Raw genomic sequence first — 144,179 nt, forward strand, 5'->3', positions numbered from 1 at the left:
ATGTGTATAAACCATTAGAATAGATAAAACCTTAAAAAACAACATTATTATTAAAAACGAAAGAAAAAATCTTGATATTGTATTGGTTTCACCGCAAAATTTTTAGTGACTACTTAACTTGCTTGAAAGTGAAGAAATACTCTCAAAATCCATTAATTTGCAACTCGCACTCGCACATACAATAATCGAGAGCCTCACTTCGGTAAAGCTATTCGATACATGAGACAGCAACATAAACAAACCTTCTCTCTCCCACAAAATGAGATTCATAAGCTTACCACTAGGTGGCACTGATACAACCTCACACAAATTAAACATAACATTAACATCGATGGAGTAATTAAAAAAAACTCGCACTAAGCACAGGTACATTACCCATTACCCGACTAATTATAAATATCGTTAGAAAGCTTGGCATTTCAATTAAACGCCTTAAAAAAAACCTTGCGTGCTACCAATATAAAAGAAAAAATTATTGCTTCTCAAGATGAATAAACGTCCTGCAAATCGAGTAACTCGCACTCAGAGCTCCGCACGTTTCACCGTGAAGAGCGTACACTCGATGCGAGTCATTCGATTCGATTTTTGAAACTCGCACTAAGCCTACAGAAGGATCGTGAGTTCATTTAGCCATTGCATTAAAATGTTTTTTCCCGCAATATATGGAAACTTAACACATGTGGCATAACAAGCTAAGAACAATTAAGTAGTGTAATATTAGACGTTCTATAGATATACTGCTCAATACTAAGGCAGGCCCTGAAGTAGGTGTGGATCTTCGTGCGCTACCGTGCGTAACTGCGTAAGGTATCTATCTCTAAAAATTGGTCACGATTTGTTAAGCAATGAATTATATCGAGAGGTGAAAGGCTACTTGGTTTAAGCGACATTTATCTTTGTAATTAAAGCTGCTTTTTGTTTGGTATTGGGATCAACAGTTCTATGTTATTTATTGAACTTCAATCAAAAAAGTTTACCCCATTGAAATAGTTAAAGACGTTTTTTTTGTTACGACTTTTTTCCAAATTTTAAACTTTAAATAGCTCACCTCTAAAATTGCAAAAATTTCGCATAAACCAAATAGATCCTCCTAAAGACGTTTTTTTGTTACGATTTTTTCCAAATTTTTAACTTTAAATAGCTCACCTCTAAAATTGGAAAAATTTTGCTTAAACCAAATAGATCCTCCCCTTTCACCCCGCGATATAAATAGAATCCTATATCTTTTTTCATTAATATTTTTGATCATCTTTTTTCCTTGTAAAAAAAATTGCACCGCCGTAAACAAAAATAAATAGCGTACTAGTGAAATTAATTTATTTTCAAAAATATTTCCGTAAAATAAATAAGTTTAATAAAATAGAAACTCTGAGAATAATTACTATTACAACTTAAAGCATGCACATTTTCTTTAAATACTAATAAAATTCACTAATTAGATATATAATAATTTACAATAATTTATTTGTAGACTAATACTGGCGTTTGCAAATAATTATATATTCCTATAGCAGGTAAGTACTAGCATTTTTATTTATTTTGAAATACGTAACCGAAAAACATTGCTAATAATATTGAAGTAAATTTTGATTAGTTTATATGTGTTCCCCATTTCTCCCAATATTCGTCAGTTTGCATTTCCATTATACGTGATAGACATCGATCACATGCAAACATTTCTTCTTCACCCGTAAATATAGTAGCTTTGGCATCTTCCTGGAATGTGAAGAAACAATCATTTGTCAGAGTACAAGATATTCAACTTTCCATTTGGTTCTTTAAAAAGTAAGCCAGGTACTACAAAATACCTTTAGGTATCATTATCGTAAATTATATGTAAAACTTAGAAATAGTACAATACAATACAAATACAATAATATATTTGAAAAATCTAAACTTTGAATATGAATTTATACTAACAGATTCTTTAGTAATTTTCAAGTCATCCATAAGTGCTCTGTCTGCATCACCAAATTCAGTTTCATCTAATTTCATGAGATTTTTTGGTTCGCTATCAGCAGCAATTACAACCTTAAAATAAAAAAATAAAAAATAGAATATTATGTTAAAAATATGATGTGCAGTCATGAAAACAATAAAAATATTTACATACCCTCACTCTGTTATCATACAAAGTATCAATTAGTGTAATGAATCTTCTCAATTGCGATCTATGCTTCGAAATAGATAATTGAGGTAGATTCCTAATGAACACAGTATGAAAGGTTTTTGATATCACTAAATAATCGCTAGCACCGAGTGGCTGAAACAAGTCATACATTAATTTTCACAATAAAAAAAAAATTCAATTTCCAAAACTACCTAGTCAGGTCATAAATTCTGTCACATGTTTAATGTCAAATAATTGAAACAAGTTTATTCATTATGTAACCATTCATATACCAAAATGAACTTAACAAAACATAGATTCTTATGACACTAAAGTTTATTTAAAATGACCTCCGTGATTTGAATACAGGCCTTCAATCTGCGCGGCCAGTCGTCTATCGCAGCACGAACGAGGTCCATGTCAATATCGGCGGCTGCCTTAATCAAGGATGTCTTGAGTGACTCCAAATTGGGATGAGGCTTTGAGCACGCCTTTCCCTCCAAGTGTTGCCATATCTTGTAATCTAACGGATTCAAATCTGGACTGGAGGAGGGCCAGTCTTCGTGCCGGATGAAGTCGATTTCACGCGCCGCCAGCCAGTCTTGTGTGCTCTTCGCTCTATGAGCTGGCACCGAATCTTGTTGGAATACCCAGTACCTCTTATTGAACATGGTATGAGAAACAGGTTCCACAAGGTTCGTCAGGACTGTATTTTGATACACAACTGCATTCGTTTTTACACCTTTCTCACAAAAATGTACCTCTGTTAAGCCCCAATAAGAAACTCCCAACCATACCATGAGCGAGGATGGAAAATGACCTCGTTTCACACGCGGAATACGGTTGCTGGCTTCTTCACTACTGTGTGCGTACACCTTATCATTTTGTTTGTTGTAGCTCTCTTCTACGGTAAAAAAATTTTCATCCGAAAAAAGAATTTCCCGATATTTTTTTCCCGCGTACCGCTTCAACAAAGCGCGGCATCTCTTCAGTCTCAGGTCCATTAGACGAGCATTCAAACGATGTCCTGTTTTTCTTCGATATGCCCGAAGCCCTAAGTCTTCATTTAACACCCTTTTCACCGTGGTTCTGCTTAACCCCATCTGAAGGGCCAACAGTTTCTGCTTACGTTTGGGATTTCTTTGAATTCGCGCCTTCACAGCTTTTATCACTGCTGGAGTCCTAACAGACCGAGGGCGACCACTTCTTGACCTGTCATCTACACTAGAGTCTTTATTGTATCATTTGATGGTACGATAAACGAATCTTTTGGCTATATTCAAATTTTTCAGTATGTTAAAAATTTGAATTGGCGCGTAACCGCAACGATGCAACGCAATAACTGCAACACGGTCTTCTTTAAGCGTCCACTCCATATTTAAACATGAGTAAAATTCTAAAAGTTATAAATTTTTATTTTCATCAACAATTCGAAATTCGAATTCAATAAACTTTTTTGTGGCCAGCATTCTAAAAGAAAAGTTTTTACTGTGTGACAATACTTATGACCTGACTAGGTATAATACTTAACTTACTCTATCACACAACTCTTCAAAAGTAGAATCAAGAACCCCTCCACAGGATTTAGCAAACTTAACATTTCTACCAAAGATATTAATAATTCTAGGCCGCACAGTGTCAGTCTCCTTTGATACTAGAAACTTAAATAAATTATTGACTGGATCATTTTGAGGTGATATTTGACTATTCCTGCAATTTATTTAAAAAAAATAGAGTACATTCAGACACATACAAATACATCAAGGAAAGTTGTTTAAGTATCTTGTAGAATTTCTGGAATAATAAACAAATAGATACTTACAAAAAATATTTACTGTACTTGGTACCACTTCCACGTAGTCTATAATCAATACCAGAATCCAACTGTAGAACATCACAATGTGTTTTTAAAACTGGTATGAATGGCAAGAAATTTGATCTTTGTAGACCATTTTTATACAAATCATCTGGCTTTCTATTGCTTGTAGCTACTACAACACACCCATTGTCAAAGAGCTGAGTAAACAAACGTTTTAGAATCATTGCATCTCCGATATCAGTCACCTAGAAACAAAGTTCAAAAAAATATCATTTTTTAAAACAGTATTTAAATGTTGATAAGGTTAGACAAACTCATATTTTTCTCTGATAAGAAGCTGATACAACATATTAATACAGAAATTGTGATTGACAATTGTAACTTTTACTTAAAATATAATAAATATTCTTATATTGTATATAATATATGAGTCGTCTATTATCAAAGGCGGCAATCTGTACATTTGGACAAAAAATTTTTATTGATATGTCAATACAGATTTATTTGAATATAATCGTCTCCTTCAAAGAATACGGTTCAAAACCTGCATTAAATAAAGGTTAATAGTTAACCTGTTATTTATCTAAGATGTCGTTCCGAAGAGTTTTGTGACTGCCAATGGAATACAAAGTCAATAATTCGTTTTTTTGATTTACCAATCATTGTCCAAAAGTCAGATTGCCGCCTTTGATAATAGACGACTCATATATACGTTATAGTTTTTAATAACTTTTTATAATTAATATTTGAATAACTTAGGAATTTCATAAATATATTTTCTCAGTGTAACAAATACTAGGGTTAGAATGAATATTAGGTATTGAACAATGAAATAACCAAACCTGACAAAATTTGAACACTAGTTTCCTTATTAATACACATGTTGGTAGCACAGCCTACCAACCTTGCATTACTAATTCTGCATATTTTATACATAATTTACTTCTTTACTCTATATTTGTAATAACATGTAATTTCAATATTGTTTATGTTGACATATTGTATGGGTATGACGATATTGTATGGGTTGACATAATGTCATGTTACATGACCATTTAATTTATTCGTTGAGGGAATTGCCTGATTTTCTACACTTTCTTTTTTAAAGGCAGACAAGCTTACAGGTTTTAAACAGAAAACTTATTAAATCTTCTTGACAAATATAATTTGAAGATTATTTCTATATACTCACTTGGAATTCATCAAAGCAAATGAGCCAAGATTCCTGTGTTATATCAGCAGCAACAGGAGGTATAGGATCAAATGGTTTAGAACCTTCATCACGGAACGAACTGGCCCCCTTTCCAGATTTAATTTTTAACTCATGAATTCTTGCATGGATGTTTAACATAAATGAATTAAAATGAACTCTGAGCTTTTCTTTAATCTGAAAAAATTAAATTTTATGAAACTTCTATTTCCCAATTAAAGTTCAAACAACATATCTATATTTTACATTATGTAACTTTTTTTATTGTTATTGGTTTATACACCACTTGGTGCTTTGATTACTACCTGCCTATTTACATAATGGTAATCGCACCAATCACCTCCAGACATCAGGAAGACTCATAAACCTAGACAGTAATAAATGACATTCAAAAATATATTATTATAATACTTAACATTTCAATTTAAATATTAAAATAATTTTTTTTAAGCTACTTACTGGCACAGTATCATAAAACAAATCCATTAACATTGTTTTACCACCCCCAACACTACCCCAGATGTAAACACCTTTGGGAGCATCAATCTTTATTGGGTCTGGCTTCTTGAAGAAATTAAAAAACGATCCTATGTTTTGTTCTTGTATTATGGGCCTCTCATAATTACTAATCTCTTGATATACTTTTTGCAGATGTTGCACTACACGTTCTTGATGAGGATCTTTGCTTAATGCCTTGCTGCTCACTTTCTGTGTGTATGCTTGCCAAGGTCCATCGTTTACGAAGTGCTGTGCTTGAGTCCGAGATGATAATAATCTCATACACTTATTGCAGAGCTTCGTCTGATGCATCAAAAACATGGAAGCATGATAAATTGAATTTCGTTTGAACATTTTGTTTATTGTCATCTATTTTTTTTCTTTTTGAGACACAACGATGTTTTCATTATATAATCTATTGTTTTTTCATAACCTTGGTAAGCATTCAACATTGAACATTAAATCGTTGGTCAAATCACAACATTGAAATCGACATTTTAAGCCGTATTTACCGTTTTGTATGACATTCCACCTAGGCTTTTAATTGGTTATTTTTACGTGATGATTTCAAGTATACATGTTTAAATCTGCAATTTTCGAAAATCTTTATTATTTTTCTAAAATCGTTTTATATTTTTAGTATTTTTTACTTCAATGTACGGTAGCTGTTCTTTCAGAATGACACTGACAACGACAGAATTGACAACATTATGCCTAGTATTCTGTGATGACAACGACAGAATTGACAACATTGCCCATAATGATTCTAGTGTTCTGTAATGACAACTTTTATGGAGCAAATTGTAGGTATGTTATCAGGAACACGACGACCGGTCACCGTCCTCGCTGAACCCGTCGCTTGCGACGAAGGGCTCGATGTGTAAATTAACCCATAAATACAGCCCACTGAGGTTCTCACCGGATCTTCTCAGTGGGTCGCGTTTCCGATTCGGTAGTAGATTCTGCGAAGTACCGCTTCCAGTTTGGGCCCCGTGAGCTCACCTACACGTTAACGCGAAACTGAAATAGCCTCTCAAGGCTATTAGCATAGGTAGGAAAAAAACGAACACGACGAAAAAAGTTGTGTGACATGTTTCATTATTCATTTCACATGATTTCTTTTCATTCTGCGAAGCACGGCTCTTGCTAGGGTTCGTGTTAGCAACGTCGTCAGGTTTGAGCCCCGCGAGTTCACCTACTAGTTAAGGTTACGCTGAAATAGCCCCTCAAGGCTATCAGCTTAGGTAGGAAAAAAAGGCTCCGGTAATCCCTTTAAACGGAGTCCACCATATAATTGTAAAAATATACATTTACAAAGCTGGAAAAAACCCCTTTCTAAGAGATGGAAATAATAGGTAAACCACGCAACTCGTCGAACTCTGCAAAGAGTTCGACGTGAAACCTAACTTAAACATCAGCCCGCTGAGTTTCTCGTCGGATCTTCTCAGTGCGTCGCAATTACGATCCGGTAGTAGTTTTACTCGCGAAGCAGCTGCTCTTGAGTTGTTCTTGTCTTCTTCGGAGGCACTCGGGCAGCTGTTTTGCAAAACCCACCGCTCCTGACTAAGCCATTGCTCGCCCACCTGTCCTGGTGAAACTGGAAAGGCCTTGGGGTCACCAGTAATCCCTCAATCATAAAACAGTCCAGTAACCAGTAACCACTTAAACCAGGTGGGCTGTGAGCTCGTCCACACATCTAAGCAATAAAAAATAAAAAAAAACCTCCTGCGAGGTTCCCGCGCCTGAGGAGTGCCCGGTATATGTGGAACTCCGTTACCGAAAGCGGTAGTTGGTGCTTGAAAGGTAGAAAATTTTTATTTCTTAGTCGTATTCGCATAGAACTACATAATGCAAAAAAACTTACATGATCTTCTGACAGATTGATATGAAAATCTATAATATAAATATTTAATAATATAACTTAACAGATTAAGATTTTAGAAAATTCCAAATATAATTTAATGATGTGGAGCGGCGTTCTGGTTTCGTGGATCAGGTAGTTTGTAATTTCTATTCCATGACGATATTAATTTTATGGAATATATATAAGTATATCAAGTGCAGCCATTGACAACAGTTAGTTAAAATTGCACTAAGTTTTTCTTTTCCTAAATCCAATTTCAATTATTATTGTTATGAAGAAATAGACAAAACCCAACAGAATTTTCATTTATGTTCGCCCGTTCCTCTAATGTGTACCTGACATGAGAAATTTAGGATGCTATAAATTAAAATTCCCTCAGATCGTTATCATTTGTGGTCAACGACCAACAAAATTTATCACCCCTCTTCTTGGAACAAGTGCATACAAAAAATCTTATGAAAGCAGGATGCAGTCAAATTGAAATCGACGTACTGAATAAATTGATGCAAAGTAACTACTTATTGCAATCAGCATTCACGCATTATCCTGACATCCTCCATTTCTTAAACAATTTATGATAGGGGTGGCAGCCGGTACGAAAATAATGAAATAATGGTTCTGTTATTAAATGAAGACAGATGTAGTTATTGAAAATTTTAAAAAGCAATACACTTAGCTTTACTAAATCAATCTGTTCTATTCAAAAGCATTGAATAGTGAATATAATAGAGAAATAAAAGTATTCAAAATGTTTTAATTCGGTATTCAATTAAGTAAGCCCGTACAAATAGGTAATAGGTCCACCAACCTGCTGTCCAGCCGTCCAACTATATATACATATATGATTATATGTCTAAAAGCCAATGTGTTATACATGTATGTATCCCCATAGGCGCCGATACGTCTGGACCAGTTTCGATCTGATGAGATTTTAGGGGAGACTTCAGATTGGGCTACCGGGTGATCCTGAGTTTGGTAGCGACGTATCGAAGTTAAACCAAAGATTAGCCCAAACTGGGCCGTGCTCAACTAGTTATGCAATAAAATGTGCATCAAATGGTCAGCATGGTTTTCACGAGACATTCTATCACATAAAGATGAGGGTGTATCTCATCGATTAGTAGTGGTATCTCGCCATTTAATTCAATAGACAATGGAGCAAAGTGAAGTTAATGCCGTTTTTTTTAAATATTACATTCACCGATAAAGCAGATTTCCGTTTGAATGGAAAATAAACAATAATAAGTAAACAAATTTCTCAAATTTATAGCCCATAAAATCATCACGGGATTCTTGAGAAACAAATGCATCAATAAAGTACAACTGTCATTTATTTATTTATTTCAGTCTTCTTACAAACTAACAGTTGAACCAAAACATTTATAAGGTATTATTGGTAGCTTAAGTAGCTTTTTGCAACTGCTCCAAATCCCTGCATTCCATCATGTAAATTATACGTTTGCGTAAAATATAAGTGCATTAAGTCTTGTCCCTTTATGTGCGGATTTTGGTTATCGCTCGCTTCATGTATCCGACTGAAATGAACCTTAGTATAATTGTTATTTTCACTTTCAGCTCCTGGTATAAGACTACAAAAGTATGACCAATAAAAAAATCGCAATGAACAACCCTAAAATTAAAGAGTGCACTAACGCCCAGAACACAACTCATCACGATCGTGCAATTTATGAACGTATTTATTCTTTTTATGTATGCTCGCTCTTCTGTGTCCTGGAAATCCGTCGAGACGCAGTTCTCAGATGTGCTATTTTTGATCGCAGTGCCGTTAACTTGCTTGCACATGCGAAGGGTTAATCACCACTACCTTATAATGTAACAGTATTTAAATATATTTGTTATTATGTTTCACTATTACGGAATGCCTATAAATTTCAAATAGTGGCTCTGTATTGTAAGTTATCACTTATATTGAAGAATAATCCATGCAACACATATCTATCTGTCCATTTATATATAAACATATATATTAATATACACACACAACATAAATAGCGTGAGACTTAAGATTGAAAGATTAACTATATTATCTAACGACATTTAAACGGCAAACATGACTGTTTCGCGTCAAATGAACAGGATGTTTGCAACTACCCACTCAGGCACAAAATAATACATAACCTCACTAATTGTGTTACACGATGTTATTCAACTTATTCCTTTATCGCAGTACTTGTTCACGAACACGTTTTAGGTACGTATTTAGAAAAATGGACGAAACAAGGTGGCGTCACAATTATTTCAATTATTACGTATTCTGTGATACACTTGAGTAGTCCGTCCGTCCGTAGCCGTATTCGACGGTAATTAGAGTATACGGGTATTGATCCCAATCTTCTCTTGACGTTGCTAGTGTTGCTACTACATTGCGCGTTGCAGCGTTACGACCTGAAGGATAATGGATGGCCGTTTTATAGTAGGTATTGTTGAAACTTTGAAGCTCAAGGTGGGTGAATGGTCTTACTCACTTTTGAATTGTATAAATTTCAGTCAACCATGTAACAAAACATGACGTAATCTGCCTATCTAATACTAATAATAATAAAAAAACAATGAAAAAAATTTAAAAACTCACATGATGTGTAAAAATTCACTTTATTCAAAATATCTAAAGCGGTTTAGTTCGATGACCTTTTTACCAATTTATTTGATTTAAAAACATACAATTAAACACTTACACACTTACCTACTAAGTTGAAAACTTACAAAAAAAATACAATTGGACCCAATAGAAAATATATCCTTTCAACTAAAAATAATTTTGCAAACCAATTATAAAGAAAGAGTTTTGAGGTAAGGAGGTAACAAACAAAAAAAAAATACTCATGCCTTTTGAAAACCTCGTGGTTTTCAGAAATTCGCGAAAATATTTTGAAACTATTTTATTTGAGTTTCAATACGGCATTCATTAATATTTACATTTATTTATTATCAATATTTTTGATTAAAATAACACAAAATTTGGCTAAATTCAGTTATTATAATGATATAGGCAATTGAACACAAGAATATTTAAACTATATTTCTAAAGTTGTTGGTTCTTTATTACAGTTACAGTTGAAAATTATGAAAGATGAACACTTTTTAAATAATTTAACAGAGGCCAAGCTTCGCATATGGAATTACAACACATACAAAAATGTTTCGATATTAAAACTCGATGTACTGTTAAGAATATATCATAAAATTTACAACCCATTATAAAACATCTGACCTGAGAAAAAATATACTAAATGCTTCTATTGTAGTCAATGTCAAGGTTACCTTCGGCGTACTGACCTACGGAACCTAAATTGCTCTTGAACTCGCTCGCACACTGGCCTCAATTGCGCCCCATCTAATGCACCGGTTAACAACCTCTAGTGTCAAGGTGCCTGGGTACTGTTTGCATAGTGAAAGGAAATCCCACAACCATTCAATGAGATCACAATAACTCAGCTGCAAACTCTTCGATTTCGTAGTTCCGCTCTGGGAACAAAGTTAAGATTGAAGTTGTATCTTAACGAATTTCGAAGGCGAACTATTTTTTGTTTATTCTGCTTCGTTGCATAACTAATAGTTTATTAACTGATTTAATTTGTAATTCACTGTTCTAATTTAATTTTTTCATTTTGTATTTTAATGTCATGCTTTTTTTGGTCAGATTTTGGTCAAAAAAAAATTATGTCTTTGACTGAAAATAAAACAAGGTGATCGATACGGAAAAATAATAAGAGAATATATATTTCGTTGGTTTTTTCAATCAAAAAGACCGAATAAAATATTTATTAAATATTATGATATTAAAAATGATAGTCAATATTTCTTATAATTCATTATACTGTAAGGTTGCCCTAAACAAAAACGAACACTACTATGCTTGATAATACTATGATAACATAAAATCGTAAATTCAATATTCTCCTTCCACAGCATTTGATGGTTAGAACGGTTGCTATACAAAACAATTAAGACTCCCGTCTGCGAGAGACCGGAATAGCCCCTTAGGCTACCAGCGAATAGATATGGAAGAAAAATCAAGGCTATGACCTCATTTCTCAAAATGGGTATCGCTACTCAAGTTCTTTAAGCTCCGGTAACTACTCAACAGCAGGTAAGATATCCGGCTATCCGGCTAGATATTTGGCTATTCGAATAAAATATAATAACAGTTACATCTATATAAGAATAGCTTAGCCAGTAATGTATTTTCTATATATATTTTACTATATACTTTCCGTTTATTCTGAGGAAATAAAATTACGAGTCTTAAAATTACGATTAGTCTTTGGGATCGATTCTTAAACAACTTTTACATAGGTACATACAGAGATAGATCCACGATACAAAAAATATATATTATTCCTTAATCACATTCTTAATTTCAATTACAAATCATTTTACTGTTTTTAATCGTTTCTAAAACTTACACGACTTACTATAAATGCTTTAGTACCTAGTTAATTAAACTTTTATAATTTTTAAGTAATTATCTTAACTGTTATAAAGTAATCAAGCTGTTTTTGCTTGATTACGGAAGTCATAAAATATATGAGACGAGTATGTTCAATAGAATGTAATATTGTACGGAAATGTTATGGGGATGTTTTGTGTGAAAGCTCGAGGGTGGTCAAATCATGCGGGCTCAGCTGCGCAAAGATATTCGCACGTACAATAAACGTTAACTAACTGGATTTTGCGTATCATGTATATTCATACTACTACCTAACATTAAAGTTTTACTGACTATACTACTAGTTTGGCCGATTTTTAAGTGTAAATTTATAATTAGGTAAATTGATAGTTATAAACCAATGTAATAATAATAGTATGGCTTTTCGGAGTAGGCATTTCATAGTTTCAAGCGAAATTAAAAACAAAGGTGAAATTGAAGTTGTCGTGGCCTAAAGAATAAGATGTCCGGTGCATTCGTGTTGAGCGATACCCGGTGCATGTTCGAATCTCAGGTACCAATTTTTCTAATGAAATACGTACTGGACAAATTTTCACGGTTGACTTCCACGGTAAAGGAATAGCATCGTGTAATAAAAATCAAACCCGCAAAATTATAATTTGCGTAATTACTGGTGGTAGGACCTCTTGTGAGTCCGCGCGGGTAGGTACCACCACCCCGTCTGTTTCTGCCGTGAAGCAGTAATGCGTTTCGGTTTGAGAGGTGGGGAAGCCGTTGTAACTATACTTGAGACCTTAAAACTTATATCTCAAGATGGGTGACGCATTTACGTTGTAGATGTCTATGGGCTCCAGTAACCACTTAACACCAGGTGGGCTGTGAGCTCGTCCACGCATCTAAGCAATAAAAAAATAAAAAAAAGATTTCGTGGTTCGTCACGACGAAAACAGTAAGAAAGTGTTCGGGCTGTAATTAAGTATTCGGACGTAAATTATAATATTTAAAACCGCGAAAGCAAATATTTAGGTTTTTTGTTTTTTTTTTTTAGGTTTTTTAGGTGAATTCGGTACTTTTCTTGTGTTCTCTTTCTCAGCCTTTGTTTATTAATTCAGAGAATATTCATCGTCCAGTTTCGTCTTTTGTAACGTCGACAAAAAGATTAGAAAAGTGTCGCAAAAGCATGAGTTGTCTGCAATACATCGTCTATAATATTTAAGTTAAGGTAAAATTTGCTATAAACTTGAACTTAGTGAAGTTATGGGTTAAACTTGAACATTATTTGATTGATTCAATTTTGCATTGGATCGCTACCTCCATTTTATATTCTTTTTCAACTGACACTATAGATACTCTTCACGATCGTCTTAACTTAGAACTCTTCCGACAAATTTCAATTCATTTGTGTCACGAAGCATTCTTACCATACAATTGGATAGAGGACAGCTATTGCGCAACATAATGTGATTTCGACCACCAGAAGAGTTATCTTGATCATGCAAGAGCCAGTCACCGTCGACGCCCTAGACACGTCCTTACGGATCCATCAGATCCAATAGCCTTTGCTCTAACACTAGGAGCAGGCTTAGGGACCACGATAACCGCACTCGTCGAACTCGACAAAGAGCTCAAAGTGCAACCTGACACGTGCATCAGCTCGCTGAGTTTCTCGCCGGATCTTCTCAGCGGGTCGCGATTCCGATCCGTTAGTAGATTTATTCGCGAAGTACGTGCTCTTGAGTTATTAGGTCTTCTTCGGAGGCGCTCGGGCAGCTGTTAGCAAATCCCACGCCTCTTGGCTGAGCCTTTGCCCACCTGTCCTGCTGAAACTGGAAAGGCCTCCGGACCAACAGTAATCCTTCAATCCTAAAAAAAAAACCAGAAGCGCGGGAGAACCACAATTTAATTGTCTAGTAATAAAATCTGAGTTTACTTTTTGGTCGTCTACATAGATCATCAAGTGCAACTGATGTAGCAGTGAATAATTTTTGAAAGTTTATAAACGGGTCATTTATATTTTCTGTCTGAATGAATCCTGAGGTTTTCGTGGGAGAAATTACTCGTAGGTCCCGTAAATGCCTAAAAATGGCACCATTTCAATATCCGTCAGTCTGCGTGACGCGGAGGTTTCACTCTGAAATTAGACCATACGATTGTTTGAAGACTATTTTCTTGCCATTTTTTTATTTTTAATAATGTTAATAATTTGAAGTGTTTAATTGCCTATATCGTATTTAAAAAATAAGTTTGATAAAATATTCTTTAAATCAAACAAAATTTCGAGCTCGTCGCTTATAGTTTCATCATTTAGTTTTGCTAAAAATAAAGAAACAACATCCTTAATGTATGTGCCAACTTTTATTTCGGGATTACGATACTTTATAAATAGGTATATGTTAAATAAATCGAAAGATGTATTTAATGAAACGATCTACAGTAGTGTGTTGATATTACGAAATTTAAAACAGAAAAAATCGAGTGACGCTTCCTTTCTAGAACATATCCAGGCTTTCCAATCCTATTCCCAATATTGACTAGTATTAAATTAAAAAAAAAAAAAAAAAATATTCTCTTTAATAAAACTATTATACTTTTATGGTTTCATTTCCTCTTTTTTTGTTATTTTGATTATATTATTTCCGACATTTTCGATATTTTACGGTTTTCGTGTTCGACGGAAGAAACATTATTCGTCGGCATTTTAGTATTGTACTAATAACTAACACTATCTAAAACTCCGGCAGGCACATGGGTTCTCTTTGAAAAGTCAGAGTATTTAATGTATTTACTGTTTTCTTCACCAGCCATCTAAATCGTCAAATCTTATATATTTGTTGACAAACTCCGGACTCGGGTTACGAATTATCTTTCAGATCTGCAATGCGCTATTAACTGTAACCGAAACGTATCCTAGTTAACAAAGCACATAGTGACAGCGTAGCTTATAGGTACCGGGACCTTCGGAGTTACGTTACACTGAAAAGGTAATAGCTCAGTTTCTAATGTGATCTATAAAACAATTTTACAGACGCCTATATCGATTTACATAAATCAACTCATAACCAAATGTAACGTCCTCTCTATGCTATCTAATCTGTCTAGAGTTCGTGATCGTAGTCTATAATAGCCTAGATTGACAGTCGAGCAGCATGCTACTGGAGTTCAGTAGTTGCCCATTCTCAGACACAAGGTCCAAGTTTCAGGGCATTAGAATAACGACATCACAAAACAGACACCACACTCAAGTCACCTCTTTATTTAGGTATATTAGTTTAAGGCATACTTTACCAATTAGCCAACAAAGACAGGATTTTAGCCGAACTGCTTATAATATTACTGTTTTAAAGAAACCACGTTTGGTAGGCAGCGGCTTGGCTCTGCCCCTGGCATTCCTGACGTCCATGAGCGACGGTAACCACTTACCATAAGGTGGGCGGTATGCTCGTGTGCCTGCTCGGGCAATAAAATAAAATAAAACGTAGACGGTAGAACACAGAATTAGATTTTTTATTTAAATCAGATATTGATAATTATTTATCGTATTTTAAAAGTAAAAGTAATTTATCGGTTTTGTTAAGATTATACATATTACCATTACGGATAAAGAGTTATCGTTGTAAGTTGTCAAACACCATGTTTAACAAATAAATCATAATTAAGGTAAACTATAATAAGTTCTGTCTGAAATCTATTGAATTACGCAAACTTTCTGGTCTCCATAAATCATCTGCTTTCATTAGCTTTGCTTTAAGATATTCTGCTCAAAATGTTTCCGTTCAAATGCTGTCATATTTTCTAACTTATGGGGTGTAAGTCTGGGCTGGAAGAGAACCGTTCGTCATGCCTAATGGAGTCTACCTGAGACCAAGAGCCAGTAAGTTTTGGAAATTTGCTGTCGGGTAATCTAGCTCTGAATTTCGCTGGTAGGGTCGGTTTTCGAACAGCGTTACAAAAGTCGTTCCGCAATATTGTCTAGGACGATATTTTGATACAAAACTGTATTAGTTTTCATACATTTTCAGGGAAAAACTCACCTGGTCATACCGTAGGGGAAATCTACGGTGTTACCGAAGCGCTACGACATGTCTTCCTCTAAACGAGGTAAGGAAAGTATTTAAAGAAACAAATAGAATAATTATAAAATATTCACTTTATACATGGGACTATGAATTTAAATACGAAGCCAATCCGCGAATCATGAAGCATAATGCCCAGTTTGGATTCTCAGAGCACGTCTGTTTGCTTCACTTTATTATTACGACCAAAGGTAGATTTTGTAATATTTTTTTCGCCATCAACTTCAATAAATTCGGATGATCGTTAAACATAATTTTTTAGAACCTCATTAAGAAAACGTCCTGTTTGTCATCCAAGGTTTTAAAACGAATTTAATCGTAGTTCTGTTTAACTCCAAAAAACGGCTAACATAGCGAATTAACTATATAATATTTGTTGTAAAAGATAAATTACATTGGATGTACCAGTCGCATTAAAATTTGGATTTATAAGAACGTAATCGCTTCACTATAAAATCGGTTCTTTATTTAATTGGTGTTGATAAGTTACGTTTCGACAAGGGGCCTCTGTAATCCTCAGCTTTTGTATAGATGAAACATAGCCATAAAATAATTTCCACAAAAAAAAAGAATAGGCAACAGAAAGGATAAAATTTCTACAAGGCTAAAACTCGTTTCATGCAAAAGAGCCGGTGACATGTGATCTGATTCACAAGCAATTAAGGTGACTACCAGCAGCCAAAACAATCGATCGTTACAAATGGCCGTCTCGTTGTCGCGCGCTCGCCAGACGAGCGCCCCTTTACTCTGTCTGTGCTTATCTGATAATAATTGCATATTTCTGACCTTCGAACTTAACTCAGAAGAATCGTTTTATTTTTTTTCAGAAATTAAAATTTATTTAAAACTTATTTGTCATGAATGATGAACATTGATTTAGGAGTTACTTAATGTTTATAAAGGATTTTATTGTGATTGTTATGTCTTGTTAGTTGATTATTATGAAATTGTTAAAATTCTTTGTGCATGAACAAATATGTAGTAGGTACAGATGCAGAGGTAAAAAGAATAATTGATTGTTATATTAACTACTTATTTGAAGTCGTCGTGGCCTAAAGGATAAGACGTCCGGTGCATTCGTGTTGAAGCGATGCACCGGTGTTCGAATCCCGGTATTCGAAGTTTTGAACATTTTACAATTATATTGTGGGCACAGCCGATGGACTAAAATTGAATGGAACAGTAATCATTTAATTTCAAATTTGAAACTGAATCTATATATTCTAATCTTTAATACCAAATAATAGGACTCAATTATGAATGTTACATGGTATCATCATTCATGGGACATAATACGATAACTAAGCAAATATTTGTTACAATAAAGTGTCAGTTATCAAATTCTGGCGACTTTACTGTGAGTTTTTCAAATAAGACTTGTTAACAGCTACAAATATTAATTGAGAACATTCGTGGTCCCTCTTCGTTTACGGCCGATGCAATTTTGTCGAAACGTCGAGAATTTGTTATTACAATTTGTTATAAAAACTCATTATTAAAGTGGACTAGAAGTTGACTGTATTACAAGCCGAATATTATACATATCTTAATATAATACGTACATAATGAAAAAATGTTATACGGCCTCACTAAAAACCCGAAAAAATTATGGAATTGGTTTAAATGTAACTTAAATTTGTAAAATTAAAACAGTACAATAAGCTTTTACACGAAGTAATCATTAATTTCGGTTTGAAAGGTTGATTAATCGTGGTTCTAAGGCTATTGAGAATCCGGCCTTAACACACACGTGTGTGAGTTGTCCCGTTTAAAAGTTAACGGGCTCCTACAATACTCAACTAAAATACTTATGTCCTGGTGAAACTGGAAAGGCCTTTGGGCCAGCAGTAACCGTAGCATCCTTGAAAAACTACAAATACAAAAATGCAGCTATATGTATTTGAAAACTGAAATTTAATTCTTGGGAAATCAATGGAAATTCTCTATTCAACGAAAAATTAATAGTACTAAATTAACACAATGGTATGATTACTCCGAGCATCAAATTAGTGTGCAAAATGATATCGCGTCCTTGCTTCTTGTGATAAGAGATGATTATTTTTTAAAACGTCAAGAATACACAGTTCACACGAAATTAATATTTCGACAGATACATAATTCTTGTAACAATGAAAAGGTATTAAAGCTGTGCCCAAACCGGAATGTTTTGCTATTAAAATCTCAATACGTTCATTAGATAGCTGTCAATTTATTTATTGATCTTGAAGTATTGTCTCGGTAATTTAATAATTATATCAATATTATATCAACACCACCGTCGAACAAATATCATGTATAATGCAAAATTAGCTTTACACATTAATAAATATTTAATTTAATATGTAATGAAACTTAATGGACGTAAATTTTTAAAGTAATTGACGGTTCTATTTCCACACCACCAAAGAGGTAAGAACCGTGGTGCGCTTTTTTTATAGAGGTGTCCCCTGTAGGCCTATTCCTCTTTAATTTATTTTAAATCTTATATATCAAACATGTAACTGAACACGGAAACTAGACAATGGACAAAATTCGTTGTAGCGTACGTAGAGATTAGGTAATTTGTCAGGAATTGTGTCATTCAGTTACACGGGGGCGGTGAGCCGAGGGCAGTGAGCCTCGCCGGCGCGAATGGCAGACAGAGAGTCGACGAACGCCTACTCAACAACTCAATCTTACAATATCGCTCAGCAACACTAGGGACAACCAAAAATTATTATTAATTACGACACTAAACTCTAATTACTCGCTAGGTGGCTCATCTGTTTGACATCTGTTGCTGATTGTTGAGACTGGTCGTATCGCAAATTTCAAACAAATTCGTGTTGAGACTTTTAAAATAATGGAACGATTAGAAAACTGCGCATACACAACCATTCAAAAATGTACACTGACAATTTTATAAATAAAGCAAGATGCCTTATGGTGGCGGCCACGCAACACTTAGCTCGATTAATAAAATTGCAGTGTAAACCACAGTGTAATACAAAACAGGCAGCTCAACTTGTTGCACTCCGATCATTTAAAACCAACAAAAAAGTAAATCCAAAAGTTGAGTAACTAGGAAGGAAAATATATAAGAAATCTCGTATTAAAACAAGACGGTACGATTTAAATGCATTCACTGTTAGTTTTACAATGCATAGGTACTTACTTCCATAGTGCACTGTTATGAGGAACAGAGGAGACTTTATCAACTTCGATATGCTAAAAATAGCTAATTGACGTAGCAGTACCGTGACATATTCGTGGGAATTTTGGTATCATTAACAAATCAAAAATAATTACAATTTCTACATTGTGATAGTGCGTAAAATATTTTTCTTGTGATCTAATTATCCCTGTTTGGATTTTGATATTTAAATAACAATGAAAACATGACATATATATGTAATTGTAAAAATTACTTATGTGTTATAAATATTTCATGTTATGGAGTCGGTCAGTCATCCAAGCTGGTATTGATTTTTACTCATTTGCTTACGAATTGTGCATAAGTTATACGAGTAATAGTAAAAAAAAATAACGGCTAACATGTACAGAATTTGATTAGCAGAAATGTCACGATGCTATGTATGTAGACTTACATTATCATTAGCGGTCGAAGCCCCTAGTTCACGTTGCCAGATTACATACATATTTGCCTGAACTTTGATAGCCTCGTTTTCGCATCACAATAATTATATTTCACCCTTGCATCTAGAGTACTGTGCCCTATCAATTATTGGTGATTATCTCCTAAACGTAAATTTATATTTTGTTTCAATTTAGTTTATACAACTTCGAAAGATATGAAGTCAAATCCTAGCATGCGCGCAAATAATATAATTTACATTTAAAGGATTACTGGCATTCAAAAAACCGTTGTGTAAATTATTATTCAAACGAGCAGGGTCGTTCGCGATAGCATCTTGACTTGTAGCAGTCTTATAGACAATATGTGAAGTTGAAGCAATCATTGGCTAATTAAAATTTGCTATGCATGACGCGACCACGAAGTGCCTTACCCACTTATAGGCTGCACACGTGCCTGTCAATGAACTTCACAGACTATATGAATACTTGTGGGGCAGACCAAAATTGACTCTAGGTGCCATAACTAAGTAACTGTTACCATTCCTTTAATGATATTAAATTAAAAGCTATTGTTTCATAAGCTTTACGACTTTGATATGTACCATATGTAACATGGACACATTACATTTACATAATATAGGGAACTTAACGTAAAGTAGGCATTCTTGCGAACGAACTGTTTTACCAATAAATACTTTAGGTGTTGTTAGTGATCATACTGCCAAATTTAATAATTTCTTGGAATGACAAAATTAAGATACTAACGGGCAAAAATGAGGACATTGTCGGTGCGAGCAAGGAAATCGTCTTGTTCGGTGTGGGTGACAAAGGTGCGAGAGGGCACCAGTGCATCAGACTGCACCCCCGGCCGTGGTTTCCGTTGCTCGAAACGTTTCATGAGGTACGCTGGCACGTGAGGTAGTTGTCGACCAGTAGTGTTTGGGGCTTGCGTGAAGCCGAGCTTGGCCAGCAAATTTTCACGTATCACTCGCAGGCTGTTCTCACGAGCTTTTTCGTTTGACCGGCAGGAAGCGCACGCGATCTGAGTCGTCGTAGGCTCTTGAACACAGGAGAGGTCGGCAGCGACAGCCGCTAGCCACGCGGCCAGCAGCAGCAGGCTCGCGGGCCTGGCCCGCGGCCCGCTCGTCGCGCCCAGCGGACGCGTGGTGCGGCAGAGCGGGGAGGCTGCGGCGTAGCGCGATAAGCGATGTGAGGCCGCGGGCGGCGCGTGCTACACTGCACACGATTCGGATTCACGCTCAGCGCTCGCAAATCGCACGCCACGCGGCACTCCCCGAGCCATTGCATCCGCCCCGCACCGCAACCGAGCGCGCTTCTCTCGCATGCTAAAATCCTGATTCATCCTAGGCATCTTTCTACAGCTGCTATCTCTAAATCTGGTGCCCAATTCTACACCGCCACCGCCATTGAAGCAATGTCAAAAATTGTATGGGCTTGTTGTGAGTTGATTGGTATCAAGAGAATTTTATTTAACCAGAATTTTATTGGAATCGGTAGATTCATGGTAGTGTAGCGGTCATATGTTCTCGTTTAAAATATAATATTATGTATTCTAATGTAATTTTCTTCTGTAAGCTACATAACAAAGCAGTTGCATTTTTATTCGTTACATTTCAAGACAAATGTAACAAGTACTTGCTGGATATCAAAGAGAAAGTAACGCGAAAGCTAATAATCAATCAATATAAAGCCAAAAATATGATAAAAATGTTAAAAATAAAATATAAAAATGATAATTAAAAATAAAAGTGGATTCTACAAATCACGAAACCGCCTTTTTAGGAACCTGATTTGGGTTACTCAAAGTTAGAATTATAAGATCCTCAATTTCATTTAAAAAATGGTGTAAGACAAGGTTAATCTAAATGTACAGAGAACAATCAAGACATAAAAGAAGGTTGGCAGGGTCGAACTTACTTTAAGTGTCATCGTCGGGGTAATAAAAATAACTCTAAGTTAAAATATATATTAAAAATGTAAACATTTAGTGAAAAATCTTAATATTTTTACATAAACTGTTTGTCGAAATTGTCAGTTACCAACGGGCAATGTGGCATATTTCGTAGCGTGCAACCTCTTTGACAGGACATTCGACATGCATGCGACGTACAACGACTAGACAGAGACTTGACAGATAATTTGAAAAGAAACAAAAGAAAAGAAATTGAACGAGGGCGAACGTGACTGGTATCAGTCAATCTTTTCAATGCCTTCCTAAAAGACATACCTACACGAACCAGACGATATAGAACAAACCGACCGTTCACATATTTACATAAAATAGACGACAAACGAACGAACCGACCGTTCAGCAACCTTTAGTAGCATATTGTCATAACTGCGTCTTAATTCTCTTATCGGTCCAGGATATATGGAGCATGCTTCTCGAGACGTTTCAAAGGAATCTATCTATTTCTGTTCCATTGCTCGAATATTCTGATCCATAGAGAAACATCAAGTAGCCGAGTGTCTTTCTTAGTCTCACCTTGTAAATATCGGATACCTAACCTACCGGCTAACAAAATGCACGTAAACTTGCTCATAGCAACTTTGGCAATTTGAATGATTCTCTATATTTTTCCTTCTCATGCCCCCTGGTCAGCCAATAAGTTATACAAACTCACCTATTTTGACATTACTTTTACTTTTGACATGTTGACGAGTCGAATTAGTTCATTTTCAAGTTCGATTGTACGTAGCAGCTCAGCAACATCATTTTCCTATAATGCAAAAAGGCCTGCACTATCCGTGCATCTTAGTTTATTGATCTTGATACCTCCATACGAAACACTTCCTTCCGATCCGCCCAAGATCCTTCTCACGCGCCATTTTACGATAATCTCCACAAGTTTTTATAGATCTCTTTTTGTGTAAAGGAATTAAAAGGGTATCCCTTCATTAGCTAACCCGTCCACCTGTTTTCAAAACTTCATAGTACAGGTCTAAAATTATTTCAATACCCTGATATCGTAGAACTCCCAGCTCTATATAGATATTTAGTTATCAAAGTTTTTTTAGTGACGTTAGTCTTTTTAAAGCCTCGTTCATTTAAAAAATGTATAGCTTTGTTAAAAAGAGAAAAGCGCATTTCTATGCCCCATTGCCGAGGCAGGCGCTACAAAATATCTGTATGAGATTATTGTTTATTATAATAATATGTATTTTGCAATCTGCAAAAATTTGTAATCGAAAAGAATGAAGAAAGGAAACTAAAGAAACGTAGCACCGATGGTGTGACCAATGTCTAAGCATCTATGCAGATGAACACAGACATGTTACTAAAAAGACATGTTGTAGCCCGCAGAAATAGGTGTTACCGTCCTGCCTATTTTCGTTCCAGCGCAGTCAACGCAGTTTCGGTTTGAAATGTAGATTAGCCGATATTACAATACAATTGAGAATTCGACTTCATGTCTCAAGGAGACAACACAATAATAGGTATCAGAGGAATTTTATAGTATAAATATATTTAAATTTTATAGTATAAGCTTACTGTAAAAGCTATGACATACAAACAGTCTTATATGAAAGACTTTTTGGCGGGAACGCGAGGAGTGAAGTTGTGTGATTTGTTTTATTTTGTCTATTTAGTGTTTCTTCAGGTTTAAATGTGTAATAATGGTGGTTTATTAACTGTTTAATATCTGTGAAAGTGCACAAATGTGGGAAAATGAAACAAAGCTGCTGGACGTAACTTCTCGGGTTCCTCCAAAAAGTCCACTGAAAAAATCTCAGTAAATGACCACCATTTTACTGCGATTATATTTCATCCCATATCATCTCATTTCATTAAATTTCATCCCAGTTGATTAATGTCTCAAATTAATCATCTTCATTTCATTTCACTCCGTATTATCATTTTTCATAAAATTAAGAAAATAAAGTAAAATAAGACATGACTTAAAGGTCTTAGATACCAGGTCATAAAATCTCTTAAAAAAAAATCTTATATGAAATTATGAAAATAACCTGCTTTATCTATTCGTCTACGGAATCCTAAAAAGCAATTGAATCTTTAATTTTTGCAATATATTGTTATATTGTTGTATGTTATATGAATCCGCTGACGCGGTATTCAGGGCTTCGTTTGACGCAGCGACAAGTGCGTTAACTGCTGGAAATGTATTTATACAGTTCAAAATTCTCTCTTTATTTTCTTCCATACATATTGACTAAAAAGGGGCTATTCCAGCTACGCACTAGCCAGTACTTGCTCTCAAAGTGTTCAAACTGATTGATTGCTTGTTTGTTGTTAGTTTGTTCACACTGGTCCTGGCAAGAGCAGTTCTGCGCAAAATCTACCATTGGAATAGACCCACTGAGAAGATCCGGCGAGAAACTCAGCGGGTTGTGTGTATGAGCTAGTTCGCACGTCGAACTCTTCGCCATAATCGACGAGTTCGACGAGAACGGTGGCCTCTGTTTTTTTTTTTCTACCCAAGCTGATAGCCTTGAGGGGCTATTTCAGCGTAACCTTAACTCATAGGTGAGCTCACGGGGCTCAAACCTTCGTCGTAAGCGACGGGTTCGACGAGGACGATGATCGGTGCTTGAGGTACCTAAAAGAACCGTTAGTGGATCGGGAGGATCCGAAATGACGTGTTTTGGGCGACGTCGACCTCTTTCCATTCTGTATGCAGCAACGGCTACGATGAGAGGGTTCTCGTGTCGTGCCGCTTTGTCGAAGTGGTGCGTCGATGCCGACTGTAGATTCTTACTGATGGAGACCGGTGCTTGAGGATTCTTCATTAAGTTAGATATGCGATTAACATATTACAAACGTGATGTTAAACGAGTTTTAAAGCTCATATCGAACACAACCTTATAAGCTCAACCATTTTAGCTGTACAATTACCAATACCAATAAAAAGTACCAATGATGTTAATTAGGTATCCTACTGCAATAGTTCACAAAGGTAAATATGAGTTGAGTTTTACATTCCTTTTATAGATACAAGATAAACTAAATTGATCTTAATGCTTAGTAACTTTTTGTAAGGAGGCATGCAGTAACTAATATATTTAGGTATAATCAATAAATATAATAAACGGTAGGATAACGTTAGCCAACATAGAATTAAAGATTTGACTTAAAGTTGGATCGACCTAACAACATTTTCTACGTACCTACGTTACAATTATTATACAAGTAGGGGAGACCGGGGCAAGATGAAGTTCGGGGCAGGACGGGAAATAAGCTTTTGTCCATGAATGGTAATCGTGCTCGGACCGGTAACGGCGCCATTTGCACGAAATTCAGACTGCGCAAGTGCGTCCGAGCAAAGCGAACGTATTGGATCTCGTTTTTGCGTTGTATAGGAAAAAAACTGATTTTGCAAGTGTATTTATCCGGTTTTTGGTTAAGAAACTGATGTGCAGACATGTAAGTACTTGAATTAATATAATGTTTTAATCCTCAGCGTGTTGTAGTACTATAACACTTTAAATTCAGATTAGATTTTTGCGCCGGTAAGATTTAAGATTAGAATTGCTTCAACTTATTTGAACACATGTGGGTCGGGGCACAATGATCGGGGCATAACGGAATACTATCCCGTTTTGCCCCTTCCTTGTGGTTTAAATAATTTCTTCTGTGTACCCACTTACCTATCCATAGTATTGCAACCTGGTTAAGCAAGCGTCCATAGGCTACGGTAACCGCTTTCCATCAGGCGAACTGTATGCTTCTTTGCTGACTTAGTGGTATAAAATAAAGTATAAGTACATATTGTTGTAACTTCTACATAAGCAAGATATATCGTTGCTTTTCTCACAAAGTTTTTTTCTCAGATACAATGGTTCGGAACTATAAATGAAAAACAGATCGTGGCAAATGGGACCCTGAAGTTCTGGGTCTTATGGGTTCTTAATAACAGGATGGGGCTTCCTCGAGCCTCTGCTACATATGATGTTCCGCCGCCGTGTAAGAAAAGCTCGTGATACTGTGGATGACGACACTGATTCCGGTAACTACTAAGTATGCAGGAAGCACGGTTAACCGGAAAATAACTTCGTGTAATAGCTTATCAGTTAGCTAGCGAAATCATATAGATAGCCCACTTAATGAAGAAACCGACATGGCAGGAGAAGATTGGCGTAAAAAATGAATACACAAAGTTGGAAATAAGAAGATAAAAAGAACTGAAAACAAGCATCAAACTAAAAGACTCGCCAAAGAAATCGAATCGGAATATAGTTCATCTTATGAGGAGGACGGTGACTGGGCCTGTGTCTATTGTGGTTACTTATACTAAGAGTCAACCGAGGGTTGGGCTATCTGCAGTATTTGCCATGGTTGGGCACACGATTCCTGTGCCGAAGTAGATGAAGAAGACGACGAGGCACACATTTGTGAACGCTGTCTGCCCGATTAAAATACGTACTCCTTTTGCCCCGTAGCATTTCCCATCTTACCCCGTCCATGGGGCAAGACGGTAAATTCGCCACATTATCGTTAATCATTATTTGTCAAAAAACTTCTGTGATTTTGCTTGATAAAATTATTAATTTTAAGAAACAAATGTATAAGTGTTACTTATTTTCTTAAAGAATTTAATTAAAGAGTATAATTGTCTTTGTACAGCGAGTTTTGTCTTAGCTATCTCATCTTGCCCCGGTCTCCCCTACATATCTATACATATAAATAAAATTGGTGTGTCTATTTGTAATATTGAAATAGCGGCTTTTTACTACATGCATAGGAATATAATGTATACGGTACATACACCAAAATAACATTTTTTACAATTTTTGTCTGTCTGTCTGTCTGTCTGTTTGTTCCGGCTAATCTCTAGAAGGGCTGGACCGATTTTGACGGGACTTTCACTGATACGTAGCTAATGATATAAGGAGTAACTTAGGCTACTTTTTTAGACTAGCTTCACCTCGCGGCGTCACCCGCTGTACGACAATAACCGCGGGTTACATCGCGGGACAGCTATCAACAATAAAATTTAATGTTTTCGAAGCGAAGCGAGGGCGGGTCGCTAGTTGATTAATATTACGCGATCTGCAATACCAAAACAAAAAGAAGAATTTGGGCCGTCGGTCTACGAGACAACAACACTCGCTCCTTGAAAATCTTCCTTTCGTAATTTTACCTAAGGAAGGCGTCATTTCGCCAATCGACGCCCGAGTCTTAAAACTGAGAATCTACTTTAGTTTCATAAATATTTAGGTTAATTTAATTTTTACCAGTTTTCACAAAACAAACTTTCAACAGTCTAATCGTCAGAAATCGCAAGTTCTTCGACATGTTAGAAATTATAAAATTGATAATTCTAAAATTCATCGAATTGATAAATCGAAATAGCTAAATAAAATAAAAAAATTCAGATATTTTTGTACCTTCGTCGACGTCCCATAAATTCATAAAAATTTATAAGCTAAATTTGTAATAAGTCCTTTAACATGTGTTCTTAGCAATCATTCAATGTAATCAATTTTTTACATTTCTTCGTAACGTTTACGTAACCATTCAAAGAAAAAATGGCGAAAAATTTACATTGATAATTTATTGTTCAATTTCCAGTCTTGTGCTCATTAGCAACGACTTGCAATTTTATGTCTAGCTAAGAACATATATTTATTTACTCGCACCCTTATGCGCGTTCTTACATGGAAAATAAGACTCAATTGTTTTCAAAAACACAATTAACAGGAACCACTGAAAATTCAATACCTATTAAAGAAAGAAAGAAACCTTTGAAATACTGAATTCAGCATGGCGACCTAATAACACAGTTCACTTTCTACCACAGTCGCGTCGTCATGTCTCTTGATCATATCAGGAGTGAGAATCGTGCGCTGTGCCCGTTGATCAATTGAATCATTTAGTAATAGTAATTCGAAGTCGTCGTGGCCTAAAGGATAAGACGTCCGGTGCATTCGTATTGAGCGATGCACCGGTGTTCGAATCCCTGGCAGGTATCAATTTTTCTAATGAAATACGTACTCAACAAATGTTCACAATTGCCTTCCACGGTGAAGGAATAACATCGTGTAATAAAAATCAAACCCACAAAATAATAATTTGCGTAATTACTGGTGGTAGGACTCTTGTGAGTCCGCGCGGGTAGGTACCACCATCCTGCCTATTTCTGCCGTGAAGCAGTTATGCGTTTCGGTTTGAAGGCTGGGGCATCCGTTGTAATTATACTTGAGACCTTAGAACTTATATCTCAAGGTGGGTGGCGCATTTACGCTGTACATGTCTATGGGCTCCTGTAACCACTTAACACCAGGTGGATCATGAGCTCGTCCACCCATCTAAGCAATAAAAAAAAAGTAAAGGATAAATCATACTTTCAGAAAATGTTCGCCAATCTCACTAGTTTTCTATTTCAAACTGAATAAATTAACTTAATTAACATTGAAATGGTGTCTAGCCATCGATAGGCACTGGTTTTAGTTAATTAAATATTAAATTAATAATATCATGACAATAAGCTAAAATACCCGTTTTTTTTTATCTAAAATATATCTGTACTAATAGATACAGACAAGTTTATAAAACTAACAACGGAAAACAAATTGGACGTCGGATCGGTGCAAATTTACTTCATAATAATGTAAGTATTGAAAGCATGCAGGTGCCGGCAATTAATTTACATCAGTCTTGTAAATATTTTGACATGTGCCTTCGCTAGCAGTAATATCCAATAAATTCCTGGGGCTTATTTTAGATCTTCAATATATTGCGCTGAAAAATGTTTACAGATTCTTAATTGTTTCATTTTGTTAATAATAAGATATAGGTCGGTAGATCAGTCGAACAAAAACCGAGCACATGTTTTGGTGGTTCTTCAGACTTCATGTCAATTGCCTTAGATGGTGTGTCCTTGCCAGATTGCTCGGACTTCAAGTACCTCGGCTCTATACTCCAGAACGACGGCAACATAGACAGTGATGTAGCAAACCGAACAAACGCTGGTTGGGTGAAATGGTGACAGGTCTCTGTAACAGCATGCGATCGTAGAATGCCCCTTTACCTCAAGGGTAAAATTTACAAAACGATCATTAGACCTGTCGTGCTAAATGGATCTGAATGTTGGGCGACGAAAGTAAAGCATGAAAGGGGAGTGCATGCGGCAGAGATACGAATGTTGAAATGGATTTATGGAGTGACAACAATGGACAAGAGAATGAGTATACCAGAGGAAGTGTGAAAATTAAAGAGCGGACGGCTATCGTGGTATGGACATGTGATGTGTAGTGAGATGAGAGAGAGACTAAGAGATGTATGGAAATGGTAGTCTAAAGTAGAGGGGAAAGAGGTCGACCGAAAAACACATGGATAGAGTGTCTGAATGACGATATGAGAGAGAGAGAGAGAGAAAGAGAGAAGTGTGTGTTGAGATGACGGCTGATAGAAGAGAATGGAATAGAAAAATTCGCTGCGTCGACCCCACCTAGCGGGATAATGTGGAGAAAAAGAAGTAGGTTACAATAGAGAATACACATAATATTACGGCTTGAATTTAATCCTGACATTTTATCAATAGAGAGGACCAGACGACTCTGACAGCTGACGGTCAAAATAAAAAGATTTTGTATTTGTTTAATAAATGTTTCATAAATCATTTTATTATATTTTTAAATGTCACTATGAAACTTTTAACTTAACTATTTGTTCGATTTTCAAAAGAGGCAAACATTTAAATTGTGTAATGCTTATAAATTAATTAGGTATGTACTGTAGAAATTTAAAAAGAAACACGCCTAAAAAGCAATCGAACTCAAAATTCGAAAGAAAAATTTTGAATGTTTCGATGTTTAAAAATGATAAACCCAAACCTTAAAGTTATCAGCGGCCAAAAGCACACAGCTTTCAGCGTGATATAAATGAAGGGGTTTGGAAGTGATTTTTATTATGTTTAGTAAAAGTTGTTGATGAAAACTCTCAAGTGTTTTAGCTGTATTCCTATTTTTTATTTTTATTGGTTCGATGGGTAGACGATCTCACAGCCCACCTGGTGTTAAGTGGTTACTGGAGCCCATAGATATCTACGACGTAAATAGCTTAAAGGTGGTTGGCACCTTGAGATATAAGTTTTAAGGTCTCAAGTATAGGTAGTTAGTTACAACGGCTGCCCCACCCTTTAAACCGAAACGCATTACTGCTTCACGGCAGAAATAGGCAGGGTGGTGGTACCCACTCGCGCGGACTCACAAGAGGTCTACCACCAGTAAGTTTTCGTGGTCAAGAACTTTGACGAGTAGGTATATACTTTTCGTCGAAATTTGAATATTGTCAGACTCGTGTCAACGGCTTGTCAACGTTTCTGGACTCTGGACAGGGTACCTTATATGTTTCACAAGATACCTCTCTCTTTTTGTTGTTGTTATTATGTACATACTTCAAAACAGTTTTATTATTTTGAAAGTTACGCAAAATGAAAATAATGAATTAGGGAAGCTGTAAAAGTGGTTTTCATTTAACTTAATACGTAGGTAAATCAAAAACTTTGTACGCATTTTTACGAAAATTGCGCGGACGGAGGAGTATGAAATTTCTCACACTTATAGAGAATATAGAGAAGGTGTGCGTAATGTTAATATTTTTTTAAATAATGCTTGAAAATATATTATATCAATTTCGAAAACGTTACACACACTACCATGTATTTGACACACGCATGCCTATTAATAGGGTTTAAAGTAAGAAATTGCCATTTTATTGTAATATGTACTTCGAATTGACATAAGCATAGAACCTTCATGGCTTGAGATTTTTGGGTGAAACATTTTTCAAAAGGTACCCATGAGGTTTTTCTTTTAAAAAATGTGCAACATTTGATTAACGACTTTCAGTTGTTTTTCTTTTATTCAGCTTAGACAAGAAAGATGGATACTTAGAAAATTCGAGTGATTTTTTAATACGAGTTCCGACGCGGAACTAACGCTGCAGAAACAGCTCGCAATATCAATGTTGCGTTTGGAAAGGGGACTGCTAATGACCGCACCGTGCGATTTTGGTTTAAACGCTTTTGTGATGGAAATTTTAATTTGAAGAACTAACCACGTGGAAGATCGCCCACGCATGGGAATAACAATGAATTAAAAAAGAAGGCGGAAGCCGATCCGAGCCAAGCTACCCAGGAATTGGCGGCATGGTTTAATGTTACCTACAACCTACCTTACCTACAATATTGACTCATTTGCGACAAATCAATAATATAAAAAAATATGAAAAATTGGTGCCTCATGATTTGACTAATCTGCAGAAAGAAACGCGTGTTGAAACATGTGTTGCCTTGTTGAATCGATACAGAAATGAAGGAATATTGGACCGAATTGTGACATGTGGTGAAAAGTGAATTATTTACGATAACCGTAAGCGAAAAATGCAATGGCAGACCCCAGGTCAAACGCCGCAACAGTGTCCTAAAGCAAAGCTTACCAATAAAAAGGTAATGGTAACTGGTCTCAGCATGATGTTATTCACTATAGCTTTCTCTGATCTGGTCAAGCAATAACGGCAGATGTCCACTGTGCCGAACTCCGAACAATGTTAGCAAAACTTGCAGTGAAACAGACCCGACTCATGAATCGATCTTCACCATTGCTCCATGATAACGCGAGACCTCATACAGCACGAGAAACCGTTTTAAATCTACAGAAACTGCAATTAGAAACCATTCGTCACCCTCCGTATTCGCCAGACCTTGCTCCAACGGACTATTATTTTTGTCGCGATTTGGACAATTTTCTACGTGATAAAAAGTTTTCTTCCAAAGAGGCAGTACAAAATGCTTTCACACAATTTGTAGAATCTAGATCACCAGAGTACTATCGCAAAGGCATAAATGACCTGCCTATTAGATGGCAGTAATGTAGATAATAATGGTAGATATTTTGATTAAATAAATTTGTTAATTGAAAAAAAAACGAACGAACGAATTTCAATTTTTCAATAGTACACAAATCGGCAATTTGATACTTTAGCCCCTAATCTAATATTTGTTTATTGTCAAAGTTAAAAGTTTTCATAATGCAGTCAATTACTTAAGTGGTCAAATTGAGAATAGATTAAATATTGTTTGCTATAGTGTAGTCTTGGCGAAATCTGATTATTAGAAATATATTAATCTTTCACAACAGAATCGTAGTAGTGTAGAAACTCATAAATTCAATTAATTATAGTCAAACATCGACTACCGGGGGGGACCACTAGTATTTTTAAATTTTAATCCCATTGTCATACAGAATCGGTTTTTCAAATTTGTAGAATTGAAGAGGCTCTGGCAGTTGTTAGCAAACCCTAGCCCTTCTGGCTGAGCCTTTACACGCCCACCTGTCCTGACGAAACTGGTAAGACATTGTGGCTACTACTAATCCTTTCTTCATCAAAAAAATGAAATGAAGAAGGGTTAAAATATCTAAACGATGTTTTCCATACCATACCATGTATACAAATGATGGAAATGGAATTATTAAGTAAATAATTTAAATGAAAAATGGAGCGGAATGAAATGAAGTCGATTTATTTGAAATTGCAATCTATGACATGGGATCAAATCAAATGAAATTGAATGAAATGAGATAAAATTAAATAATGACCAATGACGGACTGAATCAGTGTTTTTTCAGGTTTAAACATTTAATAGTTTGACGCTGGTAGCGGTAGCTTATTAATCGTATATCATGTATGAAAATGCACAATCATAGGAAAATGAAACAAAGTTGGTGGACGTCACTTCTCGTGTTCTTTTAAAATACCTATTGATGTTTCAGTAAACCCATAATTTTACCGATTTTTATTTCATTTCATCTCAACCAACGCCTATGTATTCGGCATTTGGCTTATTCGATAGTATCGATACAACTTTAATAAATACCCCACAAATCAATTGTTTCATTTTATTATGTTCTATTACAATTTAACTTAATTTATTTTATTTTTTTATTTTTATTTTTATTTTATTATTATTTGTGGTCATAGTTTAACAAAGATTAATAAACTAATATTAATAAATGTATGACTATGTCCTGCTAGTAAAGCGTACAAATATTAGGTGTAAGTCTACATAAAAATAAAACTTAAATTATTCTACTTTATCATCTTAATTATCTAAAGTTATCGTCTAAATATTCTGACATACTATAGTAAGCCTTATCTATTAAAAATACTTGCAATTTTTGCTTAAAATCTTGTAAATCTACTGTCTTCAAAATTTTTATTGGTAGTTTATTAAATATCCTTGATGACATACTAAAAAAACTCTTGTCATAAAGGGCAGTTCTATGAGGTAGCGAAGAGATCTTTAAAGTATTCCTAACAGATTGCGGTTTTGCAAACAGATGTTTGTTCGTTTTGACAAAAATCGCTACCTCATAAATATATAACGATGTAAAAGTCATGATTTTAAACTTTTGAAAGAAAGGCTTACATGAGTCTGGTACATGAATGTTTGCTATAGCACGCACACATTTATTTTGTGCTTTAAATACGTACTCTGTATTAGTGGAATTTCCCCAGAATATTAAAGCATATCTAAGGGTTGAAGACATTTGGTTGGTATTATAGCTAATCTCCTTTTGTCTGAGTCTGTACAATAGGCGACAATATTAAGTGTATAATCTATGATAGGCGAGTCAAGCATAAAAAAATTACTTCTACCCTCCTTTAAAAAAGCAAGACCAATTATCAGAACAAAACGCATAAAACGTAGATAATACAAAATGATCTACAAAGTAAAATATATTGATCGAAGTAAAATAGCCTACAATTAATGGCTAAAATTATGAAGTAAAGTGTAAAACAATGGACTCCTAAAATTTACAATGTATTCTAAATAAGAATTCTGCTCTTGAACTATTTAAAATTGCAAAATATGTAGTTTATAGTTCAATCTGAATAAACAGTTAATTGATGTAACCACAAGTATAAAAAACATTACTTTATTGATATGGATAGATGCAGAATTTGTTTAAAATCCAAAAAGAATCAGCGTTCCATATTCGATTCTGATGGTGAAACAACCTTTAATAATATGATTACATCAGTAGCAAACATACCGGTACAAAAATATTAATTTGTCAAATAAAAAGTAAAATTTAATCAATGTGTATAGTATTCATTACGTGATACTAGTTGTTTAAATAAGTTTATAAAAGTGTAATAATACCTACTAACTCTTTAATGCAAAGTGTAATATAATTATATTACCTAAGTTAGACCTAACAAAGAGGGCTGCATTCGAGAATGTTTCCAGAATGAAATTCTAATTTCATATATTCTGGCAATTAAATCCGTGATAATATAATAATTATTAATCTTATCATCTTCAGATTAACAAAAATGATCAGCTTCCAAATAAAATATGTCTTGATTGTCTGAGGCAGCTTCGCGAAGCATATAATTTCAAACTTTTTATAAAACAGTGAGTTGTGACTTATGTACATCTAATATGTATTAAAATTGTATAAATTAATGAACTAATTTTTATTTAATCAATTACCTTGAAAATTATTCTATGTTCATGATCTCCTATGATGAATATTATGATGTTAAAGATTCTCTAAAAAGTATAAGATGTTAAGTTTCTTAACATTATATTGTTTTCAGCTCGCATGACTTATTAAATGAAAGAAATTTACTGAAAAGAATTTATTTTAGTGATCTCAATGATATCAAAGTACAAACTGGAATATTAGACGATAAAAGAAATGTACTTAATTCAATAACTTTAATTGACTTAATACAAACTAAAAACAATTGCATTTCATATAATGATATTCTAATCAGGAAACTTTGTCATGATGTTGAAAAGGACTTTGATGCATTGGATCAGAGAAATGAAGTAAGTCATTTTAATCACAGCTGAAATCCTTAAAACATTACAAATTAGTTGAACTTTACTAGAAAAAAACTTATAAAACTATTCTTATTATTTGGATTTCATCATAGCTCTCTTTTCAACTCACAAGTGCTACCAAACTGGAATATTTGTTGGCAATTGAACATTTCCATCTTTCCAGACAGTGAACTGAATTCCTACCTCTCTAATGTTACATGTGTTGTATCTCTAAATCTTATTTCAGTTTACCACTTTGCCTGCTTGTACAAAAGATTATCGTAGTAGTTTTTGTTAGAAATCAATTTAGATTTACCTATATTGTTTTTATATCCTCTTTTTAATTTACATTTATTATAATAGTAACACCATGTCACTTAGTAGCTGTCTATTAATGAATTTTGTAAGAATCCTTCAATTAACTCTAGAAACTTACTTAATATGTTGAATGCTATTCAGCCCATCGGTAGGCCAAAGGTAGGCCATATTCGGCCAAGCGAAAATCAGGAATTTAGTACTTATTATCAAGTTGACATTTTCGTTCGAAAATTTATATAATGCAACAATTTGCACGGAAGATAAAAATTAGTGGCTTTTACCTTCTAGTTTTTATAATATTTTGAAACTCTATAAACTTGCCTTGAACCTGTTTCAGATTTCAGATAGTGAAACATACTACAATATTGAATTTATTACAGGACAGTGGTGCTGAAGATTTCCACAGTGATACTGATATAATAAATGAATCTGAGAAACCATTGAAATTAGGAAAACATAAGAAGGAAATTTTGAAGCATGAAAAAGGTATTTTTTTTTTATTGCCCTTGTAGGCAGACGAGCATACGGCCCACCTGATGGTGAGTGGTTACCGTCGCCCATGGACTTCAGCAATGCCAGGGGCAGAGCCAAGCCGCTGCCTACCGCCAAGTATATAGTAAGTATGTTCTTATGTTTTGACAACAAGATATTTTATGGAAACTTTTTATCCAAAATAAACATCACTACTTGCCTTTACTTGTCATTCAAGAGACAACATTGAAAAAAACTTTACTAGTGGTGTGACTTATTGTAATCCCACAAAGGTAGATTTGTGGGATTACAAGAGATACCAATCCTGCCTGTTTTCCTCGCTGAGCAGTCAATAACGTCCTTTTTGAAGGATGAGACATCCATTATAAAATATTACTTAACGTAAGGTAGGCCGTGAACTCGTATTTTTTCTGATGAAGGAAGAGCTCTACATGGTGCAGTAAGATTGACTTGCAACCGCACCAGTCTCCAAAGGTATTTTACATTTTAAAGGCAGCTGCTTCGCCAATGCCAATTACTAATTGACCGGAATTGCAATGAAACTGTAACCAAAGTTTATTTCATTCACAGTTGAAATTGAATATAAAATATGCAAGAAACCGATAAAGCCGAAAGTCTTAAAGAATGTCGTTCTGCTGCAAAGTGACCCAGATGTCGTTAAAAAACGATCTCATAAGATCCGGCAAGATATTTGTCCTTACTGTGGTAAAATAACTAAATCATTAAAAGCTCATGCACTAGTACATACAGGTTTGTATTCTTATTTATCTAATTTTTTATAATATAAATGGGAATTTTTTGTAATGCTGTTGTTCTAATACAGTATAGCACGAATATTTTTTGTTTTGTATGTTTGTTCGTGTTTAATGCGTTCGCGTGTGGTTCATACGATATAGTTGGTTTGTTCATATAGTGTTAGAAATATGAGGGTAGATTTCATTTCGTCATAAACTTAAAAGAGGGCTCCCGACAATTGAAGACAAGAGTGGATGAAGGAGTTATATACCATTTTTAAGATTTTTAGAGTTTTTACCTTGAATGAAAGTAGTATGTGCCTATAAACCATATTAGACCTTAATACTACGGGCTTAAAGGATATTTTTACAAATTGCATGTGATGAAGGAATTATGTACGCAGAAAAGTACAAGTAACAAAAGTTTGTTGCTCGTTTTCTCAAAATTAATAAATTGTATCATATCCCCTTCATCCACTCATATCTTCAATTATTAATAAGCCAGCCTCTAGACTGTCTAGACATAGTCACTTCAAATTATTATTTTCAGTGGCCAGACGATTTCAGCGCTCATCTTGTGTTTAATTGTTTACCAGAACCAATAGACAACGCAGCGTGAATGCCACCCGTCCCCTTGAGATTTGAGGTCGAAGTCAGGATTGTATGTTATGTTCCAGCCATCGAACCCTTAGACTGCTTCGTAGCAAACATAGAAGGAAGGGAGGATTATATGACCTTAAATGTGATGTGTAAACGTTAATCCTTGTCCCGGTCATCGTTCTTGTCGAACCCGTCGCTTGCGACGAAGGGCTCGACGAATAAATTAACCCACAGACACAGCCCACTGAGTTTCTCGCCGGATCTTCTCAGTGGGTCGCGTTTCCGATCTGCTGGTAGATTCTGCGAAGCACGGCTCTTGCTAGGGTTTGTGTTAGCAACGTCGTCAGGTTTGAGCTCCGTCAGCTCACCTACTAGTTAGGTTACGCTGAAATAGCCTCTCAAGGCTATCAGCTTAGGTAGGAGAAAAAATCCTTGTCTCTTTGTCGTTTCGTTTGAGCATCACACAATAACAAAGCCATAGTTAACACGTTGAACGCCACATGGAAGATCGAGTATTTTCATTCAGGCCAAGGTGCTCACCGGTGGGCCTTATCTTATTGAACCATTCGGGCCATGATGGGTCACCTGTGGGCCGCGTGAGGGTTCTTTAACTTAACTTTAACAGGGTCTTTTAGCCTAACCGAACGCCTTGATTTTCAAATCCAATAGAAAGTTGCAGTTTTTATCAAAATTATAGCCTTATATAAAATATCTTAAAAACTTTTATTTTATTTTATTTTTATTGCTTAGATGGGTGGACGAGCTCACAGCTCACCTGGTGTTAAGTGGTTACTGGAGCCCATAGACATTTACAACGCAAATGCGCCACCCACCTTGAGATATAAGTTCTAAGATCTCAGTTTAGTTACAACGGCTGCCCCACCTTTCAAGCCGAAACGCATTACTGCTTCACGGCAAAAATAGGCGGGGTGGTGGTACCTACCCGTGCGGACTCACATGAGGTCCTACCAGTAAACTAGACAGTAATAGTTGCTGATTTTTATCTTCCGTGCAAATCATACACATATCACATTTTATAAATTGTAGAATGAAAATATCAAGTTGATAAATATTACTATTTCCCTGGTTTCGGCTTAGCCCGAATGCTATAATAGTACGCTAGGCCCACCGCTGGGCCGCATGGCGATCAACGTGTTAAGTTCAGTTAAATACGTAAAGGTTTTTTTTTTAGGAGAAAAGAAATATAAATGTGAAATTTGTAGTAAAGGGTTTTTGTCTTCGGGAGGCTTAACATACCACAAGAAAAAACACACCGCCTCAAAGGATTTTAAATGTGATCAGTGCATAGCCGCCTTCGTCACTAAAGAAGCCTTGAGGAAGTATACATTTTATTACTTTTATTTAATTTATACCTTACACATTGCGCGTAGTTTTTTTTACTGTTGTAACCTCTAGGCTCAACAGTTCTATGAAGCCTACAGGCGTGACATATCAAATGCATATCAGATTTTTTTTTATTGCGTAGATGATTGGACGAGCTCACAGCTCACCTGTGAAAGTGAACAAAATAGACAAAATTAAACAAAGCCGCTGGGCGTACCTAACTCCTCGGGTTCTTCTAAAAAGTCCACTAAGTAAAAAATAATAACCACCATTTTAGTGAGAGTTTATTTCATCCCATTTCGCTTTTTTTATAAAACAATATGTATGCATTTTTTAATTGGAGATTTTTATAAACTTGACATTGGCAACTATGGCAATGAAAGAAGCCAATTGTCATAATTTAAAACAGTAGAACAATATATAACACATATTAAGGAATAAAGAGTCCTATCCTTTGCTTGGCTGCTGAAACAATTAGTACCTAGCATGTTCAAAACGCGTCCTCCCAACACTTTAGTTTAGTTTTTGTAATCTAAAATACAAATTTGAATTTTGTTACGTGAAAGAATCCCCATAAAGAAAATCGTTTCTTTATTTCTATTATATTTAATTTAATTTTGGTGTTTGTTCCAGCCACATGATTAAACATGCACCCGAGAGAAAATTTGTTTGTAACACTTGCGAAAAAGGATTCAAAAGGGTAATTCTTTTATTTGTTTATGAACGAAATATTTTTATATATGTATATTTTATTCACACGTCTTATCTATTGAAATTCCATATAATTTATAGAATCTATTTCTAGATTTATTATTTTTTCTGCCATCACTCGTGATAGCTATATTTTGATTTAGTAATATATCTCTCTCGTGTCGATGCACTAGAAGCTACATACATATTAATTCTATTTGTCAGTCAGTACTGGCCTGACTGGAACAGCCTTATAATAAAAAATAATCTAAATTAGATAACATTAAAAGAATACATTCGTTGGACTGATCTAGTAAAAAACCTTACCAAAACCCCACTTAATGAGTGCTTACACCAAGCCCCAGTTTGCGAATTATTGAAAACAACCGTCAAGGCTTATAATAAAAAAGGATTCCCCATGACCATTACTGCTCTGCCAAGAGTAACCCGACTATTATGAAAAGAATAGGTACATACTTAACTGACGTGAAGTGAAATGTCCAGTCGTTTGTTTTCGTTCGTCGTATATTAATTGCTTTTTTTCTCTTTTCCTTAGAAATTTGCATTAAAACGTCACGTAGCAATACATAATTTCGGTAAGAAAAAAATCAAATGCGAGTCGTGCGAGATGTCGTTTCACACTAACGCCGCTTTGAATCATCACATGCGAGTGCACACCGGAGAGCGACCTTATAATTGTGAGGTTAGTGTTCATAATTGTTTGGCAAATATGACTTATCTGTGTGTCCCAGTTTTTTGTTTCATTTACTCAAAAATATAAACGTTTAAAACTATAAGCCATCTTTCACAGTGATGCAATACATTATGTACTCTAAATGTTCTTCACAACTATTGTTACGAAAGTACCTGTTAATTAAGTCTTTAATAAACGCAAGCGAGTCCAAGAAGCTATCCTTAAATTAATAACAAATGCTACCACATAATAAGAAATTTAAAATTCCGTAATCGAGCCTCGTTATTGTACTTACTATTTATTTTTATTTTTTAGCTACATTTTATTGTAGTATATGTTAAATACAACGTAGAATAAGTCAATATTTTTTCAAAAACAATAGCAATCACACAATTGATCAAGTCTGTAATGCGATGAAGGACAGTTTTCTCTTTGTTTGTTTGAAATTGTTGACATTAAAATTATGGTATTATAAGCGGGAAACGTTTTTGTTTGCGATCTATTATATTGGTTTGCTCTCGATAGCTCAGACCCGAGAAAATGTAGCTACTACTTAATGCAAAATTTAAAAGATCTTTCTGTGAAAAAGTTTGGTTTGCTTAAATATTTTCATAATATTATCTTGATCACAGATTTGCACGCAGCCCTACAGTTACAAGCACGATTTTAATAGGCACTGTTTTAAAAAGCACGGTGTCTTTTTAAAGCGGAGGCCAGTCTACGTCATGAACGAGGAAGTTTTGGCCCAAGAACGGATCATTATGAAAGACCTACTATTAAGGATCCAAGGAATCATCAAAGACGATAAACCACTCAATCCCTTTGAAGGTCCGCAAGCACATTTAGCTTTCGAACAAGCCGTCAAAGCACTGGAATCTAATCAAATAGCCGTGGACTTGTAATTTTTAAAATTTTAATTATCTTTAGAACGACGTAACGCTTGTAACATTTCGTTATTGTTCAATGTAAACAATAAAAGTTTGTATTAAATAAAATCTGTAAGAAACTGCGTCGTTTTTTTTATTTAGGTTTATTTTAATCCCCTGGTAACACTTAGAATAGTATTTTCTCAAATTCAGACATAATTAAAGTCACAAAGATTTCAAATATGATTATTCTGTTTTGTCGTTAACGTAAGTTTACACGGAGCTAAATTTGAATGTCCATAAGTCCGAAGTAGAAAAGAGAACGTGCCTAGACCTAGAGCCAAATTAGCTTGTTTTGCTACAGTCCTGTTTATTTCTGCGATTCCTTTCGCTTATGCCAGTTCTCTTTTTTCCTACCTAATCTTTGGTAGCCTAATTGACTATTCCAACTACGCGTGGACTGGTTGGTGAACTGAGGTGGTTTAACCAGCTAGGACTTGCTAACACTAGCGCAAACAAGATCCTCAGGGGGTGCCATTTTTCAAAGTAATTAATAGATACTTTCTCGTCGGGATTTTTTTGACAGCATTTTTTAAAAATTAACGTATCTTTGAAAATAATTCGGTGGATATCAGCACCCAAATACAGTCTATGATGCTTTAGAATTTTTACCTAAATTCCACTGATGTTGACGCAAAGCTATCGAAATTGAAACACATAATTTCATTTCCATTACGGAATCAATACGGAATAAGGCAATAGACGGCATTGACACATCTGAACACATCAAAAATGCAAATCATACCTAGTTTATTTTAAACTGTAGTATACTTAAAAAAACCATATTTCCAACTGAACGCAATTACCATAAACAAAAATTTCTTTTCGGCTATAATATCGAAAGTGGTTTAATGTAGGTTCCTTTTTGATCCGTCAATGGGTGATCGAGCTTACGGCCTATATGGTATTAAGTGGTTACCGGAGCTCATAGAAATCACAAAGTAAGGGTAATCAACCACGGTGAGACATGAGGTTAAATTGAAGTCTCAATCGTATGTAGCTCCCACCCTTGGAAACGGATTGCATAACTGGGCGAAGTGGTAGGTAGTACCCTTACACGTCATTACGGATCCATCAGATCCAATAACCCTTGCATGAGCCGCCTATAGCTGTAACACTAGGAGTAAGGATCCCGGTAACCGTAATCGCGGCTGAACGACGAACGCTCAGCCCGCTGAGTTTCTTGCCGGATCTTCTCAGCTGGTCGCGATTCCGATCCGGTAGTAGATTCACTCGCGCAGCAGCTACTCTTGAGTTATTTTTTTTATTATTTAGATGGATGGACGAGCTCACAGCCCACCTGGTGTTAAGTGGTTACTGGAGCCCATGGACATCTACAACGTAAATGCGCCACCCATCTTGAGATATAGGTTCTAAGATCTCAGTATAGTTACAACGGCTGCCCCACCCTTCAAACCGAAACGCATTACTGCTTCACGGCTGAAATAGGCAAGGCGGTGGTACCTACCCGCGCGGACTCACAAGAGGTCCTACCACCACTCTCCCATGCAGGCTTACAATTACTTACGCTCTATTAAGTATGTATCAAGTCTAGTTATATTATCTTGCCAAAACAGTTTTAGAAAATATCAATAAAAATCCGATGTCTCGACTTATTGGGATAACCTTAGACATTTTATAAAAAATGTATTATGCGAATGTGTAAGTACACATTGGATATAGATTTTCTAATAATCGTATATAACATCACACAAAGTAGGCGTGAAACTTTCACAATGGTTCTATTTTAAGGATTTATCACAAAGCCGAAAACAATAGCTGGACACAGAAAAAGGTATTGTATCGCCATATTTATCATCTGACACCCTCATAAGGATTTTGTTTCTAATGGATCTTTTCTTTACCCATCAATCAATATCCCCTATATAAGGGAGAAAATATTTCATCCCTTATCATTCCTTTGAGAAGCATCGTTCAGTTGAGTTATCCAGCATTCCCAATCATGGTAAGATATACCTTTTCGTTTTATGAAAAGTTTGCTAAATACGTTTTTATTACGGACGTATTATAACTTTCTATGTAAAATGTTCACTATACGTAATGGTAACTTCAAGCTAAATGCAAATTTATCAACTAATTTCAGATTACTCGACCGATTATATTAGTTATTTTGTGTTACGCTATTCTTATGATAGTGCAGTCATTCGTGCCTAAAGCGGTAGCGCTGAAAAGAAAACCAGACGTGGGTGGTTTTATGGTAGAAGACCAACGCACACATAAAAGTCACAACTATATGATGAAAAGAGCAAGAAATGACGTTTTGGGAGATAAAGAAAATGTCAGGCCGAATCCTTACTACACGGAGCCTTTTGACCCAGACACGAGCCCAGAAGAATTGTCCGCTTTAATAGTTGATTACGCCAATATGATTAGGAACGATGTTATTCTGCTGGATAACTCCGTTGAAACGAGAACACGAAAAAGGGGAAACATTCAAGTTGAAAACGTAAGTTGATTGATGGCCAAAAACCGTAATTGCTATTTATTATGTTCATCGTCTTACATTTACTGTTATTAATTTCAGCAAGCTATTCCGGACCCACCTTGCACTTGCAAATACAAGGTAAGTTCAGTTTTAAATTATTTAGGTACTATTCTACAATATATAAGGTGTCGTGGACTCAAAGATAAGACGTCCGGTGTACTCGTATCGAGCGATTAGTCAATAACGGTGTTCAAATTCCGCAGATAGCTACCAATTTTTCTAAAGAAACATGAACATGTTATGTAGGTACTTATCACGGACGATTTGCACGATGAAGGAATAAAATCCTGTACCAAAAACCAGACACAATTATAATTTGCGCAATTAACGGTGCAGGAGTTTTGTGTTCCCGCACGAGTCAGCATCTTGCCTCTTTCTATCGCAAAGTAGTGAAGCGTTTGAAAGTCGGAATAAAAGGTTGCGATCTAGGCATATCTCAAAACGAGTTACCATTAGTGTTATTACCATTTAGAGTAGGTATTACCATTGCAAAGTCAATGGGCTCCGTTAACTACTCAGTGCCACGTGGGCCATGAGTTCATTCGGTTTACCACAAGATGAGTCATATCTTTTCATACATTTTTTTTTTATAATTTCGTGTCTTAAAATCCTGTCATAATATATTTTGGTATTTATAGAGCAATCGTTTAAAATGTAACAAAAATTGTCAATTTTTTATTTCTTTATAACAAAATGAATTCTAGCTCCAGAGACTGTTTTGCATTTCAGAAAGAAATAGAAGACTTAGGCGAAAACTCTGTTCCACGCTTCATTGAAACCAGAAACTGTAATAAAACACAACAGCCGACCTGTCGACCCCCCTACATTTGCAAAGAAAGTTTATACAGTGTAAGTTTGTGTAACGTATTTTTTCATCTTCATGTTTTCATTCATTGAAACAAGCATTATATTTAACTCAGCAATGCGGAATACATTTTTGATGGTTGGACCATCCGTCATACACTGCTATTGATAGGTACCGTCACCTCGATTACGGTAGATTCGTTAGCAGCAATAAGCAAAACCCTAATTTTAAGAGTATTAAAAGGCCAATAAAAATCATATTTCAGGTGTATGCAGATTCCGTGAACTCAAAATACATCTTTACAAGTGTTTAATGTTGTTACAGATAACTATTTTAAAAAGAAGGGAGACTAAATCGCAGGAGTCTCTCGAGATACCGAATGAATTGAAATATCGATGGGTGGCGGAATCTCACCCCGTCAGCGTGGCGTGTTTGTGTACAAGAGACTACCAACTACGATATAATAATAATTAATTGTTTTGACTCACGCCTGATGATTTGTTCCGAATCGAATTTATTTAATTACTTTATACAATAAAGCTTATATTAAAAATTAATGATAATCAGTTTTAATTAGACCAAATTGAAAAAAATAAAAATGTCCTCCGATTTTTAGTTTTTAGTGGTGGTACATTCAGCGAAGCACTGTTTTGCTAGGCCAGATGTTAGTAGATCAATAGTTTTGATGCTTACCTTGAATGCTGTGCTCTTATTATATTATGCTATTCAAATAAGATTATATTGTTAAATATATATCTATTAAATATTAAAAGACACAATTTAAATTTTTATTATTTTTATTTTATAAAACTTCAAATCCACTGTTATTGATTTATATTTTAATCATTACCGATTTTTTATAGTAACAGAAAAACTTCAAACTATGATCAACAAATAAACAGTATTAAGCAATAAAATTGCACTGCTGTTTCACCAGAAACTTGAATTAAAGTTGGCTATAGCTGGGTACTCACCTAGCTGTGTAGCATGTAACGTAACAGATACTGTATCAACCTGCAAGTGGGTACGGCTTGTCCACGGTCCACAGCGTATCTAGTTACGAGCTGCCACGAGCACACTGCGAGCAGCCTTTGTGTTCGCAGTGATACCGCCACTCGGCGGGTCACTGCGAGCTTGCTGCGCTCCTTCCGCGAGCGGCTCGCAGCGGGCTCGTGCCTACGTACTCACTGGATACAGTATCTGTTACGTTACGTGCTACACGGCTAGGTGAGTACCCAGCTTATAATGTCACAATTTGGGAGACAAAAAAAAAACAAAAATATCTTGAAAATAAAATATTCGTTTCTGTAAGATCACTTTGATCACTATGACACTATTTGTTTGATTCAATGTTGCACATAAAGTCTTAATTGCACACCAGATGGTGCTGATGGCGCAATCTCATTCCCCAAGAGCGAAACAGGACTTGGAACTCTATACCAAACCCACAAAATAGTTTATTGTTATAACGTATTTTAAAAGTATAGTTAAAATGAAGAAAATAATAAAAGTCCATAGATAAAGAAACATAGAATCACGTTGCGAGTGTTACATTGTATTCTTGGTTACAATACCGTCATCAATGGCGTGATTAAACTATTTATCAGCTTTGCCGATGAATTTAAGTTCGTATCTAACGAAAAACGATCGTGTCAGCTATAAATCTGTACATACTTACAACATACGAAAATTCAAATCATGTTTTTAAAAGTAAGTCTGGATAAACAATACGACTTAATGGCTTTATACAGGGTGAGAATTACGGGACAGAATAAAATTAATTCTGCCTTTCCTACTCTTATAACTAATACAAATAATGATATCACTGATATTTAAAAAAAAAAAAAATTAATTACTTGGGAGGAATACGATAAAAACAAAATCTTTCACCGACCTACAATCAAAATGTTAATTGTTCGGAACTTGTATGTGAACGTATTTTGAAAATGTCATTAGCGCGATTCAGCAATATCTTCTGTTCTATGTTCGATACCGCTTACTGGTAGTAGGACGGTATAGGTGGCTAGCAATAAAATAAAAACCTGAGTCCGCACGAGTAGGTACCACCACCCTGCTTATTTCTGCCGTGAAGCAGTAATGCGTTTCGGTTTGAAGGGTGGGGTAGCCGTTATATGGGCTCCAGTAACCACTTAATACCAGGTGGACTGTGAGCTCGTTCACCCATCTAAGCAATAAAAAAAAAATGGTTTTTGCTTAAAAATGTAACATTTTTAATCAAAGTTGAACACCACTTAACGAATAAAAGAGTGACATAAAATTATCTTTTAATAATTATCGTAACAAAATTGCATTGACAATGTTTTGTTTTATTTGAAATATTCTTAGAAATGGGTCACCGGTCTTGTCTAAAGCCTACAGCATGATTAAAAACATAAAATCTAATATAAAACCCTTTGCCTAAACCAGTGGTTCTCAACCATCTTGTCACAACACATTGTGTCGTAAGCCCATGACCGAGATTTACAATACGATAATTTTAGCTAAGACGACCGGGAAGATTTGCATCTCTGGGAACCTTTTTTATTGCTTAACGGAGTGGACGAGCTTACTGGAGACCTGGTGTTAAGTGGTCACCGGAGGCCTTATACATAAATCAATAACGATAATGCCGCCATCCACCGTGAGACTTGCATAACTACGTTTAATATATTATTAATCTATATATAATGAATTGCTGTTCGTTAGTCTCGCTAAAACTCGAGAACAGCTGGACCGATTTGGTTAATTTTGGTCTTGAATTATTCGTGGAAGTCCAGAGAAGGTTTAAAAGGTGAATAAATATAAAAATGCTCGGAATTATACAAAAACAAACAATTTTATTTTTCCTTTGATGTGTCCCCAGTCGGACGGATTCTTTTTGTTTGTTTTAAGTTTATTTTATACAAAAGCTTAGGTCGTTTATTTAATTTTATCGATTGAGGTACTACGAAGTCTGCCGTGTCAGCTAGTGATGTATAATTTAAGAATGGTGCCTTCACTTGAACTATCAATATTCTTGTATATAAGTAAGTAGGGGTGTTTCGGATTTGTCTAAAATAATTTGATTGCGATGCTAATGTTTATTATTAACCTTTAATGTTGAGAGCCGCTGGTCTAGGCTATTCGTATGGTATTTTGTTGCGGCCTTGAAACATTACAACATTGAGGTCGTTCGATTTAAAGCGATACCGTCATTTTGACCTAAAGGTCTTAGTTACCAGGTCATAAAATCCCTTTAAAAAAAAAGATACCGTCGTTCCCGCCCTGTATAATCCAATAACCATGTAGTAGTCCGTAGTGACGTAACGAGAATGAATATAAACACAAAATCAATATTCAGACGTATGATTAACGGTTTCGTGTGCGGCTGCGGCCGGCACTTCTCCCACTTGCGGCATTATGTGCGCTATGGTAATATTCGCTTCGTTCTCCAATCCCATCTCTCTACGCAGAATATCTTCCGTGACCGTGTGAATAGATTTGAACTTCAAATTTATGCCGTGCGCTTTGAAAACGTGATTGTTCAGGTTCACTTTGTAGCTGAAGGCAACGTTGCATACCTGTATAAATATTGAAAATATAAATTGTTTATTTTTAATTTTAGTATGTAATCAAATAGGTATAGTCCCCGGCACGTAGCTTGGCAAGAGTCGTAAGATGCGCAGAAGTCGTTTTTTAGGTATCTTTGGTTGCCAAGCGGGACGCGGGGAAAGACGTAGCACCGTCCCGAGCGCACGATTGGTGAGTCAGTCGACCCTCCCCTCCCGCACAGCGTTCACGTTCCGTTCGCTCCATGATTACACATGCGCCTACTAAATTGTAGGAGCCCTTTGTTTATATTGAGTTTTTGTTACGAGTTGTTATTATTGTTTTAAATTTAGTTTTTGTTACGAGTGTTATTCTTTTAAATTTGTTTGCAATGCCAGGACCAAATACCAATGACCATATAGTCGATTCAGTCACTGAGCGTTTTATTATTTACGCCAGTGACGACAGCGACTCTACGTTATATCAACGATGAGGAGCCAACTCCTTCCACCAGCTCAGGTGCTACCATAAATTTAATCCAAGGGGTAGCACTATTAGAAAATGATAATGACGACGGCGACACATATTTTTTAATATTAAGTATATTTTTTAAATAAACTTCTTAACTTTCAATTGTATTTTATTTATAACACCTAATACACTTCACGAATTCCTCTCTTTTCTTTAACTTTCTTCTAAACACAAAGGCTTAAAAACAAATTACGGCAAATAAAAAATTAAATTAAATTATATGCGGCAATAAAAGTGACCATTTTTTGTTGCAATGTGCACCATGCGCGACATTACGCCCACTACACCAAAACCTTGCCAACTTACGTGCCGCTTACTATAGTTGTTATTAAATTATTGAGCAGCAAATTTTTCAAGTGAAACTTCTTTAGGCCGGTTGAGAGTAAAATTTAACTCGAAACAAATTCGTTGCGGCTAGAGAGGAGAGATACAATTTAGGAAGAGCGAGAGCGAGAAAATAGACAGAGCGTCTCGCGAACCACTCGACCGTGGAGAGCGGGAAAGGACAAAGCAAACTAAGTCGTTTTTCTTATACACAGCATTCCGCTCTATATTACTTATAATTAATTTAAGTAATTAAGAGTAATTTGATTTAAGGATTAAAATTTAAGAAAATCACAATACTACACACCGCAAAAGAAGTTTCACTTCTTTCATGTGCACCGAGTAGCTTGGGCACCATTTTTTAATTACTTAAATTTCATATTCTATGAGTGTAACCAACGATGAAAAATGACCTAAAGGTCAAATTCTCGTCGGGTAGTTATCATTAGTACACACAGTGTACACCGCCATCCACCTTCAGACATGAGGCCTCACCAAACCATAACGCAGGGTTTTCTGGTATAGACCAGTACGAACTCACTTGTCCTCATCATTAGAGGGAACAAGAAATATCATATATTTAATAATATGAAAAACAAACAAAGAGAACAATCTTGTTCATCAGTACAACAGACAAACTGACCTCGCACGAGTACGGCTTATCTCCGGTGTGAGTAAGCATATGATTTTGCAGATGGTGGTTCTGTATAAAGCTTTTATTGCAGATATCACATTTGAAGGGCTTGTCCCCTGTGTGAATGCGCATGTGTCGGCGCAGACTTTGCATCTGTAACGCACAAAACGATATATATATATAAAGTGAACGCACCTGACAAGTGTACGGACGCTCCCCAGTGTGCATCCTCTCGTGATTCTGTAACTGATGTTTCGCATTGAACGACATCGTGCACGTGTTACACTTGAACGGTTTGTAACCGGAGTGAATTCGCAGATGACGATTCAGATCGCAACGCTGAAATTACACCAATCGATTTCTTACATTTTTTTTACCCGTACCCTACCGTAACTACAGGCTAATGGTTTTTAGGTAATTCAATTTTATGACAAAATAAATATTGCCTACAGTCGCAAAACTGGGTCTCGAATCACGTGACAAGTAACGCCCTCTCTAGGGCCATATACGTATTTAAGGATCAGGCGTATATTTGTTTCATTGCCTCAAAAGGCAGAAGAGCATGCGGTACGCCTGATGGAAAATAGTCATCGCCTCCGATAAACAACATCAATGACAACAGAATGCTTATAAAATCGAATTTCGAAATTAACAAATGACCGAATATGGGAAACACAACAACAAAATATTTTACTATGTACAAACTATACAGATAAAAATTATTGAAGTTATGTTAGAAATAATTTTACATGCCTTTTACTAAAAATTCAATTTCAAAATAATTTGTTTCAACTGCCATGCTTATTACTAATACTATAATACTAAATATACTAAATAAATTCAAACGACGGTTTAAAAAAAGCCACCACCGAAAACTTTCAGTCATTTTGTAATACGTATTTTATATTTCTTTATAATAAAAGAAATTAAGAAATGCTTTAAATCTCACTTTACGAATAAAATGATCTGAATTCGATCAAATTAACCAAAACTATAGTTTGATTCAATAATACGAGCGGTCTATTGCTAAATTCAGAAAATACGAGGAATATATGACCGACATAGATAACGAAACAAACCAAAAACGAATGTATTATTATATGTAAATAAACAAACCAAAACAGTCGTAATACCTTGGTCTCTCTGTCAAAGGACTTTTTTGTTTAATAAAATCTACGATGGACGAAACTTTGGTGTTACCAATAAAAAATAATGAATTTTGACCCGTTTACTTAACAACAAGAAAATGGCAACATCGAACAATGGGCGAACACTAGAACTACAATTATAATTAGTTAAAAGAAACCTAGCACATACTATATAGTACCAAATTTGCATTATCAAGTGTATTCGAATCGTTCGCGAAAACAAAAGGAGGATTATAGATATAATATATATATTTTATTCACATTTTAGAGCGGCAATGTATGACAAACAAAAATAAACTGTCGCTCCGTAATCGAACGACCTTAACGGTACCCGAGACCGTCTGCTAACTTTCTTTGCGTTTCATGTCGGCTTTAAGGACTTATATTAGCAGGTATTGCCCGAACTTGCCGCCAACCTGGTATGGGTTATGGGAGCCCATTGTACATGACGCCTCTCACTTTGGGGAATGTGATGGAAGTCTCAATTTGTACAGTATAGAAAAATGAATAAAAAAATTAAAAAAAACTGTTAGTATAGTAAATGAAGAATGTTAATGTGAGCAGTATTTTATTCCTATTTCGCTTTCGATAACGGCCTCATTACTATACTTGGGCCATTACAAACGTGCGAACTGAGTCATAAAACATTACGTCAAAGGAATGTGACAATGGCGCGCAGCTCGATATCGATAGGGAATCGAAGGGATGCCGCTCGGGTTCAGATAGTCAGATGACGTGGTCGTTGATGACTGGTACATGTCATTTGTAGGTGTTTGTGAAAATTGTATTAATTATCAATATACAATCCTATGCGAACCGTGAAAGCATTATTTGATAACTTAACTTTGTTAAAATTAAAAGGCGATATTAACGCCCAAACGCGTTTGGTTATTCATAATGTGTTGATAGTGTTTAACGAATTAAAAACGTGACCCGGAAAAAAAATTTTTTTAATATAAATGTGTGTATAAAACACACAACACTATAAATGTAAGCGAGAGATCCGATATGCCTATAAGTGTGAGCGAGAGGTCTGATAAAAATGATTTGAGGCTAAGTTCGCACGTTTGTAATGGCCCAAGTATACCTATAGGACTTTAAAATTTTATGCATGATTGATGGATAAGTTTAAAATAAGCATGCGAAAAAACAAAACACATTAAAATACTTACAGCAATGAATCGTTTGCTGCACAAATTACACGAGAACGGCCTTTCTCCTCTGTGAATTAAATTGTGTCTGGAAAATATTAACAAACAATTTTATCTATCTGTACATATACGAATAAGGTCGAATGTCCCAGGAACGTATTTTAAAAAAAATGTAGATTATACGTTTAAAAATATACTTGTAACATTTAACATTTGAAGTAGGTATCATTAAATATGTCCTTAGAATATTATTTTAATGTAGTACAAAATAGAAATAATTCAATTTATGCTATTTATTTTTTATTGTCATTGTAGGCAGACGAGTTTATGGCCCAGCTGATGGTAAGTACTGTTGCTTATGGGTGTGGAAGTGCACATGGACGACATTGGTGGCCAAGGGCAAAGCCAAGCCACTGCCTACTGTTAAATATTATTATATTTCCTTCATATATTTTAACCTAAATATTCTATTATATTGGTATTTTTTCAAGGCAATGTATGAAATAATAATTAATGTTGTTAGACTGAAGAAAATACTATTAAAAGCCCTGAGTATGAAGTATGTTGTATTGATTTTATCAAACCTTGTAAAACACAACGAAGCTTATATTCTATTATAATTATATAAAAGTATAAATAAAATAAAAATAGTATAAAACTTTGAACTAACCTGACTAATGATTTCTGACTATAGAAACCAGCTCCGCACACCTCGCAAATGTGATCCTTTATACCAGTATGCTGTTTAACGTGAGTCTGAAGATTTGTCTTTTGAGCAAATGTCCTAGGACATTGAGGGCATGCAAATCGCTTTTTCTCTGAAAAATAATTACCTTACATAAAATCTTTAAACGTACAAACTACATTTATCACAAGTAAACATGTAATCTTTTACTAATGAATGGGACTTTAGTGTTTTATTCTGTATAGAATATCATGAATCAGATATATTTATTTATGTCTGAGAGTAAATAAAAAAAAACATTCATAAACTTTGTGTTTGCCATAAATATTTTTCATCAGACATTCTTCAATCAATCTTTCACAATCCTATGACGCTCTGTTAATTTCAAGACCACACCTAGTCTATAGGGACTATAGTGTATCAGTAACTCACTTAACTAAAGTCAGTAGCTTAACTCTATGTATGGAGTTATATCATATAGAGGGATGAAAGGCTGATTTTTTATTTATTTATTGCTTAGATGGGTGGACGAGCTCACAGCCCACCTGATGTTGAGTGGTTACCGGAGCCCACGGACATCTACAACGTAAATGCACCACCCACCTTGAGATATAAGTTCTAAGATCTCAGTATAGTTACAACGGCTGCCCCACCCTTCAAACCGAAACGCATTACTGCTTCACGGCAGAAGTGGTGGTACCTACCCGCGCGGACTCACAAGAGGTCCTACCACCAGTAAACGACATTTTTGAAACTTTACAGGAGATCCATTTCACATTAAAATTTTGGAACAAATATAACAAAAAGAAATATTTTTGAGATATTTGCATGGAGTAAACTTAACTGAAGATCAATTAATAGCATCAAACTGATGATGCTAATGCCAAATAAAATGCACTTTTAATTGCAAAGATAAATGTTGCGTATTAAGAAAAATATCACTTAAGCTCAATAGCCTTCCACCTATGATTATATTAAATTAATAGTTACATACCTTGGTGAGTTGACATATGGTTACCCAAAGTAAATGTTAGTATACCACAAACAGGACAAACAAGTTTTTCCTTCTGTTTTGGAGTTGCAGTTTTTACCATGCGTATAGGTTTTTCTCTATGCATAGCCTTTGGTCCATCAACTGTAGATTGTGTTCTAGGCTTATATGATGAGTGCACCTTTAGTAATGTTGAATCTTTAGGGCGTTTCAAGATTATAGGTGATCCTCTTGTGCCATTCTTTAAAATGGGATCTGAAATCACACAGGTCTAAATTATAACATATTTAATGGGATTGCTTAAGCATTTCAGACTCACAGCCATATACAAAAAGCATGAATAAAACATGGGACTCTTTTAAAACCTGAAATATTTACTTGGTCACCTGAAACTCTACTGATAGCTTTATGTTACCTTACATATTAATACTTATAATATTTATTAAAACTAATCATTACTTAAAATATGTCCTAAAAAGTGTATGAGGAGTCCAGTGGATTTTAACACATTTCTATAATAGTAGAATACTTGAATAGTACATTTCTTGGGTAGTTTCAAACTACAGGTCACCCTCCTCTAACAATTAAAACAAAAAATACAATGATAGTTTATGTTCACGTTTTAATTTAATCATGAATACTCACAACATGTAATCGAAGTTGTTTTTGTGTTGAAATTAGATAAATTTGAACCATTGTCATCTGATCGGTACCTTTTGATCACTTTGATTTTACGTACAATGGGTTTCTCCTTGAAAACCTTTATTTCAGACAGTTTTGGTTTCTTGAATTTTATTTTTTTATTTTCCACTGGTGGGACGTAATCGTCATCGTCATCATCATCTCGGACAGCAGCATCCACATAGTCGTCCTAAAATATTTAATTATTTATAAATATATATATATATATTTTTTTTTATGTTTAAATTATGTATATTTATTACAATTTTAAATTATATATATTATATCAATTTATGATTATATATAATATTAAATTTTATATTTTTTTTATTTTAAAAGTTTATTTCTTACATCAGAATCCTCTGATGGTTCCCTTTTATTCCAAGTGATCTGAGCAGCATCGCCTTCACCAATAACTTCAACCTTTGGTGCATCCATAGTAGAATCAACCTTTCTTATTACAGTATTAGCAATTACAATATCTTTTCCATCAACTGTTTCCACAGGCATTTTATTCTCACTGTCAAGACTCAATTCTAAATCCCATTTGGGTTCTGATTTAACACTTATAGTCCCAATTTCACTTTTGATGTCAGTAAATGAGTCAAAAGCTATCTTCTTTGTTAGTACATTGCCTTTGGATTTAGCTAAAAGTTTTCTAAGTTTTCTGTCAGACCTGCATAACAAAAATTTGTTTTCTGCATAAGAAGCATATATTTCTATATTTGGAGAACATATTTTTTACAATAGAACTAGAAATAGACAGAACTGTGTTCTGTCCAGCTAGGTAACAACTGCTGGAATTACAGATATGCCCCCCCTTTAGACTGCATCATGTGATAAGCGCGAGAAATAGGCAGAGCCATGGTACCAATCCATAATATCTCATTAGACTAGTAGAGGTAATTATTGATAATAATTAAATAAAAATTAAAACAAATTACCCAATAATTAGTATAAATTTTTACATAACAGTTGTTGCTTATAACCAAATTTCCTTTGTTTAATTATTATATTTCTGATTGTGAAATAAATTAATAAATTATATATTTAATTATATAAATGGTTTCAAGTCTACCTCTCAGCAACTGTCTTGAGCAAGTACGCCTTTTCCAAAGTCGTGCAACACTTAAGGCATATCCTTTCAGGTAGTCCATCATTACAAGAGACCTAAAATCATTTTTTTTATTTAGTTAGGTACAAAAACGCTCATTGTCATCAAAGTAGCAAGAAAACTGAAATAAAATTTATGGATCTCAAAACAATGACCATATTTTGGTACGATGATTTCATTGAGACTACTAAATTAATGTTAACTTAAAATTTTGCTAAATACTTTTCTCTCATAAAGTTGTATATTTAGTCCAACATTTTTTAATTATTTTTTTCTTACTTAGTTGGGTGGACGAGCTCACAGCCCACCTGGTTAAGTGGTTACTGGAGCCCATAGACATCTAAAACGTAAATGCGCCACCCACCTTGAGATATACGTTCTAAGGCCCCCAGTATAGTTACAATAATTGCCCCACCCTTCAAACCGAAATGCATTACTGCTTCATGGCAGAAATAGGCGGGGTGGTGGTACCTACCTGTGCAAACTCACAAGAGGTCCTACCACCAGTAATATTATCAATATCAGTATATTATCTACACAATAATTTCAAAAGTGTTCCATTATAAAGTCATACTTTTTATCTCAATTTAGCCAACCATAGGATTCACAAGAAAGTTTGATTTTAAATAATTATACAGCTATAATATAAGAAAGTTTATGATTTGTGCTAATTTTTTTTCTTATTACATGTACAATTAACAACTAATACTTAGCTTTAGCCTTTGCATGCAGTTTAGTTTTTTAGTAGCTTACTTTAGTTTTTGTTTGGACATATTCACTCCATTATTTATCTAAAGCAGCAGTACTAAAGTTGCAGGAACACTTATTTCCTTTTCATCAATAATATGGCAAATATAAAATAAGACATCCAAAATTTAAGTGCCGTGTAATTTAATTATTACCTTTAAAAATATTAACCTTTTAGGTTAATAAAGTTAATAAGTTAAAAATCAAATAATTTAAACAAATTAGTTTAATTAAATAATTTAAATTTAATTAAATAAAAAGTATAAATAATTTGTGTCATTTTTACTATTCAACCTGTTTTTTTTATTCCTGGTCGTTTTTGAATTTTTTTCAATAATACTATATACTATTCTATATTATAATTTTTTAATGACTGACTCAGTAATGCAATGATTAGAGCCCCTGACTGTTGTAAAGACAGTCCTGTGTTCGATTCCCGCATTGGGCAAACATTCATGTGATGAATAGGTTTGTTTGCTCTGTGTCTGGGTGTTCATTATCTATATATATAAGTACATATGTCAGTCTCTGGTACTCATAACAGAGGGAATCCTTATTTGGGGAAGGATGACTGTGCATGATTTGTTCCGTGCATTATTATGATTGTACTATATCCATTTAAAATCTCATTAATTTATAAATCTTTCTTAAAAAATATTAAAAAACACCATATAAAAATAGGTTGCTGCTGATGACAGTGTCTACGACACAAGCCACCAATGGTCTCACCAAGAGTGAGAAAGCCCCTCACAATACTTGATGATGTCTATGCAAATTCTCGACATTAGCAAAAGAAGAACAGCCAGAAACAATATGTCTAATAAACTCTCCTGGATTGTGGCATGTCCTACAATGGTCGACCATCCCATCCTTTAATATATATTTCTCTAAACGATTGTTTCATATCTACGTCCACTATATTTAGCATTTCGAACATACCAAGATACTTGTAGGTTTCAGATTCACAAAGAAATTTTAAGACCACACTATGGTTAAATTGTAAGCAATCTGAGTTTACAACTTTATCTCTCTGTACATCTATGAACGCACATTTATCAAAACAAATTCCATCCCGGTGGCTTTGCTAAAATTGTCGTTAAGTAAATTCATCAAGTCTGATTGTTTGAAAGTTTATTATTATTATTAATGTAAATAAAGAAAATGAAAATACCTTAAAAATAAATTGTCGGCTTAGTTGAAAATAGTGACAAATTACTATTTCTGTTCTGTTTCCATTCATTTACCATATACACACTATGAAATTTCAGCATTTGTGAAAACATTTGTTTCGATAGAGAATAAGTAGAGATTTGAAACTGTGTACTTACTTTTACATCGGCAATTGCTGTCAGCATTTCTGCGTAGTTTCCAGACAATTTGTACCTAAATAATGGACATAAAGTCTTACTATTAGTGAGACATATTCGACAAGATTGCATATCAACTATGGGATTTGAATTTGTTTCCATTTTCAATGAACTTAGTGCTGACAATATCGACAATAAATCTGAGATAGTGACACAATTGCAGCAGTCAAAGGAAATCACTAAAAACGCGGCATCCAGAGTCCAGAACCAGAGCACTGCACCATTTTATTTTCGCCTCACTATCCATTCACAGAGTATTAAAATTTAACATAGACTACTATACTCGATAACAATCCATGAGCTCGGCTCTGTAAATTTGGCCCCCTTTTTTTATTTTCGGATTTTTTTATTTTTAATTATTTGTTCGTCGTTTGTTCGTTAATGCTCGAATGTAAAAATTGTTTGTTCGTCTTTTGTTTATTTATAATTAATTAAATAAATGATCACCGTTAAGTGGGCCTCCTTTACTAGACATCTTTATTTTTATCGCTCAGATTAATTCATTTTGACCAATTATCGTTTGTTCGACGACTATTGGTGATTGTTCGATCGTAAAAACAATTAAATTCCCAATTATTAATTATTTTATATTAATGTAATACCGAAATACTTCACGAGATGGCGTTACAAAAAATCCCTTCCCAAAACTATAAAACCGTTGTGATTGTCTACTGAATAAATAATATTTATTCGTAGTTGATTGTTTAACATGTTATAAATATTTCAGTTTTGATTTCATCAAAATAACTTGAACTTTACTACTGAATTCCGAAAAAAATTCTAATTAAGGCTGAGTTCAGTTCAGCTTTTTATTTAAGCCTCTTACTGTAGTTTTTAAATTACATTGATGCGGATTGATGTTTCAAAGGTTTCAGATTTCAATTTTAAAATCTGAAATAATTAAGAACAGCGTCATCCACCGTTCACATTTGAAACAGAATTTAATTCGGTTTAAATTTGTAAAAGTTGATGTTGATTATTATTACACTAATTAATTGAGCGTTTCATTAGCTTTTAAGCTGAGTGACTATTTATAATTTATTTTTATTCTATTGTCTATTTTTGTTAAGTAATAAATGAGCAAAAAATAATACTTAACAAAAAGATATGAAATCCGAACAAAAACAGTTTTACTGTAAAAAATTGCGCCAAGTCTACGTTTATAAAACTCATCTCAATAACATTTGCACTTTACAAAAAAAATAACACTTCAATAACTTTCATTCTCTACAAAAAGATGTGAAATACAAAAAAATACCAAGAAACCGTCATAATGTTGAAAATATTAAAAAATATATATTTGAAAATTTAAAAAAAAAAAAAAAAAATATTTGTCGTACTTGGCGCGCGTCATTGAGTACCCCAAATTTTTTCGGAAGTATTTCAACTGGTGCAAGCGGGTGGAAATAGCTGCTGGTGCTAGTGCTGGAGCTAGCGGTTGGTGCAAGTGGCTGGTGCAAGCGGCTGGAGCTAGCGGCTGGAGTTAGCCGCTGGTATTAAATGCTGGCGCTAACGGCTGGAGTTAGCCGCTTGTATTAAATGCTGGCGCTAACGGCTGGGATTGTTGCTGGAGCATGCAGCTGGTGCTAGTTGCTGGAGCTAGCGGCTGATGCAAGTTGCTGGAGCATTCGGCTAGTGCTAGCGGTTGGTGCAAGTGGCTGGTGCAAGTGGCTGGTGCAAGTGGCTGGTGCAAGCGGCTGGAGCTAGCGGCTGGTGCTAGTTGCTGGAGCTAGCGGCTAGTGCAAGCGGCTGGAGCTAGCGGCTTGCGCAAGCGGTGGGTGCAAGCGGCTGGTACTAAAATGCTGGCGCTAACCGCCGGGGCTTGTTGCTAGAGCTAGCAGCTGGTGCTAGTTGCTGGAGCTAGCGGCTGGTGCTAGTTCCTGGAGCTAGCGGCTGGTGCTAGCGGTTGGGGCTAGCGGCTGGTGCAAGCGGCTGGTGTAAGCGGCTGGTGGTAGTTGCTGGAGCTAGCGGCTGGAGCTAGCGGCTGGTGCTAGCGGCTGGTGCAAGCGGCTGGTGCAAGCGGCTGGAGCTAGTGGCTGGTGCAAGCAGCTGGAGCTAGTGGCTGGTGCTAGTTGCTGGAGCTAGCGGTTGGTGCAAGCGGCTGGAGCTAGCGGCTGGTGTAAGCGGCTGGTACTAGTTGCTGGAGCTAGCGGCTGGAGCTAGCGGCTGGTGCAAGCGGCTGGAGCTGGCGGCTGGTGCAAGCGGCTGGAGCTAGCGGCTGGAGCTAGCGGCTGGTGCAAGCGGCTGGAGCTAGTTGCTGGAGCTAGCGGCTGGAGCTAGCGGCTGGTGCAAGCGGCTGGCGCAAGCGGTGGGTGCAAGCGGCTGGTACTAAAATGCTGGCGCTAACGGCTGGGGCTTGTTGCTAGAGCTAGCGGTTGGTGCAAGCGGCTGGAGCTAGCGGCTGGAGCTAGCGGCTGGTGCAAGCGGCTGGAGCTAGCGGCTGGAACTAGCGGCTGGAGCTAGCGGCTGGTGCAAGCGGCTGGAGCTAGCGGCTGGTGCAAGCGGCTGGAGCTAGCGGCTGGAGCTAGCGGCTGGAGCTACCGGCTGGTGCAAGTGGCTGGTGCAAGTGGCTGGAGCTAGAGGCTGGTGCTAGTTGCTGGAGCTAGCGGTTGATGCAAGCGGCTGGAGCTAGCGGCTGGAGCTAGTTGCTGGAGCTATTAAAAAAATCCGAAAATCAAAAAAAGGGGGGCCAAATTTACAGAGCCCATGAGCTCATTCTTTGGGATAAGCTCAATGAATTTAGCCCCCCTAGACGAACAAACAATTTTTACATTTTGAACATTAACGAACAAACGACGAAAAAAAAATAAAAAAAAAAACCGAAAATCAAAAAAAAGGGGGGCCAAATTCAGTGAGCCACATCAGAGGTGGTTTAAGTTCTGTGCTCCTGACTCAAAGGAATCAGAAAATCAAAATATATAAGCTCAAGCTATTATTGCACAATATCATAGATAGCATTTGAATACCTATCATATATATATATTTTTTTATTGCATTTGTAGGCAGACGAGCATACGGCCCACCTGATGGTAAGTGGTCACCGTCGCTCATGGACGTCAGCAATGCTAGGGGCAGAGCCAAGCCGCTGCCTACCATAATTTGTTAATAAAAAATTTGGAAATCATGATGAACTCAGCGTTAGGACTTTATTTCTAAAGTTTTTTAATTTAGGTAATGATACTTTTTTTTATACCAGTCCCTAAGTGTCTCTATATATAATATTAAAATTAAATTACATTATAATTCGATATATACATAACTAAATATTATTGCAGTTGCATTCTGAAAAGAAAGCAGTTTTTTTTCCCTACCTAGCTGAGAGCCTTGAGAGGCTATTTCAGCGTAACCTTAACTAGCAGGTGAGTTCACGGGGCTCAAACCTGACGACGTTGCTAACACGAACCCTAGCAAGAGCCGTGCTTCGCAGAATCTACCTCCGGATCGGAAACGCGACTCACTGAGAAGAACCGGCGAGAAACTCAGTGAGCTTGCAAATATCAACGAAAAGAGTGCATTTTATATACTCCGGAAAATATTATACAAGAGTTATTGTATTGAGGAATACTCCTACCTTGGAATCTGTCTCTCGCGCCAACATTAACAGATAATTAGAAAAAAAAAAGTAACAATATTAAATTAAGCTAGTATTTTCTTCTTTCTAAAGCTAGTATATTACACTAAGCTGGTATATTAGATTTTGCATTGTATGTTTAATTATTATTAAAGAAACTTTAACCAATTTTTTTTTTTATCTTTATTTATGGAGATTATTCACTTAGTGAATATGTCACTCCATTGTGCAACAAAAGATAGTAACAAAAAATAAAAAAAGAAAAAAAAGAAAACTGTTATCGTCTCTGAAGGCCCACCAACACTATTTTATAAAGTGACTTAGCCATTTCAGATTCCAGAAAGGTTAATACGCACTTTACACCTCCAACTTGTCGAAAATCTGTATGTTTTGCAAAGAATTGTGGTCTCAAATCATCATTCCGCGCACACTCCATCATAATGTGAAAAGCGTCTTCCACTACATCACAAACTGAACATTTGGGATCAGCAGCCTTCCCCATTAAATGAGCAAATTTATTGAGTGGAATGTGCCCGGAACGAAGTCTGAAAACAGTCACTAGGGTGGTTCTATTAAGGTTACAAGAATCAAACCATGGCGATTAACATGGTAAACTTTGAATTGTTTTGTACCACACGCCTTTTTCCAAAGACCTTTCATCGAAATATACCTTCCATAGACGATAACGTTCCTCTCTTACTAAGGGTGCGTTCCACTAAGCGCCCACAACGATCAAAATACTCCTTTAGTCGTTCCACATAACGACCGCGGTCGTTGTGGTCGCGGCGAAAACGTCACTTATGACGTCATGACTTACGCTCACGCGAAGCCCACGACGACCCATCTAAAAAGGTGGGTCGAAGTGATCGTTGAGAAAATTAGCGGCGTTTTCAAAATTCAAAGCATCAAAAATGGTGACCGTTAAGCTTACGTTATTTTATGCGGAAAGAGATACTATCTGGAGCATTATTGCGACCTCTTAGCAAATATCCAAGTGCCGAAAAGCCACCGAAAAGACATTTTAATTACATTTGAACGTAAATTAATTAAATACACCACTAATATTAAATATAAAAGATTAAATTATAAATGTTTTCAATATGAATCGATGGTACACCATCACTAGAAGCTTCCTTAGCTAACTTATCCAGCCAAAAAATTTAAAGGTAACCAATGTTACAAAATAGTAGTATATTTTGTAACTTTTGTTTGTATACTTTATTATATATTATGTTAAATATTCCAAAAACAAATGAATATTTGTTTTTCTCTAACAATTTTAAATGTTGTACTAAGGGTGACACATAATGACATTACATTAAAAAATACTAATTAAATTTCTTTATTTCCAGAAAATAGAAACATCCGATATTTTTTTAAATCCCAAGGAAATAAATTGATTAAATCATTTTGGTTATTATTATTTTTTTCCAAAAGTGCCAAAATTATAATTCGCAAATAATGGATGAATTGAATTTCTTGAGTTATCAATTAAACAGAAAATTATGAATTAATAAAAGTAATTAATTATATAGAACAATCTTGATAAGACTAAAAAAACAATTTTTCACTTTCAAATTTTGCCACCCTGGGCACTTGCCCCGACTGTCCTAAATGTACACCCACCATTGGTCACAGATGAGTTAGTTACTACGCCACTGGTGGAATGACGAAGTTCGACTTTGCAAATAGTATATAAGCGTATATCACGTATATCGTATATCATACATCGTATAATATTGTAGTTCGTATATCGTATATGTAGTTCAGTTGATATACGTATATATTATACGTGTATCAACTGAGCTGCAGTTCATTAAAACACCTATACCTTTTTCAGTATTTTTATGGCTTCCAAAACAACCACACCGCTTCTGATTGTAATCGATTGTTGAAGGATAGCTTTTTGATCATGAGTATGGGGCTTTGTAAGTGCTTAGTGCGAGTTTTTTAACTTCTAGATCACGTAAAAGTTGCCTCAAATTTGTGTGGAGTTGGAACAGTTCCCCTACGTTTGCCGCTAGAGTTAAAAAGCTCGTACAAAGCACACTTTTGCTAGTTGAAAATCATCTTATGGGAATTTATAGAATTGAAATTTCATTTGCGTCTTTGACAAAACAAAAATTTCACTTAGCATAGATCATACTTAAACATTTTAACAGTTTGTCAAATACGTCAATGAATGTCAGACGTCTAAAAAAATCAAATGTGTGGATTTGTGATGTTGGTGTGCGAGGAAAACAGGGTTGTAATTTTATTACACTTTCTGTATTCAGTTAATTTATTTTAACCCTGAGAAAAACTAATTAATTAGAGCGGTGACTATTTAACAATATCGAATTTAGCTTGTGTTTTTGAAAATGAGATGATGGATTTATCCGAACACATTTTGAATCGAAGGAGAGGTAATTTATTTGTAGAAATTACATTAACGATTTGTTTAATTTCTACGTTAATGTTGTTTTCAATTATATTGACTTCGACTGTTACTATTTGCCATGCAGCATAGACTATAATTTTTCATCACATATTTTAGGAAAACCTGCAAGTGATTTGTTTAAGTTGGACATCAAGAATAGAACTCCGGAAGAGAATATCAGGGACATAATACAAGGCCTTTACGTAAGAAAATCAACACAAAATGATACATCTCCCTCCTACAAAACTGTGCCTACGGAATACAGGTCAGGATTTAGAGGCATGCACAGAAGTAGTACTGATAGCAGAAAATTGGCCTACCTGAATGCATTAGTAACATTGTTATGTAAAGAAGAGAGAAGCAACCTAGGGTTTACTCCTGATGAGTTGATGGCATGGTAAGAATTATGTATTAAAATGATATTGTTGTGACAAAATTTCAATACTGAATCTTATAAGCTCAATAAATATTCTTGTATCATAGCCGAAACTCATTGTTGTATGCCATATTGTATTTTAAGTATTTAAAATAAAATAGGGTCTTTAACAAAGTTATTGTTACTTATAATTTGTCACAAAAATCACACTAATGTCAAATTGTAAAGTCGTATATGGTTATATATGAGTCGTCTATTATCAAAGGTGGCAATCTGTGCATTTGGACAAAAAAAATTATTGATATGTCTATACAGATTTATTTGAATATAATCGTCTCCTTCAAAGAATACGGTTCAAAACCTGCATTAAATAAAGGTTAATAGTTAACCTGTTATTTATCTAAGATGTCGTTCCGAAGTGTTTTGTGACTGCCAATGGAATACAAAGTCAATAATTCGTTTTTCTGATTTAACAATCATTGTCCAAAAGTCAGATTGCCGCCTTTGATAATAGTCGACTCATATATTATAATTTAAACAACTTTTAAGTTTTTATCTTACGTTTTTCATTATTTCTGATGTTTTTGTAGTCATGTATGAAAAATATGTTGTCAGCATTTGAGTATTGTTAGTCGACCTTCAACTAACTACTTTTTGTTTTTCTATAATAATATTTCCAGACTAATGTTTCATTTTGCACAGAAGATATTAATAATCTTGAAGTATGTCAGTTTGTATAACTTAAACTGACTCTGAGACAGTAGATTTAATTATGCATACAACTTATGAAAACTGAAGGAAATATTAACATTTATTTAGAGAATATGAAACATAAGTAGGTATTATTTAAAACATATTTCTTGTTTTCAGCTTGCGTATTAGTCTTGTGGATGAGTCTATGGTTATTCGAGCTGCCGCTTTAAGAGTCATACGTCACTTGTTGAAGACTGATTATGATGTCACTATTTTCAATAATATGAAATTACCCTACCTCGTTGTAAGGTAAAAAATAATAAAGCACTTTTTATTGTAAAACTCTTAGAAAACTGTGTTTTAAACTGGAGATATCTATAAAACACTGCTAAGATGTTGCTGACCTCACCTATTTTTATTTTATGCCTGTTTGTTTTTGTTAATTGGTTTGATTCAGTCTTTTCTCATACAAATTTCTACTGCTGCTAACACGCTAGCCGGAAAGTGATGACCATAAATAAAGGCTATATTGGGACCCGCAAAATTATAATTTGTGTAATTACTGGTGGTAGGAACTCTTGTGAGTCCGCACGGGTGGGTACTACTGCCCCGCCTATTTCTGCCGTGAAACAGTAATGCGTTTCGGCTTGAAGGGTGAGGCAGCCGTTGTAACTATATTAAGACCTTAGAACTTATATCTCAAGGGGTGTGGCGCATTTATGTTGTAGATGTCTATGGATTTCAGTATCCACTTAACACCAGGTGGGCTGTGAGCTCGTCCACACATCCAGGCAATAAAAAAAAAGTTCCTAAAATGATGATTAGTGCTTAATAAGGTTACATTACTAATAAATGGTACATGTAATTGATCACAAAACTAAGCCAAGGTGCTGAATCCATAGTCTAGGATTGAGCTACTTTTCAGAGGTCTTTTCATCATTGTAGTTGCACAAATATTAACTCTAAACTGACAAGTACTTATATTTATGTTAATATACCCTTTTCCTTTTACATACTTAAGTGTTAGTAGTATAACATAATTGTTTTGGCTATGCCAACACTACCCTCATACCTAGTATTTCCTAAGAATAGAATACCTAAAAATAGATTATTGACTGTAAAGGCAATACATAGAGTTGAAAAATGAATAGATTGCATTAATCAAAAATAATCAATTTGATATAATTACTGTGTCATGTTATGAACAAATTTCATAAATAGAAGTTGCCATGTACATTGTATACACAAAATGTACATAATAGTAGAGTTAATACAAATAACAATTATTGAAACTGAATATGAAGAAAGTTTTCAAATGTGAGACTATCACGTTTTTTATAGATCTATGGAAGTTATTATTCGCAATGAAGAAGAACGTGCCCAAGCTATGCGTGTTGCTCGGCGGGCGTGCACAATGAGAGCTGCAGCAGCACTTCTTCGATGTCTAGCTGCACTTGCAGCAGACCCTACAGCTGATCGACTATCCCGTCCAGCTGTGGCCACATTAGCAGAGATAAGTAAGTTCAAAATACTTAATTAAGAAGCCTTGGCTTTGGGAATTAGTAATAATAATATCCTTTATTCTGATAGACTTACTAAACAGAGTATCATTGGAAACCAATCTTAATTGTTAACCGTTCTCTTAAACTAAATGTAAATTATAATACACACATACCATCAAACGAAATGTACTTCTTAAACATGCTTTTATTAACTTGACCTGTATCTATCTAATGTTAATAACAATTCAATGCAATTTTCACCAACTTTAAGGTGTCTAAAAATCTTGAAATACTTCATTTTAGTCAAATTATTTACATACTTAATCTATCGGATGCATACTTTCATACATAATCGTTTTTTTAATCTTGATATAAATTGATTATGATTTTTTTTCCTAAGTAATTAAAAATTTTCGCTAACATAGTTATGTGTTCCTTATCACTTTACTTGACGGTTCAAGGTGTCTATGTACAAACAAAATTTTTTTTTAGAACCTTTCCCTTTTCATTCATAACCAGACTATTATCACGCAGGAATCTTCGTCTTGACAAATTATCAGCTAAAGTTATTAGCGCATAACATGAATGCTAATGTTCACCGTCTTACAAATTGTGGATATCAAAAAGTAACACTGCTGATCGAGAAGCGTCTAAGTAATGTTCTTACTGGCGGTACTTTACTGGTGGTAGGACCTATTGTGAGTGCGGACGGGTAGGTGCTACCACCCTGCCTATTTCTGTCGTGAAGCAGTAATGCGTTTCAGTTAAAAGGGCAGGGCAGTCGTTGTAACTATAGCGAGACCTTACAGCTTATATCTCAAGGTGGGTGGCGCATTTATGTTGTAAATGTCTATGGGCTCCAGTAACCACTTAACACCTGGTGGGCAGTGAGCTCGTCCACTCATCTAAGCAATAAAAATAAAATAAAATAAAAAATGTGTGTGTTCATGTCACACACGGTAGAAGTGAAACTTATAAATAAGATATAGATATACTGACTATCCCACTACACAGAAGCATACATATGGACAATGTTTAGTATACGATAGTGGGGATGCTACGAAGAGAGAGAGAACAACAAAGCGGAGACCGAGAATGTCTAATGTGTTCTATCTCATTCTCTCGCCGGCTGAATTCTATTCATTTGTGTTTGTGTCTATGGACTTATTTTTTCGTTTCATGGAGTTTGAAAGCACAACGATTCTAAAGAAGTTTCACTTAAAAAATAATAATTTATGTGTGGCAGGCGTTGTCAACCCGGAGCTGTGGGTGTGGTGTGGCGGCGCCAGTGCCGTGTCCCGCCAGCTGGCCGAATGCGCGACCCCGCGACAAGCGGAGGCGTTGTGCGGTGCTCTCCTGCACGTGTTAGACCGACCGGGCCCGCGACGTGCCGCCCGCCTCACCACAGCCTGTCTGACGCATCTAGCTGCACCGTACTGTGACTTCCACTTCCGTTCAGCGCCTACAGATTCCACCAGGTTTTTATTATAAGCTTCTTATAAAAATGGATATTAGCCGTTCACTTTCCAGACAAATCAAAACAATGGTGCAAATTAAAGCTAATAATTGTTTTTTTTTCCTACCTAAACTGAGACTAGCCTTGAGAGGCTATTTCAGCGTAACCTTAACTATTAGTGAGCTCACGGGGCTCAAACTTGACGCCGTTGCTAACACAAACCCTAGCAAGAGCCGTGCTTCGCAGAATCTACCACCGGATCGGAAACGCGACCCACTGAGAAGATCGGGCGAGAAACTCAGTGGGCTGTTTGTAGGTCAATTTACTTGTAGAGCCCTTCGTCGCAACCGACGGGTATGACAGGAATAATTTAGTTTTCTTTGGAAAATAAAATCTCTTAGTCTAGTCTCTTAACTAATGCAACCTAAAAAAAAATCTACTGACACTACACTGGCCACTTGGCACTACAATTGAAACCTAAAAGACTTATTTCTTTATAGGGATGAGAGAGAGATGCGGTTCACCTGCAGTAGATTGGCGTTGCTATGCGTTTTAAGGAGTTGGCCAGGGTTGTTACACTTTTGTCACCCATCGAGTGCTGGGGGATTACGATCACTTGTTGCTGCTCTATATTTACCTCGTCTTGAAGTTCGGGTAAGTGCCAGAATCAAATTAATTGCTTAATAATTTTGAAATGGTCGTGGCTTAAAGGATAAGTCGATTGATGCACTCATATGGAACGATACTACTATGTCGGTGTTCAAAACCGCATACAGGTATCAATTTTTCTAATGATACTTAACATATGTTCAGGTTCATTGTGAACCCGCATGGGTAATGTATTTCTGCCGCTAACTATTTATGCGTCCTGGTTTCAAAAGTGAGACAGCTATATACAATTGAGACATGAACCTTACGCCTGAAGGTGGATAGCGGTAAATATGTTATGATGTCTTCGTGTTCCGGTAACCATTTGACATCATGTGGGCCGTGAGCTCATCCACTAGTCCATGCAATATAATATATTATGTATTTATGGTAAACCATAAAAATGGTTTAAGTACACAGTTGATTGGTTTTGAATAAGGGAATTAATTGTATGGTTCATAGTTAAGATTTATTGTTTTATGTGTGTTATATTACAGAAAGCAATATTGGATTTGCTATACGAATTAGTAGGGCTACCACAACCTGAATGGACAGATGAGATCTCAGTCGCGCTGGACGCTGTGGACCCTTCAGATTTTCAGGTTAATTTTAACATAATGCTGTTGGTTTTATCAAAGTTTCATCTAACTTACACGAAATTTATATTTGTAATGTCTCTAGGATTCGTGGCGGCTTAACGAAGGATTTGTTGCCGCGGAAGGCATCGCAATACTACCTCATCTCGCAGCTACGGGACCCGATATTACGGAAAACCACTTAGCTCTATTACTTCAATGTTTCCTAGAGGTACAGCCCTATTCGCGTTATACTATTTTTTTTTTAAAATCGCTTACAGTAGTAATATAGTATACAATTAAATTGTAGGTCGGTCTACTGGACGGGCTAGCTGAAGTGATCGTGACGAGCGACACTTTCATATCGGTTCGTGCTACGGTACTACTCGGCCAGCTGCTGCATTTAGTACACTTGTTCCTGCCTCCTCCGATATGTAACATCACGCCCGCCTTACCCGTCCTAATGTCTCAGGCGTCGAACGGAAAGCCTCAAGCCCTGGCAGCGGTGGCCGCCTTGCGGAAACTGCACGCGATGCTCGAAGCGAGACCCGCCAGCAGCAGCCTGTTCCTTGACCACATCATTCAGTACTGCAGCGGGGCGTTCAAGGAAAAGAACGAAGACGCCGCCAAGAGTCGGAAAGAGAAGGACAACGCCAACATAAGACCGAGACAGGAGATCGGCATTCACAAAAACGACAGCATAGAACTGCTGAACGAATCGGACAACGAGAACGAAACGAAACAAAGGCACAGCGTCGGCTCCCGAAATGACGTCACCAACAGAAACATCAGTGCGCTCGTTAAAAGTAAAAGCGTAACTTCGCGAACTAGCGCCGCCGTGAGCAAGGTCGCCAAGTCGGCCAAGTTTTTCAATTTGTTCGAGCGAGACAGCGACAGCTTGATCCGGTCCACTTTGGTCATGCAGAACAAAGATGGAAATACTTGGAATTGGGAAATCATAAGAACTATTTTAAAGGTAACGTTCGAAGTTTTTGAAGTCAAACTTCTTTAGGCGCGTTGAGAGTATAATTTAACTCGCGACAGTTTCGTTTAGGAATAGCGAGAGTAAGAAAATAGACAGCGTTTGGCGAACCACTCAACCGTGGAGAGAGGGAAATAAAAAAGCGAGCTAGGTCGTTTCTCTTGTACATAGCATTTCTCTTACAGGCGAATTTTTATTAAAGGATGAAAAATGAAGAAAAGCACATTACTATTGTACATTCCGCAAAAGAAGTTTCACTTCTTTCACGCGCACCATTTTTTTTTGTTTCATTGTGTTTCATCATTTTAATCTGTACCTGTTTGTTGTTTGTTTTAGGAAAATGATACTACACCGTTTTTCAATCTGAACGACAGCGGACACAAGGCTTGGGCGACTCGCATTGTAAACTATCTGAAGCCGTCTTCAAATAAATATTCACACATGGATCTGTCGAGCACGTGTTACGGTCACTCTGCCACACGTGCCGGCTGTCAGCTCATCAGGCATCTATTGCGGCATAACGATGTAAGTTGTGTTAAAGTGTCTATAACATTTTATGTGGAAACCATTGCATACTACTCTGCGATCATTATCATTTAATGATAGTAAAAGTAATTGCATTTTTATATAATTTAACTCTTTCATTTGTAGGTTAAGTTTAATTATGTTGTTGTTTGATTTTTTTGTATCATTTAGAGAAAAAAAATTAAGGTTCCTAACATTAATAGTATTAGTATTTATATCCATCATGATAACGCTAGACCTCACACATCTTTAGCCACTCAGCAAAAATTAAGAGAGCTTGGCTGGGAGATGTTAATGCATCCGCCGTATAGTCTTAACCTTGCACCTTCAGATTTCCACCTGTTTCGGTCTCTTCAGAATTCTGTAGGCAGTGTCAGGTTAACATCACGAGAGGACTGCCAAAACCAATTGTCGCGATATTTTGAACAGAACCCCCAAAATTTCTATAGCAATGGGATCATGTTCCTACCTACAAGATGGCAAAAAGTTATCGAACAAAATAGTACCTACATACTTTAGTTAAATGTAAATAAATTATATTAAAAAATTTTGTGAATTTTTTAAAAAAATGCGAATTTTCCCCAACCTATTACATACGAAAAAACGCGTCTTTCGTTCCCAGGCCGATTGTCATAGACTTCTAGAAGATTTATTCTTAGACGTAAGCAATCAAATCAAAGCGATCGAGACCGGAGTGAAAGCGCACGAGTGCCTGTTCAGTCCGCAGCACATGTGCAACACAATGTGTCAGATGTACTTCTTGTTCATCGGGCAGCTGTGCCATTCTTACGCAGGATTGAAGCTGTTCAAACAAACCGGGCTCTATGAAAAGTGAGTATAAGAATTTCACTGTTGTTACTGGTGGTAGGACCTCTTGTGAGTCCGCGCGGGTAGGTACCACTACCCTGCCTATTTCTACCTTGAAGCAGTAATGCGTTTCGGTTTGAAGGGCGGGGCAGCCGTTGTAACTATACTGAGACCTTAGAACTTATATCTCAAGGTGGGTGACGCATTTACGTCGTAGATGTCCATGGGCTCCAGTAACCACTTAACACCAGGTGGGCTGTGAGCTCGTCCACCTATCTAAGCAATAAAAAAAAATACAAATTTGCATATCAGAATACGGTCTTCTAAAGTTGTTTTCTCTCAAGGACATCAAAAATTCCGCTGACTACTATTAAAAATCAAAATTCATTTAGTTATAAATTGAATAGGTTGTAATTTAACTGAGACACGAACAATTTAAAAGCCAATTAACACGATATAAATATGCGTTCAGTGTGCTTAGTGCGAGTTTCTTAACGTTCTCGATAGCGTAAAAGTTAACTCAAATTTGTATAGAGTTGGAACGTTTGCCTACATTTGTCGCTAGGGGTGCTGATCTAACTGCATACAAATTTGAAATAACTTCTACGCGTTCGAGAACGTTAAAAAACTCGCACTAAGCACATAAATCTGCTTGAATCATTGCTTTCATAATCTTACGTGTAATTGGGGCGAATCCTTTTTAGTTTACATCATAGGATCCTTGTATTTTGTTTTTTTGAAGTTATACATCTTTAGACGCGTTATGAAAAATTGATGAGTGAAATTTTACGATGCGCGCGCACCGTGACACAAAATTAACAGAATGAAGTTGCCCACTAAATCGCTCATTACAATACGACCAACTTAGCTTGGCGAGTCTGAATATAGCCGCAGGTGAACTTTCCGAACCGTACCGAGAATTACCGAATTTATACGATGTCAAGAAAAGGGATGTCCAATATGCGTGTTTGAGGATGTTGTTTAATCGATTTTTTTTTCAAATTGATTAAAATTTAAATAAAAACAAAGAAATAAATTTAATAAAAATAAAGTATAACTCCTTACGCGCGTACATAAGTACACGCACCTTTTTTTTCTGTAATAGTAAACTATAGTGAATTAGTAAATAAGAAAAGCAGCGAATTAGTCTAGTAGTTTAAAAAAAATCACATAAAAAATAACAAAAAAAATTAATATAATATTATTTGATTATTTATTTCTGCAGCCTTTTGGAACTGTCAACGAAAACTCATCACAGTTGTTACGTAAAACTCATCATATCAAGCTTGGACTACACCCTTGATTCGTATCCTCGTGACATACTTTCGAAAACGTTGACATGTAGCATTCAAGCGTCAAGACTGTACGCTACTCAGTTCTTGAACGTGCTCATGAGAGCTTCCCGGAAGTCAAAAGAATTGGTCCGACGAAAGACTAAGTTGAAGAAGAACACCGAAGAATCGAATTCAATTCAGAAGGACGAAATTGAAAATAGCGGTGTCGATATGGAGACTTGGTTTCTGCAGATGTTGGTGGGTCAGATGAAAGACGAATTCAAGGGTGTCGTCAAAGTGGCCCTGTCTATATTAGAGGAAGCGTTCAGTGTTCCTGTAAGTGTAAAAAATAATTCGAATAAATTCTAAATTAGCAACTTACTGGTGGTAGGATCTTGTGAGTCTGCACGGGTAGGTACCACCACCCTGTTTATTTCTGCCGTGAAGCAGTAATTCGTTTCGGTTTGAAGGGGGGGGGGGGGGGCAGCCGTTGTAACTATACTGAGACCTTAGAACTTATATCTCAAGACGTGTGGCGGCATTTACGTTGCAGATGTCTATGGGCTCCAGTAACACTAGGTGGGGGGTCAGCTCGTCCACTCTTCACTCTATTATTGTTAATGGTACTTATACTTTTCAGATATACGTCGAAAAATTAATGCCGATGAGGGAAACGTTATGCCAGAATTGTCGTTTGAATAAAAACGCGGATCCCGCAACGTACGATCTGTCTGCCGTGGGGGACCGGGGGTACCTGCTGTGGCTGACGTTAGAAGTGACGGCGGCCGCACAAGCCGCGGACGCAAAGTCGATGGCCTTCCTCAAAAAACATTTGGACTTCTGGACTAAATCGTATAATTACCGGTAATGTTTCATTTAAATTTGCACTGAGCTATACAGGATATTTAAAAAAATACTAAATATGTATTGATCATAAATTTCAAACATCAAAATGTTTTTTTTTCTTACTCATGCTGATAGCCTTGACTATGCATAGACATGTGATGCGTACTGAGATTTATGTGACTAGGACATGTATGGAAATGTTAGTGTAAGGTAGAGTAAAAGGTCGACTGAAGAAAACATGGATGGAGTGTGTGAATGACGATATGAGAAAGAGAGAAGTGAGTGTTAAGATGACGGCCGATAGAAGGGACTGGAAGAGAAAAATTTGCTGTACCAACACCTAGTGGGATTAAGTTTCCTTCGTTTTTATTATTCATAAACTATAAATAATTGAATCGGCGAATTATAAAAATCTTATTACTTGACGATGGCTAATGCACAAATCGTGCCACAGCCAAAAAATAAAGAAGAAGAAGAAATAATCGCCGTATGGAGGGTAGAGGTAAGTAGAACCGTCTCTATGTGTGAAAAAGTGTCCGTTAAAATCTGCTAAATAAGGGTGGCGCTACAGTAGCAACCGGGTAAATTTAAAAAAAACAAAATGTGTGCAATTCACACGTGGTAGAAGTGAAACCTTCCAAAATTAAAATACAATTATCCTAAACGTCTTAAGTATATGTAAAATTTTGTCATTAGTAAATAATTGTAAGGTAGCGCCCTCTGTGAATTGATATTTTAATTTCACGTATAATCCTAAATTAAAATTCACTACAAGAGCTTTCATACACACGTTAGTATTAAAAAATCTCACAGATGGCCCTGTATTAAATAGTATGTATATTTCTGTCTCATTCTTTGCTGGCTTCATCCTACACATTTTTGTATTTGCGTCTCTTACCTGTCGTTTTTTCCGTTGCATCCGGTTTGAAATCACAACGATTCTAAAGAAGTTTTCACTTCAAAAGGGGTGAAAGCTATTAGAATAAGATAGAGAAATAAAATAGAACGAAAGAACTGTAAGCACTACAAAATCCCAAAAAGTATTTTATTTAAAGCTGATAACAAAATGCAGTCGATGTCTCCACGTTTTACCACAGCAATAATTTTAGGTTATATTGACTAAATTAGTTGGGACTACGTAAACATGTGAGTTCTTGTATATTACACTGTCACTAACTTCCTACTCTAGTCATTAAATATATTAAATTTCCTAACTCAGCATACTTCAATCTGTTAACAACTGCTCAATTCATATCATACCCTGTGCCTATGCTAGCGTCATTCTGGACGATTTTTGAACTGTTATTTAGTGCTGAAAGTGAGACACTTTTTCAAGCTTCTCCCATATGAGACGGTTCTCTTTACCTTTACCCTCCATAAATCGCCGTCCGTTGTATGGGGCACGGATCGGTCCGCCGCGACTCACAATGCAGTATAGTGCCCTTTTTTTTTTTCTTACCTAAGCTGAGAGCCTTGAGTGGCTATATCAGCGTAACCTTAACTAGTAGGTGAGCTCACGGGGCTCAAACCTGACGACGTTGCTAACACAAACCCTAGCAAGAGCCGTGCTTCGCAGAATCTACCACCGGATCGGAAAGCGACCCACTGAGAAGATCCGGCGAGAAACTCAGTGGGCTGTGTCTGAGGGTTAAATAGTGCGCGATGTGCAGGTACACGCGGGTGGTGGAAGCGGGCGCGCACGAGGCGCTGGCGGTGAGCGAGTGGGGCGGGGGGCGGGGCGCGCGGTCGCGGCGCTCGGCGCGGGTCCCGCCGCACGTGCACGCCGCGCTCGCGCCCCGCCCCCGCGCCCGCCATCTGCTGCACGCCGCGCTCCTCACGCACTACAAGGTATCTATACTAATATTATAAAGAGGAAAGATTTGTTTGTTTGTTTGTTTAGAATAGGCTCCGAAACTACTGGACCGATTTGAAAAATTCTTTTTCCATTAGAAGCCGACATTGTCCCTGATGAACATAGGCTACTTTTTTTAATTTTTTTTTTATATATTTTTTTTGTTTCATGTGTGTTTTAATGTTTCCGAAGCGAAGCGAGGGCGGGTCGCTAGTTTGTACTAAAACTCCTGTATAGAACTATCTGGAATGTATGTGAATAGCGCTGTTCAAGTATTAATGAGATTGAAGACTCAATTGGTTTGATTATGTTTGATTTTATACACGACTAGTTGTACCCGTCCGCGTATTATAAAGGAACATCCGTAAAAACCACTGTAGATTTATATATTAGTATAGATTAGTATAGATTACCAATATAATTGATTTCTTATTATGTTAAGTTATCAACTATGCAACATATTATGATACTTTGTGAAATCATTGAAATAGTAGTGAAACAATGGAGCAGCAATTATAATAAGGTAGAATCAGGACGTATTATATGTTTTAAATTTTAAAAATGAAGAAAATAGTAACTGCGTCAACTAGTAAGTTAACTGGTATACGTATTACAACTAAAATATATTGAAAGACAATCGCCCCGTTTGTAATTTTTAAAGTTATGGCATAACAAAGTTAGATTAGTATTGTTTATTTGTTTTAATCTGACCGGGTTCTGAGCCCGGGCGGAGATCGGATGTCGGGTGTATGAGTACAGGGGAGTCGTTTTGTGCGGTAAGGCACTAAAAATATCTTTGGGCCCGCTGTCTGCTCTCATCTGCAGATCGTCAGGTCCCACATTCTCCGCGCGCCCCCCTAGGCGCGAGGACCTTCTAGGAGGGGCGGCGCGCGGCCTGTACAAAAAGTATTGTTTATTTGAACTGTACAAAACGTGTTCTTAAATATATATTTTTTATTGCTTAGGTGTGTGGACGAGCTCACAGGCCACCTGGTGTTAAGTGGTTACTGGAGCCCATGGAAATCTACAACGTAAATGCGCCACCCACCTTGAGATATAACATCTAAGATAGTATAGTTACAACGGCTGCTCCACTCTTCAAACCGAAACGCATTACTGCTTCACGGCAGAAATAGGCGGGGTGGTGGTACCTACCCGCGCGGACTCAGAAGAGGTCCTACAACCAGTAAAAAGATTTATCGAGGATTTAAAATTCATTCTAGATACTACAACGTAAGAAATGTAATACCGAACAAGAGATCGCTGATCTTAAAGCTTCGTTATGGGCGTTGGGCAACACCGCGACCGCGCCCTCTGGACTACAACTACTCATGAGTTTGAGCAACGGTTATCTAGAGGATTCCGTACTGGTTCATGTCGTGCGCCTCGTCAAGTATTGTCCCGTATACTCGATACGGGCGACTGCGTTCTATGTTCTCGGCCTTATTGGATGTACCTATGACGGAGCGAACCTATTAACCGAATTAGGTACGTTCGAGATTTGTAAATGAAATCATCTTCTCGCATTAAAACTGTATAATCTCAAAACCTACTAATTTTACAGGAGAGCGTTTTAAAGGTTTAAAACATGTGATATTTTTAATATTAGTCATCATTGCAACATTTATTTTTTATTTTTTACCAGTTACTACATTATTTGTCTTTTACAGTAAAATAAAATTATGTATTAATTTTGTTAATAGTAGTCAAAACATAGGTAAATTAAAAAAAAGAAAAAAACTACACCCTTTTGACAGTATTTATGAGAAAAATACTGGTGATACTAAATGATTCCGCATATTAACTCAATTTCGAATATTTTTGCAAATTGTACCCTTTTAATGCGAAAAGACGAAATATGCTCGATCTCGATGGATATTAATGTCTTTTATTATTATTATTATTCAGGTTGGCTATGCGTGAGACACACTAGACACGATCAATTTCCCGTAATACCCGATGAGATATATTCGATTTACGAAAACGGCTCGTATTATTCGGTAACATCGCCCGATTATCGCGCGAACGCATACGACACGGAAACGAGCGAGCATTCGGATCACACAGATCAAAGCGCGACCGAAAGCCTTCAGTCGGACTATAAACATGCGACTAAAGTCGGTTCGATATCGGAACAGGCCAATCGTGATGTCATCGACGGGAAACTGGCGATCGTGGATACGCGCAAGGAACAGGACAAAAGAAAATCTCACACTCTCCCCTCGCAAGGTTGTTCTAGCTCGCACGATCGTCCGATGTTATCGGAGTCTCGAACCGTTGATATATTACGGGACTGTTCGAACTACGACCGTCCGGGGGTCATTCGCGTGCCCGCGGCCGAGAATAGGCTGCTGATTGGCAGAATGAATTCCTTGGAGCACGCTCACGAAGGGCGAGTGAGGAACACTAGCGAGTCCAGTACCAGCGGCGTGAGCAGCTGTGATTCGTTCCTAGGAAAATACACTATGCCGTGAGTTTAAATTTCGTTGCATCTATGAAAACTAACCATCGAACGAATCAAGGTTCTATTTTCGTGTATAAATTTCAGTGATAGAGTATTAACTCTAAGTCCAATACCGAGCTCGTCCAGTCTCTACGGTACGAAAGGAACTATCGCTAATCAGAGACCAAAAATACCGGAGCTACAACGCCGAACCTCAACGTCCAGTGAGTATTTTATGCAGTGCACATAGAAGATATTAATGATTTTGACTGAAATATCACGTAACGTTTGGTTACAGGTTTTTCTGGACCCGAAGTGACTAATTCACCTCCGACACAAATGGATATGACCGGATATGCGACTTTGAAGTCCCTCAACAGACGGTAAGGTTTTTATTATCAACAGGGAAGACAGGCAGACGTTCTGTCCAGAAAAAAAAATTGGAATTTGATTGCAGCGCCACCTACTGAGTCCAATGTAAACCCAAACCATTCATGGATACAAACAGCAAAACTTTGCATACATTCTCCTGCTAGAAAAAATGAATAGTAAAATTAAGATTTCAAAGTAAAAAAAACCTAGTTATCAATTGCAAAGTCATTTACCGAGTCGAATTGTAAATGTAAACTATCCATATAACAATTGTAAATGTAAACAATATAACTAGCCATACTAAAAAACCGTCACAATAAAAAGAGTATAAGAGGAATTCGGTAGATTTTTTAAATAATTATTTTGTATATTCACTCACTTTATCACTGGTGGTAGGACCTCTTGGGAGTCCGCACGGGTAGGTACCACCACCCCGCCTATTTCCGCCGTGAAGCAGTAATGCGTTTCGGTTCGAAGGGTGGTGGTAACCGTTGTAACTATACTGAGACCTTAGAACTTATATCTCGAGGTGGATGGCGCATTTACGTTGTAGATGTCTATGGGCTCCAGTAACCACTTAACACCAGGTGGGCTGTGAACTCATCCATCCATCTAAGCAATAAAAAAAAATATTTATAATATAATCTTCTTTTGTAGACCACACTTATCCGAAAGTGCCGCGTCGTGTTCAAGTGAAATTGACGATTTGAGTTGGCTGCTCTCCGACACGAATCTGCGATCGAAGCCGTTTTCATCTTTACGCGACAGAACGAAGTCATCCAAGGAACGAATGGCCAAACTTAGGTAAACTGGAGACTCAAATTGATTTCGCTATTACATCGTCCGTATTAGGAGTTGCACTGTTTTCTGAATTTTCGTCCACACGGTCACCATACAGCTCCGAAGAAAAGTTTGAATTATACTTGGGCCATTACAAACGTGCAAACTGAGCCACTAATCATTTTTATCAGACCTCTCGCTCACACTTAAAGGTATATTGAATCTCTCGCTCACACTTATAGTGTTGTGTGTTTCATACACATATTTCCTCCCGATCCACTAACGGTGCTTTTAGGTACTTCAAGCACCGGTCACCGTTCTCGCTGAACCCGTCGCTTGCGACGAAGGGCTCGACGAGTAAATTAACTCTCAGACACAGCCCACTGAGTTTCTCGCCGGATCTTCTCAGTGGGTCGCGTTTCCGATCCGGTGGTAGATTCTGCGAAGCACGGCTCTTGCTAGGGTTCGTGTTAGCAACTTCATCAGGTTTGAGCCCCGTGAGCTCACCTACAAAAGTTAGGATTACGCTGATATAGCCTCTCAAGGCTCTCAGCTTAGGTAGAAAAAAAAAAAACATATTTATTTAAATTTAAAAAAGATATTTTTTCGGGTCACGTTTTTAATTCGTTAAACACTATCAACACATTATGAATAACCGAACAAGTTTGGGCGATAATATCGCCTTTTAATTTTAACAAAGTTAAGTTATCGAATAATGCTTCCATGGTTCGCGTGGGATTGTCTAATGATACATAACTAACACAATTTTCACAAACACCTACAACCTACAAATGACATGTACCAGTCATCAACGACCACGTCATCTGACTACCTGAACCCGAGCGGCATCCCTTTATCAATATCGTAATGTTTTATGACTCAGTTCGCACGTTGGTAATGGCCCAAGTATAGATAAATGTACTGACAAGAATTTTGTTTTACTACGTATAGTGTGTTGGAGTACGACTGGCGACCTCTGGCGGTGTGCGAGACGGGCGTGGAGGGGGCGGAGTGGGCCCCGCGCCGCGCCGCGCCCCGCCCTCCCCCTCCGCCCCCGCACACCCCTCCCTACATCGGCATCTGTCTGCCGCGCGATCTACTCGACATCTTCCCTGAGTATGTTTTCATCACTATTTTATTTGTACACTATCGGCACGCTATGATGGCCGTTTTGACATATTACAATAGTGATGTGAAATGTAAATTTATTCTCGAAAAAAATATAATGAAATTGATAAGTTTTTAAGTCGAAACTGTTTGTTTTGCATAGAACATTGACGCGAGTTTGGCGGAGGTAGTAGTTGTATGGCCAGCGATCCTATGTGACGATCGTATACAATTTAATTTTTTTAAATTTTGAATTTCGAAAAACAAATGCCGAGTTGTGTGGTAAATACCAATAATTAAAATCTTATAAAAATAAAAAATAAATGTTCGCAGGCCCCTTATATATTATATAGTTTAGGAATCAATGTAATAAAGAAGTGTTGTGTCCTAAATGTATTATATATTCGATAATTTTTTATGACTAACTGCACGTCACTATTGTTAATTAAGAACAGCAATTTGTTCCTTCAAATGTAATTACTATTAATACGAAACTTCATGAGTGGACAACGGCCATAATAGCGTGCCGGTAGTGTAATGACTGAAAAAAGCGTCCTTATTTGTTATTGGAGCTTAGTCGAATGTATTGTTTTTCATTGTACATGACGCGGTAACTGCGTTAAGCCCGCCAAAAGAATAAGTTTTTTTTTTTCATAGAAATGACGAAATCAAAGAAGACGACACAGACAAAAACGATTCTAATCGCGGACGTATATCATCCTTCCTCGCTGACACGAGTGTTGCTAGCGTCGAAAAATATCGCACTACGCCGGATTTATCTAAAAATTCTAAAGGCATGTATTTCTTTTTAATCTTTCGATAATTTTTTTTTAAACTTTATTCTATTCTTAAAACAATAAGCATTTATTGGTGCAGATGGAATCTCAGGTGCCTTAAAAACGTCACTAGCAAGCGGCGTGTCGAATTCTACGAAGCTAACGAAACAAGACCCTGGAATAGAATCGACGATAACCACGAAAGTCTCAAATGTCGAACGCAAGAACATCGTGAGTAGTGTAAAAAATGTCGGAATCAACACCGTAACCGAAGCGGTGCCCGAAGAAAACATAAATCAGCTGAGTGATGACGAAGACAGCTCTGCCGCTAACGCCAATGTGCCGGGGACCGGAGACTCCAGCGACCGCACACTGACCGAAGATAACGTCACCTCGACGAAGGATGTACCGTTGAGCGAGAACGTTGCTAAGTTCAAATGGCAACACTCGTCGAACAACTGTCTAGCGTGCGTGCGTACGCGGCCGCCGTCCTCGTACGAACTACGTGAGGCATTTTTCGCGGGTATTTATTTAATTTTATTGAAGTTTAATTTAATTTCGAATCTCTAGATCAGTGCTTTCCAACCTTTTTTTCATGCCCCACTGTAACATTTCTAAAATTTCTATGCCCCCATACGAAATTTTTTAACATTAAAAAATTTATTTGTTCACTTAAGAAACATAAATGATAGATTTTAGGAAGAAATCACTATGAAATATTTATCAAAACACAGTAAGTAATATTTCAAAACATATACAAATTACAAACACATATAATAAAAAACTAAAATTCAAAATAATTTTAATACAGATTTTCTATATAAATTTAGTGCGATTGTCCCCCTTAATTATTAAATTGCCCCCTTGTGGGTCGTGGGCCTCACGTTGGGAAACACCGCTCTAGATTCACCCGTGCTTTTTGTTCTACGATAATTCACGAAATACACGTTTTAAATGTACTTATTAAACAGCATTAGACAAAACCAGTATGAGTGGCGGGGAGCCGCAAAGTCCCATCGCAAGCATAACGGCATCAGTCGAAAGAAGTTCTAACTCTCCCGAAACTGAGGTTCTGCGTCAAGTGCATCTTATGGCCAATCCTATACATTTGAAACAGGTAATTCGTTTCACATATTATTATTATTATGTCCAAAATTAACATTTAAGTTAAATATTTTGTAATAAGAAATAAATGAAATTGAAATGGAATAAGAATTTCGTTGAAAGATAAAATAAATGTCAGGTTGTACGTATATTTATTTCGGTGGGAAATTTTGAACAGTTAGAAAATTAAAAAAAATATCTTAATATCTTTTAAAGAAAGTATTTTCGTTATATTAGAATTAAGTGTCTATTTATAAATTCTTGTAACCGTTTCATTAATTGGTTAACGTCCCCAGTGGCGAGTTTTGCCATTTCTAAGCAATGAAGTAATGCAATAATAATAAAATATGGATGGTTTATTTTCATTGGTGATATATATTATATAAACAGTATATATATTTTTTGCAGACCCGTTCGATGTTGCTGTCGCTCAAGCAGAAGCACTCTGAAGTCTTCCGCAGCCCGTGCGTGTACTCGGACGTGTGTGCGTTGTTGTCCCGCGACACGTACATGTTGTGCGCCCGGCGTTTCCTTCAGGAAATGTTCCTAGAAACGAGCTTCGAGTGCTTTTCCAGCGAACCAGCCGCCATCTTGGCGCGTCACGGCGCTCCGCCCTCGCCCGTCACCACACCGACGGAACCTATTAAATAGTATTCTTATCGTAATTTTAGCCCTTAAGAGTTCATTTACCGAAGGACAGTCTGATATACGAGCTAAATTTCGTAACGGATTATGGCAACACTGAAAAAAATTCTGCCCAGTTCTTGACGTTAATTTACACACGCAAAGGTATCCTAATGTTATTCCTAACATACCAGAACGCTTTTTAAAATGTCTTGTGTATCAAGCCTTGAACTGACGATTGACAGTTAACGCAAAATTCGTAATAACATAATCCATTACAATATACTTGTACAAGTCAACGCCAGCTTTACATTTGCAATCGTGCAATTCAACGTACTAATATGAGATACAAAAACAGTACTATTCCTGTGCTTATACAATTTCTTCATTCATTTACGGCTCTATAAATTTGTCGAATTCTATTGAGATTGTTCATACATACTAAAACATATGTGACTTTAAAAAGTTATTTATATATTATTAGATATTTTGCGTCATAATAATAATATGATAACAGTGAAACAATAATAATGCGAATTATTGGTTTGATGAAGACTGCGTACTTTATGTATGCACTTTCATGTTTATATCTGAATTCTGATTTTTTCATGCGACGATTTTTGTCATTACCGGCCAATGATTTTGAAAAAATACATGTTAAGTACAGTTTATTATATAGACAAAATAATCATTTGAAGTTTTAATTGATTACGGGTAAGTCTAATAATATTTGCGAAATAAATAAGTATAAACGATTACTATGCGGAAACCCAAAGTATTCTAATTAATTCTTAATCGACAAAGATCACTTGTTCATGTTCATATTTAAAAAAAAATCCAACCAGTAAATTAATTCACAAAGACCGCTTGTTCATATATTCCTATATTTTTAATAACAGCAACACCAGTACGCGGCCTTAAGGTTTTTATTGCAAGGTTTTTATTGCGTGTTTTTTTTATTTTAACAGTTCTGTCGTCTTTTAAATTAAAAAAAAAAGCTAATACTAATATAGCGATGAATTTCAAGTTAAATATAGTTTTATAATTTTATTCCTCACATTTGTTTGTACTAAATACCGTATAGTATAATAAATAGGTGTTAAATTATTTTAATATCGAATCGATATGGGTATGTAGATGAATCCTATAATATATTATCGTGGTCATTTATAAAGATACTTCCGTAGCATCGATAGAGGAACGCCTTGCTAGTTTAATATTATCTAGTTGATGTTTCGCTATAGAATATCGTAACATTATTGTTTAATTAATTTTACAAGCGGAATATCAGATGTATGTAATTGCGTTACTGAAATTTTAGTTTGATTTAAAAAAAAAATGCAAGCTTTATATTTTTTCGCTATATATTCAAATTCAAATTCAAAATCATTTATTTCAACTTAGATGTCAGTATGACACACTTGTTGAATGTCAAAATATAAATAACAATGTTAACTCTACCACCGGTTCCAAAAAAAGCCACAGTCCTGAGAAGAACCGGCTTCGAATACCTACCAATATCAATTCGCTTAGAGTGACCTATGTTTATAATAATTAGTACCATGAAAATATTATTAAAGCGGAGCCATTTTTCTTGCTTGATTAATTTTAACGGAAAACCTTTGTTTTTCGCAACACTACAACTGCATTTATAATTTAGTTTATATCGTTTTTTTTTTTTTTTCATTTCTATACCCCGATTAGCGAATGACAATAGTAAGTAAACAAACCCGACTGAATATTCCACCATTCCCACTGATTACAATAGCTAATAATATACTAGTGATGTATCCCACCTAAATACAACGATACATGTTTCCTAATTTCCTTGCATATTTATATACATACGTTTAGTTGATAATAATACATACATTAATTAATAATAATAATAATATAAAACGTGTTCTTATATGTACGGCGCAAATTAAATTGCCTTATTGCATTTAATTGTAAGTCGTTAATACTTCCTACGTTGTTTTCTTTTATTAATTTATTAATAATGTTTAGTAATATGCGTTTCGTTTGTACGTTTTATAAGTATTAAAATAATAATAATAATATTATTATTAGAGCACTTAAAATGTCATATAATTATGTTATTAGTATTAATAATAATTATATTATAGTTGTCGCTTGTTGTTTGTCCGGACATACTAATAATATTGTTTAGGTCGATTCGTAATGGTTTTGCGTTGTAAAGCTCTGGTAATATATGTATTAGTACTGCTCGTACTTGAAAAGACGGTTACGTGTTTTGGTTAAACAAAATACCCATAGAACGGGCATAGGGAAATGTTCAGAATTAAGTTTTTTTTTTTTTTTATTGGTTAGATGGGTGGACGAGCTCACGGCCCATCTCGTGTTAAGTGGTTACCGGAGCCCATTAGATATCTACAATGTAAATGCCGCCGCCCACCTTGAGGCATGAGTTCTAATTTCCTCACTTTTAATTCGTTTCGTAATTAAAAATGGTTGGACATGTTTTCTAAGTAATTCGTTTGTGTAAAAACAACGTGAAGTTAATTGAGTTCGCGTGTCGTCACGATCGACCGGTGATTAGTTAATAATATTGATAATCGTTTTGTGTTATGATTGAGTTTGAATCGTAATGGCCCGTCTGCCATGAAAGCAGTGAGGTAATAAATGAACAAATATTGTATGTACGAGCAGTACAAGAACACCTCCGGTGACTAATCAATATCGAATTATGCTGTGTTATACTTCAGTACGTCACTAAAAAGCTTCTTAAAACAAAAATGTCTTGCAGTTTCTGCGTTTACAATTTGTATGAAGGAGCAAGGTTCATGTGGTGCGTACTGTGGTACTCTCGTCTGATTCGATATTCGCAACTCTCCTAAACACGGCATAATGCAAACCGCTGTGCTTAGTGAGAGTTTTTTAACGTTCTCGATAGCGTAAAAGTTAACTCAAATATGTATGCAGTTGGAACAGCGCCTCTAGCGGCAAACGCAGACATTTGAGTTAACTTTTACGCTATCGAGAACGTTAAAAAACTCTCACTAATCACACACAGCTTGACTCTGTTCTGTAATGATAATTTTGACTGTTTACGTTTACTCTACATTTTACACTCAAACTTAAGTTTGGTATCAACAGTATTGAAGTTGCGATTTATTTTCGTTTCCTTCATAATATATAAAAGTTAACATAGTATTATGTTATAATACATTTAAATGGTATTCTGTAATGATAACACTGCAATATAGCACATACTCATATAAAAGTAACAAATAAAAAAAAATGTGTTCGTAATTTTCACGTTTAATTTTAATAGTATTTTGTCAATTACGTTTACTAAAGAAGATTGAATACGAACAAGTCAAAGTGAACTAAAATAGTGCCATTGAAACTGGTTCCTTTTTTTTTGAAATAAATGTTATCTGTAATTTTGATCGATAAAATACTGATACATAAATATTGTGTATGTTACATCAGAATGTCATTCACCTCACTTCGTTGTAATAATATATTATTTTACACAATATATTGATTTTTTTATTATTCAAATTACCTGGGTACAGATTCTGAATCCTTTGAATTGAAACGCTAAAATAGTGTAAGGTGCCTATCCTGAAACATATATTACTTTTTCAAAGTTTAAATACTAAGTGGTTAACAGTTAAAAATAAATCTAAGATTAGCAGATATGAAACATACAAAGTCGAAAAACAGAACATGTACAAAATTTCAAATAAGAGGTCTCAATTCGTTGTCTCAGCAACTTATTTTGGCGTTCTTTGTGGGACTGATTATAGTGATGATGAGCCTCAAAGTTTACGTAATAATATGTTGCTCAATCCATTTTTTTATGATTAAGAGTTTACTGGTGGCCCTGGGGCCTTTCCAGTTTCACAAGGACAGGAGGGCGAGCAAGGGCTCAGCCAGAAGGGACGGGATTTGCTAACAGCTACCCGAGCGCCTCCAAGGCTGCCCGCTGATATCCGCCGAGAAATTCAACGGGCTGATGCTTAGGTTAGGTTGCACGTCGAACTCTTTGCCGAGTTCGACGTGTACGGTTACCGGGGTCTCTACTCCTAGTGCTAGAGCGGAAGACGTCTAACGCAAGGGTTATTGGATCTGATGGATCCGTAAGGACGTGTCTAGGGCGACGACGGTGACTGGCTCCGGTGCGATCAGGATTCGGCTCAATCCATGTGGGTGTTCCTATCCAAGGAGAAAGGCTCCGATACTTAGGTCATTTGGAGTCTCGTCTTTTTGAAGTCTTAGTTAATTCTCTGGTATAACTCGTGATCGATCCATCCTATTCACATAATTTATTCAGATGCACTCTTATGATAAAAAATTTAGCCATCACATTTACCTACTCAATCAGAAGAAGCAAATTAATCGATTTCAAAAATATGTGGCTATTCGATTTTCAAAATGAAACTCTCATTGACTCGTGTTTTATTCACAGGCTCTCATGCGGAACATTGCATTGTGTCGACAAGGTCACACTGGGAGCACGCCAACATGCATGAGATCAAATGGTACAGGCGCGCACGAAATTTCCATAAATACTATATAAATATGATATTATTATAAATAATAAAATGTTTAAACACTATATACCTATTTTTGAAAGACTTGTAATACAAAATACATAAATAAATAATAATGTAATAAATAAATAAAATGACGTGCATGTACGACCACGGACTATGAAGGGTTCTGTAGTTGTGTTGTAGTTTAAAATTAAGTAAGAAATGTTATTGAAATAAATTCATCATCATCATCATCATCATCAGCCTGCGGCAGTCAACTGCTGGACATAGGCCTCCCCCAAAGCTCGCCACTGAACCCGATCTTCGGTTCTACGCATCCAGTTACTGCTAGCTACCTTGCGCATGTCGTCGCTCCATCTAGCAGGAGGGCGTGCGACATATGTGACCAGCCCACTGCCACTTCAGTTTACTAACTCTGCGAGCTATATCGATCACTTTGGTTTTGCCCGAATGACCTCATTGCGTATTCGGTCTCGCAATGACAAACCAAGCATAGCTCGCTGAGTAACTTTTAATTGGTGGACTAGTCGCACAGTCAGTGTCCACGTTTCGGCTCCGTAGGTAAGCATGAAATAAATTGACTACCTACAAGTATTTTTTTTTGCTATATAACCCTAAGACTCCCAGTAACTGAAAATTATTTTAAGGCCGACATCCTTTGAACCGAATGCCAAAGTAGCGTTCATTCTTAAGTTATACTTCGTTTAGGTACATGAATGGAAACAGTTCTTTGTAATTACTTTATAAACATTTTTTTTGTAAAATAATAATCGCATTACGGACGCGGATGAGAGGAAATTAAATTCTTTTAATGCGTTGTAAATATAACGAGCTTAATTTCGATACATGACGCTGTACAAACATTACAATAGACGGTAGCTAACGTACTTATCAAATACCCACCCATTATTGCACAGTCATCATTTCCGCGGCACCGTACTTAAACCACACCCTTCATTTAAAAGCAAGTTCATAGTCATGGGGATTCAAAGTCGCAATTGTAAACGGAGACATGACATCGAACAGTCCACATGTTCTCTGTTTTGTCGTTTTATTGTTTTTACTGCGTTATGTTACAACGGAAGACCGTGTAAGTTATATGTAATTTTTTGTCATTCATTTGAGATTTTCATTTCAATGAATTTTAATGCTGTCATAAAAATTAGATTTGCTGTTTTCTTTAAATGCCCTCTGGCTGACGGCTACACCGGTCACCGTCCTCGCCGAACCCGTCGCTTGCGACGAAGGGCTCGACGAGTAAATTAACCCTTAGACACAGCCCACTACTTCTAGTTTCTCGCCGGATCTTCTCAGTGGGTCGCGTTTCTGATCTGGTGGTAGATTCTGCGAAGCACTGCTCTTGCTACGGTCAGTGTTAGCAACACTCCCGATTTGAGCCCCGTGAGCTCACCTACTAGTTCAGTGAATCTAGAATAACTCCTCGAGGTTACTAGAATAAGTAGGGAAAAAAAAGACAGCTACTCTTGTGCTAAGTGGTTACGAGCACGTAGATACTGTGTTAAGTTAAAGGTGGTATTTAATACTTATTCGCTTTGAAGAAATGACCAAACCATATATCAATAATCGATCACATTGTTCATTTTCACTGCTTTGATAGTAGATGTAAGAAGATATCCAAAAAAAAGTTTACAATTGTATTGTATAAATCTATTTTACTTTCAGGTTCCAACAGACGTCGTAAATCAAGAACATAGTACGTAATAGTATATTAAAACACAATGTGAATTTTATGGTTTGTTTTCTTCTGTTGGCCGAACCTCATGTCTCATTATAGGCAAGAACATTACCGCTGTAGCGATTGTGCCGTATTCCGATTTGCATATACATGCTGTTTTTTGTTATTGCTGAAGTGGGCGGACGAGCTCACAACTCACCTGGTGTTAAGTGGTTACTGAAGCCCATATACATCTACAACGTAAATGCGCCACCCATGTTGAGATATAAGTTCCAAGGTCTCATTATAGTTACAACGGCTGCCCACCCTTCAAACCGAAACGCATTACTGCTTCATGGCAGAAATAGGCAGGGCGGTGGTACTTACTCGTGCGGACTCACAAGAGGTCCTACCACCAGTAGATACAAGAGGTGTTAAAAAAGTGAATATCAGTATGCACGCATTTTTTAATCTAGATAAAAATATTTAAAAAAAGAATACGTGGTCACATTTATTACTTTGCAAAATCTACATTTTGTTGTCACTTCTTCCAGCTTACAGAAATGAAATAGGAGGAATTCGTTTTATTCGCGCAAAACGTCAGATAGAGAACTTCGACGATGAATACCCGACGGCTTCGAACCAGGATGCACAAGAAGAACCTAGCTTTTGGGATAGAGTTGTTAAAGTTGCACTTAAATTATTTAGCAAATTTGTTGAGTGGTTAAATTCTTGAAAACGCATTCACTACGAGAAAACACCTTTGCTTTTTGCTAATGACTGTTATTTGTAATATACATTTGGGGAAATTAATGTAAAATTCCCTTAAAATTATTTAAAAAAGTGATTTTGTTTCGAAACGTAAACAAGGGCGGATCCAGCTTAGGCGCCAGGAGGGGGTCACATAGTCAAATTTAGATGCGTTCGTTCCCAGACGTTTGCCATTATACAAAGTTATTATATTAAATTAATTAAATATTGAAGGTATGTAGTTACATAAAATCTGTATGGTTACAAAATATATAAATAAAATCATTATATTCAATTAGTGGTCCACCTAAGTCCTGGAACCAGCTCAGGGGGTGGTCATGACCCCCATGACCCCCCCCCCTGTATCCGCCATTGAACGTAAAAGAACCAGTTTTTTGAGATCCTTCTATTTTGAACTGCGGTAATTACTGTCTTTTTACCAATGAAGTAGGAAACCTATGGAAATGAAACGTCAACCAAAATTTCGTGCCACTGTGACGTCATCTGGCCACAAAACATGGCGGCTTTAGTGCTGTACAAAAGATTTCAATGTTATCAGGTTTTATCGATAAACGTTCTTGGCTCATTTTATTTTAAATATTGTTGAGTATTATTTATTTGTAGAATTTATACTTTAATGGGAAGTAAGTAGGTATATTGTTATGTGCAAATATGATATGATTTAGATGGGTGAAATCTAAGACAAGTTCGTCCTTCGAATTTGCCAAGTAAACGATATGATGATTTTTAAAAGTTGCTACACTGATTTTATAAAGTTGTCGTTTGTCGCAAAACATAAAGATATGGCGTAGTTCAAAGCCATCAGCCCATTTCTAGCATGCTAAATGTTATCGTATTTTGAGTACGTGTTTTTCTTAGACTATTACAATCTATTTTAATTGTTTTGCTGACTCTAAAGTCCGTAACATACTACCGCAGCGCACCCCAAGGAAGGTGCGCCGCACCATTTGAATCACTTTCGCTTGAGAGTGATTCAAATTTTAAACTTATCAAGGGACCGCGTGAAAAAAAAACACCTACAGAACATTTATTCATTAATTACAAACGTCATTCCTTGTGACTTCCTCTCTAAAATCACTTAATTATTAAATATTTAACAAATTTACAATAGTGTTTTACTCACTGCGGAATAAAACTATTTTATTTAAATAGTTCCGAAGAGATTTTGTCGGTAGCCTTTTTCCCGAAATATCTAAACAGAATGTCTAAATATGTTTTGATGACATATTTTAAAGTGGTATTTTATTAGTGCTGCTGAGCGCGTCTATCTGTGGCCTAAGGCAACTTGTTTCTTTGTGTGAGGGATACGCCAAATCACACGGTTTGGTGTACAACTGTAAAAAGTCGGAGATCATGGTCTTTGAGACCAGGGGTGGGACGCATGATAAAATACCTCCCGTAGTACTCAACGGAACGCCATTGACAAGAGTTTATAAATTTAAATATCTCGGCCATGTGTTGACCCCTGATCTCAAAGATGATGAAGATATTGAACGAGCAGTGCAGCTTGTGGGCTGGATATACTCAAAGATCGTACAATGCTCTCCCTGTTCAATACAATAACGCGTTTAGGGTGCTGGTGGTGCTGCCCCGCTTTTGTAGCGCATCAGGGATGTTTGCAGACGCGCACATACATTGTTTTTACGCTACCATGCGTAAGAGGTGTGCATCTCTGGTAAACAGAGTGAGGGCCAGCTCCAACAGTATCCTGAGCATGATCGCAAGCAGGCTGGACTGTATATACATGAGTCGCTGTGGTGCCATCTCCCATGGCATGTTACCACAGTAATTCATTGTGATGTAAATATAACTACTAACATAGGTCTAAGTTTTATTAACAATTTATATGAGTCATGGATACTTGAAATAAAAACATTATTATTATTATTATTATTGTTAAGGATCTCTAAATCCCCCTCCAAACAAGTTTTTATTCTCGCCCACCACCGAGCTTCACTTCATCAAGCGATCGCGAACGCATATACATCTTTAACGATTACATACATTATCTACTACAATATTCAACCTCATTATTATTTGTTCTAGAGTTTTTATCTTTTAATATACTTGTAAATACGAGCCAAATCGTTTCATTGAAGAGTACAATAAGACATCCAGCAAGGAACAATTATAATGAATTTAAATACATATAGATAATAGTTTTAGGGCATCGACTTTCTTGAGATCCTATAAAATACGTTTTAATTATTATTTTTCTATGTTTTAAGCATGATAAATTATGAAATTTTATATAATCAATCATATTAAATCGATATCAAAGTCAATAAATAATGTACAACCCAAAACAGACGGCCGTACTGACGTGACAATGACATTTGGCGCGCTAAACATGGCGGATTTTCGGCCTCATTAGACGGAGACGGAGATATTTACGTATATTCATGTTTCATTTTATGTACGCACTGAAATACTGTTATATTGTTTTCCTGCGAGTTAAAGTGCTGAGTAAGAACGAGATAGATATATGTTTATGTATGTGCCTTCAAAATGGGTGCTATTTATATAAGCAATTGTACGTATAGAACAATATGTCGTGTCCCTACTATATAGGTCTATGCTTTTTACAAGCCAGTGCGAGGAAAACTTAAATGAGTATTTGTAGAAGAGTAATGTAGGTAATTTAAAAAAAAAGTCTCTCCTTTTCTTTAATTTACGCAGTGAATAGGTTATTCGCGGATTAAACAAGTGAAATAAAGAAATCGTGAACAATGAAATTTAATTTCTACCACAACACTCCTTAAAACATCTTCTTTGTAAGAACAGAGTCCTGTGCGCTTAGTGAGAGTTTTTTAACGTTCTCGATGGGGTAATAATAGTTCGCTCATATTTGTATGGAATGGGATCGTTTGCCGCTATGGGCGCTGTTCAAACTGCATGCAAAATTGGGTTAACTTTTACGCTATCGATAACATTAAAATATTAGCCGATCCGATACTTATTCATCACTGGATACGGTTACGCAAAACTAACCAATATAGTTTCATTATAATTTGTTAGGTGAAACAGCTAGCAGAGTGATATTCCAAGCTACTGCTAATACCTCATAACAGTAGCAGTTCTTAATTTTACTTGTGGTAGGGTGTGTTGTTAACTATATATTTCCGCTGCGAAGTAATCATGCGTTCCCTATTTGAAGGGTAAGACTGTCGTACCTATCACAACTATTTAGTCTCCCAGGTCATGTTCCAGAAGGTTAAGACACGATTAGCTGCTATCATTCCTCAAGGCATCGTGGACAGTGTTTTTTTTATTATTTATCAAATAACGAAAACCTAATAAAAATCGATATTTTTTTACAACGGTGAATAATTAACTGTCTGACTTCTGTTAGTGTCGGAAGGGAGTTTTATTAATTTAAGTTGGTGATTAGTATTATAACTGTTTTTCATTACAATTGGTAGTAATGAAATAAATAAAATGTTCTACTCTATTTGGCTTCCTGGTTATTGTGCTTTATTACAATATTTAAAAAAGGAAGTTTATTAATTGGACACATATGTATTTAATACAGGGTGGCCCATAAGTCCTTTGATATGAAAAAAAAATTATTAATATAAAACTAATTACATTATGAATTAAATTTTTACTTACATAAAAAGCTTAAAAAACGGGAATTATTTTTTGAAAATAACACCTCCTAAATGTAATCCGTTGCGATCACGGCACTCTTGCAAACGACGTCTAAAATTGTCGATGACTGCGCGGCACGTCACTGCTGAAATGCTTGTCATTTCTCTGCGGATGTTTTCTTTTAGGGCCTCAATTGACCACGGGTTTGTGTCGTATACTTTAGCCTTAAGGTAGCCCCACAAAAAAAATCCATCGGGGTCAGATCTGGACTACGTGGAGGCCAGGAAATGTCTCCTCTCTTAGAGATAACTTTGCCAGGAAAAAGTTGACGGATAACGGGCATAGCAGTGTTAGAGGTGTGAGAAGTGGCCCCATCCTGTTGAAACCACGTCCTGGCATTAAAGCCTGAAAAGTTTTGCAATTCTGGTATGAAAAACTCTTCGATCATAGCCACATATCGCTCCGACGTAACAGTAACTGCGCGCCCTCTGCCATCCTCAAAGAAGTAAGGCCCTAGGATACCATGGGCTGACATAGCGGCCCAAACAGTCACTTTCGGACTATGTAAGGGCTTCTGATGCTTAAGTTTTGGATTGATGGGGCTCCAATAGCGGCAATTTTGTTTACTAACATGCCCGTTAAGATGGAAATGAGCCTCGTCAGAGAACATTATGTTATTGAAGGAAGTAAACCGATTCAACATTTCATTCGCATAATTTTGTCTTTGAATACCGTCAGTTTCCTTTAATTCTTGAACCAACTGAATTTTGTAAGGGTGCATATGTAAATCTTTCTTCAAAATCCGTTGTAACGATGTCCTGGATACGTTTAATGCTCTGGCGCGCTTACGAGTTGACTGTGTCGGATTTTCGCGAATAGACTGTGTCACTGTGTCTATGTTTTGTTCCGTACGTGACGTCCTTGGGCGACCCAACCGCGGTTTATCTAACGTCGAACCGGTCTCCTCGAACTTAGCAACCCAGTTCTTAATCGTTTGAAGAGTTGGAGTGTCGTCAAAGTTGTGTAAACCTTTGTGTTCTCGAAATTTACGCCGCGCAACGGTTGCCGAATTGTCGTTTTTATAAAACTCGTGCACACAAAACGCACGGTCCGCTCCGGTAAAACGCTCCATCGCGACTAAATTCCCAGAAACCGAAGTTACTCCCCCCGCTTCCCCTGCACCGCTCACGCGCGCCCTGTTCGTTTTATTCAAATTTTACTTTTCAAAGGACTTATGGGCCACCCTGTACTATTGAAATTGTAAGATATATACTTACGATCATTTATTAGGACTTTAGAACAAATGTATAAATTTTTTATAGATGTATAAATATAATATATTTGTAGATAAGTATGTTTATTGACATGTTTTCCTCCACTTCGATAAAGCGGCACGACACGAGAACCCTCTCATCGTGGCCGCCGGTAACTACATTCCCGATCCTGCGGACAGAATGGAAAGCAGTCGACGTCGCCCAAAACACGTCATCTCGGATCCTCCCGATCCACTAACGGTGCTTTTAGGTACTTCAAGCACCGGTCACCGTTCTCGCCGAACCCGTCGCTTGCGACGAAGGGCTCGACGAGTAAATTAACTCTCAGACACAGCCCACTGAGTTTCTCGCCGGATATTCTCAGTGGGTCGCGTTTCCGATCCGGTGGTAGATTCTGCGAAGCACGGCTCTTGCTAGGGTTCGTGTTAGCATCGTCGTCAGGTTTGAGCCCCGTGAGCTCACCTACTAGTTACGGTTACGCTGGAATAGCCGCTCCAGGCTACCAGCTTAGGTAGGAAAAAAAAAAAACATGTTTTCTCGTAATTATTCATCGGATTGTGATTTACATTTACTTCAACCATAGATTATACTTAATATTTGAGATCAAAATTGGTTTAACAGGTGTGGTCTAATAAGTGTAAAAGCTTGGCTTATTGATACGAGCTATGGGTGTTGTATCAAAAGAAATGCATTTCAGAACCATGAACAAATTCTAGTGTATGTAGTAATTATTACAAAAAACTTAAATTAAAATGTAACACAACAAAACCATATAAGAAAGAAAATTATACAAATTTAAAATTATCTACACAAATAAATATGTGTAAATATATGTATAAACGATTATATGTATGTATGTGTGTAGATATGTATGTATGTGTGTAGATATGTATGTATGTGTGTAGATATGTATGTATGTGTGTAGATATGTATGTATGTATGTATGTATATATATGTATATGTTGATTTTGTATATATGAGTCGACTATTATCAAAGCCGGCAATCTGACTTTTGGACAATTATTGGTAAATCAGAAAAACGAATTATTGACTTTGTATTCCATTGGCAGTCACAAAACTCTTCGGAACGACATCTTAGATAAATAACAGGTTAACTATTAACCTTTATTTAATGCAGGTTTTGAATCGTATTCTTTGAAGGAGACGATTATATTCAACTCAATCTGTATTGACATATCAATAACATTTTTTTGTCCAAATGCACAGATTGCCACCTTTGATAATAGACGACTCAATTATGTAGATATACTTTTTTTTGTATGTATTCGTAACCTAATATAAATTTCATTGCACCTACCACTATTTAGGTACTCTGCACTACCTTTGGTTGACTGGTAGAGAATGCCTTAGGCATTAAGACCGCCAATGTACATTTTACATGAAGTGTAATAAATAAATAAATAAATAAAAAATAAATAAATATGTCAGGTCTTACTAAAAACAAAAAAAAAATTAAAGTTTGTATATAATTAAATAGTACTTAACGCTTGGCACTGTTGACTACCTCTGTCATGGAAGCTGCCAGATATACTGATAGATTTTCTCTTATTATTTTTTCAGCAAGGCAATTGGCTTCTTACGATTGCATTACTGCCAGTGTCAATAATTATCTAATAAATTATTATTGTAATACAAAATATAAACTGACTCATATGAAAAATGAAATGAAGTAGATTAATATAATATTGATTTGGAATAAAACCAAATGATTTTGAATGTATAGTAATGAACTTCATGCCCTTTGCGACTGCGACTTTTGAAGTCGTCGTGGTCTAAAGTTTAGGACGTCCGGTGCGTTCGTGTTGAACGATGCACCCGTGTTCGAATCCTAGGCGGGTACCAATTTCTCTAATGAAATACGTACTCAACAAATGTTCACGATTGACTTCGACGGTGAAGGAAGTTATCATCGTGTAATAAAAATCAAACTCGCAAAATTATAATTTGCGTAATTACTGGTGGTAGGATCTCTTATGAGTCCGCACGCATAGATACCATCATGTCACAATGCGTTTCGGTTTGAGGGGTGGGGCAGCCGTTGTAATTATACTGAGACCTTAGAACTCATATCTCAAGGGGGGTGGCGGCATTTACGTTGTAGATGTTTATGAGCTCCGGTAACCACTTAACACCAGGTGGGCTGTGAGTTCGTCCACCCATCTAAGCAATAAAAAATAAAATAAAATAACCAAGGCTAAGACCCAAAGTGGAGGAAGGCGCTTGATGGCTGGAACGGCGGCGTTACGGTGGGCGGTACGAAGATCACGAACCTAAGATATGCCGATGATACAACAATCCTTGCAGCCAGCGAGACCGAGATGGCTGCGATCTTGGAGCGAATAGAGAGAGTGAGCCTTGAATTTGGCCTGCACATAAACCGCTCTAAGACCAAAGTGATGACGGTGGACAGAGCTCAAGTTTTAAGTCCATCAAATGCACTCAAGGATTATGAGAAAGTGGAGGAATTTATATACTTGGGGTCGCTGATCTCTAACCGTGGTAACTGCGAGAAAGAAATCGGACGCCGTATCGGGATGGCTAAAAGCGCCATGACTAGCCTCGATAAAATCTGGAAAGACCGTAATATTCGCCGAGTAACTAAGATGCGTCTGGTTCGTACGTTGGCCTTCTCTATCTTCCTGTACGGGGTGGAGACTTGGTGTCTCAGGAAAAAGGAACGCAAAAAGATTGAGGCGTTTGAAATGTATTGCTGGAGAAAGCTGCTACGCATTCCTTGGACAGCTATGAGAACCAATGTCTCCATCCTCGAAGAGTTGAAGGTCACCAAGCGCCTGCTGACTATGTGCCAGGAAAGGATCCGGAGTTTCTTTGGGCACGTAATGCGATCCTCATTGCACAGCCTGGAGAAACTCACAATTCTCGGACAGATGGAGGGGAAGCGCGCTAGAGGAAGAGCGCCAGCTAGATGGATTGACCAACTCAAGGAGGTGACTGGAGGCCAGATATGGGGAGCGGTACATATGGCGCAGAACCGGACCGAGTGGAGAAGATTGACATACCGTCACGATCCTCAGCATTGAGGGAACGACCAGAAAGAAGAAGAAAGAAGACCCAAAGCACTTAGTAACCCAGGAGCTTATTGGAGGCTTTAGGATGTTAAGATCTAGGAGCATGTTTCCCACCCATTTACATAAAGTAGTTTATGACGTCTTTGTTTACTACACTACTAAAGATATTGAGAATCAGAAGTCCAGCTTATGGTACAGTAATGGTCATTAAGCATTGTAGAAATCAGGACAATTAAAATAGTTTGAACAGTGAATGATAATAGAGATCATTATTACTTAAACAACTTAATTATTAACTAGGAACAATATTATTTATTTTTTTATCTTTATTAGAGCCATACACCTATTAGGTTAAGTCGGCTCTTGCATAAATTTAATCCATAAATCAAGAAATTATTATTGACAAGCAAGGACAATTATTGCATAAAAGTAAAACTAAATTGAATAAGATTAAAATAGTAATTGAGTATATTTAACCATCATTTATTTTTCCAGTATAATATGTTAATACTGATCTTATTGTTCATAAACAAAATTGAGGACCATAATCTTTTGCTTTGACTTGTAAATCTACAATAATTGGTTTTCTTCCTCTTTTGACTTTATACACAGTGAAGGTTTCAAGAATTCTTCTGGAATATTTAGTGGATTATATGATCTCTGTGAAGCCAAATGCCGAACTGTAGCTAATTCCTTGTTGTGGACAAACATTGGATAGTAATTCATTTCTTTCTGGGTAACTGTAATAGTTTTACAAAGATTTTTTAGGGAGCTAGTACGAATGAATGCTTTACTTATTAGTGCAGTTTCTAATATACATTTTTTCAATATTAATCCTGAATATTTGTCATCAGGTATTGGTTTCCCATCCATAGCATTTGCTATTTGTAAATAAATCTTTCTAAAATCAAACTTGTCTGTATTTAATGCAGGTGGTATGTTCTCCAAATCAGCAATCATGCGAATAGCAGTGGATGTTTCCGTTTGTAAGCTCTTGTAGTGTAGTGTATCTGTTAACAGTTTTGCCCAACACGCTAATGGTATTCGTGGATTCTTACAGGGACGCGTATTAGTTTTTATCTTCTTATCTAAAGGTTTCACTTCTAGTAGGGCTAGATTTTTGTAATAATCAATAGCATGTATGATTTCTTCTGGTGTTTTCGTAGATATGTTTTGATGAATCCAGTCTATATTTTTTGATCCACAAGTTTTTAAAGCATATAAAAGGGACAGCTTTTCGTCTTTGGTCCATCCTTCAAGTTTTTGTACTTCGTCAGGTGGTGGAGATTCGGGAGTCGTCATTATTTAGCAGTTTTACATTTATAAATCGAATTCACAAGTATCTGTACTTTTTGTGTAGATCTACGAGGAACTAAATGTTTGGGTCAGCTAATATTCTACTCCTTAATTATCTTAGCGATTAGGTTTACAAAAAAGATGTTATTATTGACATTTATGTACGAGAAGCATAGATTATACACTTTGACGAGAAGCAGTTGTATTCATAGTAGGACTGTTGATAAAATATCGATATAATTATTTTGAAATATCGATATTTGTTACTAATATTTTTTGGACGATATATCGGTAGTTCGATATTGAAATGTAGATATTTTTGGATAATTTTTTTAATTAAAAAAAAATAAAAAATTCTTAGTTTATTTAATCTACAAAATTATCTTAAACTGAGTAACACCTGAACGAGTTGCTTCTACAATCATTATTTTAGTGCCTAATAATCGTAGTAGCCAAATAACTGAACAAATAAAAAAAAAGAGTATTTTTAAAAACTTACTGAAAAATATTTAATTGTCTAATTTAAATTTAAATTTAAATTTTTTTTTTTTTTTTTTTTTTCCTACCTAAGCTGATAGCCTTGAGAGGCTATGTCAGCGTAACCCTAACTTTAGTAGGTGAGCTCACGGGGCTCAACCTGACGATGTTGCTAACACGAACCCTAGCAAGAGCCGTGCTTCGCAGAATCTACCACCGGATCGGAAACGCGACCCACTGAGAAGATCCGGCGAGAAACTCAGTGGGCTGTGTCTGAGAGTTAGTTTACTCGTCGAGCCCTTCGTCGCAAGCGACGGGTTCGATGAGAACGGTGACCGGTGCTTGAATTACCTAAAAGCACCGTTAGTGGATCGGGCGGATCCGAGATGACGTGTTTTGGGCGACGTCGACTGCTTTCCATTCTGTCCGCAGGATCGGGAATGTAGTTACCGGCGGCCACGATGAGAGGGTTCTCGTGTCGTGCCGCTTTATCGAAGTGGCGCATGGACGCCGACTGCAGATACTTACTGATGGACTCTAAGTCCAGGTCGTCATGGAGGTCGACGTTCCTGACGAACCACGGGGCTCCGACGGCTATCCTGAAAAAACGGGATTGAATAATTTGGAAAGATTTTAAGTGTATGCGGGCCGCGTGAGCGAACACTACACTTGCATAGGTCATGACGGGGCGTATGCAAGTTTTGTAGAGTGTCACCTTATTTCTAAGGGACATTTTACTTCGCCTACATATCATCGGGTAGAAAAAATTATAATATAACCTAACACTTATATACTTAGTCTGGCCATAAATACTGTTACAATTAAAAATAAACTAAATATTACATTTGAATTTGGAATCTGTCATTTCCTCTCTAAATGATTGCTCACTGAGTTTTCTCATTTTGGCGCCAATACATTGTACAATATTATGCGATATTAAAATGGAGTGGGGTGACAAAGAGAACCGAATCGCTGTGATTGCATTATACAAAGTAAGTATGGAGCCAAATGCAATTTTAAAAATTCTCCATACGCTTGGTATTAGTAAAATGTTTGTGTACCGGGCTATTAATAGGTGCAATGAGAACTCCTCTGCTTGTGACAGAAAAAGATCTGGCCGTCCACGTAGTGTTCGTACGAAAAAGGTGGTCAAAGCAGTAACGGAAAGAATTCGAAGAAATCCTGTTCGAAAGCAAAAGATTTTATCTCGGGAGATGAATATAGCACCTAGAACCATGTCGCGTATTTTAAAATATGACTTAGGACTTGCATCCTATAAGCGACGTACTGGTAATTTCTTAGCTGATAATTTAAAAGAGAATAGGGTGGTAAAATTGAAACAACTACTGAAGCGGTACGCATAGAAAAAAATTGTTTGCGGATGAGAATTTTTTTACAATTGAGCAACATTTTAACAAACAAAATGACCGTATTTATGCTCAAAGCTCTAAGGAAGTTTCCCAATTAGTCGACAGAGTGCAACGTGGGCACTACCCGACTTCAGTGATGATTTGGTGGGGTATTAGCTATGAAGGAGTGACTGGGCCATACTTTTGTGAAAAAGGTATCCAAATATCGGCACAAGTTTAACAATATACCATACTTGAGAAGGTAGTGAAGCCTCTTAACAAACCCATGTTCAATAATCAAGAATGGTCTTTCCAGCAAGACTCGGCACCAGGTCATAAAGCTCGGTCTATGCAGTCTTGGTTGGAAACAAACGTTTCGGACTTCATCAGAGCTGAAGACTGGCCCGATCTCTAGTCCCGATCTTAATCCGCTGGATTATGATTTATGGTCAGTTTTAGAGAGTACAGCTGGCTCTAAACGCCATGATAATTTGGAGTCCCTAAAACAATCCGTACGATTGGCAGTGAAAATTTTTCCCATGGAAAGAGTGCGTGCTTCTATTGATAACTGGCCTCAATGTTTAAAGGACTGTATTGCAGCCAATGGAGACCACTTCGAATAAGCTTTTTATACTTTAAATTGTTTTATATTTATGAAATAAACTAACACACTGTAAAAGTAATAAATGTTATTTGCCATAGTTTTTTTTTTGTTTTCCTTTGTAACAGTATTTATGGCCAGACTAAGTACATTTATAATTTAATTTGTTTCATAAATGTACTGGACTATAAAGTGTGTAATCATTTTTGAGCTGACTTACCTACGAATAATAAAACGATTTTTTTACAATAAAGTCGATATATGAAAATATCGATATTTTTTTCCGATATAAATTGATATATTTAAAAATTTCAGGGATTTTATAACCTGTTAACTAAGACTTTTAAGTCATATCTTATTTTAATTTATATTCATATTTTTATGAAAAATTATATTATGGAATGAAATGAAATGAAGATGATTAATTTGAGACATTAATCAACTGGGATGAAATTAAATGAGATGATATGGGATGAAATATAATCTGAGTAAAATGGTGGTCATTTACTAAGATTTTTTCAGTGGACTTTTTTGAGGATCCCGGGAAATTACGTCCAACGGCTTTGTTTCATTTTCCCACATTTGTGCACTTTCACAGATATTAAACAGTTAATAAACCACCATTATTACACATTTAAACCCGAAGAAACACTAAATAGACAAAATAAAACAAATCACACAACTTCACGCCTCGCGTTCCCGCCAAAAAGTATTATATAACATTCTTTTTTTAAGGTATTTTATGACCTGGTGACTAAGACCTTTAAGTCATGTCTTATTTTAATTTATAGATTTGGGCGAGATCGTTATCCTAGCCCAGACTCAACAGAAACGACTTAGAGTAGAGAGATGAGCGCTCTTTTAACGCCCAGCCAACTGATTTTGTTGTTGAATTGTTTATTGTCCTCGAAAAGTCAGTCAGTCAAAGTAGTCACGTGCGATTTACATATCCCAAAAACTAAAGTTGATGTGAGTTTTGACATATACAGGACTACTGGAGTCAGTGAAAAGCTTTCATCTAGCACATGAAAAACATGCCCTCATACCAAGTCCGGTAGTGGATATTGTAGCCTTATAATTTATATTTTTTAATTGGAAAAAGCATTTGGAACATGTTACATTTACATGGTGTCGTTTTTTCTAGCCTTTTCCAAATAAATGTGGTAATATTATCCTGTCTGCTAAATCAAAGTTCATAATTATACCTTGATAAAACAAGGTCTGTGCAAATAGAATTATTAGCCAAATAATAATTAAAACATTCAATGAAACATTATTGTACCACACAGTATTTATTAATATAAGCTTTACATTTTAAAACATATCATTTTTTAGATCCTCCAAAGCCAGAAAACCCCATAATTTGTGCTAATTCAGAAGGTGCTGGTGTATCATCTATTTCATCATTCTCCATTAACTTCCGTTTCTTGTCCCGACGTCTCTCCCTACGTAGCTCTTTCACACGAGCTTCTTCTTCAGCGGCTTCCTTTAATCTTGTGTCTAATTCATATTCACGCTTTTTCTCTTCCAACTTTCGTTTATTGAGTGCAAATCTTGCTTTTACCTGGAACCAAACAAACATAATGTAGTAGTAGTAGCTATGATAGAATAGAATAAATATTATTAAAACCTGAATGGTATTTATAAAATTGAGAACAGCTAGATTAGTTAGATAGATTATTTCAAATTAGTGGTCTAGAAATTTAAATCATCTATTTGGTTGAACATTTTACATTTATTATTCCTTAACAATAGCATTAGAATTTGATAAAATTAAGATTGAAAGAATTTGTTGAGAATTATTTTAATAATGAGTGCTCTAGTTGAGTGGGATGGTAGGTTTGCTCAACTCAGGCAATCACAAAAATAATAGCGTTGGTTCATGATGTTTGTTATTATTTTGATGCAACATGTGGCCAATTGATGATCTCAGACCATAAATCTAGTAGCAAGTCAACAATCCTATTTACCTGCTTGGTACTATGCATATACATACATGTGAAAGAGTAAGCTCACCTGATCTAAGCTGCTCCTTTCTATTTTCATGGACATTCCCAGATTCCTCTGATGTTTTTTACCATTGATGTGATCAAGGAAATTTATTGAATCTTTAACAACACAGTCACAAACATTACAATAATATCCTCCAGATTGGGACGTTGGCGTATTCTTATTGATTACTACACTCTTCCCGAGTCTCGAGTCCAAATCTACTTTATATTCACGTTGTTTGAGAAGTTCACGTTTGACTGGAGTGGCTGGAAAATGAAAATTAAACAAACATTTATATGTTGTGTCAAATTTGTATTTTAACGTAACAAAGTGTGTTGACACTAATATTTTACCTTTCTTCTTGGATTTTTCTTCTTCTTCTAGCTCTGCTTTCAAACGCTCGGCTGCAATTTTCTCGAATTCCTCTTTGTCCCATTTTCTTCGGTGGTCATCGGGGCGCATACTCATGTTTAAATTTTATAGTATTTATTTCACAACAATTACAAGTTATGATTTTCTTACACACTCCACTTGTTTGTTTTATATTAAACTTGTACCCAGAGGGAAGAGTAATCAATTAGATCTATTAAAAAAATAACACGAGAAAATCATCTTTAACAACATAAACGAAATACGTTTCTAATTGACAACTAGCTAGCAGTGACAAAACTGACAAATGATTAGTTGTAGTATTTCCATTTCCTAACAAGAAAGGCGAAAGCATATATATATTATACAGCCTAATCTTTTATATATTCAGTTACATGAAAATTAATATAATAGGTTGGGGAAAAAGTTTCTTCGCATTTTTTAAGAAAATTTACAAATTTTTTCAATAGTTTATTTACATTTAACTAAAGTATGTAGGTATCATTTTGTTCGATAGCTTTTTGCCATTTTGTAAATAGGGACATGATCCCATTGCTATAAAAAATTTGGGGCTTCTGATCAAAATACCGAGACATTGGTTTTGGCAGTCCTCTCGTGATGTTAATCTGACACTGCCTAAAGAATTCTGAAAAACCGAAACAGGTGGAAACGTGAAGGTGCAAGGTCAGGACGGATATACGGATAAACGGCGGATGCATTAACATCTTCCAGTCAAGCTCTCTTAATTTTTGCTGAATCCAATTCCACTACACAAACAGCATCACCTTGTTGCAAGTTAACCCAGGTTTCGCCACAGTCTGTGAAGCCTGACCGACCTTTGACCACGACTTTTTTCGTACGTTCTTGTCGTACGTGATCCACTTTTCATCACCAGCTATCAGCTTCTTCAAACATGGTTCGGTTTCATTACGTCGTAATAAAGAATCACAAATGAGTACACGGTTCATTAGGTTTCTTTCAGTGAGCTCGTGAGGTACCCAAATATCGAGCTTTTTTGTGTACCTATTTTTTTTCAAATGAGCCAAAACTGTTTTGTAGTCAATTCCCAGTTCTTCAACTACGTCGTAACTACTGATATGCCGATCTTGCTCCACGTTTTCAAAAAGATGCGATCAGTCACTTTCACTTTTTCAAAAAGATTCGATCAGAGCGACGTACAAATTCTTAACATAAAAATTTCGTATTAAAAACGCTTAAACCAAATTTGTGCTACTTTCACAGACACAGCACTAGGTCCATAAACATCGCAATTTTTTTTCGCGGCCTACGTTGCATTTTTACCTTTTTTGTAGTAAACTTTTTAAATGTATCGATTTTCTTCATTAGATTCCCTAATCTTGACAGTACGAAAAATAAATAAAAAAGATTTTATTACAAGTTCATACATACCTACTATAATGAGAAAAGACTTTTTCCCCATACTATTATAAAAATGATATAGATATAAAAAGAGGTGAAGTTGATTTATTTGAGGCTGTAATCGATTGGGGTGAAATGAGATGAGATGGGATGAAATAACGTTTTAGTAAAATGGTGGTTATTTACAGAAACTTTAGTGGACTTTTTGGAAGAACCCGAAAAGCCACTTCCAGCGACTGTTTTTTTATTTATTTCTTTTTTATTGCCTTTGTGGGCAGACGAGCATATGGCCTACCTGAGTGGTTACCGTCGCCTATGGACTTCAGCTATGCCAGAGGCAGAGCCAAGACGCTGCCTACCGCTAAGTAGGGTAGACTAAGACGTGTTTTGGGCGACGTCGAATGTTTTCCATTCTGTCCGCAGGATCGGGAAGGTTTTTTTTTGTTTTTTTTTGTTTATTAGTGTATTGTATAAATGTATTGTATATTAAAAATATAGATAAATAATAGTAATAAGCGGTTTGACTTATATTCATATTTTTTTTAAACTTGTTGTAATAGCTACGTTCTCCTAGTTGACCTGCTTGGTGGCCAAAAAAATTAGAAGACAATGTGACGGGAACTTGCAATATATGGCCTTATTTATTTTGTCGTATGAAAGTTCAGGTTAAAAATCGATGTATGCACTTTGAAATACTTTACTTGGCTTTTATGCTATCATTACTATTTATTACCTCTTTTGGTATTAAACAACGATTAGCAAAGGCCACAGCCATAACAAGGTGAATCCACAGACTAACTGGAAAGGTAAAACCATTGTCAAGCCTAAGTAAAATTAAAATCATAATTGCATCCGTAAATAGCTGCTCTGCTCTTCGAGCATGAACGCTTTACGTTATAAGGAGTTAAACTAGATAGATATACGATAGATATATAGATATACTATATAGATAGTATATCAGTATTTTGATTGACTTTCGTGTTTTTTTTTTACCCAATGTATAATGTGAATATTTTTGTGTTTGCTTGTAAATTCATATTATTTTAAATCTCATTCTTAATAATCTAATCGACATTACGTTGAGTTTTATGTTAGTGAAATTTTTTAAGAAAAGGAAGTGTTTTTTTTTGTTTGGATGGTTGATCGCGCTTATGGCCCATGTGGTGTTAAATGGTTACCGGAACCCATAGAGCATAGTATGTGAATGCTGCCAGCTATTTTGAGGCATGAGAATGAAGTTCCAGTTGTATTGTATAATGTCTATCCCACATTTCATACCAAACGAGTATGAATGATTGGAACAAATGACTGCTTCGCGACAAAAATAGGCAGGATAGTCGTACTGTCCGGGCTTACAACACGCTCTACTACCAGTTTAAAATATGTGTATACTAACTTCTCCGAATTTTGCTATGTAACTTGAATATCAGTAATAGTTCAGTATATGTTATAGGTATTATCGAAACTTTTTGCAAATATTGAAATAGAAATTAATTTTTCTAAAAGTTAGCTCAATAATTTCAAATTATTAATTAACTATTAAAAAACAGTCATTGTTTCTGACATAGGAAAACTTACCCACGCTGCGACTTCCGGTCCACGATCGAAATTAGATCACTTTCTGGCCGTAGTAACTATATAGCCCAAGAGCCCGTGGGCTCTACCTGTATGTATTTGACCAGACCTGAATTTTCGTACATTAAGACCCCTATACCTACCATGCATGAGGTGGGGACTCACTAAGCTCAAAGTGGTCGACGCGCTGAGCGCTCAGGTAGGACAGGTACCGATTTTGACGGATTTTAAATCCATTTGACAACGTCTGCCGTTTTGAAATTTTGAAAATATATGATTATTATTATCGGAAAATAAGAATGGCAGACCATTATCGCGCATTTTACTTTGTGGCAGACCACTTTGAAAGTGCTAAAAAAATAAAATTTTGAAAGTAGTTGACCAGATCTGCCCTTGATATAATAATATGTTGTTTATTATAGTCTTAAAAACTTATATTGATCACGGCAGACCTCTACATTGCGTACACACATCAACATATAACAAAATCTTAGCTACTACCCGGCCAGATGTATATTAGGTATGTTTTCCGTTCACTGTTTTAGAGGAATATAATTTACTTGAAATTTACTTTAGCAATGTATTTACCGAAATTAATATTTTTTTATATTGTATATACTAAACTTCATTAGTTAGACAATAAAGATGTTAATTTTTTATGGAATAATTATAAATAATACGGTATAATGCTGATCAAAAAATAATTCAATTCCTCATTTTTATCATTCAACATTTAATTTGCCAGCTATACAATGCCAAAAAATCTAGTGATGTAGATGATGGAAGGTTCCAGCTATTCGTTAGCAACTATACATATTCAGACATCAATGAAAATTATAGAAAAAAAATTCAAAATTTTGAGGCAAGCTCAATACCACCGCGTAAGAGTGAGCTTTATCAACAACTTTTGAGGGCCCACTATATTTCTTCTATTTGGAGAAATGCTTACAAAAAGCAACCCACAACTTTAGACCCATTGGAGTATGGTTGGATTGAGCAGGACAACATACATGCCTTCAAAGGGTTCGAAGGTGACCAATTTCCATATTTTGCGAGTGACTTAATCACCAATGTTCCTGGTAAGTTAATAACAATTCTTTCTCGAACATGTTCAGATGAATTTACGTTCATTTTACAATTTATGTTTTATTTTTGCAGTATTCGATTCAATGGATGATGTAGACGAGTCGTATAACGATAAAGATGACTCCGATGATTATGATGATGAATGAAGATTGATATATATATATGTGTAATGCATGCATGATATATTTTTTTAACTGATTTAACACTTTTAAATTTTGTCTTGACGAAATAAAAATGAGGAATTGAATTATTTTTTGATCAGCATTATACCGTATTATTTATAATTATTCCATAAAAAATTCACTTCTTTATTGTCTAACTAGCGACCCGCCCTCGCTTCGCTTCGGAAACATTAAAACACACATGAAACCAAAAAAAAAAAGAAAAAATTAAAAAAAGTAGCCTATGTTCATCAGGGACAATGTCGGCTTCTAATGGAAAAATAATTTTTCAAATCGGTCCAGTAGTTTCGGAGCCTATTCGAAACAAACAAACAAACAAATCTTTCCTTTTTATAATATTAGTATAGACTAATGAAGTTTAGTATATAGAATATTAAAAATATTAATTTCGATAAATACATTGCTAAAGTAAATCGCAAGTAAATTATATTCCTCTAAAACAGTGAACGGCAAACATACCTAATATACATCTGGCCGGGTAGTAGCTAAGATTTTATTTGTTGATGTGTGTACGCAATGTAGAGGTCTGCCGTGATCAATATAAGTTTTTAAGACTATAATAAACAACATATTATTATATCAATGGCAGATCTGGTAAATTACTTTCAAAATTTTATTTTTTTAACATTTTCAAAGTGGTCTGCCACAAAGTAAAATGCGCGATAATGGTCTGCCATTCTTATTTTCCGATAATAATAATCATATATTTTCAAAATCTCAAAACGGCAGACGTGGTCAAATGGATTTAAAATCCGTCAAAATCGGTACCTGTCCTACTTGAGCGCTCGGCGCGTCGACCACTTTGAGCTTAGTGAGTCCCCACCTCATGCATGGTAGATATAGGGGTCTCAATGTACGAAAATTCAGGTCTGGTCAAATACATACAGGTAGAGCCCACGGGCTCTTGGGCTAATAATAATATGTTCTACGAGCAAAGGCATGACCATCAGAAATGAAAGAACAACAATGAATTATCTTTTTGTATTTGATAGTAATCAAACTTAAAGAGCCATTATTTTTTGTTTGCTGGTATTAAATATATGTATTTTATACCTTTACAATACATGGAATACGGAACGGATTTTAACGGATTTTTTGCAATATTGCCAATCTTTTGAAAATCGTAATGGCTAACTAGAAATATCGATATTTTTGGGTAAGCTTATTCCGGTATAATGAAGTGGACTCTACCCATGTGTACTGTTTTGAATCGCCGACCTTTTTATTTGTATAGAATAAATGGACCGATGTGTTCACAGTCCACAGCACAGTCACGGTTAAAGAATTACGGGGATTGTCACTGCCCAAGTTGAAGTTGCAAATCAATTATTGCTCTGGATTCGATTGATGCGTTCTTATGAATGTGTCGACCTATATTCTAACTGTGTAATTTGTAACTGGCGAGTAACTGGCTAATTTACGTAATAAATTTCGATTGCTTCTGTGCTATTCGATAAGTAAATGTTAGCTAGGATAATATAGAACAAATGTCGAGTAAAAGTGACACTATTTGGAATAGAAGAGCGACCAAGTGTGATTGTAAGTGAAGGACACGACCTTCCTGCCAGGACACATGGCGTGCCCATTACCCATAACATTACCGTGATGAAAGTTCTATCATTTTTCCCTATTCGATTTTTGAACGGAAGCGCGAATCGCTCTATCGTATTATAATTGTAACAGCTATGTTATTTGAAATTAATTTTCATTATCTTAATCTACCTCCGGATTTAAACTAGGAATTTATGTTAAAAAAATGATAACTTTTAGCCGGCAGACAAAATACAATACAGAGTAATATTGACGATATTAGAACCACTGAAAACAATGTATTATTAGTCATTAAACGATAATAAGCTGAAATAGCCTCTCAAGGCCATCAGCATAGGTAGGGAGAAAAAAAAACGATAAGATGTATATAGTATATATAATCTATATTTAATTTATATTTTGGCCAAAAGAACGCATTCGATTTACAACAATATTTCTTAATTGACGTTTTACTCGTTATAGGGTTGATCTGAAGCAACCGTGTTTTGCGCTTTGAAGGACGAGATAGCCGCTATTTCAATGCAACTGAGACATCGACCACATATTTTAAAGTGAGCGGTGGCTTCTACGCTGTGACATTCATAAGTTTCGACGACCACTGAAACCCAGATGGGAGGCCTGTAAATAAACAAAAAGGATTACGAACTTCCATGCTTGTATCAATAAAAATATAAAAATGACTGTAGTTTGCCCTCTGTGATTCCTAAGTCATTCATCTGATTGTTATGAACATAGTAGAGTTGCCACGCTGAGGAAGGTCCCTTTTATAGTATTATCAATATAAAATTATGGTTTTCAAATAGTTTGTCACAGTGACAGCGGAGCGTGACCTTATCTCACTAGTTATGAATAACTTCATTGCCACTATATTGTTTCGAACCTGCAATTTCTTAATAAACAATAGACAAGTTAATGAAAAAAAGGTTTAACATGTTCGAAAGTTAAAATTAAATCTTGTTGAATTAAAATCCTTAAATGTAGAGGTTTTCTTCAAATAAATAAAATCTAGTGAGCTGTGTTTTTTCAGCCGCTCTCAATGTAAATTGCATCGGTCTCGCGAGGCGAACAAAGCCTGACAGGGATAGAAGGACCGAGCCTCGCGTCCCGTTACTCCCGACTTCTGCTAAGACCGTTCCACGTAAAGCGAATAAAGTGTTACGTTTAGATCCTCGAAGGTAGTATTGAAAGAAAGAAAAAATGAACTGTTGATGCTGCAAATGATTTCAGAAAATAACCGGTATTAGGCATGAGGTCTCAATCTAAGTTACTAGAACTAACTAGTAGTCAACTAAGTACTAGAACTGAATCACTATTAGATACCTTTTTTTTATTGCTTAGATGGAAGGACGAGCTTACGGCCCACCTGGTGTTAAGTGGTTACTGGAGCCCATAGACTTCTACAACGTAAATGCGCCACCCACCTTGAGATATAAGTACTAAGGTCTCATGTTTAGTTACAACGGCTGCCCCACCTTTCAAACCGAAACGCATTACTGCTTCATGTCAGAAATAGGCGGGGTGGTGGTACCTATCCGTGCGGACTCACAAGAGGTTCTACCACCAGTAAAAATACGACGACTTGCGAGTCCGCACGAGTAGGTACCTCCACTCTGCCTATTTCTGCCGTGAATCCGTTCTCGTTCGACAATAATTTAGGGTTGTAAGTGTAGATATTGTATTTCTTCAAGCCCGTTGCTTTCGAATTGTTATGTTTCGGTGTCGATCGGCTACCGTTTGTAATCGATATATGCGAAGAAACAATGTTTATTAGCTCTATTTTTGAAGAAATCCAAACGAGATGAAATGGTTGAATCATAGAATTCTATTCAAAATTATATCACAAAGGTTGTGTAATTATTATTGCAAATACGATACAATTTTAGAATCTATCTAAGTATATTTATCTATAATAAGTAAGTATAAATATATCTATATATATAAAAATGAATTGCTGCTCGTTAGTCTCGTTAGTCTTAAAACTTGAGAACGGCTGGACCAATTTGTCTAATTTTGGTCTTGAATTATTTGTGGAAGTCCAGAGAAGGTTTAAAAGGTAAATAAATATGAAAATGCTCGGAAATAAATAAAAATAACAATTTTGTTTTTCCTTTGATGTGTTCCCCGTCGGACGGATTCCTTTTGTTTGTTTTAAGATTATTTTACACAAAAGTTTAGGTCTTTTATTTATCGATTGAGGCACTACGAAGTCTGCCGGGTCAGCTAGTACAAAATAAAAATCGTAATATGTAATTTGAATAAATAAATATTTTCGTCAACAGTTTTTATTGAATGCATACAAAACACGTCGAAAACAGTTGGAGAAGTAAATATCCCTTGAGTATCGAAACGGATAGTGAGCTGTTGAAACAATTCCCTTTACACTATTAACTTGTTAAGCGTTCCGATATTTACTTAAAACGTATTGCGTATAACTTACCAGTCATTGTGAGACTAAGTGCATTAGATTAAAATACCTTGTTAGCGTTAGATGCTTACGTATCCTATACGACATATATATTTAACAGTATTAATAATCTCATAGAGCATTATTTATTCAGAGCGATTTCGAGTCTTCGATGCGATGAGAGTATATTCAATCGGAAGAGCACCGAAAGGTTCTATAAACTTTAGTGACAATAAAACAATGTCTAATAGTATTAAAGCAACGAAAGCTTTGTTTAAAATTCAATACACATTAAACGAAATCTATAGGTTTTAATAACCAATTGTCAGTCATAAAACATTCAAAGCCTCTGCCGGGAATGTATTGCTCATAAAAAGAAAAATCCAATAAGAATAAAATGGAACAGACGGAATAGCGATAAAAAAAACAAATGAAAATGTACGCAAAAACGTCAAATTTGTGCGTTTCGCCGGTGAAGGCAGGGTGGGTTTTTTTTTAAATTGCGAAATGGCCCAATTTGTATTTACGGACTGTAAAAATTAATGTATATGTTTTATACAGCCGGCAGCGGGAACTGCGTATTATGTTATTTTATAAACTTAACAAAACGAAAACACGTTCTGTGATGTTATTTCGCGAGGTTACGACGTGGCAATTGTCTTTGTAGGTACAACAGGTAAGAGGAAAATGCATATTAGTGCCCCCAACATGATTAGTTACATAATTATGCAGTATTCGTATGTTAGTTCAATAAAGTCTGCATGTAGTTTGCACGTTTTTATAACGCATGAAGTATGAGTGTCAAATGTGATCAAGAAATTCAGGTTTTGAAATGCACAAGAAGACAATTTGATTGCGCATGTGACAGACTCCACGGATACATGCTTTTTGACACATTAAAATTCTGTAATGAGTCCTGCCTTGTCATACAGCTTGTTATAGCTTAATAATTTTTCAAATCTAAAATCCTTAATTACTGCTATGGTAAATTTGGATATTCGGGTATCGCTTTTTTGAATGTGACACCAATTTCAGGTGCCACAATTGCACTTAAGGCGATAAAAAAAGTTTCCCTTTAGTAAGATTTTTTTGGAAATTATGGGCAACGAAAACGAGATAAAGTGGCTAATAATGCCCAGAACATTGTTTATTTTGTTAGCGGAGTACGTAAGACCGTTCAGCAAATTGATTACAGTCGTTGCAGTATTGATGTTCTCCAATATTCCTTTTAAATATTATATTAAAATAGTAGGCGAAGGTATTTCCCTAACAGTAGACTGACGGATTGTTTCTGGATCAAAATAATAAAAACAAAAATTCATCAAGCTTGCTTCAAATATTTCTATTACACATTATATCGTCATTATGCTCCATTCAAGCAAAAGCTAACGGGACGGGAAGTTGCTGTCTAAGGAAAAAAATACGCAATTTTTTTTCAAAATTACTCAGTTTCTTTTTGAATAAAACTTTTCCCTGCTATTTTGTTTGTTGTAATAGCCAGCATAGAGCGGCTACTTCTCTTTAGGTCTATCAAATTACACAATAGTCATTAAATTTTTTAAACCAACTGTAAATAGTTTCTCTAGAAAGGGCTTTTGTGTTTGATGGCCATGAACCAAAACAAAACGAAAAAGTTAGAAGTCAAGATTTGAAATCATATAAAGTCATTACGCTAATGCAGAACCTCGTTTCCTCGAACCTCGATCCTTATTTTCCACCTAAATAATATAACATACATGAAATGAGCGAGTAACTGGCCAATTTCTCATTCCTGGAAACTTTTTTCTCAAACCCATTGTCCTGTTTCGCGAAGCATTCATGCGTTCAAGCTTGAAAGGTAGAATTATTCGAACTGAAGTGGGCAACAATCAAATTGCGGTATATACCTATTTGCTATTGTACATTCAGTCATTGAACGTTCGCAAGTTTCAAATAATAAGTACCTAATCTGTTTCTGGGAACAATTTATTTCATTCGTGAAAAATAGAAATCATGACATTGATAAATGAAGAAAATCCATTTCTCAAAGTGCGCAGTATATTCAATAAGACATTTCCATAAATTATCGTTGGACTACCGACTGGCATCAACGGAAATTTTTCAGGTAATGCAAAATACATTATAATGTACAACATGTGAACACTAATCAGAATTCGGCTGTGGTTTAGCTGATTCTGGCTTTACTGACGTCCATGAGTAATCTCTTTAACCTGAAGATGGGTGTTAGATATTGTTTGTATTCGATAATGAAATTAATAACAACATAAACACATCAATTGCTTAGAGTTTAGTCTTTGTTTTAATTTAAAGTTTTATAAAGAAAAACTGTGTTGGGAGAGTCGCAATCGTGTCAGTTGGGTGGGTAATCGTTCATTTTGGGTTTTTGTCACATATGTGGGAAGCAAATGCTCTGTGATGGAATATCTTATTGGGCAGTAATTATTTTTAACGCTTTCAGTTATTTTCATGGTTCGGTAAATTATATTAAAACGAATTGCATGCGTGATTAAATTACTTTTATGTTTTATTCACTCGTATTGTTTTCACGTTACAACTTATAACGTTTCAAATACTTTTCAGTTTTCGTAGACAGAATTGACAGAAATCTAATTTTATAAAAAAATCCTCAAATATTAATATTTTGCGAGTTATAATTAAAAAAATATATATTTAGTTTTTCTTTAAAAATATATTTTTTTTTCATCTTATTGTGTTAATAACAATTTCAATTTTTTACCTGCACCAAAATCCTCAAAAACATTTTTTTAGGGGTGATTCCGGATCCAATGAGCTCATATTTATAGGACCTTTGTCTCTATTTTTCACGTCTTTGAACTTGTTGACTAGACTAATAAACACTTTAAGATCATAGAGACTTTAATAGCAGGATCTGTAGGGTAATGTAAATAATCATAAAAAAATGTTACAATTGAAACCAATAATTTATTGAGATTTGTTGCATTCAAGGACAAGAAAAACTATCTACGTAAATTCCTTTAACAAACCAAGTTTTAATTTTATTTATAGTCGTATCATGAATTTATATCTATACCCAGCCCGCTCTCTTTTTTTTTCTCTGGAATATTGTTATTTTAACCCGACGCAGTCAGCGTACATATTATTATTATGTTCACAGCACCCGAAAATCAAAGTAAACATTACGATATCTTTTGATATCGATTTGAATGTGTATATTTTTTTTGTGTGCATAAATATTAATTCTGGCTTTGTTCGTGATTTTAATATCAAATTTCTCCAAAAATCTGTTCTTTATCATTCGTCTTGTTTGAGATAAATGGTTAAGAGGTCGTGTCTCATATGATTAGAGGGTCCTAAATTTATTTTACGAATATCTTAGTAACTTACATGTGAGCGGTCAGTAAGTTTACTTATTCGATCCAAGTTTGTATACTACGAGGATACCTTCTGAATATTTTATCGTAATAGCTTAGGACCGTCACGCCCCACGTTCGTAACTGCTGGAAGTAGCTACGAGTGTGTCCGTCTTTGGTTATTGCCACTATGTAAACATCATGAATAAACAATTTTGTAGTTTGATTTCCATCGAATGTTCAGTCGTAATTTGTTTTATCGTGAAAACTAATGTACATTATACATTTTTTAAATTAGAATAAAGTGAAAATATCACCGTACAGACAAACTTGGATCAGCTATCTTCTTTAACTAGATTTTGCTATAATTTTTTTTATGTTGCTTAGATTGGTGGACAAGCTCACAGCCCACTTGGTGTTAAGTGGTTACTGGAGCCCATAGACATCTACGACGTAAATAGGCGGGGTGGTGGCACCTACCCGCGCGGATTCACAACAGGTCCTACCACCCGTAAAAGTAAGTAAATTTACCTATCACCTACCTACCACCAGTAAGAGATAAGTAAATTTACTTCTAAATGATTGTATACATAATATATTTTTTATGTTTAACAAAAAACATATTTTTTCTTATTTCCGGCTGTCAAAAGACAATGGTACTTTAATTCTTTGGTAACGTTTTATATGCGAGATAAGAGTGAGTTGGTGTTATTGTTTGCCGAATGCCGCGAGCAAACAGAGCCTTAGAGCGAGGCGGCGTACCAAATAGGATTATGGTTTGTCCACGCCTGGCTTTCATTGTTCCAGCAAAACGTGAAGGGCTTATAGCGAAATACAGAAGCTATAAGCGCTATACTTATACTGTTTACCAATCACAAACAATTGTGACTATTTAACACGACTTGCACACGGTGGAGCACACGCTCGTCGTCTGCCCTGCATGGGAGGGGCGGCGCCGTGACCCCGTCGCAAAAATAGTCAGTATTCGGAACCTAGGAAATAACATCGTGATAAAAGAAAACGGAAAATAAACCGTCAAACTAGTTTTAATCTTGCCTACGATTCTTAAAAACCGAAAAAAATCCTAGATATTACCGCTATCTTACATAGTAGAGTAGTTTTTTCCTCGGTTACAAGAAAGACAAAAATGATAACTTGTAAAATACAGGGCCTTTTATCTATGCAAATTCTAGGAAAAGTAAACAAAAAAAAATTTCTTATCACGATGCGTCATTTTGATAAAAAAGACAAAAATCTCTTCAAGTATTTAGCTTATAAATAAATGTTCGTACTCTAAAAAGATGATAGTAATATAATATTATAATGGCGGCTTCTTAACGCACAAGCATACTCGGAGCACTTTGTTATGAACCATTACCGGCACATTACTGCGTCTTTATGAAAATTACCTGCGATACAATCATTTCAACGAAACGAATGTGACAGTGGCTTTTACACGTTGCCTCTGCTCGTTTGGTTTATTATAGTTAGACAAATTTATGGAAACAAACCGTAAGCTTCTATGTAATTATATATTATTATAACGTAATTGGAATTACTGAAAAAAAAATATTAGATTATTTTTGAACTATCTAATTTTATTATTTAAAACGTTTTATACCATTCTAATTTAGAAAAAACATAATGTTTTTCTTAGTAACATTGTCATATACCATCTTTAAAATGATGAATATGAAATGAATTATATAATAAATAAAATTTAAAAAATATTATTTCATTATATTATCAGTTCTCTTTGAGATCTTTAGACCTATTTCCATTTAAATAATTATTTATAAGGTAGGCCTTGAAAAAAAAACCGCTTCATTTATATTAAAGAAGACATAGCTTAGGGAAATATCGTATTAGTAGTAAATGCTAACTAAGTCTAACGCTGTGTTATTCCTCTGTTCAAATTTCGAAACATCATTTTGAAATACTGGTCAAGAAACTCAACAAATATTCCAGAGTCGAGCTGTACATATTCATTTTATTTTCGCGATTTCAGTGAAGTTTTATTCGTCACCTCTCTTTGTGGCTGAGCTGGAAAACAAGGCAATCACAACTTTGCGACAGAACTGAGAAAAGTTTCTGTCGTTTTTGAAGCAAATTGACTACATTGTGTACGAGTGCAAAGAATTCACTCTGCTTTCTTATGATTTCATTTCGCATTCAATAACTGGATTAGGTCTTAAAGGCTTGACGAAAACATCACCTACAATATTAAACAGTTTGGCATTAATAATAATCCGCACGGGTGTGTATCACCGTTCTTCCTATTTCTGCCGCGAAGTAGTCTTCATTGTTTTTCTTACCTCATCGCTGGTAGCCTGAGGGACTATTCCAGCTACGCTCGAACTAGTACTTGAGCTCACGGGCTCAACCTGAGAGAGTTGTTAACAAAAGCCCTAGTAAGAGCAGTGCTTAGCTGGATCTACCACCGTATCGGAATCGCCTCTCACTGAGAAGATCCGGCGAGAAACTCAGTGGGTTGTGACTATGGGTAGTCAGTCTCGCGTTACAATTTTTAGGGTACGATAGCCGTTATATAAATTTAAGTGAATCGTCGAGCTCTTCGCGTTGTGATCTTTGTGAGTTCCGATGACCATTTTATACTTAATGGAAAGGGAGCTTGTTCACACGTCTAATATATAACGAAAAAAAATCATGCTTTCGATGCTGCGGATACTGAAATCGAGTACGTGTGCTGTCTATTGTCAGTTAGTTTATCTTATATCTTTAAATGAGCAATTCTTGTATATTAATATTATATAATATAATAATATATTATAAGATTTTCATAAAATTTTGTATACAGGGGATTTCGGGGGCGATAAATCGATCTTGCTACGATTTATTTTCACAAAATGTTGTTTTATTCGTGTTTCCATAATCAACTCTTCCCGACATCTATTGGCGAATAATAATACTATTTTTCTTAATTGAGGGCAACTAACCGCTTTAAAGACGCAACAAGATGGCGTTAAAACCGAGCAAAGCTCGGTCATCATCTAGTACAATATTAAAGAGGTTAAGCACGTTTTTAATATTCCGAAATTCCAGCTTGTAAGCCAGTGTAAAGTAAAAAAACTAGGAAAACATGACGATCACAGATTGACGTTCAATCAGCGGAATATTGTTCAAGCCTTGTAACGTTACGGAAAATCCCGGCTTACCGTTCCTGATGAGAGGCTCTTGTGTATGTGACTCTAAGATGAGGATAACTGCTCGTATGAAGTGTTGTCTTCCGTGTATAAAATATCAATTTATCAGGCGCTAGTTACGTGTGTTCCGCACATTAGTTTTCAGTTTAGACAGTCTTATTCAGCATGTAAATGTGGTTTCCTTTTGTGATACTCGAAATCAACTATGTCGTTATGAATGTTGAAATGTTGGAATTGTTTCATGCCTTATCAAAATTCCAAGTCAGAGAAATCTGAACGGCTTTTTTTGGATATTATTTTCAGTACTAGGTTTCTTAACGACTTTCCGTACTAAACATGGAAAATCTAGATATATAAAAATGAATTGATGTTCGTTAGTCTCGCTAAAACTCGAGAACGGCTGGACCGATTTGGCTAATTTTGGTCTTAAATTATTTGCAGAAGCTCAGAGAAGGTTTAAAAGGTAAATAAATATGAAAATGCTCGGAATTAAATAAAAATAACAATTTTGTTTTTCCTTTGACGTGACCCCGTCGCGGCGTCGGACGGATTCCTTTTGTTTGTTTTAAGTTTATTTTATATAGAAGTTAGGTCTTTTATTTATCGATTGAGGCACTACGAAGTCTATCGGGTCAGCTAGTATTAACTTAAAATATTAACACTTAATTAATGTATTTTCTTTGGTTTTAGTGACTCGTAAACATAATTCAAGCTACTTTTACGGGTTACTCTCGCCTTTTTTTTATTGTCATGATATTAATTCCGACGTGTCGAATACTTTAGTTTTTGTGGTCATGCACGACTAAACTAGACGACTTCGTTAACTTGGTCGTAAAATTATATTTCTTCTGTGATCATAAAATACCGTTCCGCTGGAAGCTATGCCTGCGCAAACTAGACGAATTTTCTAACGTTTTAAACATGTAACGGTACGAAAATGGTTGTTTCGACATAACACTGTCATGGTTCATTTTGTTCAATATATATATTTGCAACAACAATATACACACTTTCTTTGCTTACCTCTCTTTATGCTAGTGAAAACCGTATCTAAATCGGAAAAAATATCAAATACTGGGCACTAAAAATCGCGGTAAAAAAATCGGTTCCAAACCTATGGACTCGATATTCGGTCAGACAAACATTCATCAACTTAGTGAACACGAAAATAACTTGTAAGTAGATTCATAAAACTGGTGTCGTAAATATTTTTCCTTTTTCTTTTTTATAACCAAGACTTAGTTGGCTGGACGAGATTATGTTTTCTACCGATGTGATGTAATCCGATTATCGAGCTCTCCGGATGAAAACCTTTTGGTTATGTCGAAGCTATTGAAGATCTATCTTTTTAGTTTATTTAAAACTGTATAATATCTAAAAAGATATATTTTTTTATTTGTTTAAATTTTTATATCCTTTTAACTTAAATCTCGTTTTACTTCGTACTGTTACTCTCTATATGAACGCCGTTTTTGAAAGATTTTTTGTGTGATAAATATTATTTTGAAAGATCACAAAAGTATGACTCGTAGTATCAAGCGAGTCTCTCATGAGAGAGATCGATAGGTCTATGGAAATACACCGAGAGTCATAAATGTACTTAACGCGAGTGAAGTCACGATTTCCAACGTTTTTTAGCTTGTTCATAATTTTCTATTGCTCGTTTTACTACACTGCTAAATAATATGGGCATCGGTAGCGATTAAATATAGCGCCAGAGACGGTAAATAAAAAATAACTTTTAAAAAAATATTTTATTTTTATGTTATTAGTCTTCTAATTGACTTCCACCAGTTAGTTCTTCGTTTATTTTAAGGATTATGGTAATTTCAAGTTGGTGTCATGGTTATCGGCAGGTGATCTAATACAGTGTATTTACATACAACCTTGCTAATTTTCGCCGTGCAGCACTCAAGTATGAAGCTTGTAGTCATTATTCTAAAGGGAAATTCACGTTATTATGACATAATAAGTGACTCTGAAAATAATGTTGACGTGAAACGATCACATGAAATCAAAATGAGTTATAAATCGTAATATCGAGATTTAAGAATAGATGTTTGGAGGTAATGGACACAGTGAAGATTTTCCATCGAGCGGATCAAAATTGTTCGATAGACCGGCGTTTCATCTATTATTTTTCGGAACTTGTATATATGCAAGTTTATCGTGAAAATGTGTTTTGCGCGATTCAGGCACCTGTCCTATATATACATTTGAAAAGTTCAAAAGTTAAAAATGAACAAGAACAACTGAAAACTGAAAATGACTATTTTGTTGTTGTTGTTGGGTTGAACGCGATGAAGGCTTTCGAAGATGGATGATGGATGGATGGAAAAAATGGATGGATTGCATGAAAGACGATATGTGTAAGAGGGGGTGAGTAAAGAAATGGTATAATAATATGGTAGAAGAGTATGGAAGGAGAAAACATGTAGCGCCGACCCCTGGTGACTGGGAGAAGAGTAGGAGAATGATGATGAATGCTGGTTTGAACGTGATCCATGCCTTCGCACATAGTTTATTCTATTGAATATATGTATATTATCCTTGATACAGTTGTTGTAGTGTGCAGTACTCCAATAGGATTGTGTTACAATATGCCCACTGAGTTTTTCGCCGGATCTTCTCAGTGGGTCGCGTTTCCGATCCGGTGGTAGATTCTGCAAAGCACTGCTTGCTAGGGCCAGTGTTAGCAAGACTCCGGTTTGAGCCCCGTGAGCTCATCTACACGTTAGGGCGATATAGCCTCTCAAGGCTATCAGCATAGGTAGGGGAAAAAAAAGGTACATTAACATTTCAACAAACTTTATTTTTATTTTTTATGATTGAAGGATTACTGGTGGCCCGGAGGCCTTTCCAGTTTCACCAGGACAGGTGGGCGAGCAAAGGCTCAGCCAGGAGGGGTGGGATTTGCTAACAGCTACCCGAGCGCCTCCGAAGGAGACCTAACAGCTCAAGAGCAGCTGCTTCGCGAATGAATCTACTACCGGATCGGAATCGCGACCCGCTGAGAAGATCCGGCGAGAAACTTAGCGAGCTGATTCATGGGTTAGGTTGCACGGCGAACTCTTTGTCGAGTTCGACGAGTACGGTTACCGGGGTTCCTAAGCCTGCTCTTAGTGTTAGAGCTGAAGGCGTCTAATGCAAAGGTTATTGGATCTGAAGGATCCGTCTGCATTTCACAAACTAAGCGATAGTTTAACTACTTATTTAATACAACTATATTTACACTTGTTTTGTTTATTTATTATAAAGTTTAGTCAGTTTGTCCAAATACATAATTATCCAAAACAGATTAACAAGCTATTTCTCATTTTAATGTATAGTTTTATCAAATCCCAATCCTATCCCAATGCCCCATCCCAATTTAACATTAAAGTCTAATAATAATATATACGAGTACGTGAATTAGCTTAACAATGAAATTCGATGTTTTACAGTTCACTGACTCGGTGTGCAAAGCGAACTGCAAAATAAATTCTCTCCCGTCGTAGTAGAAAGCTTTGATGGATTAAAGTCATATAAATAATACTGCTGGAAAATACAGTATCGAATGGAACTCGTTGGTAATTTTTCACTCGACTGTCAAATGCTCGTAAAAGATATTGGAAACAATTTGAGTCATATCTTGCTCGGCGGACGTGTTCCGTAGACAACGGATCTAAGGGAAAAAAACTGAATAGGGATCATCTATTTGAGCCTCATACTAGTTTCGATCGAATGACATTGTTACTGAAACTTTCAATTTTATTTTCGTACCTTTCTACGATCTCATTTTAGATAACAACCTAATAATTTTTGTTCATTCTGATATGACACATATTTTCCTGTTCATTTACCTGAAGGTTTTTTATGTGCGCCCTCTGTGCCTTTCACATATTGCGTTCTAAATTCAATATTTAACTACATTTGCTAAGCATTCCTTTTTACTCAAACATCCCTCATTGAAATGATTACATTTATTTTTGGTTAGACTATCTTGAATTATCAACTGTAACTGAGAGTTAAGCTTGTTATTTATCTTTGCGATTGTGGGGCTTATTTAGACTTTCTACAAAAATTCCCAGTGCTTTAATTAACCTCATTTTATTTTCAACTCCGGGCTCCCATAACTGTGCTTCGGATTTTCAGTTTGAATTAAGAATTTCGCATAGAAACAAAGGACATGACCAACATTATCAAATAAATGTTACATAATTTTGATACAATTTTATTAGCTTGGCTTTGTGTTTATTTTATATGGATAACATGTGTGTGTGTATATTAGTATTTTATGTGTATGGAGCGGCATCTTTAAATGTAATTTTCACCGACTTCAAGATGACAGATTGATTTGTAAATTAGCACACGCGTCAAGAACCGATGATGATTCAATGATTTTATTACTTCGTTCTAATATCAGGTATTAAATTAGATAAAAAAGATGAAATTAATTGTTAATTGCGTTTGTTATTTAAGTTGAGTTTTTGATAATTCGTTTCAGACAACGATTTACCATCACTGGAACATTCTGGCAGCAGGTATGAAAAATAACTAAAATTAGTGACATATAGCCCTCGTGAGAGTATTATATAACGTCACTGTTGTTTATCTCATTAATATGGTATTTTGTACTTTAATCGATAGCTGAGGGATGTCATCAGTTTTTGTGTCCAATAGATTTCGGTATTTTATGATCCTTTCATAAAAGTACTAGGTTTGTCGAACTGGATATTTACTTTGTGTTCGTAAGCATATTTTGGTCTCTGCTATTCGTAGATCGAAAATTGAGTGAACAATGATTCGAAATCAATTATTCTGTCGATTGAGAGTTTATTTTTCTCATTTCGTCTGCGTCGTAATAGGGATGGTCAGACGCAAAGCGTTTATCACGTTCGTGAGGTTGTCATTCCAACAGTCCAGTTAATAAAGAAACCTGCCTGCATAGGTATTCTATAGGAACTTAGGAACTTAGGAATCTTAAAATCGAACTTCTTCAAAAGTCTGTGTTATTTTTTTGAAGATTTACTGGTGGTAGGACCGCTTGTGAGTCCGCGCGGGTAGGTACCACCGCCCTGCCTATTTCTGCCGTGAAGCAGTAATGCGTTTCGGTTTGAAGGGTAGGGCAGCCGTTGTAACTATACTGAGATCTTAGAACTTATATCAAATCAAATCAAATAAAAAAAAATCACATCTCACACACGTCACATCTAATGAATTCGATAGCTACGTAGTCGACAAAATGTTGATTGCTTTTTCACTAATTAGACTAAAAAATCTATCCTTCAATAACTCAATGTTGTTACTGTTATTATTTCTTGGAAATAGCATAGGCTGAGAGAATTGTTTTCTCATTTAGTAGCTAGCAGTATTTTTTTTTATTTTTTTATTGTGGAGATGGGTGGACGAGCTCACAGCCCACCTGGTGTTAAGTGGTTACTGGAGCCCATAGACATCTACAACGTAGACGCGCCACCCACCTTGAGATACAAGTTCTAAAGTCTCAGTATAGTTACAACGGCTGCCCCACCCTTCAAACCGAAACGCATTACTGCTTCACGGCAGAAATAGGCAGGGCGGTGGTACCTATCCGCGCGGACTCACAAGTGGTCCTACCACCAGTAATTACGCAAATTATAATTTTGCGGGTTTGATTTTATTATACGATGTTGTTCCTTCACCGTGGAAGTGAATCGTGAACATTTGTCGAGTACGTATTTCATTAGAAAAATTGGTACCCGCCTGCGAGATTCGAACACCGTTGCATCGCTTCAACACGAATGCACCGGACGTCTTGGCCACGACGACTTCAAAATTGTATTTTATGTACTTGGTTTTTTTAAAGTACTTTTCAGATACATGGAATACTTGATAATTTAAAAGCTAATATAGATAGCTAATAAAGATACCTTATATTAAACCTAGTCAGGTCATAAATTCTGTCACATGTTTAATGTAAAATAATTGAAACAAGTTTATTCATTATGTAACCATTCATATACCAAAATGAACTTAACAAAACATAGATTCTTATGACACTAAAGTTTATTCAAAATGACCTCCGTGATTTTGAATACAGGCCTTCAATCTGCGCGGCCAGTCGTCTATCGCAGCACGAACGAGGTCCATGTCAATATCGGCAGCTGCCTTAATCAAGGATGTCTTGAATGACTCCAAATTGGGATGAGGCTTTGAGCACGCCTTTTCCTCCAAGTGTTGCCATATCTTGTAATCTAAAGGATTCAAATCTGGACTGGAGGAGGGCCAGTCTTCGTGCCGGATGAAGTCGATTTCACGCGCCGCCAGCCAGTCTTGTGTGCTCTTCGCTCTATGAGCTGGCGCCGAATCTTATTGGAATACCCAGTGCCTGTTATTGAACATGGTATGAGAAACAGGTTCCACAAGGTTCGTCAGGACTGTATTTTGATACACAACTGCATTCGTTTTTACACCTTTCTCACAAAAATGTACCTCTGTTAAGCCCCAATAAGAAACTCACAACCATACCATGAGCGAGGATGGAAAATGACCTCGTTAGACACGCGGAATACGGTTGCTCGCTTCTTCACTACTGTGTGCGTACACCTTATCATTTTGTTTGTTGTAGCTCTCTTCTACGGTAAAAATTTATTCATCCGAAAAAAGAATTTCCCGATATTTTTTTCCCGCGTACCGCTTCAACAAAGCGCGGCATCTCTTCAGTCTCAGGTCCATTAGACGAGCATTCAAACGATGTCTTGTTTTTCTTCGATATGCCCGAAGCCCTAAGTCTTCATTTAACACCCTTTTCATCGTGGTTCTGCTTAACCCCATCTGAAGGGCCAACAGTTTCTGCTTACGTTTGGGATTTCTTTGCATTCGCGCCTTCACAGCTTTTATCACTGCTGGAGTCCTAACAAACCGAGGGCGACCACTTCTTGACCTGTCATCTACACTAGAGTCTTCATTGTATCGTTTGATGGTACGATAAACGAATCTTTTGGTTATATTCAAATTTTTCAGTATGTTAAAAATTTGTATTGGCGCGTAACCGCAACGATGCAACGCAATAACTGCAACACGGTCTTCTTTAAGCGTCCACTCCATATTTAAAAATTAGTAAAAATTCTAAAAGTATACATTTTTATTTTCATGAACAATTCGAAATTCGAATTCAATAAACTTTTTTGTGGCCAGCATTCTAAAAGAAAAGTTTTTACTGAGTGACAATACTTATGACCTGACTAGGTATATTTATTCCAATATAATTACTCATCAACTTAGCCTCGGTATCGCATAATTAAATTGTTTGAAAAATTCGAAAGGTTCAACTCCAAGATATTTCGAGGTATAATATTAATAATTCAGTAATTATAAGGGATAAGTTAATAAAGGTAACATCTAGCCAAACAGCTTAAAGCTTCTAATTTTGATTTTACCGTCACGCAAATGTAGAAAGTAGTTTCCTAAATATGTGTCGTACAAATTTGATTCATACATCTACTCTTTGTAATTCAATGACAGTAGTTATTTAAAAAAAATAAGTGTTTTGACAATTTTTGTTTTTGTTTTCCTATGTCTAGACAACAGACGAACATACGTTCTTCTTGGTGGTAGGTAGTAACCGTTGCTCATGGAAATCAACAAAACCGAAGACAAAGCCAAGCCGCTACCTACTGCTGAGAGGTTTCCCAAATCTCGTATATAGAACGACGCTCTGAGGAAACATGATCCTGAATTCTTATTCCAATCGTTTTCTCTTTCATAAAATCTCTGAATCCAGTACATACTGACAGGAGCTTGTTCTATTATTTTCTGTCTGTATACTATATGACCTCACCGTTTTTTCCTATATCTACATCAGCTTGCCAGTAAATCTTTATATTTATGAAAGTTTTGCAATGACCGAACCCAAGTTAGAATCTCTTTTCTTGTTCTTATGTGTATCGGGAACACAAAGGAGACCAGAACAAATTACGCCAAGACTCTGCCTTTAAAGCTATACCGCATCTCCATCAAAGGTTCTAACGCCGACCGCGGAAACAATTAAGATCTCATGATAGGCAATATTTCCAGTAGGCAGCGGCTTAGCTCTGCCCCTGGCATTGCTGAAGTTCATGGGCGACGGTAACCACTCACCATCAGGTGGGCCAAGTGCTCGACTGCCTACAAGGGCATCATCATTCATCATCATTATCCTGCCCTTCTCCTAGTAACATGGGGTCGGCGCAACATGTTTTCTCCTTCCATACTCTTCTATTATATACCATTTCTTCGCTAACTCCCCTCTTACCCATATCGTCTTTCATGCAATCCATCCATTTCTTCTTAGGTCTACCTCTTCCTCTATATCCCTCCACATTCATAGTTAACATTTTCTTACCAACCTCATTTTCATTTCAACCTCATTTTCACCTCATTTACTGCCTACAAGGGTAATTTAAAAAAAAAGTTAGATAATTTTATTACTAGGTCAACGAGGCGATTCTTTAGACCTTTTCTTTTGTGAGAATTGTGATTATTTTATTAACAAGCGTGTGGATATCGAATTAGGCTGCAATTCGGCAGCGTTAGGGCGCTCGGGGCTGGTGGAGGCGGCCTTCATTAATCCTCCTAGCCAGCCGACACAATTCAGCCCGCACATTCTGAGAGTGACAGCAATCGTTAGCTAAATACAGTTGCGCTGATGTTATGACCCTGCCGGTCACTGTTTACGAACGTGGAATACGTTGTCTGCGTTTGAAGGACCTTTTAAGGCATTATATAGCATAAGCGTTTGGAATTTTTGCACTTTGTTTGTAGCCATTTAAAGCGGGATATAATGTAAAAAATATGCAATCGGCTTAGCATAAATCAAAATTTCTGGTAGGTACATGGCGGAATGTATTGGTGGCAGACGATTGATAATAAATCCGTCTGGCTATTTATTAATCATAAGATAATGAGCCTACTTCATTTGAAATTTTAATTTCAAATAATTTTTATTGCTTTTACTGGGGGTAGGACGTCTTGTGAGTTCGCACAAGTAGGTTTCACCACTATTTCTGCCCTATTTCTGTCGTAAAGCAGTAATGCGCTTCGGTTTGAAGGATAAAACGAAAATATATCCATTTTCAGTGGAGTGGTCTCACGGTTTCGTTGCTTTCGCGATATGATAATTAAAACAACAATTAACTCATAAATCAATTGTTTTCCTAGATTAAATTATTTCAATGCACGACAATAAGCTTAGAGAGACTTGTCGGCACTATAGTTTATGATGGAACTGCGTTCAACACTGTTCTTGTATAACCTCTTTGGGCCATAACAATGTTAGCACGTCCGAAGCAGTTTGCTCGTAACAAAAGCTGCAAGGTGTAATAAAACTAAACATAAACAAAGTACAAACTGGGTGTTCACGAACACATTGAAGCTTAACGATGCTATCGGTCGGAACTGTTACTTGAGCTTCCTGATATACTGCTTAGTGACAATACAGTACAATGAAATCAACCGTAAGTATTTTTAGTGCACTAGATATCTACACTACCACACGTGAAGCGTTTAAGACGAAGGTTCGAGAACTGTTTCTCAGAGAGTTAGCAGAGTCATCTAATTGATAATATTTGTTTATATATGTATATATTTATGTATATCTATATATTTATGTATATGTATTTATTTAAGTACGAGTATTTGTATCTATAAATATTATGTATGTTACATATACACATATGTTTAAGTAATATAACCTTCACACTACACCTACAAAGGTTCATCTCTGCACTTCCTCTAAAGTAGACTGTTAGAGAATGCCTATGGCATTAAGTCCGCCTTTATACTTTCTAGTATATGAAGTTATAAATAAATAAATATATAAATGTCTAAAAGCGAATCTGATCTATTTGACTCTAAGCGGATACCGTGTAGATCATGACGTGCTTTTCATTGATATAGCGGTAACGTTCCCCCTTGCGAAAGGTCTGTTCGATTCATAGGGGAAATGAGGAAATCAGTAACAATTTAACACAAGATTTTTTTAGGTTACAAGGAAATTACGTCAAACGTCAATTTTAGCACCAAACGCAGTGAAGATAGTGAACACCACCGCCTTTAGAATCCAGTGTGACAACTCCGGCAGCAAGGATTTATTTTAAGGCATTTCAAGCAAATAAGATGGCGGGGTAACTCCAACTACTATCCAAAATGAGGCCAAGATAATTTAGTTGAATTAAGCAATGCTGATGCCTCCAGTCACGATTTTTACAAGTGCTCTTCTGGTTCCATAGAGTACTGCACTGTGTCTATTCAGCGCCTATCGCGAACCAGGGTAAGCTGTTAAATGTGTTAGCACTATCTAACGATACCGCCATGAAATGGGATAGTCATCATAGCAGCTCAAGAAGGTCATGATATGCATTTCAATAATAACCAAAAGACACAATTATAATATGATTCCTTTTTATGATATGTGATATTCATTTAAACTTGTTGTATCTGGGTAATTAAATTAATTCAGCCCAGATACCTTTGTTTTATACTTATCTTCAAGTCTCGGATCCGATATTAATATGGGACCTAAAACGCTTCAGGTCAAATTAGCATAAGTACGTACAGATTTTAACACAACAAAGTAATCAAAGGGACGCTCACTTAGCAATAAAAACCGAATGAATAAAAGCAAACAAATGAATTTTCCAGGCTTATTTCTGCACGCTATACAAATAAGAATGTGTAGTAAACGGTAAATATTATTTGCTATAATCATACGAGGTATAACGCATCTGTATACACAAAGATAATGAATGTAGAGAGGAGTGAGCCCGGGATTCCAAAGTGTACAAGCAATTACAACGGTTTTACCCACCATTCCGGGCTCGTAGGCTGCCCCGGGATGTATCTAAGTAAATAATTAAGGAGCACCACTCGAATGAGAACACGCAACGTCTATTCCCAAAGACCCATGTTCATTTTACGTTTACAAGAACAATACCTATTGAATTTCGTGTTAATATATAAGGACGCGTGAAATAAGAAATTCGCGTAACAGCTGCATGGTGAAGATCGATGAAAATGTTTCAAAATTGTATATTTATTGGTTGTTCACATTGGAAATAATGTGCGTCTACATTTTAGTCACAAACAATGTATACATTTTTAACGCATTTTTATTTTATGAGCAATTTCCCTAATAACCTCGAAGCGTTTACAAAGGAAATTGGCGATCCGGCTTGAGGACACTTTGAACCTTCTAGGAATGTTAACCCTCCGGGAATGCCTCCTCGGTATTTCACTGAGTATTTGGCACTTGCAAACAATTAAACGGAATAGTAATGGCTTTAATCAGAGTTTCATTTCTATTCATAAAATTTAGATGAAACTTAGATAAATTTTACCTTTGTTATTTACGGAAACAAATAAATTTATTAAATAAGAAAAACAATTATGATTGGTGGAGGGATCTACAGATTTATTAATGCTGTATTTTTTTTTCCTACCTATTCTAGTAACCTTGAGGGGTTATTTGAAATTCACCGAGCTAGTAGGTGAGCTCATGAGGCTTAAACCGGGGGCGTTGCTAACACTGGCCCTAGCAAGAGCAGTGGCTCGCAGAATCTACTGCCGGATCGGAAACGCGGCCCACTGATAAAATCCGGCGAGAAAATCAGTGCGCTGTTTCTATGGGTTAACGATGACGGTGACCGGTGCGTGCTAAAAGCACCGTTAATGGATCGGGCGGATTCGTAATGACGTGTTTAGGGCGACAACGCTGTATGCGTATATGTATATGCGAACACCTACAACGACGTCCGTCATCCGAAGCCTACTTAGCTATATAGCTGAACTAATGGATATAACGCCCAGGGTACTCGTATTTATACGACTATATATTTTTCTAAAAGTATACGTTCCTAACACATTTCCTCGAACTTGCTTTTACGATAAGGCTAATAACATAACGGAATAAAACCTCCAACATTAATAAATTTGCGTAATTTAAGGCTTATTTTTACTTTCAATAGGAATGTAAAATATCAGCCATATTGAAAAAATATTTTCTATAATTTTTTTTCTGTGAAAGTAGATCCTTTTGTGATCGTGCATGGGTAGGTCTACCATCTTACATATTATTACTGTATAGCAGTCCTGAAGTCCGATTTGAAGGATAAGGTAAGTGACAGCCGATATAACAATACGACTGCTAATTCAATCTTAGGTCTCGGAGAAGTTGTTTATTGACACACACATCCTAAGATGTGTATTTCCCAAATCATCGAAGATGTTCGAATATAAAGACTATTAAAAATACTTATGGCTAATAAAAAGGCTTACTAATTATTTATCACTGTTGTGGTTAATGTTTAAATGAATTAGTTAGGTATACTCCAATTATTAAATAACCAATTAAGCGAGTACGCACGACGCCGTTGAATCTATGGCATGCAGCCAACATTTCATTCGTTCACAAAATCTCGTCCATTTTTATAATATGTACTTACGAGTTAACTATTTATGCTGTATATCCAAAATCTAATCCCACTCACTAACTATTCAAATTGTTCCTGTTAATTTAACTGAAATTAATTATACAACAATAATTAGTTTTAAATTACACGCCCCAAGGGAAAATTACAGAGGAACGTAATCTTGTTCGGAAATTGAACTGAAATAAATACAGATCTTCGACACAATGGAACAGATCTTGAGTAATGTGTAATCAGCGTAGTAAAATCTGAAGCGGGTCTGTTCAAACAACGTCATCCTTTTGTTCTCGTAATAAACTGTCAGAGCACAAAAGAAATTCACCGACATCGGATGTCGGCCTGCTGAAATTTAGCTGTTCACTCACATGCTGACTGAATTAGCTTTTAACATTGGTTTGAAATCCCATTCAATTGTGGATCAAGACACATCTGTTTTGAAAGGCATTCATGTATAAGCATTGACTCGTGTATCCACGAGCTTTTCAATTTGCTTCTAGTGGATATAGAATATATGAGATTATTTTTTAAAATATATTAACGAAAACTTTTCTTTAGTCTATAAATCTTAGTACAATTATACATCATAACTCCACTACTATTAATCTATATCTATACTAATATTATAAAGAGGAAAGATTTGTTTGTTTGTTTGTTTCGAATAGGCTCCGAAACTACTGGACCGATTTGAAAAATTATTTTTCCATTAGAAGCCGACATTGTCCCTGATGAACATAGGCTACTTTTTTATTTATTTTTTTATTTAATTTTTTTGGTTTAATGTGTGTTTTAATGTTTCCGAAGCGAAGCGAGGGCGGGTCGCTAGTCTTGAATATTCACATTCGTCTCTAAGTCTGTTATTGCATATCTGGCTGTTTTGCGTTAAGATTATCACGGTTCGAGTTTGACTAGCTTTGCGTGATAGATTCTAAGCTAAGCTTTAGGTTCGTGCTTCAGATCATCAGGTTTATTACGAGTGCTATTTCTGATGTCGAGAAATAATTTAGAGTAAACTGTTTTTCCAAAATCTGAGCTTGCATTTTGGAACTACATAATATAATAAATACTTCTTATTGCCCATAAAGCACAATGTTTTTGTCTATCTTCTATTTACCTTAATGCAATTTTATACTGATCTTCATGGGTTCAGTACAATACTTTAATAGATTCGTACCAGTATATACTCTTCTCAACACCTCTTCTTTCAAGACTGTCTGTCCTCTCTGTCTTTATTACCTCCAAGTTTTTCTGATTTTATTATTTCAATTATTCTAAAGTCGCACAAGTGTTTATTATATGACGGATTTGTTTCTGACATGAAGCATTCGTACGTTCCATGGATATTATAATCTAATTAAGACTTTGCTTCTCAAGATAGCATTCCTGTGACACAAGGGAATATATTTATTATGCAATTATTAATATATATACATATATATTCTCGTACAAAGCAAAATAAATAAAACTTTTCTCAGTCTATAAGCAATAATTTTCGATAAATAAAGCAAACCGTGGTTGCCTACGTTGTAAGCCACACTTACCTGTTTTTATAATATATAAATTTATTAAATGCGTCTATGACGAAAAAATTGTGTAGGTGGCCGTCAGAGTAGAATAGTAATAATACCCAAATTCTATTAGCTAGATTTCTTAGTGTAGAGTGCTAGAGGTCGCATTAAAAAATAAATGATTCATTTTTCCATTGGTTTACTTTGTAAGAGCTTAAAGAATTTCTAACAATAAGAAATCAAATAACAATATACAAAGATACATTGTTTAGCATTATTTGTGAGATGTTCAAAATAGCATTGAGTCGGAGGCGGAAAATCACTGGGTGTTTCCGACGGGATCTTTTTGCGGAAATTGAGAAAGTGTCCAAAGGCTTCTTCGACCTGTCCCATCACTATTTATGATGAAAGAAAATTTTCTACAGACTTCCTACAATTTGCCAACCCCTGACGGGTCATATTTATGTATGTGTCACATATCAGACGTTAGTTTCAGCATCGCTTTGTATGCTGTCATATTAAATTTTGTGTGTTTGATGTTAGTTTATTTAATTTTTCGTTGGTCAATGTTCAGTAAAAATATTATTATAAAAGTTTAGAAATTTAATAATTATTGTATTTTTTTGTTATTATGTGTTAGGTCAGAACGAATCACATGGTTTGAAACCTTGGAGATACTAAGTTCTCGGTGTTCTATAATACCCTAGGTCATATGGTGAGGGCTTTGTGGCATTTTTTAGATGATCCCGGCTTATTCTTTTACTGTCACATCATTTCACTAGACCATGCTCCCCTTACTACGACAAACCACTGTGTACATCTACCGTACGTTTATAGAGGTTATTTTTTCCAAATTATACATTCAGCGGGGGAATAAACACCTCTCCACGGCGTTAGTACAGTAATGTGTTTCGGTTTGAAGGGTGGGGTAGCCGTTGTGACTATACTGAGACTTTAGAACTCATATTTCAAGGTGGGGGCAGCATTTACGTTATATATATCTATGGGCTACGGTAAGCACTTAACATCAGGTTGACTGTGAGCTCGTCCACACATCTATCCAATAAAAAAAAAGAAACAGAAAATCACAAAGTATCAAAAACATATTTTTCCTTAATTTTTCTAGAAACCCTTTTGGACAGGCTTGGAATGCGATCAGATGTTTCCGGTGGTATCAGCTGTGACTAATGAGCGGTCAGAGCGCCCAGTGGCCGCCACCCTTGGGGTCCGACAGATTAAACACTTCACACCGATCATATCATAATGTATCAAGTAAATAATTTGTATGCCGAACATTCTTTTATAACGGTAGAACCCGTAGTGTTTTATATCGTATGTTCGCATAAGGTAATTTAAAATTTCATGCGAACGTATCGTAACCGATTTTCACGGAAATCGTATTTTAGCGTGAATTGAGGACCAATGTTGCCAGTTTACGGAGAATCGGTAACGCTGACAGATTTTTGTTTTGTTCAAAACGCGAACGGTACATGATGGACGAGTGTCGCTCTATGCTACAAAATACGTGTGGAAGATACCTGCAATAATTTATGATGAACATTTTGCTGGCGTTCGATTGACGGTCGCCCGGAGAGGCGGCTTGTTTACGGCAGGACGGTGGGATTTACAACCACTTGCTCTGAGCTAGTAATAAACGAGATAACTCAATTTATGGCACTAAAACGGCAGCATTGTCGTCTTCCATGAATCTGTATTTATATCAAATTGAGTTATGATGATTACCTTTGGGCTTTAAATTGCTACAAGAGCGTATAAATCTCATATAGACTGTTGTCTGTGTAATAAAAAACACAAAATTTTCACAAGCACTTACGGACTGCATGAAATTAAAATTTAAGTAAAACTCTAAAGGAAATGTATTCATAATCTAAATTGCAAATCTTTTTTATGTTATTTTTGTTCCAATTAATTTTGCGCTTAAATTAAAAGCAAACAAACGAAGGTCCGACAGTAACTTCGACATCACTTTTACGTGCTATTTGAGTTATGACTCAAATTTCAAATCAAAGATTGGGTTGGCAGATTTAACTTTAATAAACTTTAATAAATTCGTTCTTATTAGATATATGAGGAACAAAAATATTTATTTGAACATACAGTTGAATAAAAATCAGGTATCCTTAATACTAATCAGCCCACACACTTTAATAATAGCAATGGTCACACCAGCAGTATCGATTTAGCCTTTGCTTCACGAAGTATATCAACTTACTTTGACTGGTATGCATTAGACGATCTATACGACAGTGATCACTACCCTATTATGATTACATTAAAGATAGATTTAAGCCCCGCTAACCAAAACGCCCCGCAACACTTCAAATATCAGATGGCAGACTGGCCTAACTTTCGTTCTGATATAGAAATTAAAATTAACCAACTAAGTAAAGTTACACCCGAATCTTTGACCAGAATTAATGACTTTTGATGAATTTAGTCAAATACTTCTCGGTTCGGCGGAAAAACATATACCTAAAACAACAGGGAAAATTAAAAAGAAACAAGTGCCATGGTGGAACGACGAGTGTGATAAATCACTTAAAGAATCTAAAAGAGCATATAGACTTTATAAAAAAGAAAAAAGAAAAGCCGAATATTACCAAAAAAGTCCAAATCGTTTGGAAGATCTCCAAAATCTTCAAGATTCACTTAAGATAGATTATAAAAGAAAAAGAGCCAATGCTACAAGAATATTTAAAGAAAGCAGAAAGAAAAGTTGGGAAAGTTTTATCACTTCCATTAATAGTTACACTCCGCCAGGGATTGTATGGCAAAAAATAAACGCTATTAATGGACAAAAAAGCAAAAAACAAACAATAGTCTTAAAAAACAATGATAGACAGTTAAGTGGTGATCCAAAAAATAACTCGGAATTATTAGCGTCTGCTTTTGCTGCAAACTCTAGCTCTAATAATTACAGCCAAGAATTTCTATCTTTTAAAAACCAAATAGAAGAGAATAATAATGTATTCGATTTTTTGGATAATAGTAACTCTATCAATCAAAATATTACAATTCATGAACTGTATTTCTATTTACACCAATTAAAACACTCTAGCCTTGGACCAGACAACATATCTAACACCTTAATCAAAAACCTTCCACTCGTGGCTCTAGAACGACTCCTTGACATTTACAACTTCATTTGGCTCAATCAAGTCTTTCCTGATAAGTGGCGAGAAGCCATTGTTATACCGATTCCGAAACCGGGGAAATTACCAACCTTAACTTCCAGTTACAGACCTATATCGCTCACTTGCAATTTGTGTAAATTACTCGAAAAAATCGTAAGTAATAGATTGAGATGGTATTTAGAACAGAATCAACTAATATCAGCAGTTCAATTTGGTTTTAGACAATATAAGTCAACATTAGATCATCTTGCGTACGTAATCTTGCGTAAACGAAATATTAACATCCTTTGCAATTAAAAATAAGGTTGTGGCGGTTTCCCTGGATTTGGAAAAGGCTTATGAAATGGTGTGGAAACACAGAGTCTTGTTATTCCTGGAACAGATGAGTATTAAAGGTAACACCCTAGCCTTCGTTAGAAATTTTTTAGAAAACAGGAGGATTAGGGTTAAGATAGATGACATCGTTTCAGATCCTATCAATACCGAGAACGGTCTACCGCAGGGATCTGTGGTGAGCGTAATACTTTTTTTAGTTTCAATTAATAGCGTAACAGAGGTTATAGAAAGACCAGTGAAAGGATGTTTATTTGCGGATGACTTAACCCTTGTATGCAGTGGGAACAGCATTAAACTAACGCAAACACTATTGCAAAATACTTTAGATAAACTAAGTGAATGGTGTCGACATACTGGATTTAAATTTTCAGATACGAAAACTGAGTTTATCGTTTTAGCAAAAAGGAAAAAGAAAGAAACAGTAAGCTTAACAATTAATAATAAACAAATTAAAGAGGTCCGTCATCTAAAAATATTAGGTTTAATCTTTGATCAAAAACTGAACTGGGTCGACCACATAAAAAAACTAAAATCAGATTGTTATAATAGACTCAACGTCATCAAAATTCTATCAGGAAGTAGTTGGGGCTCAGATAGCACATGCATTAAGAATACATACAAAGCATTGATAAGACAAAAAATTGACTATGGCTCTATTATTTATGACTCTGCATCTTCCAATATTTTAAAAACCCTAGAAAGTATACACAACACTAGTTTAAGATTAAGTCTAGGAGCCTTCAGAACAAGCCCAATAAATAGCATTCTAGTTGAAGCAGAGGAAATGCCACTAGCTTTTAGGAGAAAAGAGTTATGCCTGTCATATGCTACTAACCATATAACAAACAACAAAGACTCATTTATACTAAAGGACCCTGTACCATCGGATATAGAATTTAGGTTACAACCAACCCTTTCATCTCCTTTGAGGTTAAGAATTAAAAAATACCTCGCAGAAATAAATTTAGATTTTCCCCCGCTGTTTCCACGTAAACACCACTACTGTCCTCCGTGGCACCAATCAAATTTCACAATAAATATGGAAATAGCTCAAAATAATCCCCGAGACACCACATCAGATTATATCTACAAAGATCTTTTCTACGAAATTAAAAATAATCACTTAGACTTCAAGATGTACTACACGGACGGCTCAGTCTGTGAAGGTAGATCTGGTTGCGCTATTGTATCTGAAAATTATAGTTGCAAGAATAGACTCCAAGACTATACCTCTATATTCACATGCGAAGCAGTTGCTATACTAGAATGCTTAAACATTATTAAGACAAACACAAATCACAAAAAATATATAGTTTTCACTGATTCAATGTCTACCCTCATGGCCCTTTCAAATAATCACAACAAAAACCCTCTTATTATTCTGATCAAGGAAATTCTAACCGGGCTTATAGATAACAATTATATAATAAAGCTAATCTGGATTCCTAGTCACCAAGGCATATCTGGAAATGAAAGAGCTGACACAGAAGCTAAGAGAGCCACAAAGTTAGCCCAACGTAATTATCTTACTTCTAATATACAGGATCTTAAAAAACACATTAAATGGAAGATTAAAACACTCTGGAATAGCTATTGGGTAAAAGATAATAAAAGTGTTTTATATGATATAAGAAAATCCGTTTTTGAAAAAAGGAATTTTCAGATTAATAATAGAAAAGATCAAGTAGTTTTAAATAGATTAAGAATAGGTCACTGTAACATTACTCACATCCATCTTATTATAAAAGAAGAAATAAAGAAATGTAGTCGATGTGATAGCAATATATCTATTAAGCATTTACTAACTGAGTGCCCAATGTTTAATGCAGAAAGACATACTTCTGCCTTACCTATATGTTTGTTTGACTGTTTAAATAATAATGTAAAATGTACTTTAAAATTCCTGAAAATTATAGATTACCATAGATTAATTTAACTATAAGCTTATAGTGGTCGTTAATGACCATTGCTGTTAAAAAGCGACCTTAAATAAATAAATAAAAATAAAAAATCAGGTAGTAAGTAACAATGGCATTTTCATTGATTCTGAAGCCACAACATTTTTTTTATTGCCCTTGTACGAGCATACGGCCCACCTGATGGTGAGTGGTTACCGTCGCCCATGGACTTCAGCAATGCCAGGGGCAGAGCCAAGTCGCTGCCTACCGCTAATGCAACCTACATACAATTTGCCTATAAAAATCATTAAGTCAAAGATGATGATTTGTTAGCTTCGATCAATAATAGTTCTCTCTTTTACTATTATTGATCGAAGTTTGTTAGACTACAATTCAGTGAAACAAACGAATTTTTGAAGATAATTTTTGCAAAGAAATGTGATAGTAAATGTTCAACGCAATACATGTATAAATATAAACATGAGTGAATGTATCGTGTTCGTACCCGAGCTGTCTGTCGGCTTCAGGAGGTATAAAAATCATCTAACATTATTTTCTAAGTAAATTGTTCAGTCGAGTTATTCTTGAACAGAACAATAGGTTATGACATAGAAATATCACTACAGTCGCTGGAGCCTGGTAGGTACTTAGGACTGTTTAATGCGGTCTTACTTGTTTTGGTTCTGTTTCTCGAATAACTCTTATTTCCTAAGTATTAAGAACGGGAATATTATTTTTGAGTGAAGACGATCGGTCGCTGTACGTAAAAATCAATCTTTGTATTTATATTTGAGACTACATATGACAATGTAGGCGAAAACAGAGAAATATGATTTAATTTGAACCTTTTGACCTATACTCTTGTCCTGACAGATTTTCTAAGTAAATTACGTAGTAAAACTATCACATTAAATTTCTCACAGACGGTAATTATGTAAGCGTGATGTTGATGCTTTGTAATTGAATAAGGATGTGATTTTGTTGGTTCCTTCAGGTTGATTAACTCGATACATAATGCAATTATGTTCTATGTTAGATATTGTTAGTTTTAACACAACTATCCTGAGACTTTGGTACGTGTTTCGTAAGATTGGAAAAGCGGGTGGGTTTATCTGATGGAATTTTCCTCGCCGGAAAACACAATGGAACGTGACTTTCGGGAAATACGACAAATCGCTATAGTTTTTAGCTCAAATAGGCTGTAGAAATGCCACTATGAACGTTAGAAGGATCGCTCTTAGTGAACACAAAAAAGAAAAATAAATTGTGTGAAGAAATATTTTGTTTGTTAGGTATTACTCAAGTAAGTATTACGAGTACGAAACAATTAGTGAAAAAAGAAGTGTGAAGAGATGAAGTGTAAAATTTCGTATCAAGATAGTCAGCTATTTTGCTTAGCTACAATCAGTGGCTCAGTTTTGATGGTAGGTTAAAAAAAAGAGTGAAATTATGCTTCATTGTACACTAAAATATATCAGCTTACAGATTTTTTTTCCACTGTCCACAATGAATGATTGAATGAGATAGTAGGTAACCACTTAACACCGGGTGGGCTGTGAGCTCGTCCACCCACATAGTAACAAAAAAAAAGGATAAATATAATCGTTTTTTTTTTCATTTTACTCAATAAATATAAACAAATACAACAATATACTATTAGGTTAATTAGTACCTAGTTAAATTCCAACGTGACCGATTCTAATTAATAAGTATTGACTTAAATTCTATTGTGTTAGGAGCAAGAGATCTTTTGTGAGATTGGACTATATGATGTCCGCCTCTGCGTAACCTTCCGTGGGTGTTATAACAGTTGATTAAGAGATTCACCGTAAAATGGGTAGCAGCGTTCTCACAGTATTTTTTATTGCTACGATGGATGAATGAGCTTAAATAGTCATCGGAGTCCATAGACATCTATCTCGTTAATACCGCCAACCAACTTGAGACATGGGTTTTAAGTCTTAGTTATTTTTACAGTACAACGGCTGGAGTGGGACTTCAAACCGAAACGCATTGCTTCACGGTAGAAATAGGCAGGATATTGGATGGTGGAACCTACCCGTGCGGGCTCACAAAACGCCATACCACCAGTAAAGTATAAAACCATTATTGCGCTAAGCTTTATTTATTTAACCCAATAAGCTTCGACTGCTTAGTGGATGGGCTTTATCTTTGGCCACTTTTTTTTTCTACCTATGCTGACAGCCTTAAGAGGCTATATCAGCTCCTCCTTGACGTGTAGGTGAGCTCATGGGGCTCAAACCGGGTGTGTTTCTAATACTGGCCCTAGCAAGAGCATTGCTTCGCAGAATCTACAACCGGATCGAAAACGCGACTTACTGAGAAGATTCGGCGAGAAACTCAGTGGGCTGTGTCTATGGGTACATTCACTCGTCGAGCCCTTCATCGCAAGCGACGAGTTCGACGAAGACGGTGAACGGACGGGTGCTTGTGGTACCTAAATGCACCGTTAATGAATCGGGAGGATCCGTAATGTGGCCACGGAGTCACACATATGTGCCTACATATATAACGCTCCCCCTAGTAGCAGGAATTTCATAGGAGGTTCGGGTCCCGGCCCGAAAAAAAAGTATTCCCTTCTATTTTTCCAGTAAAACAATCCTGCCTTCCGAATGTAAGGATAGCGGTTATACAATACAGTTCAGACTTTCACTTCAAGTGTGTGTAGGTACTGGAGTATCGTGAGCTTGTTGTATACCCGTCAACAGAATAAAAAATATTTTGATCAACTACTCTTGCTTACGATCCCTAACAGAAATAAGTGCCTGATGCATGGTAATCGTATAACATTAGTATGCTACTCGTCACTTGAAACTCTGATTGTAATCAATCACATCGTATAACACGAAATAGTAATGCAAACTTAGATTTACAGCTAATTATTATATCTGATTGGTATCATCGCGAAACGTAAGTATTCTAGAGCGTCGTATCTCAAGTACCATTCGCGTCCAAGTGACAGAGATCGAGCACTGTATTAAAGGAAGCTTTATTACAACCTCAAAAAATAATTGAATATGCAATTTCGAAAAGGGCACATGTCGCATATTTTGTCAAATACGTTTTTTCATATACATGTAGTTTTGAGGCTTACCTACACCCATTGTATAATAATTCCAGTAATTTTCAATTGCTAATTAATACTAAAATATAACTCAAAAGTTAATATTTTAAATTTTACACTGCTCTAGAAAATAATTAGTTTTTTTCATTTCCTGAACATTATTCCTGTTCATACATATGAACATTTTACATTTTCAGAGATGTGCCCTTTTCGAAATTGCATATTCAATTAATAGAAATTGTCGCTTAAAATGGATTCACAAACGTTCTTCCCGAAAGTTCATAAATTGCTGTTCGTGTATTTTAATAACAACATGATTATGTACTTCCGCAGGAAAAGCTAAATGGCTTTTAAGGTTTCACGGACGACGAAATTCCCTCCGGTATTTTTATTGTGTGAATAGTAAATTAAAATCGCATTTGATGTATTATTTCCTTCCCTGTAGAGGAGTTCGTTTTGCAAAAAAAAAAAAAAAATTTGGTGGAGAAGTGTAGAGTTTTAGCGCGCGTAAACTGAAAATTTTGTCTGCGCTATCAAAGATTTATGATATTAAGATAATATTTTGATTGCATTTAAAATTAAAATAAAGAGATTGCACGATGTTTATTTTTGAATTAATTTAACTTCGTGATTGTAATTAATGTTATTTATTGTCCTGAAAGTATTACGATTTGTAATTGTTGTCAAATATGACGCAAGAGTTTCAATTTCAACATTAAGAAAACACATTATTAATTACACCATATTCATATGCGATATATACTTCAAGGACACTATACGACAGTAATTACATGGAAATAGCATATTGAAAAATTATCATAATACTTTTTTTTCGATATTAGCGCGTTGGTCACTGAAAAGCATTCTTATCGTAACTCTGACACCGCCAAATCAATAAAAAAAGATTCTGTACTCTGTATTGATGCTATGAACTTCACCTCCAACTGTCCGTACTTAGTTAAGGAAGAACTATTGCATGAATACAGAAAATTACCTTGGGTCTCACTTCATCTACTGAACCAGGAACACTAGACGATCCTACAATGGTCGTATAAGAATAGGGTTCCGTAATGGCAACCAGCTTCTCGTAGTAAACAAAGAGCATTTAAATCTATTCACTTGTTGCTCAAGAAAACAATGAATTGAACGATGAGGTCTTTGTGCGGGCCATTAACGTGTTTTCGTTAGGTCGATTCGGGACGTAAATTGATTAGTACAAATTATTATTCGTGACGCGTCTAAACGTTCAGTTAAAGTCGGTAGTGTTAATTTTTAGCGCGCTTTTAATTCTTACAGAGATTATATAGTAATACTCGAACTACGGTAAGTAGATTATATTATAATAAGTGTCATAAAATTGTTTTTTTTTGGAACGAAGTTCCTTATGGGACGTTGCGGATGGGTACCCTAACCAGGAGAAAACGTCCGTAACGTAAGATTTTTATTATCTATGTATAAGCTTAGTATGATGGCTATACAGTGTCTAATGAAGTCTACGTGATGACGGTTATTATTATTATTCATATATATAGCTGTTTCTTTATATATTATTATTATATATTTTTTATAAATCATTGTGAATAAAATAAAGTTGATAACTTTGTAAAGTAGTTTTTTATTTATTTTTATCAATAAAAACATCCGACCCGAATAATTATTTTCTTTATACCTCGAATAGAACTTAAAATTAATATTTTTATAATAAGGAACTTCGTTCCTATTCGGTGTCCCACGACACCACACATCTTTTTTTTTTGTTTACTTCCGATTTTGTGTCCATATTACATTCATTAACAATAACATTTCATATAGAATACAAAAAAAAACTAATGTTATGTAAAGTTATTTTAGTACTCGGGTATGTAGCTCACGAAGGCGTAGGTTGAACTCACTGAACTTCTGCTGGAAATGAAACATGATTTTATAGATGTAGTTTCACAGACGAGCTTAAGGTCCACATGGTGTGTATTGATTAACGATAGACCATAGACCATTTGAACGCTGCCGTATATTTTCATACGCGTGTGCTGTACCAATCTGGTATTCAGAGGCTATCAGAGGCGATAAGCATCACACGCCGCCACTCAAGCAAGTCAAGAAGTCGAAGTAGTAGTCTTACTGGTGGTAGGACGTGTTGTGAGTCCGCGCGGGTAGGTACCACCGCCCTGCCTATTTCTGCCGTGAAGGAGTAATGCGTTTCGGTTTCAAGGGTAGGGCAGCCGCTGGAACTATACTGATATCGTAGAACTTATATCTCAAGGTGGGTGGCGCATTTACGTTGTAGACGTCTATGGGTTCTAGTAACCATTTAACACCAGGTGGGCTGTGAGCTCGTCCACCAAATCTAAGCAATAAATAAAAAAGTATCAAATATATTATCCAGCTGTTGTCCTCCCTTAATATAAGATCTGCATGATTGCTTCTTCATAGAAATAAACACGGTGGTGTTTTTTATCTGTGCGATCTTAAAAATCGTACTACCACCAGTAATAACGTAATTTATGAACTATGGTTTTTTATTACTCCTTCATCGTATAGTAGTTCACGAAATCAAGCTAAGTACGTATATCCTTGGAGATTTGGAGACAGGCATAATCGCATCGCTCGATACAAATATACCGAGCCCTTTTCGCTTTTATCTTTAAGTCACGATGACTTTAAATTTATTGGAAAAAGAATTATCTTCCTCTTCAAACCGCAACCCATGACAGTTTCCCGTTAAAAATAGCTGGAATAGTGCTATTCAACTTTATGGATTAAGAACAATTGTCACTTAAGGTAACAATAACTGCGGGTGACGCCGCTGGGCGAAGCTAGTCTAAAAAAACTACGTTACTAAGTTACTCCTTATATCATCAGCTACCTATTAGTGAAAGTCTCATAAAAATCGGTCCAGCCGTTCCAGAGATTAGCCGGAATAAACAGACAGACAGACAAAAAATGTTATTTTGGTGTATGTACCGTATTAAGTAAGTATATGAGTCGTCTATTATCAAAGGTGGCAATCTGTGCATTTGGACAAAAAAAAATTCTTGATATTTCAATACAGATTGATTTGAATATAATAGTTTCCTTCACAGAATACGGTTCAAAACCTGCATTAAATAAAGGTTAATACTTAACCTGTTATTTATCTAAGATGTCGTTCAGAAGAGTTTTGTGACTGCCAATGGAATACAAATTCAATAATTCGTTTTTCTGATTTACCAATAATTATCCAAAAGTCACATTGCCGGCTTTGATAATAGTCGACTCATATATTCATATGCATGTAGTAAAAAGCGGTTATTTCAATACTACAAACAGACACTCTAATTTTCTTTATATGTATAGATTATATACAAAAATAGCCATTATAAGCCTCTAAAAGTACGCGGCAGTAGCAGAAAGTAGATAGCACCATTTCTTTATTATGTTATCTTTGTTTAACTCGGAAGCGTAGCGAGTAAGACGCGTCGGTTGCGATACGTCACGCTCCATTATCCCATCGCGCAGACTCAGGAAGTTATTACGAGTAATGTAGTGGCAGGACGCGCTTTTTGTTCTACGGACAAAAGAACATGATAACTCCAAGCGGACAAACAAGCGCCTCGCGACGGCTGCACTGCTACAAGCGCTCATTAAAATATGAGTATAATATGTACTGGTACGTACTGCTATCCACGAAACACGCTTGTGGATTGTTTTCATTGAATTTTTTTCCCAATGTATATGTGGCTTTATGTGTGGCCTTCCAATGTATATATGCCATTTGTAGCCTTATGTTATCATTGCTGCCGTATACCGAGAGATTGTTGGACCCGCTTCGAATCAAAATATAGTAAGAGATTCTTCATTTAAAAGAAATCGAGAGCCTTATTTTTACTAAGTTCTCATTATTTATAACAGACGCTTTATTTATTTATTACATTAATAGAATAGAGATAGCGTAATTTTCAAGTTAATAACAAGAATAGAAGCCGAGGGCAAGAATGTCTTTGTATGCCATATAGCAAGCACATTATGGTTAATAAAAGTACAAATAAAAAAATAAACCAAATACAAGCGAAATGTCTTTCTTGCTTTGAGTGGGAGAAGACTTAATTAAGCGTAAGAATGAAAATGAGAATATTCACTTTACAGAAAGTGCGTTGTGTGTATAGCGGATGTAAGGACAAAGTAAGTAAATCAAATCTAGTACGTTTAGATGTATGTTTAGTATGTTTATCCAGGTTAGTATTTGAATAAATCAAGAGGTGAAGGTCAGATGGTGAGGCCGCCGAACCGGCGTGGGTCCGTCGTGTCCAATATTGCATTTATATGAGCTCGTTAAATATTCCTTTACAGAACACGTTACCGTGTTATCAAATATCATTCTATGCAAGACGAAAGGCTTCGGGAAGCGAAATTTGGGATTTTAATCCACAACCTTCCTCCGCAAGTATTTTGATAGAGCGCGTTTTATTTAGGGTTCAGAAAATAATACGATTTTTATAGTCTATAGTTGTATTATGTATCAAACATCACAAACTTGGTCGTACCTAATGGCATTGAAGTTGAGAAATGAGACCTTTTACAGGCAGTCGATCGAACGACCCCACTAGCCTCTCATTAGACCTTTGCATTAGTCTGATGGCTCGATCACTAACTTGGCAAATTCTTATGTGGGGACCCAAGTTTGAAATATATAAAAAGGACGGACTTAATAGATAATAAGATTACATACATAAATAAATGTAAAGTCGACAAAAATGTGTATTTTTTTTAAATATATTATCCGATTATGTCTAATATTCTAGTTTAATATGGAATATACATACTTGTTATGTCGGAAGGCGAACGCGATCGTGTAAAAATAGTGTGGTTATTAATGCACGTGCAAGCGTTAATCATCTATTTATTACCTTAATCATCTATTTATTACCACCTCACAGTTTTTTAATTACATCATTTTCGACCCCAATCTTATAAATTTATGTTCATTCGTTAATAGTTCTTTCTTTATAATCTTACACCGAATTTAAAACAA

At 35.9% G+C, this 144,179-nt stretch overlaps 9 protein-coding genes and 2 long non-coding RNA genes across 19 annotated transcripts; 7 read left to right on the forward strand and 4 right to left on the reverse strand.

Annotated features, from left to right (window-relative positions):
• Positions 1-1,300: 1,300 nt before the first annotated feature.
• Positions 1,301-6,324, reverse strand: LOC114244807 (putative ATPase N2B). The gene is made up of 7 exons (XM_028176714.2): positions 5,599-6,324; positions 5,122-5,316; positions 3,933-4,174; positions 3,646-3,820; positions 2,114-2,263; positions 1,921-2,031; positions 1,301-1,716 (listed from the first exon to the last, which is right to left on the reverse strand). Exons 1-7 carry the CDS (start codon positions 6,004-6,006, stop codon positions 1,591-1,593), a joined length of 1,407 nt encoding a protein of 468 aa, XP_028032515.2. The 5' UTR covers positions 6,007-6,324; the 3' UTR covers positions 1,301-1,590.
• Positions 6,325-9,016: 2,692 nt separating this feature from the next.
• LOC149500338 (uncharacterized) lies at positions 9,017-16,005 on the forward strand. Its single transcript, XR_016325043.1, has 3 exons — positions 9,017-9,713; positions 11,432-11,612; positions 15,932-16,005. It is a non-coding gene; the product is annotated as an uncharacterized LOC149500338 (long non-coding RNA).
• Positions 16,006-23,761: 7,756 nt separating this feature from the next.
• LOC149500339 (uncharacterized) lies at positions 23,762-25,564 on the forward strand. The gene is made up of 2 exons (XR_016325086.1): positions 23,762-24,965; positions 25,373-25,564. It is a non-coding gene; the product is annotated as an uncharacterized LOC149500339 (long non-coding RNA).
• Positions 25,565-33,153: 7,589 nt separating this feature from the next.
• On the forward strand, positions 33,154-40,258 carry LOC114244802 (uncharacterized). 5 transcript variants are annotated; one of them, XM_028176707.2, is made up of 9 exons: positions 33,154-33,603; positions 33,875-33,966; positions 34,152-34,386; positions 35,079-35,184; positions 35,761-35,940; positions 37,717-37,864; positions 38,502-38,568; positions 39,115-39,261; positions 39,885-40,258. In XM_028176707.2, the coding sequence occupies exons 1-9, from the start codon at positions 33,493-33,495 to the stop codon at positions 40,152-40,154; spliced, it is 1,356 nt and encodes a 451-aa protein (XP_028032508.2). In that variant the 5' UTR covers positions 33,154-33,492; the 3' UTR covers positions 40,155-40,258. The 5 variants fall into 5 exon arrangements, with proteins under 5 accessions (XP_028032508.2, XP_089593107.1, XP_089593108.1 ...); XM_089736981.1 differs by having other exon boundaries at positions 33,167-33,603; positions 35,079-35,187; XM_089736982.1 differs by having other exon boundaries at positions 33,167-33,603; positions 34,203-34,386; positions 35,079-35,187.
• A 1,577-nt stretch (positions 40,259-41,835) lies between these two features.
• PTTH (prothoracicotropic hormone) lies at positions 41,836-44,046 on the forward strand. 2 transcript variants are annotated; one of them, XM_089736732.1, is made up of 5 exons: positions 41,836-41,973; positions 42,283-42,645; positions 42,724-42,762; positions 43,414-43,533; positions 43,814-44,046. In XM_089736732.1, exons 2-5 carry the CDS (start codon positions 42,328-42,330, stop codon positions 43,961-43,963), a joined length of 627 nt encoding a protein of 208 aa, XP_089592858.1. In that variant the 5' UTR covers positions 41,836-41,973; positions 42,283-42,327; the 3' UTR covers positions 43,964-44,046. The 2 variants fall into 2 exon arrangements, with proteins under 2 accessions (XP_089592858.1, XP_089592857.1); XM_089736731.1 differs by lacking the exon at positions 41,836-41,973 and adding an exon at positions 42,014-42,144.
• Positions 44,047-45,763: 1,717 nt separating this feature from the next.
• Positions 45,764-56,649, reverse strand: LOC114244798 (uncharacterized). Of its 3 annotated transcripts, none has more exons than XM_028176702.2 (9): positions 56,352-56,649; positions 54,241-54,332; positions 53,514-53,838; positions 53,127-53,352; positions 52,485-52,736; positions 51,476-51,623; positions 50,827-50,893; positions 48,702-48,845; positions 45,764-47,049 (listed from the first exon to the last, which is right to left on the reverse strand). In XM_028176702.2, the coding sequence occupies exons 1-9, from the start codon at positions 56,490-56,492 to the stop codon at positions 46,819-46,821; spliced, it is 1,626 nt and encodes a 541-aa protein (XP_028032503.2). In that variant the 5' UTR covers positions 56,493-56,649; the 3' UTR covers positions 45,764-46,818. The 3 variants fall into 3 exon arrangements, with proteins under 3 accessions (XP_028032503.2, XP_028032502.2, XP_089593106.1); XM_028176701.2 differs by lacking the exon at positions 48,702-48,845 and adding an exon at positions 48,516-48,659 and having other exon boundaries at positions 56,352-56,644; XM_089736980.1 differs by having other exon boundaries at positions 48,516-48,845; positions 56,352-56,644.
• A 5,476-nt stretch (positions 56,650-62,125) lies between these two features.
• Positions 62,126-84,627, forward strand: rictor (rapamycin-insensitive companion of Tor). Its single transcript, XM_089736985.1, has 24 exons — positions 62,126-62,366; positions 62,498-62,777; positions 63,627-63,758; positions 64,791-64,966; positions 66,198-66,429; positions 66,908-67,061; positions 67,553-67,657; positions 67,737-67,862; positions 67,941-68,606; positions 68,949-69,137; positions 69,760-69,968; positions 71,170-71,554; positions 71,859-72,082; positions 73,735-73,912; positions 75,140-75,404; positions 75,825-76,386; positions 76,465-76,583; positions 76,658-76,742; positions 77,389-77,535; positions 78,463-78,627; positions 79,276-79,412; positions 79,495-79,917; positions 80,366-80,511; positions 80,907-84,627. The coding sequence occupies exons 1-24, from the start codon at positions 62,327-62,329 to the stop codon at positions 81,147-81,149; spliced, it is 5,388 nt and encodes a 1,795-aa protein (XP_089593111.1). The 5' UTR covers positions 62,126-62,326; the 3' UTR covers positions 81,150-84,627.
• Positions 84,628-86,570: 1,943 nt separating this feature from the next.
• LOC149500340 (uncharacterized) lies at positions 86,571-91,545 on the forward strand. 2 transcript variants are annotated; one of them, XR_016325060.1, is made up of 4 exons: positions 86,571-86,738; positions 87,332-87,362; positions 87,878-88,181; positions 88,449-91,545. XR_016325060.1 is itself a non-coding variant. In XM_089736986.1 (3 exons), the coding sequence occupies exons 1-3, from the start codon at positions 86,661-86,663 to the stop codon at positions 88,057-88,059; spliced, it is 291 nt and encodes a 96-aa protein (XP_089593112.1). In that variant the 5' UTR covers positions 86,571-86,660; the 3' UTR covers positions 88,060-91,545. The 2 variants fall into 2 exon arrangements, 1 of the variants encoding a protein (XP_089593112.1); XM_089736986.1 differs by having other exon boundaries at positions 87,878-91,545.
• A 4,909-nt stretch (positions 91,546-96,454) lies between these two features.
• On the reverse strand, positions 96,455-97,665 carry LOC114244757 (uncharacterized). Its single transcript, XM_028176654.2, has one exon. The coding sequence runs from the start codon at positions 97,309-97,311 to the stop codon at positions 96,580-96,582; it is 732 nt and encodes a 243-aa protein (XP_028032455.1). The 5' UTR covers positions 97,312-97,665; the 3' UTR covers positions 96,455-96,579.
• Positions 97,666-100,998: 3,333 nt separating this feature from the next.
• LOC114244770 (zinc finger matrin-type protein 2) lies at positions 100,999-102,386 on the reverse strand. The gene is made up of 3 exons (XM_028176668.2): positions 102,078-102,386; positions 101,749-101,990; positions 100,999-101,296 (listed from the first exon to the last, which is right to left on the reverse strand). The coding sequence occupies exons 1-3, from the start codon at positions 102,190-102,192 to the stop codon at positions 101,057-101,059; spliced, it is 597 nt and encodes a 198-aa protein (XP_028032469.1). The 5' UTR covers positions 102,193-102,386; the 3' UTR covers positions 100,999-101,056.
• A 2,291-nt stretch (positions 102,387-104,677) lies between these two features.
• Positions 104,678-106,398, forward strand: LOC149500341 (uncharacterized). The gene is made up of 3 exons (XM_089737055.1): positions 104,678-104,758; positions 105,794-106,127; positions 106,207-106,398. Exons 1-3 carry the CDS (start codon positions 104,678-104,680, stop codon positions 106,278-106,280), a joined length of 489 nt encoding a protein of 162 aa, XP_089593181.1. The 3' UTR covers positions 106,281-106,398.
• The last annotated feature ends 37,781 nt before the right edge of the window (positions 106,399-144,179 follow it).

This window comes from Bombyx mandarina, chromosome 22 (genome assembly GCF_030267445.1).
Source record: "Bombyx mandarina strain Sakado chromosome 22, ASM3026744v2".
Classification (NCBI taxonomy): domain Eukaryota; kingdom Metazoa; phylum Arthropoda; class Insecta; order Lepidoptera; family Bombycidae; genus Bombyx; species Bombyx mandarina.

Coding starts and splice junctions, on each gene's coding strand:
- LOC114244807 (XM_028176714.2), bottom strand. CDS start 6,006: ATGACAATAAACAAAATGTTCAAACGAAATTCAATTTATCATGCTTCC. Junction 4,175..5,121: donor TTTGCTTTGATGAATTCCAA/GTGAGTATATAG, acceptor CTTTGTTTCTAG/GTGACTGATATCGGAGATGC. Junction 2,264..3,645: donor TTGAAGAGTTGTGTGATAGA/GTAAGTTAAGTA, acceptor GACTTGTTTCAG/CCACTCGGTGCTAGCGATTA.
- LOC114244802 (XM_089736981.1), top strand. CDS start 33,493: ATGGATAGATGCAGAATTTGTTTAAAATCCAAAAAGAATCAGCGTTCC. Junction 34,387..35,078: donor CATTGGATCAGAGAAATGAA/GTAAGTCATTTT, acceptor AATTTATTACAG/GACAGTGGTGCTGAAGATTT. Junction 35,188..35,760: donor TTTGAAGCATGAAAAAGGTA/TTTTTTTTTTAT, acceptor TTTCATTCACAG/TTGAAATTGAATATAAAATA.
- PTTH (XM_089736731.1), top strand. Junction 42,646..42,723: donor GAAACATTCAAGTTGAAAAC/GTAAGTTGATTG, acceptor TATTAATTTCAG/CAAGCTATTCCGGACCCACC. Junction 43,534..43,813: donor GCAAAGAAAGTTTATACAGT/GTAAGTTTGTGT, acceptor ATGTTGTTACAG/ATAACTATTTTAAAAAGAAG.
- LOC114244798 (XM_089736980.1), bottom strand. CDS start 56,492: ATGGAAACAAATTCAAATCCCATAGTTGATATGCAATCTTGTCGAATA. Junction 54,333..56,351: donor CAGCAATTGCCGATGTAAAA/GTAAGTACACAG, acceptor AAATGATTTTAG/GTCTCTTGTAATGATGGACT. Junction 53,839..54,240: donor CTCAAGACAGTTGCTGAGAG/GTAGACTTGAAA, acceptor TTTGTTATGCAG/GTCTGACAGAAAACTTAGAA.
- rictor (XM_089736985.1), top strand. CDS start 62,327: ATGATGGATTTATCCGAACACATTTTGAATCGAAGGAGAG. Junction 79,918..80,365: donor ACGTGAGGCATTTTTCGCGG/GTATTTATTTAA, acceptor CTTATTAAACAG/CATTAGACAAAACCAGTATG. Junction 80,512..80,906: donor ATCCTATACATTTGAAACAG/GTAATTCGTTTC, acceptor TATTTTTTGCAG/ACCCGTTCGATGTTGCTGTC.
- LOC149500340 (XM_089736986.1), top strand. CDS start 86,661: ATGACATCGAACAGTCCACATGTTCTCTGTTTTGTCGTTTTATTGTTT. Junction 86,739..87,331: donor ATGTTACAACGGAAGACCGT/GTAAGTTATATG, acceptor TTTTACTTTCAG/GTTCCAACAGACGTCGTAAA. Junction 87,363..87,877: donor CGTCGTAAATCAAGAACATA/GTACGTAATAGT, acceptor CACTTCTTCCAG/CTTACAGAAATGAAATAGGA.
- LOC114244757 (XM_028176654.2), bottom strand. CDS start 97,311: ATGACGACTCCCGAATCTCCACCACCTGACGAAGTACAAAAACTTGAA.
- LOC114244770 (XM_028176668.2), bottom strand. CDS start 102,192: ATGAGTATGCGCCCCGATGACCACCGAAGAAAATGGGACAAAGAGGAA. Junction 101,991..102,077: donor AGAAAAATCCAAGAAGAAAG/GTAAAATATTAG, acceptor TTCATTTTCCAG/CCACTCCAGTCAAACGTGAA. Junction 101,297..101,748: donor AAAGGAGCAGCTTAGATCAG/GTGAGCTTACTC, acceptor GTTTGGTTCCAG/GTAAAAGCAAGATTTGCACT.
- LOC149500341 (XM_089737055.1), top strand. CDS start 104,678: ATGCTGCCAGCTATTTTGAGGCATGAGAATGAAGTTCCAGTTGTATTG. Junction 104,759..105,793: donor CCACATTTCATACCAAACGA/GTATGAATGATT, acceptor TTAATTTGCCAG/CTATACAATGCCAAAAAATC. Junction 106,128..106,206: donor CTTAATCACCAATGTTCCTG/GTAAGTTAATAA, acceptor TTATTTTTGCAG/TATTCGATTCAATGGATGAT.